The sequence below is a fragment of the Pinus tabuliformis genome, chromosome 6, assembly GCF_031772625.1.
Source record: "Pinus tabuliformis cultivar Carrire ecotype Pingquan chromosome 6, CPIR1, whole genome shotgun sequence".
NCBI classification, from domain to species: Eukaryota; Viridiplantae; Streptophyta; class Pinopsida; order Pinales; family Pinaceae; genus Pinus; species Pinus tabuliformis.
This window is the reverse complement of record NC_142292.1, coordinates 1,682,602,398-1,682,746,576: the sequence shown is the minus strand read 5'-3', so window position 1 is coordinate 1,682,746,576 and position 144,179 is coordinate 1,682,602,398. Positions and strand designations below refer to the sequence as shown.

General features: G+C 35.6%; 2 protein-coding genes and 3 long non-coding RNA genes across 6 annotated transcripts; all 5 read left to right on the top strand.

Annotated features, from left to right (window-relative positions):
- The first annotated feature begins 8,859 nt into the window (after window positions 1-8,859).
- LOC149265426 (uncharacterized) lies at window positions 8,860-9,595 on the top strand. The gene is made up of 3 exons (XR_016251284.1): window positions 8,860-8,979; window positions 9,122-9,190; window positions 9,342-9,595. It is a non-coding gene; the product is annotated as an uncharacterized LOC149265426 (long non-coding RNA).
- An 18,546-nt stretch (window positions 9,596-28,141) lies between these two features.
- Window positions 28,142-29,241, top strand: LOC149265425 (uncharacterized). Its single transcript, XM_089393036.1, has 3 exons — window positions 28,142-28,336; window positions 28,474-28,537; window positions 28,651-29,241. The coding sequence occupies exons 1-3, from the start codon at window positions 28,163-28,165 to the stop codon at window positions 28,731-28,733; spliced, it is 321 nt and encodes a 106-aa protein (XP_089249162.1). The 5' UTR covers window positions 28,142-28,162; the 3' UTR covers window positions 28,734-29,241.
- A 6,437-nt stretch (window positions 29,242-35,678) lies between these two features.
- Window positions 35,679-36,451, top strand: LOC149265424 (uncharacterized). The gene is made up of 2 exons (XM_089393025.1): window positions 35,679-36,074; window positions 36,188-36,451. Exons 1-2 carry the CDS (start codon window positions 35,798-35,800, stop codon window positions 36,268-36,270), a joined length of 360 nt encoding a protein of 119 aa, XP_089249151.1. The 5' UTR covers window positions 35,679-35,797; the 3' UTR covers window positions 36,271-36,451.
- A 16,471-nt stretch (window positions 36,452-52,922) lies between these two features.
- LOC149265423 (uncharacterized) lies at window positions 52,923-53,706 on the top strand. 2 transcript variants are annotated; one of them, XR_016251278.1, is made up of 3 exons: window positions 52,923-53,057; window positions 53,200-53,268; window positions 53,420-53,706. It is a non-coding gene; the product is annotated as an uncharacterized LOC149265423 (long non-coding RNA). The 2 variants fall into 2 exon arrangements; XR_016251280.1 differs by lacking the exon at window positions 52,923-53,057 and having other exon boundaries at window positions 53,101-53,268.
- Window positions 53,707-93,141: 39,435 nt separating this feature from the next.
- Window positions 93,142-93,986, top strand: LOC149265422 (uncharacterized). The gene is made up of 3 exons (XR_016251268.1): window positions 93,142-93,418; window positions 93,515-93,585; window positions 93,676-93,986. It is a non-coding gene; the product is annotated as an uncharacterized LOC149265422 (long non-coding RNA).
- Window positions 93,987-144,179: the final 50,193 nt, after the last annotated feature.

Sequence of the window (144,179 nt, the reverse complement as noted above, 5' to 3'; positions counted from 1 at the left end):
CTAATCCTTTTTGGTTAGACGAAGACCCTACTATGGCTAGTAGGTACAAAAGGAGCTCTGAAGACCTCGTGGAGAATTTGTTTGGGTTGGAGCTAGTCAAGCTCTGTAGTGCTCAGGATCTCATATTTTGCAATGGTATAAAGAAGTGACCCAATTCTAGCTAGAATGCCTGCATACATGGGCTTGGTAGCGGTGTGGTAGACTATGTTATTTCAAATCTCCCTTTATACAATGAAATAATAAATTTTGACATCTTAAACAACCACGAGCCTGACTCTGATCATAGGCCTTTACTTATAACTCTCGATTTTGTCATGCATAGAGATCCCATAGAAAATAATCCTTATAGCCAAAAGAAATTAATATTTGATAGAAATGAAAGCGATCTCTTTCTAAATGACTTAAAAACTAATTTGCTTCCTTTATCTAGTATAGACAACATAGAAGACCTCTATCATAATTTTACTACAACCCTCTGATATTCTATTAACAAGTTCTCAATTGAAGTTTCAAATAATAAAAGAAATAGCAAAACCAACCCATGGTATGAAAAAGATTGTAAAAGTGCAAGGAGAGCAATTAAGGAAGTTGTTGATGAATCTCTTAAAATGGGCAAGATAAAAATAAACAAAGCCCTAACTAAAAGGAAAAAGAGGCAGTACATTCGTAAAAGACAAGAGAATCTCTTACACCTCTCTAAGGTAGCTCCTAAGAAAATTTGGAGGCAGTTTCTGACTAGGAAAACTAAAGATAATAATAAAATTGCTCTACACGATTGGAATTCCTATCTTAAAAAGCTTTATGAATCTCCAAATGTCATGGATAACTTTGGAACCCTGCTCACAATGAAAGAATTTTTCTCTTTAGAATACATTGAGTTTGGGGTTAAACGCCTGGCTAATGGGAAAGCTAAAGACATTGGAGGTTACCAGGTGGAAATCTTAAAAATTGGAGGTCATGTCCTCATCCCCCACATCCACAAGATTTTCAATCAAGAACTCAAGCAAGGGTTCCCTAAACCATGGACTGAGAGTCTCATTATCCCTATTCTTAAAAGTGGGGATACAAATGACCCCTCTAATTATCGAACAATTATGATCAGCCCTCTCTTAGCCAAGTTATATGGTAGTATTTTGGAAAAGAAGTTGAGCATATGGCTTGAAAGTGAAGATAAGCAGGTTAGAGGCCAAGTGGGTTTCAAAAGGCATCACTCAACAACAGACCACCTCGTTATGCTTAGGATCATTGTGGAGGAATGTCGTAATAATAAATCTAATATATTTTGTTGCTTTGTGGACTTTAGAAAGGCTTTCAATACGGTTCCTAGAAACAACCTTTGGAATAGATTAGAAGAGCTAAAAGTTCCTTTCGAGTTGAGAGCTGTCACTATAAGGTTATAAGAGAATGTAATTGCCAAGCTAAAGAGCAATGAGGGGTGGTCGAAAGATATTAAGTGTAATATCAGAGTTAAACAAGGTTGTACCCTCTCCCCTACCCTATTTGGCATTTACATCGACAAGCTCGAAGGTTATTTAGAGGAAGCAGGATGTGTTAGCACGATCTTAGCTGGGATAATCATCATCCTTCTTCTCTATGCTGATGATATTGTTCTTCTCGCAAGGTGCCCATCTGATCTTGATAAGAAACTTAGGCTTGTTAAGGATTTCTGCTCTACCATGGGTATGTTTGTTAACATTGACAAAACAAAAGTTATGATTATCAAATCCAAGAAGGACACTTACGCTAATTTGATGTATGACAAGAATAACTTGGAGGAAGTGTATTCTTACAGGTTCCTAGGAATTGATATTCATCACAAGCTCAACTGGAACTATAGCATTGAGAAAAGGATTAATGGGGGGTGGAAAGCTTATTTTGGTCTTGAAAATAATTGTAAAACGACAAACCTCAGAATGCGGGATAAAAAAAGTTCCTCTTTGAAACTTTAGTCACTCGTGTTATCTTATATGGATGTCAGGTTTGGGGATGAAGTGTCTCTAGAGAATCCTAGAGAAAGATTGAGAAAATCATTAAGCATTTTATAACGTATAACCTGAAAATTAAAAGCAATACACCCTATCCTATTCTCCTTATAAAAGTAGGTCTTTCCCCTATCGAGAGCCTAACTATGATTAGGCTTCTATTGTACAAGCACAAACTCAATAACATAGGATATCATAGACTTCCTAAGCTAGCTTTAAATTCTAGCCAAAACCACCTAAGGCTCAAATGGGGGTGGTATAAGGACATGAGGGCTTGGTTAAACTATTGGGAGATCAACGAGAATGATGCATTGTAAAACATTAATAACATTAAAAATATTGTTACTTCTAAGTTCAAAGAAAAAATGTGGTGTGAGAAAGATTTAGCAGCTAAAAGAAAATTAAGTTATTATAAGAAGGTCATAAACCACTTGCTAGAAGATCAAAAGTATCTCTCTATTTTAACTAGCTCAAAGAAGAAAATTAATATAGCGAAGATTAGAATGAACTCTTATGAGCTCCATAGTGAAACAGGTCGTTGGGTAGTTCCTAAAACACCATGGATGGAAAGGATCTGCCATCTCTGTGAGAATAGGAACATTGATGATGAAAATCACTTCCTCTAAGAGTGCCCCACGTACAACCACATTAGATCTCAGTTTCATAATCTTTGTCACAATACTGACCTTCCTAGCCTTTTACGATGTCAAAATTATAGTGAGCTTGGGAGGCTTCTCTCCAAGCTTTTTGAGCATAGGAATAAAATCTTAAATCAAATTAAATAATTTGTTTCTTTAGGTCTGCTAGACCAAAGTTTGGTCTGATTGGACGTTAACCATCACCATCATCATCATCATCATCTTCATATACATATACATATACATATACATATACATATACATATACATATATATGGGTGTGAGAAACACATAGTTTTTTGAATTATAAAATGGTCCGCTATGAGAAATACATAAATTTTTTAAATATTTTGAAATGGGTATGAGAAATTCATAAGTTACTAAATATATAATTAATTCTAATTTTTAAATCAGACATTAAAATAGAATTTGTATAGATTGAGATTATTAATATCAAAAATAATTTTAATATCATTGATAATTTATATTTAATATAAATTATTTTATTTTATTAAAAGAAAAATAATAAATCCACTTTAAACACAAAAAAAAAATATATATATATATAGTTAAGCTTACAATTCTCCAATAAAAATAGTATTTATATTTTGATAGATTCATAATTAAATAATTTAGTTATTCTAGACATATATTTGATAAATTTAATGTATGTAATTATTTTTAAGCTAGATGATTTCTAATAATTAAATTGTAAAAACCAAAGTTTTAAAAGATAATAATAAGAAGTTTTATTTGGAAAATTAATATTATGATGTAACTATTTAAAAACAAAATTAATTTTTTTTTATATAGTTAGCTCATGTTTTTTTCAATATTGAAGTGTAGAAAAAATAATATTTTTACTTTTACAATATTAATAAAATATTAGTATTTTAATGATGTTAATAGTAGTTATATTTTTTCCTTTCATGCTTATTATGGATTGATGATTATTGATAGTTATATCATTACACCAATTTGTTTATTTATTTTCAATCGTGAATTATGAAATAATGAATTAAAATATGAATCACTGCTAAATTGTGAAGTGTGAGAAACACATAGTCTTTTGAATTATAAAATGGTCACATATGGGAAATACATTTTTTTTTTATATTTTGAAATGGATGTGAGAAACGCATAGTTTTTTGAATGATAAAATGGTTATGATATATGTCACACTGCCATGCTAAAGTAAATTTTTTTTTTTTTATTTACGGTATTAATTACCTTGCGATAACTCAACATGCTCTCCACATTAATATTCCTTGTAAATACATTTCTGCAGCGTAACCTAAGTTTTGCTTCTATACACATATATGGTTACACATATAATCGTAAACACTCATTGATAACACATATTTACATTTGCATAATGGACTTATTGTTAACACATATTTTTCGTTTGCATAATGGTTATAATGAATTAAATTCACTCCTCATTATACATACATCACTTCGAAAGGTTCGCTAATATATAATCGTTGACCAATTATTCATAAACATATTCTATGGTTGTAACACGGGATATATACAATGCACAGTTTGCGTTGTCAACCTTAAATGGCGTATTTATGGCAACAACTATAGTACTCTGGTTTTCATATCCCGAAATTTCTGAGATTATGATACTTTGTCCGGCCTTGGCATCGGAAACCAGCTGGCGATACAAGCGTCGTCCATTTGGATGGATAGACGGTCAGATGGCCAGTGGCCATGTGCGCCCGGTGCTCCAAGCGCCTACGGCCTGACACCTCGGGCTTGCTATTTCGCGCCTGAAGTTTCCCGAGACCAACCGGCTATCGAACGGCGATAAGAGGCTCATCGCGGATCGAGGGCTAAGAATGCGCCACGAAATGGTAAGGTGAATAAGATATTTAATAAGCAGGTCTCTCCTTCCATCTAGTTCTGGTTTTCATTTCAGTGTGAGTTTGTATCGCTACAGCACTGCAACGCTTAGTTTGTTTCGCCATTCCTTCAGCTTCCGTCAATACCACGCTTCGGTTCAGGTATGCGGCTATTGCGTTTCAGTTTGTCTTCTCTTCACGCTTGAAGTTATCGGATACATCACTTAAGCGATACCAGTCTGGGTTATTGCCGGTATTAGTTTTCTTTTTTTTTCGTTACAGTCCTTCAATGATTTACACAGGCTTTCAATTTATTAATCGACTGATGTATTCAGGTAGATGGCTCATCGCTTAACCATCGAGGACGAGGGACTTCTCTACTCTGTCGGCTAGCCCATTACCAGGTAAGTTCAAATGCTGCCGCGACTTCCTATATTCGACTCATCCAAAGCAATGGCTGAACTTTTATTCCCTTGGGCAGGGATGCCGGACATTACCTCTTCGAGTTTGGTCCCTGCACAAGTTCAGGGTTCTCCCTGATGACAGTCGGGTTTCTTGCCCTGCTTAGGCGGAACTCCTCTGTCAGGAGGCACTGCGTGTTGAGCTTTGTCTGCTTAACCGTGACTCATTTAGCATGTATAACTGTCGTTTTAGCTATGTAGCTTGTTTTCTTTTGAACGCAGACAGTGGTTATTTACTGAACTATGGTACTGAGCTGTGCGGGTTTGATTTTTGATTAAACTTGTTGAGATATTATATATAAGACACGGGTAACCCCGTAAGTTCAGCTCTATTCATAATGTTTTCTTTTCGGTTAACCGCCTTCTCTGAACTGGCTTTGTTTACAGTCTTAATGTTTGATTTATAATATCAAATTGGCAGAGTAAAGCTATTGTTATCTTGTTTTCATTTTAATGGTGAATCCATATAGTCATGATTCCGACTTTGGTGCCCTCTGCTGGCTAAGCACATGCTTCGGCTCAGCTAGAGTGGTTCATCCAAAGCGGGGGTTTGCTAGATAGAATGGCTGAGGATGCATGTAACCACGGTTATCATGCCACTTCCTTGGCACCCATACTTATTTTTTTTCGTGTCGTTTAACCGTGAATGTGTGTATATTTTTCTGCTCATGCGACACAACTATATGGTTGTCAAGGAATGTTACGGTGTAGACCTATTTTGTTATCAATCTCTGTGGTTCTCGCGGTCCACTTGACCAGGGTTTAATGTATTACATTACTTTTCTATGGATAATGACACAGCTTGTATACGGATTTGTTTGGCTTGCGAGACATACCAGATTCACCTTATGGGTATATGTCGTGATTTTAAGTGAATACTACAGTCCTTTTCAGCAGAGAACGCTTGTACATTTCCTTTTCGTTTTTCTGTATACAAAGATTTCTAGTTCTTTACTTTCGATACTTGAATATAAAAAGAGGGTTTTACAGTATCATTTCTTGTTGGTAAATTCTTGCTATCACCGATGTTACAATGATCTGTTTATTGTGTTTCTACTTTTATTTCAAATGAAGAATGCAAGTTCAGTTCTGTCTCTGCCTTTCATACAGAATTTTAATGTTCTTTCCTACAAAATGCAAGTTCGGTTCTGTCTCTGTCTGTCATACAGAATTTAATGTTCTTTCCTTATTTCTGTTAAAAGAAGAATAGACAGATGACTTTCCACTATTTCTATTTTCTTAGCACAGAACTATGCAAGAAACATCTCAGCAGATATATACATAGTAAGCCATACCTACTTATCTGCAAACCTACTTGTAATGCTTGTCAATCCACCCGTCCGTAGGAAGATTCTTCTCGATCTTCCACCCCCAAGCACTTGCAGACCCTCTTGACTGCAATTTCACTGGCTTCGCTAGATCTCGCTATCTGGTCCTAACCAGACATAGCGCATATAGGAAAATTTCTTTCCTTTTTCCTACGCCATCTGATCACTACCAAACATAGCATGACTTTCTTTTTCTGCCATCTGATCCTTACCAGACTTGGCAATCTTTCCCCCTTTTCCTCTGGGGACTCAACTACCTCCCGAAGGTAGTTAGGGTTCTATTTTAACTGCCTCCACAGTTATTAACCATGATTAATCATATGCTCAAATCAAATGGTACTAACACAATTTTTTTAATTATCATAATACTAGCAACAGAGTTATATACTTTTCAAATAAAGTCTTTGTTCATAGTTACTTTACTATTTACCAACATTAACTTTTCACGAGGGATGTTACAATATATATATATATATATATATATATATATATATATATATATATATATATATATATATATATATATATATCTATATCTATATCTATATATATCTATATCTATATCTATATCTATATCTATATCTATATCTATATATATATATATATATATATATATATATATATATATATATATATATATATATAATTCTAATTTTTAAATCCAACATTAAAATAGAATTTATATAGATTGAGATTATTAATATCAAAAATAATTTAAATAATTTAAATATTTAATATAAATTATCTTATTTTACTAAAAGAAAAATAAGAAATCCACTTTAAACATACAAAAAAAGAAAATGTAGATTAAGTTTACAATTTTCCAATAAAAATAGTATTTATATTTTGATAGATTCATAATTAAATAATTTAGTTATTCTAGACATATATTTGATAAATTTAATGTATGTAATTATTTTAAAGCTAGATGATTTCTAATAATTAAATTATAAAAGTCAAAGTTTTAAAAAATAATAAGTTACTAAATTTATAATTAATTCTAATTTTTAATTCCAACATTAAAATAGAATTTATATAGATTGAGATTATTAATATCAAAAATATTTTAATAATTTTAATATTTAATATAAATTATTTTATTTTACTAAAAGAAAAATAATAAATCCACTTTAAACATAGAAAAAAGAAAATGTGGTTTAAGTTTACAATTTTCCAATAAAAATAGTATTTATATTTTGATAGATTCATAATCAAATAATTTAGTTATTCTAGACATATATTTGATAAATTTAATGTATGTAATTATTTTTAAGCTAGATGATTTCTAATGATTAAATTATAAAAGTCAAAGTTTTAAAAAATAATAAGTTAGTAAATATATAATTAATTCTAAATTTTAAATCCAACATTAAAATAGAATTTATATAGATTGAGATTATTAATATCAAAAATAATTTTAATAATTTTAATATTTAATATAAATTATTTTATTTTACGAAAAGAAAAATAATAAATCAACTTTAAACATAAAAAAGGAAAATGTGGATTAAGCTTACAATTTTCCAATAAAAATTGTATTTATATTTTGATAGATTCATAATGAAATAATTTAGTTATTCTAGACATATATTTGATAAATTTAATGTATGTAATTATTTTTAAGCTAGATGATATCTAATAATTAAATTATAAAAGTCAAAGCTTTTAAATCAAATATTAAAATAGAATTTATAAAGATTGAGATGATTAATCTCAAAAATAATTTTAATATTTAATATAAATTATTTTATTTTAGTAAAAGAAAAATAGTAAATCCACTTTAAACATAAAAATAAAAATAAAAAATGTAGTTTAAGTTTACAACTTTCCAATAAAAATAGTATTTATATTTTGATAGATTCATAATTAAATAATTTAGTTATTCTAGACATATATTTGATAAATTTAATGTATGTAATTATTTTTAAGCTAGATGATTTCTAATAATTAAATTGTAAGAGTGAAAGTTTTAAAAATAATAAGTTACTAAATATATAATTAATTCTAATTTTTAAATCCAACATTAAAATAGAATTTATATAGATTGAGATTATTAATATAAAAAATAATTTAAATAATTTAAATATTTCAAAATAATTTATTTTATTTTACTAAAAGAAAAATAATAAATCCACTTTAAACATAAAAAAGGAAAATGTAGATTAAGTTTACAATTGTCACATACCCCAGGATTAAATTATTTTTTTTATATTTACATTACCATAGGTTGGCATTAATCCCTGTACGAAGAATACCTTACAATTTAACTTCCTGATACTATGGTCCACGAGATATGATTTTGGTTAACGCATCTTCGCCTTTTCCATTGTCGGAATTAACAAGCTGTCACGGGCACTGAATAGAGGGGCACTGCTGGCGATACCAGCGTTTAACACCTGGCCATGGCATTTAATTACGTCGGCTTGTTCACGTGAAGGGGTGAGGTCCCGGGTGTACTGGGGTTCGCGCCTTTGGTTTTACCGCCTTACTCGACGGTCAGGATGTTTTGATGTTAATCGAAGGGTTGTGCTACCTCCGGCGTTACCATCACAGATTAACCCTATAACACTAGTTTTTATTCAGTCTTCTCGAGATTTCCGCAAGGCTTGGCGACCGTGCTTCAATCCGCTCCGCCTCATTGCTGCCAGAGGACCGACTTGAGTTGCTCGGACCGCCAAGCGACCATACAGAGGCACTATATGCACTTTTTCAATGATTTCTTGGTAAAGTTACATCTTCTATCCTTATATATTTTATGTTCTTTCACTGCCAGCTTCTATTTCTGTTTAGAGATTTTTCCTGAGTTTGTATAGAACTAATGGATATCATGCTTGTTTGTTTTTCATGGGGCGTGGTGCTGCCCAGCCTTCCGAGCTCGCTACTGGAAGAGAAAGGTCTCTTTCCAATTTTACAACTTATTCGACTTCCTTACAGGTGCATTTCTTCTTTTTCAAACACTCTTAGGGTAGTTGTTCAGGGTTAGTGGTTTTCATTTATGTCTGACAGTAGAGGGGTTTCTCTCCCTCGTACCCTGGACGTAGCCCAACGATCCATAACCTTACCCCCTTCCCATTATTGGTCACAGATGGCGACAGGAGGCTCACACCTGATTTGATTTACGCCTCTTCTAATTGCAAATGTATGGGTTCCAGGTGGAGCCCTAACAGTCCAAGTTTCAAGATTGAGAAATGTTAAATCTATGAAGGCCTGTATTCGGCTAATCTGAATAGTTGTAAATTTGACCTTATTATTCAAGAATATATGTATGGGTATAACTTGATGCAGATTCTTGTTGGTTTACATTGTCTGAACACAATCTTTTACTTACTTCTTATGATAACAGGATGTTTGTAGCCTTGCGGGTTTTGCTAATTTTTGCATTAGAGTTCTGTCTTTATTCCTATTAATGAAACGTTAGCAATGATGGTTGCATGCTTTCGGGTAATAACAACCCAGATTTTATATAACTTCTTAACGGTCACTCGCTATCCTTTAATCTGGTTGCACGGTCTTTTATAATGACATAGGACTATGGATATTTGTTTTGGCAAAACCCTCCTCATGGTTTCAGTGAAGAATATTTATTGGAAAATTCACATGATTTTATTGATAGCAGTTTCAGGCATGATTATGATTTTATGCATTACTATGTATATGTGTTGCGGCTTTTGATCTTGCTCATAACGACAACCAAAGATTGGTTCTCTACCAGATAACTCGATTTACAGCTCTATTTTCTTCTTTTTTTTCGAGATTTTGGATTGCAGAAAGATGTTACCTCACTTCTGTTACTCGTTAAATGTTTAATGTATACTTTTGTTACAGCATTATTGGAAGAAAGTTCTGTACCATGGAAATTTATCCGACTTGAAGGGTTTATTTTTAATTACAGTTTTCCAATTTACCTCTGTCCTTTTGGTATGTTGCTATAGTCTGTCTTGTTCTTTCTTTTACCTTACACGTAACTAAGACTCATTTACGTTCTCAGGAACTTAACCATCGTTTTTCCCATACTATGTTTAATACTATTGCTATTCCATTTCGCTGTGTTATATATATATTTTTTTGTTCTGACAAGGGTTTTCTCCTAGGGTAGAATACTCAGGGAGCAGGTTATAAGTAGCCCTTATTATTACTGGTTTTACAGTTTTGTCCCTGTCCGATTACAGTGACACTAAAACTTTTGTGGCTCAGGGATGTCCTCTGCTCAGTGAATTTGTGAGGTTAATCCTCAGTACCTAATCTCTGTGCTTGAATCCCCTCGCTCAAGGTATTCTCACCTCGCACAGGTTTCTTTTTCCTTTCGCATTTTACAGAGGCAGAAGAACACAGTCTCTATAATCAGATATCTATTACTCCTCAGTCATTTTCTATGCAGTAATATATAGAGTATTGAGTATATCTCTTTCCAAAAAAAACAAAACAGATAACTTTACAGAAGTCCAAGGGATTTTCTACTTACCTGGTCGCTGTCACGAACCCCGGTAACCTCGCATGTAAAAGGTAGGGGGTTAGAATTTTTATACAAACAACCCATAAGTAATTATCTGAATCTCAACTCCTCAATTCATCGATAACCATTATATATAACATTCACTAATACATCAAGTAAATTGCAGTAAAAGACAATAAGTTGCATAACCATTTCATAACCATTAACCACCCATAAGGTAGTGTTCTGACATAGACTGTCTCATGAATCCCTCCATCCATTTCTTGATATCCTTAACCATATTAAATAATCATGTAATAGGACGTTATGATTGTCACATCAAATAAAGAACCATCAACAAAGGACTCATCATTATCAAACGGACACAAAAGGCAATCACACCATTTGAACACCAATTTACCCTGGAAACCCCGTAGGGTGAAAACCAGCAAACATTTAATCTTATTATTAAAGGCTCGTGAGGGTTTTCACCCCTCACTCAATGGCTTATAAGGGATTCCATCCCTTAACCATTGTTATTAAAATCATTACAATGAATTATCATTAAACTGTCACATAACTAGCTAAGCTAATACATTTTCCATAAAACCCTTTGCCTACATACCGCCACATGCAACATTCCTTGTGGCATAATTGTTCTAGCAATGGACAATACTGCAACTTGAACTCATCTGCATGGACCAATAATCCTTTTCTTGCCATAATGTTAAACATCACTTTCCTTTGGCACCATCCGCCATCGTTTCCTGTCAATGTAGTTGCCAACAAGCTTTGGCAACAATTATTAGATACATTAGTAATCATTCATTAAGCAACCTCTAAAAGCAATGTTACTATGTATTATGTATAAAAGTGACCACCAATATATATCAACTAGTTCCCACACATGGCATCAACCTAAACCTTGGTCCGCGAAGAGTGCTCATAATAACAGAAATTTGTACTACCCTCACCTCACCACGATCTCAGATGCTGGCAGTGCATAATTCTTACGCAGGTGAGGAGGACATTTGAGTTAATAATATTTATCAAAAACCCTTATGATAGACTAGATTATGAGCCTCAAGCAGTCACATACACAATATGGGCATATATGTACCCATAAAACGAAATCAAAATGCAAAACGTGGCAAACGTAGAACAGAACCAACGCTCATGGTAGCACAAACTTGTCTCACCTCTTCACATTGCCAGATGCATTGGCAGTGCAAGACTCCTTAAAAGGCAAGGAGGACATTTGAACTTAAACGAGATATCAATATACTCTTTTGATTGACCAGAATATGACCGTCAAGCAATTACAGATACCGTATAGATCTATACATACCAATGAAACCGAATTAAATTGAAAAGAAATGTTGCAATAGCAGAGCAATACCATTATTGGATATAGATCATGTTAAAGACAACTTCACAAATGTTACTGCTGTGAAATTTATGTACACAACAGCGTGCTTTAACACATGAAATTTCATAGGATCATAGTTCCCAACTTTAAAGGCATTTCAGGTTTCGAATAATTACTGAAAATGGATAAAATTTGTTACCTTTGGTTTCCTCAGATTACTGAACCAGTAGTACCAATTTATCACTATCTCGAAAAAGGCTACATCAAGTGAAGAATGATGTTGCACAAAAGCATTGGTTCCATACGACAGATTTTAAATCACCTTTTGAGCGATTATACGCCTTAGCATCTCGGTTCAAATCGCACCAATAGGTAATTTCCAAATGACAGACATAGGTGAGACAAATGTTCCTAGACAACTTACATCACACAAACCAGAAAGACAGTTTATGTTCTTGGATTGATAAATAAATACGTTTTTCACAAAACAAATATATTTCCAAATATTCATAATGGTCACTCTCACAACCAAGACAAAATTGCTACTTAAAGCAAGTCAAATAACAACAGCAACAACGAGAATCACTTGCCTACCTCGGTACATAGTTGCATTAAATTGCAACTCTCCTCTGAACAGTGGAAAATATTGAGGACGAGACACCTCTTCCTGCTGACCACCACGTATCTCCAGCAACAACATTAAAGAATTGAGATAATATTTTTATCATCAGCTACATCTAATATAAATTCGTAATGGGAAACTCTCAGTAAATTCGTAATCGGAAACTCTTAGTAAAAGAGAACTCAAATTCCCACTACAGTGATACTGCAAGGCATGAAACCGTAAGTCTCATCGCAACTACCTGACGACAAAAGCCGTTGCCGGCCTGTCTGCCAACTCGGCTTCGCTATCTAGCCCCAAGAAGGCGTCTCCCGAACATTATTGGAAACCAAGACTGGTTTGCGACCGATCCCCGTTGAGGATCCGTAGGAAAGAATTCGCCCTCGTGCCATCCCACGAAAATGCATGCTTGTAAAGGCAAGCATGAGTATCCCCAAAACTGTAACTGGAAAATGACGCCATAAGTGCACTGGCCGCCATAACTCTCAGCATGACCGTAACGACATAGAATCCTCACGACTCAAGGCAAATATAATATTTAAAGCACCACCTCCCAACACAACACAAGGTTTCCGATTTTAGTAATAACCGCACCATGGAATTAGTGCTCCAAACAGAATACCAAGAATCAGTTTTGGAATACCAAGAATCAGTTCTGAAACTACTAGTAACTATGCATAATTGTTATTTTACGCTGAGTTACTACGAACTTTTAGTTACAACCAACCCGTAAATGTCTCATACGGTTTATTATGACGAGTTGTTACGGTAGGGATGTTACATACTCCCCCCCTTAATAGGAACACCGTCCTCGGTGTTCATCTTTCATTGAGAACTTGAGATTTTACTCATGGTACTACCATCGAAACCACACCAAATAGTAATGATATAATCATAAGAAAGATCATTAGTTATAAGCATCAATAGTCATAAGCTTTCATAATTGCAAAAATATGCAAGTCCTAATTGCCACCACTTGGCCCTTATTCAAATTCAAAAACCAAACTCTATATCAACTTACCATTACTTACCATCTATTCTTGAAAATCATGAATACTTTCATGTAAGCATTTTAATAGTGGTTGGACAACTCTTCATCCCTCCATGGTAAGTAATTCCTGTAATATATGACTAACAAATTCAATCGCATTAGTCACTATATTTTGAGTCAAATGAAATACTTTTGACTAGCAATCAATTGTGCAATGTTAGATGATTTCTAAATCACAGTACTTTTACAAGTACTTAAAGAGCACTAATACTAATCATCAAATGATAAATCATTGTTCCACGTGCATACTGGACGAATTCTCACTAAAGACATCCACAAAGTACTTCTAGAAGTACCAAAAGAGCACCTAGCTCTCTAATCATCACAACAATCAATCACTGCATCATTTGAAGATGGTCTTAACCCCTACTAAGACGTTTACAAGATTAATAATATGATAAAGGAATTAAAATTTCCAATAACTCCTTATTGAGTACTAAATTATTTCCTATTAAACGTGCATAACATATTTCACACAACTATATATAGAATTCATCTTCAACATATCATATAGTTGATTCGTTCATTTCTTTAGCTATGAGCACCATAATAGGCTAAAGAATTCCCAACCCATGGAAACTGGTTTCCACAACCAAATCGAGTCATTTTCACATCCAGACAGTTTCTTTGATAGAGACCTTACCAGGTCTAACATGGAATTCCACTGGCCAACCAGCTCAAGAATTCCAGGGAGAGGAAATCTGGGCAGACAAGTACCATCAACCCCTCCGGGCAGGTAGCTACCATCAACCTAACTCCGGCAGACAAGTACCATCAACCCCTCCGGGCAGGTAATTGCCATCAACCCAAGGCATTCCATCCTTTCACAATCCAGGCAGACAAGTACCATCAGCCCCTCCGGGCAGGTAACTGCCATCAACCCAAGGCATTCTAGCCTTTCACATCTATCTGCAACTGTCTGGCATGTTAAATTCCTCTGTTATCAATCTTTCCCAAAGTAATTTACATAATGAGCCATATAATCATTATCATTAACAAAATAAACATGCATGTACACCATGCATTTACACTTATCCCTCATCATGGGTCCACAACATCTAGATTGATGGGAAACATATCTATCATACACGTTGCATGCGTGCAAATTAACATAATTCATGCATATCATATAATATCATTCTTTCTCATTTATGATTGCAATTCACATTGCAGCAATTTATGTGATGAATTTTCTTGTTGCCATTAAGCTACCACTACTTAATCCCATCAGCAACATTAGTTATAAATATGCGTCAGTTAACACGTATTCAATTTCCAAGCATTTTCATGCATACAATATTGTCATGTATAAAAGCATGTGCAAATATTCATTAATGTATGAATGTCAACAACAGTTGAGTTAATAATCTAAACATTTCCAATTTTTCCATAGTCTGTTGTCTTAATTGAAATCATCCTTAATGGAGTATTATCTTATGTTTACTATGGCCAACATTGGCCATGCATCATTAATGTAATATACCACTTGTCACAATGACTAATCTTTGTGCATACCATTGCTTATCATATAAGCCTTTCTTTAATGTATGCAACACATATTCCCTTCACTAGAATACTACCATCATTTCATACAACAAACTACATACCTCTTTCTTAAAGGAAGTCATTTTAACCTCATTCTTCTATCTTCCCTTTCAGGGAATTATTAAAGATATCCATCTTATGCATAAAAATCAAGATACAGAACAAGATTTACTTATCCATCAAAATCAAGAAATCACACAACTCATCTATCAAGACAATCTCTTCAAAAGATTATTGTCTTCAAGAAAGTTAACATGAACACTTCCTCTATGTACACACAGAGTCATAATTCCAAAGTCACAATAGCTACCATGATGCAACATGTCTTTTCCTAACACAATTGTTTTACTTCAATGCACATAGTTCTTTTCATGAAACAAGTAAGGATTTTGTTTCTTGCATGAACACTATTCTAATGTGTCTTTAAGGGAAAGAACCTCTATTTTTATTTTCAAGAACACTCACAAAATCCTTCATCTTCATACATGAAGTATGCACACTCTTAGAATGAAACTATATTTATGTATATATATATATAATATACTCTTTCTTCAAAAAGTTAGAAATGAATATCTATGTGCCTAGAAGCACATCTTTAGCTATCTTTATCATGCATATAATGCATAATCATTTCACTAGAACTTAGAAACTAACTAGTATCATAATTCAATTAGCATATATATATTTTCCAAGAAACTTTTATCAAATAAAAATAAATATTTTAATTCAAGAAAACTTGGCCACCCTTCATGCTGTGTCCTCAGGGCGTTGATATGCCTCATCTTCTTTTCTCAAGAAGATACTTTGGCTATATTTAGTAAGGATTTTATTCCAAGAAAAACAACAAGAGACAAACATTTATGTCACAAGACTCACATGTAGTCTTACTAGGAGGAACTACCTATTTTCTTTACTAAGAAAACATATCAAATAACCAATCTTTTACTGCAAGTATTATCATATTTTCTCTACCAAGAAAACATATAACAATCAATCTTTACTGTAGAAATCAACCCCATGATATTTCCATCTATTAATAAAACACAACTGATTATTCTCTATAAAGAATAGAGTTACTTATCTTTTCCTTGGTTCAACATGCATAACTAACAAATTAAACCACCCTTACCAGAAGCAATTGCTCTACTTATGCAATTAGAAGCATGATCGCCTAAGTGTCGCACATGCACCAGAGTTACCACTTGATGCTAGATGCAACCACTATCATAACACTACTGTGTGTCCATTTCAGAATAATGACTTCAAGGAGACATTACGAAAATCATTAACATCAACAAACTATAGTTATCATTTTCCAACTCCTTAAGCATGGTCAACGGAATACTCACATGCACATCGAGCGCTATCTAGTCATCCCCATACTTAGCGTCTTCTGCAAGATTCTGACACTCAAAGCTTGCTCTATCTGGTCATCACCAGACCTAATTCTTTTTCCCATCTCCGTCTGTCCCTACAGCACGGCCTTCTTCCTTCTCCTTACTTCCATTTCCTTTGGAAGCATCTATAGTTGGGGAAGGTAGTTAGAGTTTACTGACAACTGTATTAACACAGGTAGTGTATTTATGAATAATTATCACATGTTATTATACCATGAATGGGTCCTAGAAATGTTACTCACTGCACATGCCTCTACAATTAACTTCACACTGGAATGCAACATGCATAAGAAATCCATCATTCCCATAGTAGAGATAAATTCAACCATCATTAAATCGAGTCTCCAATGGTTTTTATCTCCCAACAAGTAATGATTAACATGAGCACATACCATGCTAATGGATTTCAATTAATTAGAAGGTAATTATCATTAAAACTATTAGGACATAAGCATATACTATTCATCATGCATTCTCATGGTGAATAAAATTAAGAACTCTTCTCATAAACAACTGGAACTATAGCACAGAGAGAGTAAGAACCTTCATACACACATCCCATGCATGTGACATCAATCAACCTTCACTTGTTTTCGAATTGTAATAATCTTAAGTCCAATTCAATTAATGCATATAAGTTCTATGGGTTAGTCATACAACACCAACCAATCTCAACTACCAATCATCTTAATGAAACCATGGCAAAACTTAATCAGAAATTAGTTATGACAATCAAGTCTCGCTGCTTGACTCATTGCATGTTTTCAATATCTAAAGGGGTTCTTCTAATGTCCTTTTTAAAACAATTTTTCATCCTATTCAAGGATGTTCCCCTAATTTATATTCATGCATTGGCTCATTAAGTTTCGTTCATTGTAATTTCAATCTAGTTCAATAAATGCATTATTGTTATTACCTTCAAAACTTGGTAGTTGATTGTTACTCCCCTCAATAATGAGTGTTCAATTTTGTTCTTAAGTGTGACAAAAGTTTCATTGTCTTTTATCCGCATCAGGAATCCAATGTTGTGAACGTAGTTATGCAACAACTTTATTACTTACTACTCAAAGCAGTTATAAACATGAATCACACCTATCATGCCAAAAGTATTGTACTACATAAATGAATATGTGAACGATTAAACTCATACCTGAGTTAATGCCTACTGATGGCGTACCTCCATATCCTTTCCGCTTACCAATTCCCAAAGGCGCCAGTACTGCAACCTTTAGCTCTGATACCACTTGTCACGAACCCCGGTAACCTCGCATGTAAACGGTAGGGGGTTAGAATTTTTATACAAACAACCCATAAGTAATTATCTGAATCTCAACTCCTCAATTCATCGATAACCATTAGATATAACATTCACTAATACATCAAGTAAATTGCAGTAAAAGACAATAAGTTGCATAACCATTTCATAACCATTAACCACCCATGTGGTAGTGTTCTGACATAAACTGTCTCATGAATCCCTGCATCCATTTCTTGATATCCTTAACCATATTAAATAATCATGTAATAGGACGTTATGATTGTCACATCAAATAAAGAACCATCAACAAAGGACTCATCATTATCAAACGGACACAAAAGGCAATCACACCATTTGAACACCAATTTACCCTGGAAACCCCGTAGGGTGAAAACCAGCAAACGTTTAATCTTATTATTAAACGCTCGTGAGGGTTTTCACCCCTCACTCAATGGCTTATAAGGGATTCCATCCCTTAACCATTTTTATTAAAATCATTACAATGAATTATCATTAAACTGTCACATAACTAGCTAAGCTAATACATTTTCCATAAAACCCTTTGCCTACATACCGCCACATGCAACATTCCTTGTGGCATAATTGTTCTAGCAATGGACAATACTGCAACTTGAACTCATCTGCATGGACCAATAATCCTTTTCTTGCCATAATGTTAAACATCACTTTCCTTTGGCACCATCCGCCATCGTTTCCTGTCAATGTAGTTGTCAACAAGCTTTGGCAACAATTATTAGATACATTAGTAATCATTCATTAAGCAACCTCTAAAAGCAATGTTACTATGTATTATGTATAAAAGTGACCACCAATATATATCAACTAGTTCCCACACATGGCATCAACCTAAACCTTGGTCCACGAAGAGTGCTCATAATAACAGAAATTTGTACTACCCTCACCTCACCACGATCTCAGATGCTGGCAGTGCATAATTCTTACGCAGGTGAGGAGGACATTTGAAGTTAATAAGACTTATCAAAAACCCTTATGATAGACTAGATTATGAGCCTCAAGCAGTCACATACACAATATGGGCATATATGTACCCATAAAACCAAATCAAAATGCAAAACGTGGCAAACTCAGAACAGAACCAACGCTCATGGTAGCACAAACTTGTCTCACCTCTTCACATTGCCAGATGCATTGGCAGGGCAAGACTCCTTAAAAGGCAAGGAGGACATTTGAACTTAAACGAGATATCAATATACTCTTTTGATTGACCAGAATATGACCGTCAAGCAATTACAGATACAGTATGGATCTATACATACCAATGAAACCGAATTAAATTGAAAAGAAATGTTGCAATAGCAGAGCAATACCATTATTGGATACATATCATGTTAAAGACAACTTCACAAACGTTACTGCTGTGAAATTTATGTACACAACAGCGTGCTCTTAACACATGAAATTTCATAGGATCATAGTTCCCATCTTTAAAGGCATTTCCGGTTTCGAATAATTATTGAAAATGGATAAAATTTGTTACCTTTGGTTTCCTCAGATTACTGAAGCAGTAGTACCAATTTATCACTATCTCGAAAAAGACTACATCAAGTGAAGAATGATGTTGCACAAAAGCATTGGTTCCATACGACATATTTTAAATCACCTTTTGAGCGATTATACGCCTTAGCATCTCGGTTCAGATCGCACCAATAGGTAATTTCCAAATGACAGACATAGGTGAGACAAATGTTCCTAGACAGCTTACATCACACAAACCAGAAAGACAGTTTATGTTCTTGGATTGATAAATAAATACGTTTTTCACAAAACAAATATATTTCCAAATATTCATAATGGTCACTCTCACAACCAAGACAAAATTGCTACTTAAAGCAAGTCAAATAACAGCAGCAACAACGAGAATCACTTGCCTACCTCGGTACATAGTTGCATTAAATTTCAACTCTCCTCTGACCAGTGGAAAATATTGAGGACGAGACACCTCTTCCTGCTGACCACCACGTATCTCCAGCAACAACATTAAAGAATTGGGATAATATTTTTATCATCAGCTACAGCTAATATAAATTCGCAATGGGAAACTCTCAGTAAATTCGTAATCGGAAACTCTCAGTAAAAGGGAACTCAAATTCTCACTACAGTGATACTGCAAGGCATGAAACCGTAAGTCTCATCACAACTACCCGATGACAAAAGCCGTTGCCGGCCTGTCTGCCAACTGGGCTTCGCTATCTAGCCCCAAGAAGGTGTCTCCCAAACTTTATTGTAAACCAAGACTGGTTTGCGATCGATCCCCGTTGAGGATCCGTAGGAAAGAATTCGCCCTCGTGCTATCCCACGAAAATGCATGCTTGTAAAGGCAAGCATGAGTATCCCCAAAATTGTAACTGGAAAATGACGCCATAAGTGCACTGGCCGCCATAACTCTCAGCATGACCGTAACGACACAGAATCCTCACGACTCAAGGCAAATATAATATTTAAAGCACCACCTCCCAACACAACACAAGGTTTCTGATTTTAATAATAACCGCACCATGGAATTAGTGCTCCAAACAGAATACCAAGAATCAGTTTTGGAATACCAAGAATCAGCTCCGAAACTACTAGTAACTATGCATAATTGTTATTTTACGCTGAGTTACTACGGACTTTTAGTTACAACCAACCCGTAAATGTCTCATACAGTTTATTATGATGAGTTGTTACGGTAGGGATGTTACAGTCGCTGTCGGGCAAATGAATTCCTCAGTGGATCACCTGCAATACCTGTTGCATTCTCTATTTATCCGCCCAACCATGAGACTCGTCCTTCAAGACCAGAGTCTCCCCCCTAGCTTTCTCTTGCCGGATCACTATCCTCAACAAGATTGCACTCAGTGCTTGACTATCTGGTCCTTACTAGACTTAGCCCTTTCAATCTTTTCTTTCTTTTTTCTGCCTGTCTCTACAGCGCATATTTTTGCCACCCCCCTTCCCTTTTTCCCCGGAAGCCTTTCCAGTTAGGGAAGGTAGTTGAGTGCAGTTTCAACAACTGATTTTCTTTTCCAACTCCCTCTCAAAAGTCGCTAGCATTTCAATAAGTATTTCTTTCTTAATTTATTTTAATACACATAAATAAAGAGGAATACTATTAAAGTTTTAAAACAGTCTTCCAATGTTATACTTAATTCTGTCTTTTACCACAGTAAAATTCAAAGGTCTACATTCTCCCGGGTCATCACAACAATTCTCCAATAAAAATTGTATTTATATTTTGATAGATTCATAACGAAATAATTTAGTTATTCTAGACATATCTTCAATAAATTAAATGTATGTAATTATTTTTAAGCTAGATGATTTCTAATAATTAAATTATAAAAGCCAAAGCTTTAAAAAATAATAAGATACTAAATATATAATTAATTCTAATTTTTAAATCCAACATTAAAATAGAATTTATATAGATTAAGATTATTAGTCTAAAAAATAATTTTAATAACTTAAATATTAAATATAAATTATTTTATTTTACTAAAAGAAAATAATAAATCCACTTTAAACATAAAAAAGGAAAATGTAGATTAAGTTTACAATTCTCCAATAAAAATTGTATTTATATTTGGATAGATTCTTAATGAAATAATTTAGTTATTCTAGACATATATTTGATAAATTTAATGTATGTAATCATTTTTAAGCTAGATGATTTCTAATAATTAAATTATAAAACTCAAAGTTTTAAAAAATAACAAGTTAGTAAATATATAATTGATTCTAAATTTTAAATCCAACATTAAAATAGAATTTATATAGATTGAGATTATTAATATCAAAAATAATTTTAATAATTAAACTATTTAATATAAATTATTTTATTTTACTAAAAGAAAATTAATAAATCCACTTTAAACATAAAAAAGGAAAATTGTAACATCCCTCGTGAAAAGTTAATATTGGTAAATAGTAAAGTAACTATGAACAAAGACTTTATTTGAAAAGTATATAACTCTGTTGCTAATCTTATGTTAATTAAAAATAATTGTGTTAGTACTATTTGAGTTGAGCATATGATTAATCATGGTTAATAACTGTGGAAGCAGTTACAATAGAACCCTAACTACCTTCAGGAGGTAGTTGAGTCCCCAGAGGAAAAAGGGGAAAGATTGCCAAGTCTGGTAAGGATCAGATGGCAGAAAAAAAGGAAATGTCATGCTATGTCTGGTTGGGATCAGATGGCATATGAAGAAGAAAGGAATTTTCCTGTGTCCACTACGTCTGGTTAGGACCAGATAGCGAGATCTGGCAAAGCCAGTGAAATTGCAGTCAAGAGGATCTGCAAGTGCTTGGGGGTGGAAGATCAAAAAGAATCTTCCTACGAACGGGTGGATTGACAAGAAATACAAACAGGTTTGCTGTTAAGCAGGTAAGGCTCACTAAACCTGTCAACTGAGAAATTACTTGCGTGAGTCTGTGTTTAAACGTGAGTCTGTGTTTAAAGAAAAAGAAACGGTGGAAAATAACTCATTTATTCTGCTTTTGAAAGAGTACTAGATTGAATGTGACCAACAGAATTAGAACTTGTATTCTCTATTTAAAATTAAAGGAATAGATACATCGAATGAATCCCTGCCACTAAGGCGGAAGCAAGAATTCCAAGAAAGAAAAAGAATGTAGTAAATCCTTCCTCATAAACAGAAAACGAAATAAGAGTCTATTTATTTCTGCATTCAGAAAACTGAAGAGAAATAGTCTAGTCATTTCTACATTCATAAAAATGAAGAGAAATATGCAAGTAACCCATGTTGAATAGACTGTAAATCACGCATAGCCATAAGAGAATGTAAACAGAGAATAAATTTAGTATGACTTCCAGAGCAATGAGTTCAAGTAAGTAAACTATAACCTCGTACAAGAATGGTGAATGGAAACCTTAACCCTCGGTCGATGGAACCGTGAAACGAACCGAAGGCCGGTATTAAAAGCTTGTTCAACTCATCGGCATTTTCGTTATAGCCGCTCAGTAGTGTCGCATGGCACGAAACACACAGATATATACTCATGGTAAACCAATAAATACAAAGCGCTATGATGCCATGAAAATAGCCAATGTCTGTAATATATATAAATACATAGCCGAGATTAACCAGCCACCTGCTCGGGAAGAGCCGCCTTGTCCGCATTTAATCGGACGCATAACCAGCAGAAGCCATTGGAATCGAATCACAAGAACATATGAACTCATCATTTGAAAGGAAAGACATGCAATAAGCTTAAACTTGAAAAGAAATATTATAAATCGAAAAACATTAAGTCTGTATGCATAGCCATTGCAGAGGAGGCGAATAAGCGAAAGGAACATTATAAATAGAGCTGAAACTTACTGAGTCTCTCGTGTCCTTTATATACTAAAACATCTCAGCGAGTTTAACCAGGAAACTAAATCCTCAAGTTCAGTATCAATGCTTAACATAATACTGTCTGTGTACAAACAAAAACAAACTTTATAACCAAACAGTTATACATGTAAAATGGGTCACGGCCAAGCATATAATGCTCAACCTGTAGCACCTCCTAACCAAGGATTATCGCCTAGCAAGGGTAAGAACCCCGACAAGTAAAGACAGAACCAGGGAGAACCCTGAACTGGTACAGGGACCCAAACCCGCGGTGGTGATACCCGACATTCCTGCCAAGTAAAACAAGAGTTCAGCCATTACCCTGGATAGGTTGAACATAGGAAGCTCTGGCGGCAGTCAAGGCTTACCTGTTATCGGGTTAGCAGACAAAGTGAAGAAGTTCCTTATCCTCGACGGATGAATGACGAGCTATCCACCTGAGCACATTAGCCAAACCAGAAACCGAGAACTTGGTGTTAATCAATGAAATATTGCAACGAGAAAAGAGAACTGGTGTAGACAATAACTAAGACTGGTGTAGTATAATCATATACCTGATAATCACCAGCGCTGAGGTAGAACAAGCCCGAAGCTTAGTGCTGGTTGAAGCCGAATGAGTGTCGGAGCAGGCGAATCGCCACAGCGCTGCGGCACACAGTCGCACTGAAATGAAAACCAAAATGAGCCGAAAGGAGAACACATATATTAAATACCATATCCTTCTTACCATTTCGTGGCACGGTCTCAGCCCTTGATCTGCAGTGATTCATATTCACCGTTCGATAGCCGGTTGGGATCGATAAGTTTCAGGCGCGAAATGGCAAGGCCGAGGTGTCAGGCCGTAGGCGCTTGGAGCACCGGGCGCACATGGCAACTTGCCATCTGACCGTTTAACCTTCTAGATGGACGATGCTACTGTCGCCAACTGGACTCCGAAGTCAAGGCTGGACACAACATTAAAGCTTCAGATATCTCGGGATATAAAACCAGAGCACGAAAGCAACTGTTATAAATACGCCATTAAGGGATGACAGCCCATATTGAGATATTGCATATGAACCATTTACAGTCATGGAACATTACTTTATACCGTCAATTAATTTGAATATGGTTATTCAGCAGCGAACCTTAGGAATGGATGTATAGTTTGAACCTTTATCAACTTTATGCAAATAAATGTATATGTATCCGAATAGGTCTTGACTTTTATAAATGTTATAAGAATGTATTCACAAGGTTATTAAGTGAAATGCATGTATGGGTCAATACATGGTAGTTAATCACCATAAAAAAAAAAATTTACTTCATATGTACAGTAAGGGTACGTGACAAAAATGTAGATTAAGTTTACAATTCTCCAATAAAAATTGTATTTATATTTTGATAGATTCATAATGAAATAATTTAGTTATTCCAGACATATATTTGATAAATTTAATGTATGTAATTATTTTTAATCTAGATGATTTCTAATAATTAAACTATAAAAGTCAAAGCCTTAAAAAATAGTAAGATACTAAATATATAATTAATTCTAATTTTTAAATCCAACATTAAAATAGAATTTATATAGATTGAGATTATTAGTCTCAAAAATAATTTTAATAATTTAAATATTAAAAATAAATTATTTTATTTTACTAAAAGAAAAATAATAAATCCACTTTAAACATTAAAAAAAAATGTAGTTTAAGTTTACAATTTTCCAATAAAAATAGTATTTATATTTTCATAGATTCATAATTAAATTATTTAATTATTCTAGACATGTATTTGATAAATTTAATGTATGCAATTATTTTTAAGCTAGATGATTTCTAATAATTAAATTATAAAAGTCAAAGTTTTAAAAAATAATAAGTTACTAAATATATAATTAATTCTAAATTTTAAATCCAGCATTCAATTAGGATTTATATAGATTGAGATTATTAATATCAAAAATAATTTTAATAATTTTAATATTTAATGTAAATTATTTTATTTTACTAAAATAAAAATAATAAATCAACTTTAAACATAAAAAAATAAAATAAAAAAATAAATAAATGTAGTTTAAGTTTACAATTTTCCAATAAAAATAGTATTTATATTTTGATAGATTCATAATTATATAATTTAGTTATTCTAGACATATATTTGATAAATTTGATGCATGTAATTATTTTTAAGCTACATTATTTCTAATAATTAAATTATAAAAGTCAAATTTTAAAAAAATAATAAGTTACTAAATATATAATTAATTCTAATTTTTAAATACAACATTAAAATGGGATTTATATAGATTGAGATTACTAATATGAAAAATAATTTTAATAATTTTAATATTTGATATAAATTATTTTATTTTACTAAAAGAAAAATAATAAATCCACTTTAAACATAATAAAGGAAAATGTAGATTAAGTTTACAATTCTCCAATAAAAAATGTATTTATATTTGGATAGATTCATAATGAAATAATTTAGTTATTCTAGACATCTATTTGATAAATTTACTGTATGTAATCATTTTTAAGCTAGATGATTTCTAATAATTAAATTATAAAAGTCAAAGTTCTAAAAAATAATAAGTTAGTAAATATATAATTGATTCTAAATTTAAATCCAACATTAAAATAGAATTTATATAGATTGAGATTATTAATATCAAAAATAATTTAAATATTTAATATAAATTATTTTATTTTACTAAAAGAAAAATAATAAATCCATTTAAACATAAAAAAAAATGTAGATTAAGTTTACAATTCTCCGATAAAGATAGTATTTATATTTTGATAGATTCATAATGAAATAATTTAGTTATTCTAGAGATATATTTGATAAATTTAATGTATTTAATTATTTTTAAGCTAGATCATTTCTAATAATTAAACTATAAAAGTCAAAGATTTAAAAAATAATAAGATACTAAATATATAATTAATTCTAATTTTTAAATCCAACATTAAAATAGATTATTAGTCTCAAAATAATTTTAATAATTTTAATATTAGTTATAAATTATTTTATTTTACTAAAAGAAAAATAATAAATCCACTTTAAAGATTAAAAAAAATGTAGTTTAAGTTTACAATTTTCCAATAAAAATAATATTTATATTTTCATAGATTCATAATTAATTAATTTAGTTATTCTAGACATATATTTGATAAATTTAATGTATGCAATTATTTTTTAGCTAGATGATTTCTAATAATTAAATTATAAAAGTCAAAGTTTTAAAAAATTAATAAGTTACTAAATACATAATTAATTCTAAATTTGAAATCCAACATTAAAATAGAATTTAAATAGATTGAGATTATTAATATCAAAAATAATTTTACAAAAAAAAAAAAAAAAAACAAAAAAACGTAGTTTAAGTTTACAATTTTTCAATAAAAATAGTATTTATATTTTGATAGATTCATAATTAAATAATTTAGTTATTCTAGACATATATTTGATAAATTTAATGCATGTAATTATTTTTAAGCTACATGATTTCTAATAATTAAATTATAAAAGTCAAAGTTTTAAAAAATGTAAGTTACTAAATATATAATTCATTCTAATTTTTAAATCCAACATTAAAATAGGATTTATATAGATTGAGATTATTAATATCAAAAATAATTTTAATAGTTTTAATAAATTAAATATCTAATATAAATTATTTTATTTTGCTAAAATAAAAATAATAAATCCACTTTAAACATAAAAAAAGAAAATGTAGATTAAGTTTACACTTTTCCAATAAAAATAGTATTTACACTTTGATAGATTCATAATTAAATAATTTAGTTATTCTAGACATATATTTGATAAATTTAATGTATGTAATAATTTTTAAGCTAGATGATTTCTAATAATTAAATTATAAAAGTCAAAGTTTTAAAAAGTAATAAGTTACCAAATATATAATTAATTCTAAATTTTAAATCCAACATTAAAATAGAATTTACATAGATTGAGATTATTTATATCAAAAATAATTTAAATATTTAAAATAAATTATTTTATTTTACTAATAGAAAAATGACAAATCCACTTTAAACATAAAAAAAAGAAAATGTAGTTTAAGTTTACAATTTTCCAATAAAAATAGTATTTATATTTTCATAGATCCATAATTAAATAATTTAGTTATTCTAGACAAATCTAATAAATTTAAAGAATGTAATTATTTCTAAGCTAGATGATTTCTAATCATTAAATTATAAAAGTCAATGTTTTAACAAAGAGTAAGTTACTAAATATATAAGTAATTCTAATTTTTAAATCCAACATTAAAATAGAATTTATATAGTTTGAGATTATTAATATCAAAAATAATTTTAATACTTAATATAAATTATTTTAGTTTACTGTAAGAAAAATAGTAAATCCACCTTAAACATAAAAAAGAAAATGTAGATTAAGTTTACAATTTTGAAAAAGAAATAAATTTTTGTCAGGATCTCATTAACATAATATGTATAATAAAAAAAAAAATTGTAATGGTGGTTAACTTATTAACCCACCCCCTAACTAATAAAACAAATCATATAACTAAGGCCTTCACTCAGGCTCATACGCATGTAAATATATATATATAACCTTAAACTAAACAACAACTCCCATTGAACATGACTTACCACCGACGCAAATACATTTGGGTATCATGTAAACTTTGATGTTAAGGTTGAACCTTATTCGTCATACCCGGCTCGCATTATTTGCTTAAGTGCCAGATGGTGAAGAGGTAATAACCCATCTCACCCATTCCGTGGCCAAGTGGCTCAGTTTCACGTGATACCATGTGGCTACCGGAGGGTTGACCCACTGTGGGTTTCACGCCAGGTCCTCCCGCCTAATCGGACGATGGAGATCTATCAACCCCATCGGATGGCTCAGATCTGCTTAGGGTTTGGCAGTCAATACTTAAGACACCGGATTCATCGGATTAGTTCATTTGCACTCTGCAGCTGCAGTCGAGCTCCTCCACAACTCGACAGTTCTCTCTGCAACCTCTCCGGTTCCTACCTTGCTGTTCAGGTAATAGTCTGCTCACGTTATCAAGTCTGGTAATTTATTTTTACAGTCAGGTTCCTCGGAGATGTATTTCGTATTCCTTGAAACCCTCTGAATACCCCGACTGTTTCAGAATGTTCACTGTGTGTAGTCATGTGCAGGTGGGTTTTCCGTCCACAGTTTCCTACCGCCTGCAGGAGGATTTGCCGGTTAAAGGTTTCACAGGTATGCTTATCTCGTTTAATGTTTTTCCCTTGATAAGAATGGTTTAAATGTGGAGTTGGATGCATTGTCTTCTGGCCGAGACGTGGCTCATGACCTTCTATTACATGTCTCAGGTCTGGCTACCATTTTTCCAAACCCTGGTTACGCTATGCAGACGGCCTCTTCATGCCGGACCTGTACTGCATTAGCCTTTTAGGGTTTAGCTAGGTACTGATCATGGCTTACATGCCATCTACATATATATATTGTACATTTGATTTGGCTAAGATCTCCTGATAGGGTTTGAATGAGTCAATGTCTGTATATTCGTTTTAAAAGCTTCCCTCGAGCTATTAACAGTTTAATGGAGTTAAATGCTTCGGAGTGGTTGAACTATTTCGCTGGTTCTACAGCTATTTCTTCCTTGCTAGGACTTCTTACATGGCTATGTTAACAGCTCGCAATTTTATTTAATGAATAACTTACTTTCAGCTCACAGATTATGTCAATGTTTTTTTCTTTAATGGCCATCTTGGTCTTTATGCTACCGGTTTTGTATGTAAGATTTACATGCCAATGTATTTACTGTATAATCATTTCCCTTTTGCTTAGCGGTATGATACTACCCTATGGGTTTACTAGACCGGCATGCATTATTTACGGTATAAATCTCAATGTCTAACTTGCATTCGATTCATGCAAAGACTTTATTTGTTTCATATTTGTTTAAAAGCGGCATTTAGAGCAAGTCCTGCACTCGGTATATGAGTGTAGTGACCGCCTTTCCGTGTACAGTCGTTTGTAATGACCGGTAAATGTCAGGGTTGTTACATGTATATTATTTAGTTTCGCATCTTTGTAACGTTAGCCTTATACACGGTAACATGTGAATGGCTTTCTTGTATTGCTATATGTTAGCTAATCTTCCGGTCTGGTTAAGTAGGAATGTAAACCCTCGTCCGGGGTTTGTAACGTAGCTTTGATTATATCACGTTAATAACTTGCAATAACTCTCATTACAACATTGTTTTCCGTAATATCTTCTGGGTTCATACAGTTACTATCTTCCAGAACTTGTACAATTTCTATGTATATAGCACGTTCTCAGTTTCCATGCAGAGGCATGCACTAATTTTCTATTCCATTAATATGCATCGGTTTTCATGCGCCTAACTTGCAATGTTTATATTTATGTCAGATAGTCCGCAAGCACTAATTTCTGTACTGATAATATGTATCAGTTTTCCTACATTTATTTGTAACGCTTACAGCGGATAGTCTCTAATCCCTTGCTTAATAACTAGTACTACAATGCTCTTAGTTCTGGTTACTGATAGTAAATATTCTTTTACCTTTACAAGCAACAGAGACCTGGATTCATTTCCTCCTAATTTTCCAACACACAGATTAAGGAAAATTGAATCTGGTGATTAGTTCGTACCTGGTTTGCCCGCTACAGGAGTTAATGCTCCAGATGTTCACCAGAAAGTCATATAATTTCTCTTATCCACCCAGCCATGAGATCCATCAGTTCGTTGGATTCTCCCCCCGAGCTGTCCTGCAGGCCTGCAGCCCTCAACAAGACTCAAGCACCTCAGTGCCTAGGTTATCTGGTCCTTACCAGACTTAACCCTTTCCTCTGTTTTCCTCTTTCACTCAGATTTTCCTCTCCCTCTCTGTCACCAGAGACCAGGGGTTTTCCCTCCTAGGACTTTTCCTGGCTGAGGGTTAGTTTCCTTTTCAGTTTCTATAACTGTTTCTTTTTCAAATCCTCCCTTAGGAGACTGCCAGCAATTATCCAAAATGTCTTCCATTTATAAAATAAAAATAGTATCTTTTAACAAAAGTAATTAGCAGTTCACACTAATTTCTTACCATGGTAACTTTCATAATTACAAGTTTTACGGGGTCATTACATCTCCCCCCCTTGGGATTGGACATCGTCCCGATGTCTATTCCCTTTAAATAAGTCTGGGTACACTTTCCTCATAAGCTCCTCGTCTTCCCAAGTGGCCTCCTTAGGTCCATAGTGCTGCCACAGCACTTTAATTTGGGTAATAACCCGTTTCCGCAGCCGCACTTCTCTCCGGTCGAGAATGCTCTGTGGTTCGACCAGAACCTCGCCTTCCGGTTCGAGCTGCAGACAATCAATATCCTTAATCAGTATTCCATTAAGTATATTGACACATTCAATCAACGAGGTTAATTCTTACCCGAACATCTTGCCATTGGCTCACATGTTTGGGATCGTATACATATTTCTTTAGAACAGAGACGTGAAACACGTTGTGAATTCTAATATGGCTTGGCAAGGCAAGTTGGTAGGCCACTGGACCCACTCTAGCCAAGATCTGAAAAGGTCCAAAGTATCGAGGAGCCAGCTTGGCGCACCCACTCCACTGCAGTGTGCTTCTTCTGGTTTGAATCCTCACAAACACATGGTCACCAACCTTATACTCTGTGAATCTTCTTTTCCTGTCCGCAAAGCTTTTCTGTCTGTCCTGAGCAGCCTTTAAGTTTGCACACACTCTTTTCACCATAACTTCCATGTCTTTAAGCATTTCTGGACCCAAACTCAGCTTGTCCTCAGGTCCACCCCAACTTGAGGGTGTGCGGCACTTTCGTCCATACAGGACCTCAAAGGGACTTAGCTGGGTTGAGGTGTGATACCCATTGTTATAGGCAAATTCGACCAGATGCAAATATTCTTCCCATTGACATGGTTTCAGCATCACATTCGCCCTCAACATGTCTTCCAACACCTGATTAACTCGCTCAGTTTGACCATCGGTCTGTGGGTGATAGGCTGTGCTAAAGTTCAACTGAGTACCCAACTCAGCAAACAATGTTCTCCAGAAAGTGGAAGTGAATTTCACATCGCGGACTGATATAATTACCTTTGGCAACCCATGCAATCGGAACACATTTTGCATAAAGAGGTGAGCAATTTGCACCGCCTTGTAAGTGGACTGCACAGGTATAAAGTGCGCTGCTTTACTCAACTTATCAACCACTACCATGATAGAGTCATTGCCCTTCTTTGTTCGTGGCAACCCAGTTATGAAATCCATGGAAATGGTTTCCCATTTCCATTCCGGAATAGGCAAAGGCTGTAGCAGTCCTGCTGGATGCTGATGTTCTGCCTTAATTTGCTGGCATTCCAAACACCGCGCCAAGCACTCAACCACCTGTTTCTTCATTCCTGGCCAATAATACTCCTTGAGCGCCGTGACCATCTTTTGGTACCCTGGGTGGCCAGTGTAGTGACTGATATGGAACTCCTCTAAAATCAGCCTCTTAAGGTCATTTGAATCAGGTACATACAATTTCTTATTAAAACACAGCATTCCAGCACTATCTAGTGTGTATCCTTGCTGTAATCTTTCATTAACAGATTGTTGTACCTGTTGTTTTAAGTGCTGGTATTCAGAATCGTGACTTGCTGCTGCTTTTATTTGTTCAACCAGCGAATTCTGCCACTTGCTGACTGAAAGTTCACATAAACAATGAACCTTTCGACTTAATGCATCTGCCACTCGGTTTTCTTTGCCCTTTAAATGCTTTATTTCAAAATCAAACCCACTTAGGAAATCTGCCCAACGGCCTTGTCTCACATTTAGGGTAGGTTGGCTGAAATAATGCGTCAAACTGTGATGATCTGTTAACAACAGAAATTTCCTCCCTAGGAGGTAATGTCGCCACATTTTCAGCACATGAATGACAGCGGTTAACTCTAAATCGTAAGCAGAGTATCTCTGCTCATGCTCTTTTAGTTTCCTTGATTCATACACTATTACTTTTCCTTCCTGCATTAATACTCCTCCCACACCCTCTTTGCTTGCATCGGTGCACACCACGTAATCCTTATTAGGATCAGCTATACTCAGGATGGGTGCAGTGGTGAGTAAGTGCTTCAAGCGGTCAAAGCTCTGCTGACATTCTGGTGTCCACCTAAATACCTTCCCTTTTTTTTCTTCAATGAGGTGATAGGATAGGCTATCCTAGAAAAACCTTCCACAAACCTCCGGTAATAGCCAGCTAATCCCATAAAGGATCTGATATCAGCAACATCTTTGGGTATGGGCCATTCCATAATAGTTTTTATCTTCTCAGGGTCTACTGCAATTCCTTCTTTAGTAATCACATGGCCCAAATACTGAATTTCCTCCTTGAAGAAATCGCATTTGCTGAACTTAGCGTATAGCTGATGTTCTCGAAGAGTTTGTAACACCAACCTAAGGTGCTCTTCGTGTTCCTACTGAGAACGAGAATATATCAGAATATCATCGATAAATATCAGCACAAACTTGTCCAAAAACCTGTGAAACACGCTGTTCATCATACACATAAAGGTAGCAGGTGCATTGGTCAAACCAAAAGGTAGCACTACAAATTCGTAGTGTCCATAGCGTGTCCTGAAGGCGGTTTTGGCAATGTCTTCTTCTTTAATTCGGATTTGATGATAACCAGATCGCAAATCGATCTTAGAAAACACCTTTGCTCCCTTCACTTGATCGAAGAGTTCGTCAATCCGAGGTAGAGGGTACTTATTCTTAATCGTGAGCTTGTTCAGCTGACGATAGTCTATACACATACAGAGAGTCCCATCTTTCTTTTTGACAAATAGTACTGGAGCTCCCCACGGTGACACGTTGGGGCGGATATAATTCTTTTCCAGCAACTCTTGTAGTTGCATTTTCAATTCTGTTAACTCAGGTACACTCATCCGGTACGGTGCTCGTGACACCGGTGCTGCTCCTGGTGTCAACTCTATAGTGAAATCTATATCCCGTTTCAGGGGTAATCCTGGTACTTCTTCAGGAAATACATCCACAAATTCTTGTACTACCGGAATATCATCCAATGCAGCTGTCTTGTTCTTCTGGTCTGCATAACCAACTTGAATAGCGTAAATCTGACACTTTTTCCTAAGACATTTAGCTAACTGGGAGGCAGTGATAGGCTGGATCTGTACAGGGTGTTTAATCCCTTGTAATTCTTGCTGCTGTCCCAAGTCATCCTTGTAATAAATGGTTTTGGTCTTGCAGTTCACCAACGACCAATGCCTTTCCAACCAATCCATACCAATCAGAATGTCATAGGACCCCATTGGAAGCACATTCAAGTCTGCTGTAATTGACTGTCCAGCTATGCTAAAAGGATAGTTGTTTATTTTGGCTAAGACTCTTCTTTTAGCTCCTGTGGCTAGCTGTACCAGCCATGGGTTTTTGAATTTTTCAGAAGATAGCTTACAATGTACTACTACTTTTGGGCTAATATAACTTAAGGTAGCTCCTGGGTCAATAAGAACAGCTATTGAAAGATTGGAAATTTTACCTTCAAACTCAACCATGCTCGGCTGGTATTCCACTTGACGGTCCTCCAGAGCCGCGTTAATTCTTGGCATGCTGCACGCCACTTCTCCAACAGTTGATGCTTCTTGGATCTAAGATATCTGATCCCCTCCTTTACGCTGAGGGCAATTCTTTACATAGTGTGGGCCTCCACAACCCCAGTATTGGACTGGAGGTCTGGCCATTCCTTCAAGGTCTGATCTGGCAGGTGGTTCACTGATTCTGCTCTCACTTGGTTTAGTCCGGAAGGTACTCTTTGCTATATTTCTGCCAATCTATCCTTTACCAGCAACTTTGCTGCCATTACCACGACTTCCCTTGCTATTACCAGCAATTCTGTTGCTTTTTCTTTCATTCCACCTTTTATTTGAAGCGTCTCCTTTCTGCTTGTTTTGCTGATAACAGATTCTTGTCTTACGAATCGCCTCATCCATCGTCCTGGGATTATCGAACTCAATACGTTCTCTTATATAGGCTGGTAAACTGCTCACAAACCTCTGCACCTTGGCCTTCTCCTCCTTGATATATGGTACATAGCGAAGCAGGGAGGTAAAGCGGTTAATGAACTCATCCATGGACTGTTGTCCCAGTCGCAAATCATGGAACTCCTGTGCCTTCTCATCGTAGAAACGCTCAGTTAGATATCTCTCCTTGAAGTACTTCTGGAACTTTTCCCAAGTTATGTTCTGCTCGCTTACTCCTTTTACAATTTTGATTTCTTCCCACCACAGGGTTGCTTTGCCCTGTAGCTGGAAGATGGCCAGCCGCGCCTTCAGATTCTGATCATACTCATATAGCTGGAAGTACTTATTAATGTTAATTAACCAAGCCTCTCCAGCTTCCTCTTGTTCTCCGTCAAAATGTGGAGGCTTAATTTTCCGGAATTCTCCTTGTAATTCCATTCTCTGTCTCTTTGGCGTCTGCTGTTCCACTACATTGTCAGAATGATCTTCCTTCTCCTCTGAAAATTCAGGTGTGTAATTCCGCTCTTCGGTTGCCCTTTGTTGTTCCGCACTAGGATTGGCTAATGGTGGGTTTTGTCTTTCCGACAGACTCTTTAATATTCTTTCCTGTTCCACTGTCAGTCGCGCGTTGTCTTCTCGCAGACGCGCCATTTCATCTTTCAGTTCTTGAACAGTTTGCAATATTACTAGATTGGTACTGCGCGTCTCCGCACCAAGCTATATCCACAGCTCTGGATTTTCCCGAGGAATGCCATCTGCTCCCTGCATTCCCTCCATCTTCACTGTTGGCTGTTATCGTTTTGCTGTCTCTGTATTTGTTTCCTATTTAATAGACAGAAACCAATTAGCCGAATTTAATTCTTTCTCACACATGTATTATAAAATAATTCTCATGCAGCTGGAAGTACTGCTCCAGAGGCCACAGATTTGAAACCTCTGCTCTGATACCACATTGTCACGATCTCATTAACATAATATGTATAATAAAAAAAAAAATTGTAATGGTGGTTAACTTAATAACCCACCCCCTAACTAATAAAACAAATCATATAACTAAGGCCTTCACTCAGGCTCATACGCATGTAAATATATATATATAACCTTAAACTAAACAACAACTCCCATTGAACATGACTTACCACCGACGCAAATACATTTGGGTATCATGTAAACTTTGATGTTAAGGTTGAACCTTATTCGTCATACCCGGCTCGCATTATTTGCTTAAGTGCCAGATGGTGAAGAGGTAATAACCCAGCTCACCCATTCCGTGGCCAAGTGGCTCAGTTTCACGTGATACCATGTGGCTACCGGAGGGTTCACCCACTGTGGGTTTCGCGCCAGGTCCTCCCGCCTAATCGGACGATGGAGATCTATCAACCCCATCGGATGGCTCAGATCTGCTTAGGGTTTGGCAGTCAATACTTAAGACACCGGATTCATCGGATTAGTTCATTTGCACTATGCAGCTGCAGTCGAGCTCCTCCACAACTCGACAGTTCTCTCTGCAACCTCTCCGGTTCCTACCTTACTGTTCAGGTAATAGTCTGCTCAAGTTATCAAGTCTGGTAATTTATTTTTATAGTCAGGTTCCTCGGAGATGTATTTCGTATTCCTTGAAACCCTCTGAATACCCCGACTGTTTCAGAATGTTCACTGTGTGTAGTCATGTGCAGGTGGGTTTGCCGTCCACAGTTTCCTACCGCCTGCAGGAGGATTTGCCGGTTAAAGGTTTCATAGGTATGCTTATCACGTTTAATGTTTTTCCCTTGATAAGAATGGTTTAAATGTGGAGTTGGATGCATTGTCTTCTGGCCAAGACGTGGCTCATGAACTTCTATTACATGTCTCAGGTCTGGCTACCATTTTTCCAAACCCTGGTTACGCTATGCAGACGGCCTCTTCATGCGGGACCTGTACTGCATTAGCCTTTTAGGGTTTAGCTAGGTACTGATCATGGCTTACATGCCATCTACATATATATATTGTACATTTGATTTGGCTAAGATCTCCTGATAGGGTTTGAATGAGTCAATGTCTGTATATTCGTTTTAAAAGCTTCCCTCGAGCTATTAACAGTTTAATGGAGTTAAATGCTTCGGAGTGGTTGAACTATTTCGCTGGTTCTACAGCTATTTCTTCCTGGCTAGGACTTCTTACATGGCTATGTTAACAGCTCGCAATTTTATTTAATGAATAACTTACTTTCAGTTCACAGATTATGTCAATGTTTTTTCTTTAATGGCCATCTTGGTCTTTATGCTACCGGTTTTGTATGTAAGATTTACATTCCAATGTATTTACTGTATAATCATTTCCCTTTTGCTTAGCGGTATGATACTACCCTATGGGTTTACTAGACCGGCATGCATTATTTACGGTATAAATCTCAATGTCTAACTTGCATTCGATTCATGCAAAGACTTTATTTGTTTCATATTTGTTTAAAAGCGGCATTGAGAGCAAGTCCTGCACTCGGTATATGAGTGTAGTGACCGCCTTTCCGCGTACAGTCGTTTGTAATGACCGGTAAATGCCAGGGTTGTTACATGTATATTATTTAGTTTCGCATCTTTGTAACGTTAGCCTTATACACGGTAACATGTGAATGGCTTTCTTGTATTGCTATATGTTAGCTAATCTTCCGGTCTGGTTAAGTAGGAATGTAAACCCTCGTCCGGGGTTTGTAACGTAGCTTTGCTTATATCACGTTAATAACTTGCAATAACTCTCATTACAGCATTGTTTTTCGTAATATTTTCTGGGTTCATACAGTTACTATCTTCCAGAACTTGTACAATTTCTATGTATATAGCACGTTCTCAGTTTCCATGCAGAGGCATGCACTAATTTTCTATTCCATTAATATGCATCGGTTTTCATATGCCTAACTTGCAATGTTTATATTTATGTCAGATAGTCCGCAAGCACTAATTTCTGTACTGATAATATGTATCAGTTTTCCTACATTTATTTGTAACGCTTACAGCGGATAGTCTCTAATCCCTTGCTTAATAACTAGTACTACAATGCTCTTAGTTCTGGTTACTGATAGTAAATATTCTTTTACCTTTACAAGCAACAGAGACCTGGATTCATTTCCTCCTAATTTTCCAACACACAGATTAAGAAAAACTGAATCTGGTGATTAGTTCGTACCTGGTTTGCCCGCTACAGGAGTTAATGCTCCAGATGTTCACCAGAAAGTCATATAATTGCTCTTATCCACCCAGCCATGAGATCCATCAGTTCGTTGGATTCTCCCCCCGAGCTGTCCTGCAGGCCTGCAACCCTCAACAAGACTCAAGTACCTCAGTGCCTAGGTTATCTGGTCCTTACCAGACTTAACCCTTTCCTCTGTTTTCCTCTTTCACTCAGATTTTCCTCTCCCTCTCTGTCACCACAGACCAGGGGTTTTCCCTCCCAGGACTTTTCCTGGCTGAGGGTTAGTTTCCTTTTCAGTTTCTATAACTGTTTCTTTTTCAAATCCTCCCTTAGGAGACTGCCAGCAATTATCCAAAATGTCTTCCATTTATAAAATAAAAATAGTATCTTTTAACAAAAGTAATTAGCAGTTCACACTAATTTATTACCATGGTAACTTTCATAATTACAAGTTTTACAGGGTCATTACATATTTATATTTTGATAGATTCATAGTTAAATAATTTAGTTATTCTAGACATATATTTAATAAATTTAATGTATGTAATTATTTTTAAGCTAGATAATTTCTAATAATTAAATTATAAAAGTCAAAGTTTTAAAAAATAATGAGTTACTAAATATATAATTAATTCTAATTTTTAAATCCGACATTAAAATAGAATTTATATAGATTGAGATTACTAATATAAAAAATCATTTAAATATTTAATATAAATTATTTTATTTTACTAAAAGAGAAATGATAAATCAACTTTAAACATAAAAAAAAAAAAAAAAAAATGTAGTTTAAGTTTACAATTTTACAATAAAAATAGTATTTATATTTTGATAGATTCATAATTAAATAGTTTAGTTATTCTAGATGTATATTTGATAAATTTAATGGCTGTAATTATTTTTAAGCTAGATGATTTCCAATAATTAAATTGTAAAAGTCAAAGTTTTAAAAAATAATATGTTACTAAATATATAATTAATTCTAATTTTTAAATCCAACATTAAAATAGAATTTATATAGATTGAGATTGTTACTATCAAAAATAATTTTAATTATTTCAATAATTTAAATATTTAATATAGATTATTTTATTTTACTAAAACAACAATAATAAATCCACTTTAAGCATAAACAAAGAAAATGTAGATTAAGTTTACAATTTTCCAATAAAAAGAGTATTTATATTTTGATAGATTCATAGTTAAATAATTTAGTTATTCTAGACATATATTTGATAAATTTAATGTATGTAATTATTTTTAAGGTACATGATTTCTAATAATTAAATTATAAAAGTCAAAGTTTTAAAAAATAATAAGCTACTAAATATATAATTAATTCTAATTTTTAAATCCAACATTAAAATAGAATTTATATAGATTGACATTATTAATATCAGAAATAATTTTAATAATTTTAATAATTTAAATATTTAATATAAATTATTTTATTTTACTAAAAGAAAAATAATAAATCCACTTTAAACATAAAAAAGAAAAAAAAAATGTAGTTTAAGTTTACAATTTTCCAATAAAAATACTATTTATATTTTGATAGATTCATGATTAAATAATTTAGTTATTCTAGAAATATATTTGATAAATTTAATGTATGTAATTATTTTTAAGCTACATTATTTCTAATAATTAAATTATAAAAGTCAAAGTTTTAAAAAATAATAAGTTACTAAACATATAATTAATTATTATTTTTAAATCCAACATTAAAATAGAATTTATATAGATTGCGGTTATTAATAACAAAAATAATTTTAATAATTTTAATAATTTAAATATATAATATAAATTATTTTATTTTACTAAAAGAAAAATAATAGATCGAGTTTAAACATAAAAAAAATAAAAATAAAAATAAAAAAAATTGTAGTTTAAGTTTAAAATTTTCCAATGAAAATAGTATTTATATTTTGATAGATTCATAATTAAATAATTTAGTTATTCTAGATAAATATTTGATAAATTTAATGTATGTAATTATTTTTAAGCTAGATGATTTCTAATAATTAAATTATAAAAGTCAAAGTTTTAAAGAATAATAATAAGAAGTTATATTTGGAAAATTAATATTATGATGTAATTGTTTTAAAAAAAAATAAAAAAATTCCTATATATTTAGCTCATGTTTTTTCAATATTAAAGTGTAAAAAAATAATATTTTTACTTATTCTAGATATATATTTGATAAATTTAATGTATGTAATTATTTTTAGGCTAGATGATTTCTAATAATTAAATTATAAAAGTCAAAGCTTTTAAATCAAACATTAAAATAGAATTTATAAAGATTGAGATTATTAATCTCAAAAATAATTTTAATAATTTTAATATTTAATCTAAATTATTTTATTTTACTAAAAGAAAAATAATAATTCCACTTTAAACATAAAAATAAAAATAAAAAATGTAGTTTAAGTTTACAATTTTCCAATAAAAATAGTATTTATATTTTGATAGATTCATAATTAAATAATTTATTTATTCTAGACATATATTTGATAAATTTAATGTATGTAATTATTTTTAAGTTAGATGATTTCTGATAATTAAATTGTAAGAGTGAAAGTTTTAAAAATAATAAGTTACTAAATATATAATTAATTCTAATTTTTGAATCCAACATTAAAATAGAATTTATATAGATTGAGATTATTAATATCAAAAATAATTTTAATATTTTTAATTATTTAAATATTTAATATAAATTATTTTATTTGACTAAAGAAAAATAATAGATCCAGTTTAAACAAAAAAATAAAATAAAAAAAATGTAGTTTAAGTTTAAAATTTTCCAATAAAAGTAGTATTTATATATTGATAGATTCATAATTAAATAATTTATTTATTCTAGATAAATATTTGATAAATTTAATGTATGTAATTATTTTTAATATTATGATTTAATTGTTTAAAAATAAAAATAAAAAAATTCGTATATATTTAGCTCATGTTTTTTTCAATATTAAAGTGTAAAAAAAATAATATTTTTACTTATTCTAGACATATATTTGATAAATTTAATGTATGTAATTATTTTTAAGCTAGATGATTTCTAATAATTAAATTATAAAAGTCAAAGCGTTTATATCAAACATTAAAATAGAATTTATAAAGATTGAGATTATTAACCTCAAAAATAATTTTAATAATTTAAATATTTAATATAAATTATTTTATTTTACTAAAAGAAAAATAATAAATCCACTTTAAACATAATAAAAAAAAAAGAAAAAAAAAATGTAGTTAAGTTTACAATTTTCCAATGAAAATAGTATTTATATTTTGATAGATTCATAATTAAATAATTTAGTTATTCTAGACATATATTTGATAAATTTAATGCATGTAATTATTTTTAAGCTACATGATTTCTAATAATTAAATTATAAAAGTCAAAGTTTTAAAAAATAATAAGTTACTAAACATATAATTAATTCTAATTTTTAAATCCAACATTAAAATAGAATTTATATAGATTGAGAATATTAATATCAAAATATTAATATTAATATTAATATTAATAATTTAAATATTTAATATAAATTATTTTATTTTACTAAAAGAAAAATAATAGATCCAGTTTAAACATAAAAAAAAATATATATATATAAAAAAAATAAAAAAAATTGTAGTTTAAGTTTAAAATTTTCCAATAAAAATAGTATTTATATTTTGATAGATTCATAATTAAATAATTTAGTTATTCTAGATAAATGTTTGATAAATTTAATGTATGTAATTATTTTTAAGCTAGATGATTTCTAATAATTAAATTATAAAAGTCAAAGTTTTAAAGAATAATAATAAGTTATATTTGGAAAATTAATATTATGATGTAATTGTTTAAAAATAAAAATAAAAAAATTCGTATATATTTAGCTCATGTTTTTTTCGAAAGTAAAGTGTAAAAAAAATAATATTTTTACTTATTCTAGACATATATTTGATAAATTTAATGTATGTAATTATTTTTAAGCTAGATGATTTCCAATAATTAAATTATAAAAGTCAAAGCTTTTAAATCAAACATTAAAATAAAATTTATAAAGATTGAGATTATTAATCTCAAAAATAATTTTAATAATTTTAATAATTTTAATAATTTAAATATTTAATATAAATTATTTTATTTTACTGAAAGAAAAATAATAAATCCACTTTAAACATAAAAATAAAAATAAAAAAATGTAGTTTAAGTTTACAATTTTCCAATAAAAATAGTATTTATATTTTGATAGATTCATAATTAAATAATTTAGTCATTCTAGACATATATTTGATAAATTTAATGTATGTAATTATTTTTAAGCAGATGATTTCTAATAATTAAATTGCAAGAGTGAAAGTTTTAAAAGTAGCAAGTTACTAAATATATAATTAATTCTAATTTTTAAATCCAACATTAAAATAGAATTTATATAGATTGAGATTATTAATATAAAAAATAATTTAAATAATTTAAATATTTCAAAATAAATTATTTTATTTAGCTAAAAGAAAAATAATAACTCCACTTTAAACATAAAAAAGGAAAATGTAGATTAAGTTTACAATTGTCACATACCCCGGGATTAATTTTTTTTTTTTTATATTTACATTACCATAGGTTGGCATTAATCCATGTATGAAGAATACCTTACAATTTAACTTCCCGATACTATGGTCCACCATATATGATTTTGGTTAACGTATCTTCGTCTTTTCTGTTGTCGGAATTAACAAGCTGTCACGGGCACTGAACAAAGGGGCACTGCTGGCGATACCAGCGTTTAACACCCGGCCATAGCATTTAATTACGTCGGCTTGTTCACGTGAAGGGGTGAGGTCCCTGGTGTACTGGGTGTCACACCCTCTATTACATATACATAAAAAAAAAAATTAATGAGCACCCTACAAGTTACTTTTACTACACTATATACTTCATACTTTTATGTATTGTCGCATATTAAACTCAATAATACATTACCCAACACTTTATACTATATAACATTGTAAAACCTATGCGGCTTAGTCCCAACACCTTACCACAGGTCGGTTATATGCTGCCATGATATATATTTTACATGGTGATTTGGTTTATGGCGGTATTTGATTTCACATCTAAAACCTAACTCTTCAACCCACCTCAGTACGCGGTGTATTAATTTGGCGCGGGGTTTGGTGGTCCGGCCGCAGCCGTTGCAGGCGCCAAGTCATCCGCTGCCTTTATGAATTCAGTCCACACCATGGCAGGTGGCATGGCTTGCCCACCCGGCCATGTGACACCTCGGGTTCGGGTTTCTCGGCTTCTTCGCTCCAGTTTCCCGCTCTACTTCAACGATCAGGATCTAATCCTTAGATCGAAGGGCTGGAAAGAGCCCGAGGGTTTTAGGGCTATTCAAAACCCCATCGGAGCAAGCCCAGAACTCATTTGTTCGCAAGTCTTTCCGGTTCCACTTTGGTGCTCAGACACCGGTTCGAAACCTCCAGCGTCGTCTTCACACCCTGCCATCCCTCAGGAGGCCGTGGAGTGCTCAGCGTTAAGCCTGCACAGGTAATGATCATCTGCTTCTTAATTTATGGTTTGCATTCAGAGTTAAGTTGTTAATCGCTAGAGGTTCATACTGATTTGTTCTCTTTGCTGGCAAAGCGTGCAGATGGGTCTGTTCAAACCCCTCCGACAATGTCAAGGTGTTTAACCTCAACGCCTCAGCTCTCTCGGCGGCTACAGGTAAGTTTACACCTCTTATTTTACTTTTCTCCTGCAAGTGAGAGCTCAGAAGCTCCTTGACCTTGATATACTCGCATTTATGATTTGTTGCAGTCCGTCGTCCGAATGCTGGTTTTCCTCGCTTCGATTGCTGAGGTATCTCCCAAAGAGGACCCTCACAGTTTATATGTGTTTTGTTATCTAGCTTTAGTCCATGTCCAGCCCTGGTGAAATATAGTCCATGGCGAACCCATGTACTCGATTTCAGTTATCTGTGGATTAAATTTGTTATTGTATAACCGCCCTTTCGGCATATCTGGACATTGGGTCTCTGTACTTAATTTATGACATTGCACAGGGTCTGGCCGTAATGCACAGCCTTGGGTTAGCGAAACCAGGCTATATTTTTTGAAGTTTTTTCATTTATACATATGTACAATGTTACCCTTCTAAGGTTACACTATCGGGGTGTTATTTTTTTTTAATTTGTATATGAAAACGTTGCTCTGTCTGAACCCCCTCTGGGTTGCTTGTGCTCTGAGGAATTTTATTAATATGTTTTGTATACTTAGCAATATTAATATGATGTGCACGGTTTGTTTTTCCTTGTTTACCGTTGATTTCCGCCTCCAGCTATGGATAAGCTGCCCGTCTCAGCGACGGCAGGGCTCTTTGATTTACTTAAGTTTTGTTACAGTTTCGGATAAATCGTTCTGGTATTTCCATGTGACTCTTGTCAATAATAGTTTTGCTATGGATGTTCTCGTTTCGGTTTAATCAGTACACCATACTTCTTTCCTCTAAAAATGTCGGAATATACACAGGTATGGAATTCTTCTGTGGTAGCATGCACAGGTTTCTTGATCTGATATCTCGTTTTCCTTTGTCATTCTATATTGAACTGATTCCTCTGCAACTGTAATTGCGAACACTGTTATTTGTTAATATTGGTTGTAACAGAATACGGTATGGCTCTCCATCTCGTACGATTACAGAGTATGTTTATTTTCTTTCTTTGTCTGGAACAGTATGATAGTTCTTCGCATTTCAACAGTTTCCTATAAATAGAAATGGGTTCACCTCCTCCCTGTCGATGTGTTTAGAATCCGAACTACAGCCGGTATTCACTACTCAGGCTCAGAGGTCTCTAATCTTGTTCTTGTTTTGGCACATTACATTAACAGTTTGTTATATTCTAGGCATTCTGGACTGCTTGTTTTCGTTAACCGCTTTTCTTTACTTGAGACTGCCTCTGCCTCTCTGATTACTTCGTATCATGTCTATTGAATAATAACCTGTCTTTTAATTAAAACTACACCTGTGTAGCTATATTAACAGTATGACAGTATCGAAGGGAATGAAATGCAGTTATTATTTGACTATTAGAAGCTCACTGCATATTCCTCATTTTAATTCAACAAAGACTCTGCAGTTTGAAACCGTACCTGGTTCGCCAGAGTCACGAATAGGTACTTAATCCAGTCACCTGTACTTCAATTTTGCTCTTCCACCCAGCCATGAGATCCATCTATCAAACTGGATACTCCCCCCGAGCCATCTTGCAAGCCTTCAGCCCTCAACAAGATATGTGCACCTTGTGCCTGGTTATCTGGTCCTTACCAGACTTAACCAGTTTTTCTTGTATTTTCTTCTCTTTCCTTCCTTTTTGGAAAAGATTTCTCTGTCTGTCCCCACAGCACAGAGCTTCCTCCCACTACCAGGACTTTTCCTGCTTGGGAAGGTAGTTTCAATCAGTTATTACAACTGACTACTTTCTTTGAAATCCTCCTTTAAGAGGCTGCCAGCATTTCAAGAAAATATTTAAATTTCTCAATAAAATAGTTTATCAGAGTTTTTTTTTTTTTAAATAAAACAACAACTACCATACTATCTTTTACCATAGTAAAATTTCATATTTACATCCTCTGGGGTCATTACATCTCCCCCTCCTGAGTTTGGACATCGTCCCGATGTCTGTTTCCTCTAAACAAGTTCGGGTAAGCTTCTTTAAGGAGTTCCTCATCCTCCCAAGTGGCCTCATCAGGCCCATAGTGCTGCCACTGCACTTTAGCTTGGGAAATAACCCGCTTCCGCAGCCGCACTTCTCTCCGGTCGAGAATGTTCAGTGGTTCGACCAGAACCTCGCCTTCCGGCTCGACCTGCAATCAACAACAGATCTAGTTATTTCCTTGTATATGGTCAAACTTAGTTAGAATAACCAGATTAATTCTTACCCGAACATCTTGCCATTGGATCACATGTTTAGGATCGTAGACATATTTTTTTAGTACGGAAACGTGGAAAACATTGTGGATCTTAATATGACTTGGTAGGGCGAGTTGATAAGCTACTGGCCCCACTCTTGCCAGGATTTGAAAAGGTCCAAAATAGCGAGGGGCAAGTTTGGCACACCCACTCCACTGCAAGGTACTCCTTCTGGCTTGGATCCTTACAAAAACATGGTCTCTGACCTGGAATTCTTTGAACCTTCTCTTCCGGTCTCCAAAACTTTTTTGTCTATCCTGAGCAGCCTTTAAGTTGTTACGCACCTTTTTTTCCATGTCTTCCATTTCCTTGAGCATATCCGGGCCAAATCTTAACCTATCCTCAGGTCCACCCCAACTTGAGGGTGTGCGGCACTTTCGCCCATGCAGAACCTCAAAGGGACTCAGCTGTGTTGACGTATGATACCCATTATTATACGCGAATTCAACCAGGTGGAGATATTCCTCCCATTGGGTTGGTTTTAGCATTACACATGCCCTCAACATGTCCTCCACTACTTGGTTCACTCGTTCCGTTTGGCCATCAGTCTGGGGATGATAGGCTGTGCTAAAGTTCAGTTGTGTTCCCAGTTCAGCAAACAATGCTCTCCAAAAAGTCGATGTGAACTTGACATCATGATCAGATATTATTACCTTCGTAAGTCCATGCAATTTGAACACATTTTGCATGAAAATATGAGCAATTTGCACAGCTTTATATGTGGACTGTACAGGTATGAAGTGTGTTGCCTTACTTAGCTTATCTACCACCACCATAATAGAATCATTAGTTTTTCTTTGTTCGGGGAAACCCAGTTATAAAATCCATGGAAATAGTTTCCCATTTCCATTCCGGAATGGGTAAGGGTTGTAGCAGCCCTGCCATATGCAAATTCTCTGCCTTAATTTGTTGAAATTCTAGGCATCGCGCCAGGTATTCAGCTATATTCTTCTTCATTCTTGGCCAATAGTATTCCTTCCGAAGTGCGGTGACCATTTTCTGGTATCCTGGATGCCCGGTGTAATGGCTGATATGAAATTCGTCCAGAATCAGTTTTCTAAGACTATCTTCATTAGGTACATACAACCTTTTATTAAAGTACAACATTCTGGCATCGTCTAATTCATATCCCTGTTGTATCTCCTTATCAGAAAGTTGCTATACCTGCTGTTTAATTTGTTGATAAACAACATCTTGATCAGCCGCTAATTTTATCTTTTCAAGTAAGGTACTCTGCCATTTACTGACCGAAATTCTGCACACACATTGTACCTTTCGACTCAATGCGTCAGCTACCCGGTTCTCCTTTCCCTTCAAATGCTTAATTTCAAAATCAAACCCACTTAAGAAGTCTGCCCAACGAGCTTGTCTCGTATTTAAGGTGGGTTGGCTGAAATAGTTTGTTAAACTGTGATGGTCTATCAACAACAGAAATTTTCTTCCCAAAAGGTAATGTCACCACATTTTCAGTGCATGGATAACGGCTGCCAACTCCAAGTCGTAAGCAGAGTATTTCTGCTCATGTTCCTTTAGTTTCCTTGATTCATATGCAATTACTCTTCCCTCTTGCATCAACACTCCTCCCACACCCTCTTTGCTTGCGTCAGTACAGACCACGTAATCCTTATTAGGATCAGCTATACTCAAAATGGGTGTGGTGGTGAGTAAGTGTTTAAGCTGCTCAAAGCTCCACTGACACTCTGAGGTCCACTTAAATACCTTCCCCTTCTTTTGTAAGGAGGTGATAGGGTATGCTACCCTTGAAAAACCTTCCATAAACCTTCTATAATAGCCAGCTATCCCCATAAAGGACCTAATATCTGCCACGTCCTTTGGTATGGGCCATTCCATTATAGTCCTTATTTTTTCAGGGTCTACTGCAATCCCCTCCTTGGTGATTATATGACCTAAGTATTGTATCTCTTCCCGGAAGAAATCACACTTACTAAACTTTGCATACAACTGATGTTCTCGCAAAGTTTGCAACACCACTCTAAGATGTTCCTCATGCTCCTTCCTCGATCGGGAGTAAATCAGAATATCGTCTATGAATATCAACACAAATTTATCTAAGAACCTGTGAAACACACTGTTCATCAAACACATGAAGGTAGCAGGTGCATTGGTCAGACCGAAAGGTAGCACCACGAACTCGTAATGCCCATACCGCGTTCTGAAAGTTGTCTTAGCGATATCTTCCTCTTTAATTCTAATCTGATGATAACCAGATCGCAGATCGATCTTAGAGAACACCGTTGCCCCCTTCACTTGATCAAAAAGTTCGTCAATCCGGGGCAAAGGATATTTATTTTTGATTGTGAGCTTATTCAGCTGACGATAATCAATACACATCCGAAAAGTTCCATCTTTCTTTTTGACAAATAACATTGGGTCTCCCCAGGGTGATACACTGGGACGGATGTAATTTTTGTCTAGCAGCTCCTACAGTTGCATTTTTTAATTCTGTTAATTCTGGTACGCTCATTCGGTATGGTGCCCGGGACACGGGTGCTACCCCCGAAATCAATTCGATTGTAAAGTCCACATCTCTTTTAGGTGGTAATCCCGGTACTTCCTCTGGAAAAACATCTGCAAATTCTTGCACCACCGGAATGTTGCCCAACATAGCAGTTTTATCCTTCTGATTTGCGTAGCCCACCTGAATAGCATAAATCTGACATTTCTTTTTGATGCATTTAGCTAACTGAGATGCTGTAATGGGTCGAATCCGTACGGGATGCTTGATCCCTTGTAGTTCTTGCTGCTCTCCTAGATCATTTTTATAGTAAATGGTTTTAGTCTTGCAGTTCACTAAGGACCAGTGTTTCTCCAGCCAATCCATCCCAATCAGGATGTCATATGAACCCAAGGGTAGTACGTTCAGATCCACAACTATTGGTTGTCCTGCTACGGTTAAAGAGCAATTATTTATTTTTTCCAAGACCCGTCTCTTGGCTCCTGTAGCTAATTGGACCAACCACGGATTTCTGAATTTTTCAGATTGTAACTTACACTGTTCTACTATCTTTGGGCTAATATAACTTAAAGTAGCTCCTGGATCAATAAGAACAGTTATAGAAAGGTTTGAAATTTTACCTTCAAATTCCACCATAGTCGGCTGGTTTTCCACTTGGCGGTCATCCAAGGCTACGTTAATCCTCGGTACACTACGTGCCACGTCCCCAACGGTCGATGCTTCATGAATTTGGAATATTTGGTCCGTCCCCTTTCGTTGTGGGTAGTTTTTAACATAGTGAGGTCCTCCACAGCCCCAGCATTGAACTGGAGGTCTGGTCATTCCTTCACCTTCTAGCCTAACAGGTTGTTCACTTACTCTAGATTCACTTATTGGCCTAGCTCGGGGTGCACTTTTTGCTACAGTTCTGCTGTTTAATCCTTTACCAGCTCCCTTTCCTCCATTACTGCGACCTCCTTTGTTGTTTCCAACCACCCGACTACTCCTTCTTTCATTCCATTTTTTATTTGAAGCATCCCCCTTCTGTTTATTCTGCTGGTAGCAGATCCTTGCTTTACGAATAGCCTCATCCATGGTCCTAGGATTGTCAAACTCAATCCTCTCTCTTATATATGAAGGTAAGCTACTCACAAACCTTTGTACCTTGGCTTTTTCCTCCTTAATATAAGGTACATAACGTAGCAGAGAAGTAAAGCGATTAATGAACTCGTCCATAGTCTGCTGCCCCAGTCTTAAATCATGGAATTCTCTTGCCTTTTCATCGTAGAAGCGCTCGGTCAGGTATCTTTCTTTGAATTATTTCTGAAACTTCCCCCATGTGATGGTCCGTTCACTTACCCCCTTGACAATCTTGATTTCCTCCCACCACAAGGTTGCCTTACCTTGTAACTAGAAGATAGCCAGTCGCACCTTCAAGTTATGATCATACTCGTACAATTGAAAATATTTGTTCATATTTATTAGCCATGCTTCAGTTGCTTCTTCTTGTTCTCCATCAAAATGTGGGGGTTTAATTTTTCAAAATTCTCCCTGTAGCTCCATTCTTTGACGTTTTGAGGTTTGCTACTCTGGTACATTATCAGAATGATCCTCCTTACCTTCTGAATTTTCAGGTCCAATCTGATAGTCTTGTTCTTCTGTCATCCTCTGCTGTTCCGCGCTAGGATTAGATAAGAGTGGGTTCTGCCTGTCCGACAAACTCTTCAGAATTCTCTCTTGTCCTACTGTCAAACGCGCGTTGTCTTCTCGTAATTGTGCCATCTCATTTTTCAACTCCTGAACAGTTTCCAGTATTGCGAGATTGGTACTTCGTGTTTCCTCACCCAACTGTACCCACAGCTCTGGGTTTTCCCGAGGGTTGCTGCCGACTCCTTGCATTTCACTACTTTTTCCTGGCTTAACTATTAGCTGTTATATTCCTGTATCTCACCCCTAAATAGACAGAAACAACAGTTAATTAATTTATTAACTTTTTATACGCATACATGGTGTAAGCTTCTGCATAGTGAACATGTCATTCTTGAGGCCACAGTGTTGAAACTGGGCTCTGATACCAATTTGTCACACCCTCTATTACATATACATAAAAAAAAAAATTAATGAGCACCCTACAAGTTACTTTTACTACACTATATACTTCATACTTTTATGTATTGTCGCATATTAAACTCAATAATACATTACCCAACACTTTATACTATATAACATTGTAAAACCTATGTGGCTTAGTCCCAACACCTTACCACAGGTCGGTTATATGCTGCCATGATATATATTTTACATGGTGATTTGGTTTATGGCGGTATTTGATTTCACATCTAAAACATAACTCTTCAACCCACCTCAGTACGCGGTGTATTAATTTGGCGCGGGGTTTGGTGGTCCGGTCGCAGCTGTTGCAGGCGCCAAGTCATCCGCTGCCTTTATGAATTCAGTCCACACCATGGCAGGTGGCATGGCTTGCCCACCCGGCCATGTGACACCTCGGGTTCGGGTTTCTCAGCTTCTTCGCCCAGTTTCCCGCTCTACTTCAACGATCAGGATCTAATCCTTAGATCGAAGGGCTGGAAAGAGCCCGAGGGTTTTAGGTTATTCAAAACCCCATCGGAGCAAGCCCAGAACTCATTTGTTCGCAAGTCTTTCCGGTTCCACTTTGGTGCTCAGACACCGGTTCGAAACCTCTAGCGTCATCTTCACACCCTGCCATCCCTCAGGAGGCCGTGGAGTGCTCAGCGTTAAGCCTACACAGGTAATGATCATCTGCTTCTTAATTTATGGTTTGCATTCAGAGTTAAGTTGTTAATCGCTAGAGGTTCATACTGATTTGTTCTCTTTGTTGGCAAAGCGTGCAGATGGGTCTATTCAAACCCCTCCGACAATGTCAAGGTGTTTAACCTCAATGCCTCAGCTCTCTCGGCAGCTACAGGTAAGTTTACACCTCTTATTTTACTTTTCTCCTGCAATTGAGAGCTCAGAAGCTCCTTGACCTTGATATACTCGCATTTATGATTTGTTGCAGTCCGTCGTCCGAATGCTGGTTTTCCTCGCTTCGATTGCTGAGGTATCTCCCAAAGAGGACCCTCACGGTTTATATGTGTTTTGTTATCTGGCTTGAGTCCATGTCCAGCCCTGGTGAAATATAGTCCATGGCGAACCCATGTACTCGATTTCAGTTATCTGTGGATTAAATTTGTTATTGTATAACCGCCCTTTCGGCATATCTGGACATTGGGTCTCTGTACTTAATTTATGACATTGCACAGGGTCTAGCCGTAATGCACAGCCTTGGGTTAGCGAAACCAGACTATATTTTTTGAAATTTTTTCATTTATACATATGTACAATGTTACCCTTCTAAGGTTACACTATCGGGGTGTTATTTTTTTTAATTTGTATATGAAAACGTTGCTCTGTCTGAACCCCCTCTGGGTTGCTTGCGCTTTGAGCAATTTTATTAATATGTTTTGTATACTTAGCAATATTAATATGATGTGCACGGTTTGTTTTTCCTTGTTTACCGTTGATTTCCGCCTCCAGCTATGGATAAGCTGCCCGTCTCAGCGACGGCAGGGCTCTTTGATTTACTTAAGTTTTGTTACAGTTTCGGATAAATCGTTCTGGTATTTCCATGTGACTCTTGTCAATAATAGTTTTGCTATGGATGTTCTCATTTCGGTTTTATCAGTACACCATACTTCTTTCCTCTAAAAATGTTGGAATATACACAGGTATGGAATTCTTCTGTGGTAGCATGCACAGGTTTTCTTGATCTGATATCTCATTTTCCTTTGTCATTCTATATTGAACTGATTCCTCTGCAACTGCAATTGCGAACACTGTTATTTGTTAATATTGGTTGTAACAGAATACGGTATGGCTCCCTATCTCGTACGATTACAGAGTATGTTTATTTTCTTTCTTTGTCTGGAACAGTATGATAGTTCTTCGCATTTCAACAGTTTCCTATAAATAGAAATGGGTTCACCTCCTCCCTGTCGATGTGTTTAGAATCCGAACTATAGCCGGTATTCACTACTTAGGCTCAGAGGTCTCTAATCTTGTTCTTGTTTTGGCACATTACATTAGTAGTTTGTTATATTCTAGGCATTCTGGACTGCTTGTTTTCGTTAACCGCTTTTCTTTACTTGAGACTGCCTCTGCCTCTCTGATTACTTCGTATCATGTCTATTGAATAATAACCTGTCTTTTAATTAAAACTACACCTGTGTAGCTATATTAACAGTATGACAGTATCGAAGGGAATGAAATGCAATTATTATTTGACTATTAGAAGCTCACTGCATATTCCTCATTTTAATTCAACAAAGACTCTGCAGTTTGAAACCGTACCTGGTTCGCCAGAGTCACGAATAGGTACTTAATCCAGTCACCTGTACTTCGATTTTGCTCTTCCACCCAGCCATGAGATCCATCTATCAAACTGGATTCTCCCCCCGAGCCATCTTGCAGGCCTTCAGCCCTCAACAAGATATGTGCACCTTGTGCCTGGTTATCTGGTCCTTACCAGACTTAACCAGTTTTTCTTGTATTTTCTTCTCTTTCCTTCTTTTTGGAAAAGATTTCTCTGTCTGTCCCCACAGCACAGAGCTTCCTCCCACTACCAGGACTTTTCCTGCTTGGGAAGGTAGTTTCAATCAGTTATTACAACTGACTACTTTCTTTGAAATCCTCCTTTAAGAGGCTGCCAGCATTTCAAGGAAATATTTAAATTTCTCAATAAAATAGTTTATCAGAGTTTTGTTTTTTTTAAATAAAACAACAACTACCATACTATCTTTTACCATAGTAAAATTTCATATTTACATCCTCTGGGGTCATTACACTGGGGTTCGCGCCTTTGGTTTTACCGCCTTACTCGACGGTCAGGATGTTTTGATGTTAATCCAAGGGTTGCGCTGCCTCTGCCGTTACCATCATAGATTAACCCTATAACACTAGTTTCTATTCAGTCTTCTCGAGATTTCCGCAAGGCTTGGTGACCATGCTTCAATCCGCTCCACCTCATTGCTGCTAGAGGACCAACTTGAGTTCCTCAGACCGCCAAGCGACCATCCAGAGGCACTATATGCACTTTTTCGATGATTTCCTTGTAAAGTTACATCTGCTATCCTTATATATTTTAAGTTCTTTCACTCCCGGCTTCTATTTCTGTTTAGAAATTTTTCCTGGGTTTGTATAGAACTAATGGATATCATGCTTGTTTGTTTTTGATGGGGCACGGTGCTGCCCAGCCTTCCGAGCTCGCTACTGGAAGAGAAAGGTCTCCTTCCAATTTTACGACTTATTCGACTTCCTTACAGGTGTGTTTCTTCTTTTTCAAACACTCTTAGGGTAGTTGTTCAGGGTTAGTGGTTTTCATTTATGTCTGACAGCAGAGGGGTTTCTCTCCCTCATACCCTAGACGTAGCCCAACGATCCATAACCTTACCCCCTTCCCATTGTTGGTCGCAGATGGCGACAGGAGGCTCACACCTGATCTGCTTTACGCCTCTTCTAATTGCAAATGTATGGGTTCCAGGTGGAGCCCTAACAGTCCAAGTTTCAGGATTGAGAAATGTTAAATCTATGAAGGCCTGTATTCGGCTAATCTGAATAGTTGTAAATTTGACCTTATTATTCAAGAATATATGTATGGGTATAACTTGATGCACATTCTTGTTGGTTTACATTGTCTGAACACAATCTTTTACTTACTTCTTATGATAACAGGATGTTTGTAGCCTTGCGGCTTTTGCTAATTTTTGCATTAGAGTTCCGTCTCTATTCCTATGAATGAAACGTTAGCAATTATGGTTGTGTTCTTTCGGGTAATAACGACCCAGATTTTATATAACTTCTTAACAGTCACTTGCTATCCGTTAATCTGGTTGCACAGTCTTTTATAATGACATAGGACTATGGATATTTGTTTTGGCAAAACCCTCCTCATGGTTTAGGTAAAGAAGATTTATTGGAAAATTCACATGATTTTATTGATAGCAGTTTCAGGCATGATTATGACTTTATGCATTACTATGTATATGTGTTGCGGCTTTTGATCTCGCTCATAACGGCTGTCGAAGATTGGTTCTCTACCAGATAACTCGATTTACAGCTTTGTTTTCTTTTTTTTTTTCGAGATTGTGGATTGCAGAAAGATGTTACCTCACTTTTGTTACTCGTTAAATGTTTAATGTATACTTTTGTTACAGTATTATTGGAAGAAAGTTCTGTACCATGGAAATTTATCGGACTTGAAGGGTTTATTTTTAATTACAGTTTTCCAATTTATCTCTGTCCTTTTGGTATGATGTTATAGTCTGTCTTGTTCTTTCTTTTACCTTACTCGTAACCAAGACTCATTTACATTCTCAGGAACTTAACCATCGTTTTTCCCATACTATGCTTAATACTATTGCTATTCCATTCCGCTACATTATATATATATATATATATATATATATATATATATATATATATATATATATATATATATATATATATATATATATATATGTTCTGACAAGTGTTTTCTCCTAGGGTAGAATACTCAGGGAGCAGGTTACAAGTAGCCCTTATTATTACTGGTTTTACAGTTTTGTCCCCATCCGGTTACAGTGAGACTGAAACTTTTGCGGCTCAGGGATGTTCCCTGCTCAGTGAATTTGTGAGGTTAACCTCAGTACCTAATCTTTGTGCCTGAATCCCCTTGCTCAAGGTATTCTCACCCCACACAGGTTTCTTTTTCCTTTTGCATTTTACAGAGGCAGAAGAACACAGTCTCTATGTTCAGATATCCATTACTCCTCAGTCATTTTCAATGCAGCAATATATAAAGTATTGAGTATATCTCTTTCCAAAAAAAAACAAAACAGATAACTTTGCAGATGTCCAAGGGATTTTCTACTTACCTGGTCCCTGCCGGCAAATGAATTCCTCAGTGGATCACCTGCAATACCTGTTGCATTCTCTGTTTATCCGCCCAACCGTGAGACTCGTCCTTCAAGACCAGAGTCTCCCCCCTAGCTTTCTCTTGCCGGATCACTATCCTCAGCAAGATTGCACTCAGTGCTTGACTATCTGGTCCTTACCAGACTTAGTCTTTTCAATCTTTTCTTTCTTTTTTCTGCCTGTCTCTACAGTGCAGATTTTTGCCACCCCCCTTCCCTTTTCCCTGGAAGCCTTTCCAGTTAGGGAAGGTAGTTGAGTGCAGTTTCAACAACTGATTTTCTTTTCCAACTCCCTCTGAGAAGTCACCAGCATTTCAATAAGTATTTCTTTCTTAATATATTTTAATACACATATAAATAAAAAGGAATACTATTAAAGTTTTAAAAAGTCTTCCAATGTTATACTTAATTCTGTCTTTTCCCACAGTAAAATTCAAAGGTCTACATTCTCTGGGGTCATCACAACAATTCTCCAATAAAAATTGTATTTATATTTTGATAGATTCATAACGAAATAATTTAGTTATTCTAGACATATCTTCGATAAATTTAATGTATGTAATTATTTTTTAAGCTAGATGATTTCTAATAATTAAATTATAAAAGCCAATCTTTAAAAAATAATAAGATACTAAATATATAATTAATTCTAGTTTTTAAATCCAACATTAGAATACAATTTATATAGATTGAGATTACTAGTCTCAAAAATAGTTTTAATAATTTTAATAACTTAAATATTAAATATAAATTATTTTATTTTACTAAAAGAAAAATAATAAATCCACTTTAAACATAAAAAAGGAAAATGTAGACTAAGTTTACAATTCTCCAATAAAAATTGTATTTATATTTGGATAGATTCTTAATGAAATAATTTAGTTATTCTAGACATATATTTGATAAACTTAATGTATGTAATCATTTTTAAGCTAGATGATTTCTAATAATTAAATTATAAAAGTCAAAGTTTTAAAAAATAATAAGTTAGTAAATATATAATTGATTCTAAATTTTAAATCCAACAATAAAATATAATTTATATAGATTGAGATTATTAATATAAAAAATAATTTTAATAATTTAACTATTTAATATAAATTATTTTATTTTACTAAAATAAAAATAATAAATCCACTTTAAACATAAAAAAGGAAAATGTAGATTAAGTTTACAATTCTCCAATAAAAATTGTATTTATATTTTGATAGATTCATAATGAAATAATTTAGTTATTCCAGACATATATTTGATAAATTTAATGTATGTAATTATTTTTAAGCTAGATGATTTCTAATAATTAAACTATAAAAGTCAAAGCCTTAAAAAATAGTAAGATAATAACTATATAATTAATTCTAATTTTTAAATCCAACATTAAAATAGAATTTATATAGATTGAGATTTTTAGTCTCAAAAATAATTTTAATAATTTAAATATTAAATATAAATTATTTTATTTTACTAAAAGAAAAATAATAAATCCACTTTAAACAAAAAAAAAAAAAAATTGTAATTTAAGTTTACAATTTTCCAATAAAAATAGTATTTATATTTTCATAGATTGATAATTAAATAATTTAATTATTCTAGACATATATTTGATAAATTTAATGTATGCCATTATTTTTAAGCTAGATGATTTCTAATAATTAAATTATAAAAGTCAAAGTTTTAAAAAATAATAAGTTACTAAATATATAATTAATTCTAAATTTTAAATCCAGCATTCAATTAGAATTTATATAGATTGAGATTATTAATATCAAAAATAATTTTAATAATTTTAATATTTAATGTAAATTATTTTATTTTACAAAAAGAAAAATAATAAATCAACTTTAAACACAAAAAAAAATGTAGTTTAAGTTTACAATTTTCCAATAAAAATAGTATTTATATTTTGATAGATTCATAATTAAATAATTTAGTTATTCTAGACATATATTTGATAAATTTAATGCATGTAATTTTTTTTAAGCTACATTATTTCTAATAATTAAATTATAAAAGTCAAATTTTTAAAAAATAATAAGTTACTAAATATATAATTAATTCTAATTTTTAAATCCAACATTAAAATAGGATTTAAATAGATTGAGGTTACTAATATGAAAAATAATTTTAATAATTTTAATATTTGATATAAATTATTTTATTTTACTAAAAGAAAAATAATAAATCCACTTTAAACATAAAAAAGGAAAATGTAGATTAAGTTTACAACTCTCCAATAAAAAATGTATTTATATTTAGATAGATTCATAATGAAATAATTTACTTATTCTAAACATGTATTTGATAAATTTAATGTATGTAATCATTTTTAAGCTAGATGATTTCTTATAATAAAATTATAAAAGTCAAAGTTTTAAAAAATAATAAGCTAGTAAATATATAATTGATTCTAAATTTTAAATCCAACATTAAAATACAATTTATATAGATTGAGATTATTAATATCAAAAATAATTTTAATAATTTTAATATTTAATATAAATTATTTTATTTTATTAAAAGAAAAATAATAAATCCATTTAAACATAAAAAAGGAAAATGTAGATTAAGTTTACAATTCTCCAATAAAAATTGTATTTATATTTTGATAGATTCATAATGAAATAATTTAGTTATTCTAAACATATATTCGATAAATTTAATGTATTTAATTATTTGTAAGCTAGATGATTTCTAATAATTAAACTATAAAAGTAAAAGCTTGAAAAAATAATAAGATACTACATATATAATTAATTCTAATTTTTAAATCCAACTTTAAAATAGAATTTATATAGATTGAGATTATTAGTCTCAAAAATAATTTTAATAATTTTAATAATTTAAATAATTTAAATATTAGATATAAATTATTTTATTTTACTAAAAGAAAAATAATAAATCCACTTTAAAGGTTAAAAAAAAAATGTAGTTTAAGTTTACAATTTTCCAATAAAAATAATATTTATATTTTCATAGATTCATAATTAAATAATATTCTAGACATATATTTGATAAATTTAATGTATGCAATTATTTTTGAGCTAGATGATTTCTAGTAATTAAATTATAAAAGTCAAAGTTTTAAAAAATAATAAGTTACTAAATACATAATTAATTCTAAATTTTAAATCCAACATTAAAATATAATATATATAGATTGAGATTATTAATATCAAAAATAATTTTAATAATTTAAAAAATTAATATAAATTATTTTATTTTACTAAAAGAAAAATAATGAATCCACTTTAAACATAAAAAAAGAAAATGTAGTTTAAGTTTACAATTTTAAAATAAAAATAGTATTCATATTTTGATAGATTCATAATTAAATAATTTAGTTATTCTAGACATATATTTGATAAATTTAATGAATTTAATTATTTTTAAGCTACATGATTTCTAATAATTAAATTATAAAAGTCAAAGTTTTAAAAAATAGTAAGTTACTAAATATATAATTAGTTCTAATTTTTAAATCCAACATTAAAATAGGATTTATATAGATTGAGATTATTAATATCAAAAATAATTTTAATAGTTTTAATAATTTAAATATTTAATATAAATTATTTTATTTTACTAAAATAAAAATAATAAATCCACTTTAAACATAAAAAAAGAAAATGTAGATTAAGTTTACACTTTTCTAATAAAAATAGTTTTTACATTTTGATAAATTCATAATTAAATAATTTATTTATTCTAGACATATATTTGTTAAATTTAATGTATGTAATTATTTTTAAGCTAGATGATTTGTAATAATTAAATTATAAAAGTCAAAGTTTTAAAAAGTAATAAGTTACTAGATATATAATTAAATCTAAATTTTAAATCCAACATTAAAATAGAATTTACATAGATTGAAATTATTGATATCAAAAATAATTTTAATAATTTAAATATTTAATATAAATTATTTTATTTTACTAATAGAAAAACGATAAATCAACTTTAAACATAATAAATAAATTAAAAAAAAAAATGTAGTTTAAGTTTACAATTTTCCAATAAAAATAGTATTTATGTTTTCATAGTTCCATAATTAAATAATTTAGTTATTCTAAAGAAATCTGGTAAATTTAATGTATGTAATTATTTTTAAGCTAGATGATTTCTAATTATTAAATTATAAAAGTCAAAGTTTTAAAAAAGACTAAGCTACTAAATATATAATTAATTCTAATTTTTATATCCAACATTAAAATAGAATTTATATAGATTGAGATTATTAATATCAAAAATAATTTTAATAATTTAAATACTTAATATAAATTATTTTAGTTTACTGTAAGAAAAATAGTAAATCCACTCTAAACATAAAAATAGAAAATATAGATTAAGTTTACAATTTTGCAAAAGAAATAATATTTATATTTTGATAGATTCATAATTAAATAATTTAGTTATTCTAGACATATATTTAATAAATTTAATGTATTTAGTTATTTTTAAGCTAGATGATTTCTAATAATTAAGTTATAAAAGTCAAAGTTTTAAAAATAACGAGTTAGTAAATATATAATTAATTCTAATTTTTAAATCCGACATTAAAATAGAATTTATATAGATTGAGATTAGTAATATAAAAATAATTTAAATATTTAATATAAATTATTATATTTTACTAGAAGAGAAATGATAAATCAACTTTAAACATAAAAAAAAAAAAAAAAAAATGTAGTTTAAGTTTACAATTTTCCAATAAAAATAGTATTTATATTTTGATAGATTCATAATTAAATAGTTTAGTTATTCGAGACATATATTTGATAAATTTAATGGCTGTAATTATTTTTAAGCTAGATGATTTCCAATAATTAAATGGTAAAAGTCAAAGTTTTAAAAAATAATAAGTTACTAAATATATAATTAATTCTAATTTTTAAATCCAAGATTAAAATAGAATTTATATAGATTGAGATTATTAATATCAAAAATAAGTTTAATTATTTCAATAATTTAAATATTTAATATAAATTATTTTATTTTACTAAAGCAAAAATAATAAATCCACTTTAAGCATAAAAAAAGAAAATGTAGATTAAGTTTACAATTTTCCAATAAAAATAGTATTTATATTTTGATAGATTCAGAATTAAATAATTTAGTTATTCTAGACATATATTTGATAAATTTAATGTATGTAATTATTTTTAAGCTACATGATTTCTAATAATTAAATTATAAAATTCAAAGTTTTAAAAAATAATAAGTTACTAAATATATAATTAATTCTAATTTTTAAATCCAACATTAAAATAGAATTTATATAGATTGAGATTATTAATATCAAAAATAATTTTAATAGTTTTAATAATTTAAATATTTAATATAAATTATTTTATTTTACTAAAAGAAAAATAATAAATCCACTTTAAACACAAAAAAAAAAAAAATGTAGTTTAAGTTTACAATTTTCCAATAAAAATAGTATTTATATTTTGATAGATTCATAATTAAATTATTTAGTTATTCTAGACATATATTTGATAAATTTAATGTATGTAATTATTTTTAAGCTACTTGATTTCTAATAATTAAATTATAAACGTCAAAGTTTTAAAAAATAATAAGTTACTAAACATATAATTAATTATAATTTTTAAATCCAACATTAAAATAGAATTTATATAGATTGAGATTATTAATATCAAAAATAATTTTAATAATTTTGATAATTTAAATATTTAATATAAATTATTTTATTTTACTAAAAGAAACTTAATAGATCTAGTTTAAACATAAAAAAAAATAAAAATAAAAATTTGTATATATTTAGCTCATGTTTTTTTCAATATTAAAGTGTAAAAAAAAAAAAAATTACTTTTAGAATATTAATAAAATATTAGTATTTTAATGATATTAATAGTAGTTATATTTTTGTTTTTCTTGCTTATTATGGATTGATGATTATTGATAGTTATATCATTCCACCAATTTGTTTATTTCTTGTCAATCATAAATTAAGAAATAATGAATTAAAATATGAATCACTGCTAAATTGTGAAGTGTGAGAAACACATAGTCTTTTGAATTATAAAATGGTCGCATATGGGAAATACATCATTTTTTTCAATATTTTGAAATGGGTGTGAGAAACACATAGTTTTTTGAATTATAAAATGGTTATGAGAAATATATATATATATATATATATATATATATATATATATAGTTTTTTGAAATGGGCGTGATAAATATATGGATGAGATTAAATGAGAACAAAGTAATTTTGAGTAATTTTGAAAACTTGGTGCCTGTGAAGGAAGAGAATGAATCCAAATTAAATAAGGAAATCACCATCATTCATCTTGGACATTAAGGATGTTGTCTTACCAACACAACACAACATAAGGCTATAAAAGGGGGACGTTGTAATACCCCCAAAATATTGTAAATATTTTATTTACCATAGTTAAAAAGAAAAACAAACTAAAGGATGATGGTTATTATCTGTTGTATAAATTAACATTTTTTTATTAGTGAATAAAGATGAGAAATGATATCATGTAACTTCTGAGGACGGAAGTTAATGTTAAAAAAAACAGTTGCAAATCCTAACTACCCCCCTAATCGTGGATGGCTTCCAGGAAAAGGAAGGGAAGGGGGGAAACTGTGCTGTAGAGGATAGACAGTAAGGAAGGGGAAAGATCTTACCATGTCTGGTGATGATCAGATGGTAAGGACGCAGAGCACAAGCAACTTGTCAAAGAGTGATTGTCTTTGAGTGACCCAGGGGGGAGATTTGGTCTCGAAGGACAATCTCATGGTCGGGTGGATGGCTAGCTGCAAAAAGCAGAGGTGACTTATTTATTGGATTTACTTATTGTAAGAAAACCCAGGTATGAATCATTAACTGAGACTGCATCAATACCTAAATTGAAACAGAACAATTTATTTCTATGAGCCTTAGTTTCTTAGGATTATATTCAAATTGGAGATGCAGTGAACCCAATGACTCTATATATTTAGGATCTTTACACTCTGGAAGGGTAATAGTAGGGGAAAGTCGCTAAGATGAGGGTTTATCTCAATGTAGAGTTTAAAAATAACTTTCTCTATTTCCTATACTTATTTTAGATTGGAAAAAGAGACTTGCATTAGCCAACATTTGTGTTATCAAAAATTGTTAGGTAGCAGGCAGAATGATTCTGTGACAGAAGGAGAGTATACAGCTATTTAAAAACAGTACCATGCAATGGGGAACAACCGAAATAAGGTTGTCTGAATTAATAAACTATAATAAAACAATGTGGTAGGAAAACTGTGCACATTACAGACAAACCTGTGAAAAGAGAATCTACTCTTGCTTTAAAATTCATTCACATGCTAATACTGGATGGCACTTGATGCATTCCAAGACTAAACAATTATTAGAAATAAAGCAAACAGAGTATACTACCAAGCATGCATTTCTTAATGTTAACAAAAATAGGGATAGAGCCACTACCGTGCATTGTAGCCATTGACAGAACTGAAGCGCAGTGGGTAGGCTATATCATGAGCAGGGTTTGAGCCTAGAATAGGAAAGACTATAACCTCGACTGGGTCGAAACTGAAAACCCTCTCGTATTGCAACCCTCTAATGTTTAAAAAAATAATAATAATAAAGAAATAAATAGAACATCAGGGCTATCAGGAGAAGATTCAAGGTTGCATTCTGAGAGCAAGGTCACAGAACTTCCCCATTAGCATGTGCATGACAGTGGAAATAGGTCCAAACCCAACTGCTGAACACATAGTGTACCCAAACAAAATATTATGAATTCATATAAATGGTAAATAAATTACATTACAGAGTCAAGCACTAGCCGTGACCGAGGCTCCATGGAAGAGAAACTACATATTAATATCCATCACAGGAAAGTCCGCGGAGCGAACAGTCTAAAGACATAAATTAAATAGAATGATTGTTTCTAATTTTACCACCAAACCCTCACAGTATCACATTTCAACAGTAAGAGAGAATGATGTCGTAGCATAAATAAGCACAGCAATGTTATAAGAAAAACCCAGCACAATGGCTGAGCCATGTAACAAGATCTCAGGCTGGACGCCCAAACTCAATTGCCATAAATTAACAAAGTTATACATGTAAATTAAGGAAACTTGGAGCTCATGCCCTCCACCCAAATCTCAATAGAGTACAAGCCTGGAAGGAATACCCTTCGATGGGTACTGCAGGACCTTTGAATCTATAACTAAAAACTCTTCAGTCGAGGGCCTCGACCGGAAGATATTCATACCTGGAACCCTTGACCACGCATAAGGAGGGTTTCTTAGGCAAGGGATAGGTGCCCAACCTGTATGAAAATCAAGCCAAGAAATGCATAGTTAGGAATCGGTGGTATGAATGCAAGCCGCGGCATAATAGTAGGAGAAAACAACTGCAATTGGACATAGGTCTTACCTGAAGTGAGTTGAGCCACCAAATGTAAGAATAGTTCATTCTGGTGCTACAAGAAGCTCTCAGATACCAAACCAAACCTGCGGGCAACGTGAAGCCATGAATGAGTCAAGATTTCATGCAGTAGAAAGGAGTCGTGCTCAGTTAAGGAAATCAGAACAGAATCTCGACAACGATTGCTTACCTGTAGAAATTGTAGACCCAAATACGCTAGTAATTGAGCCAAGAACTGATAGGTCGGCTCTTAGAGCTGGAATGCATGGACCAAGCTAGAGCAGGCTCCGCAAGGAGCTACCCATCCAAGTGAGCACCATCATCCTAGAACCCGGTAGTATAGGTTGGAAACCGCAAAAATGTTTCCACCGTTGGATGGCGAGGGACGATCCTCACCGTAGATTGAAGCGAGATTACCAAGCGGGCATTGGGACCTAGTCAGTCTGTCAGCCTCGTACAGGATGGGCGGACGATGTTAATGACACCTGTAACCAAGCCATGTGGTGACAGAAAACAAAGGAAAGTTACCATATGTTTCTAATGTTGCGTGGACAAAACATGCATGTCACCCAAGCTGCGAATTAAATGAACTTTATAGCTAGTACATTGAAAACATAAAAATCCAATGTCGCATGCAAATGTGTGCAATTGGTGAATTATTAAGGTTTCCAACCATTGTATGTATTGATGTAAATGTATCGCGTAAATTCCAGTAATGTTAATACCATAAAAAAAAATTATTCGGGTCTTCAGTCATTACAATTGGTATCAGAGCCAAGTTTCAAAAACTGTAGCCTCTGGAGAAAAAGAAAAGAAAAGACAGATAAAAGTGAAATCATTTTATTCCCAGTTCAATTTTATGAGGTTTTTTTTTTTTTTTTTTTTTTTTTCAACAATTAAAACATTAATCCTCCTTCTGTCACTTTTCCTTAAAGTAAAGGAAAAATAGAATGTTACCAAATGAGAAGAGCAGACAGTGTCTCACGTAGATTTACAGCGGGTCAAGGACCTGTAACAGGTCCTGAAAATAACCCAAAATTATGGGTACAACTTGGAGAAGAGGCTCGCAATACAAATCTCGCAATACTAGAGACTGTGTAGGAGTTGAAAAATGAAATGGCCCGACTGCGGGAAGATAATGCAAGGTTAAATCTGGAGCAGGAAAGGATTATGAAGAGCCTATCTGACAAGCAAAACCAGCAACCACTGAATCCCAGCGCTAAGCAGCAAAGGGAGTTTAAGGAGTGAAATCACCATACAGGACCCGATGAGACAGAAGGAAGGGAGGAGGAACGAGAGGAATGATCTGATAATGCTTCCGAGCAACACACCTCAAAAAGGAAATGGATAGAGTTGCAAGGGGAATTCCGTAAGATCAAACTGCCACACTTTGATGGGGAATTGGAGGAAGCAGCTGAGGCATAGTTGATTAATATGAATAAATATTTTCAGCTATATGACTATGATCATAACCTCAAGGCACGGTTGGCCATTTTCCAATTGCATGGAAAAGCCACCTTGTGGTGGAAAGAAGTTAAAAATTGTAAGAGGAGTAAGCGAACAGAATATACTTGGGAAAATTTTCAAAGGTACTTTAAGGAAAGATACTTGACTGAGCGTTTCTATGATGAGAAGGCTAGGGAATTCCATGACTTGTGGTTGGGACAACAAACCATAGATGAATTTATTACTCACTTTACTTCATTACTGCGTTATGTGCCTTATATTCGAGAGGAAAAGGCTAAAGTAAAAGGTTCATCAGTAGTTTACCTTTGAGCATGAGGGAAAGAATCGAGTTTGAAAATCCAAAGACCATGGATGAAGTAATATGTAAAGCCAAGATTTGTTACCAGCAAAGCAAACAAAAGGGAGAAATCCCGGGTAAAAAATGGAATGACAAGAGAAGTAGCAAAATGATTGTAAACAATAAAGGGAATCATGGTAGTGCTAACAAGAGTTTCCTTAAGGGACAGAAAAACGGAAATTTATAGAAGAATTCACTCAGATCAAAGCCTACTGATGAGTCCAGAATTAGCGAAAAACCGGGAAAGATGGATAGTGAAGGGACAACAAGACCTCCGGTGCAATATTGGGGCTGCGGTGGGCCTCATTACATTAAAAACTGCCCTCAATGAAAGGGAACCGAACAGGTTTCCCAGATTCATGAAGCATCTACAGTCGGTGAGGTAGGACGTAGTCTACCAAGGATTAATGCGGCCCTGGAAGATTGTCAGGCGGAGTACCAGTCGACCATAGTGGAATTCGAAGGTAAAATTTCGGACCTTACTGTAACTGTTTTAATTGATCCTGGAGCCACATTAATTTATATTAGTCCTAATATTGTGGAGAATTGTAAATTGGAAGCTGTTAAATTTAAGAACCCATGGTTAGTACGGTTGGCTACAGGGGTAAGGAGACGAGTACTTTCTAAGGTCAATAAATGCCCCTTAAAGATAGCAGGTCAACCAGTGAGGGCAGATTTAAATGTGTTTCCTCTTGGCTCATATGATGTCCTAATTGGTATGGACTGGTTAGAAAAACACTGGTCCATAGTCAACTGTAAAACAAAGACTATCTATTACAAGGATGAGCTTGGAGCAAAGCAATAGATGTAGGGAATTAAGCGACCAGTACAGATTTAGCCAATAACCGCCTCTCAGTTAGCGAAATGCATTAGAAAGGGATGTCAGGTTTATGCCATCCAAGTGGGTTATGCCAACACAAAAAATAGAAAAGCCCTATTGGAAAACATTCCGATGATTCAAGACTTTGCTGTTGTGTTTCCGGAAGAGATTCCCGGGCTGCCACCTAAAAGGGACATAGACTTTACTATTGAATTAATGCGAGGGGCAGCCCCGGTATCCCGAGCACCTTAAAAATGCTGTTATAGGAACTGTTATACAAAAACTACATTCACTCCAGTGTGTCTCCCTAGGGAGCTCTGGTATTGTTTGTTAAGGAAAATGACGGGACCCTTCGCATGTGTATAGATTATCATCAGTTGAATAAATTAACAATCAAAAATAAGTATCCTCTACCCCGGATTGATGAACTTTTCGATCAAGTGAAAGGAGCAACTGTATTTTCCAAGATCGATTTGTGGTCATGGTATCACCAAATTAGGATTAAGGAAGAAGACATAGCTAAAACTACTTTTAGAACAAGGTATGGACATTACGAGTTTGTGGTGCTACCCTTTGGGTTAACTAACACCCCCACGACTTTTATGTGTTTAATGAACATCATATTTCATCAATATTTGGATAGATTTGCGCTAATTTTTAATGATGACATACTGATATATTCCTGAACTATGGAAGAGCACAAGGAGCACCTCAAATTGGTGTTGCAAACCCTCCGAGAACACCAGTTATATGCCAAGTTCAGCAACTGCAACTTTTTTAAGGAAGAAATACAATATTTGGGGCATATAATCACAAAAGAAGGGATCGCGGTGGATCTTGAGAAGATAAGGACAATAATGGAGTGGCCAGTACCTAAGGATGTGGCAGACATCAGATCATTCATGGGATTAGCTGGTTATTATAGATGATTTGTAGAAGGATTCTCAAGAGTAGTGTATCCTATCACTTCCTTACAGAAAAAAGGAAGAGCTTTTAGATGGACCCCAGAATGCCAAAAAAGTTTTGAGCAACTTAAGCATTTGCTCACCGCCGCACCCATTTTAAACATAGTTGATCCCAGCAAAGATTATGTGGTGTGCACTGACGCAAGCAAAGAAGGTGTACGAGGTGTGTTGATACAAGAAGGGAAGGTAATTTCTTACGAGTCCAAGAAACTGAAAGAACATGAGCAGAAATATTATGCTTATGATCTAGAATTGGTAGCCGTCATTCACGCCTTGAAAATGTGGCGACATTACCTTATGGGAAGGAAATTTTTACTATTTACAAACCACCATAGTCTAACCAATTATTTTATCCCACCCACCTTAAATTCTAGGTAAGCACGGTGGGTGGATTTTCTAGGTGGTTTTGATTTCGAGATCAAGCATTTGAAGGGGAAAGAGAACCGGGTGGAAGATGCTTTAAATCGGAAATTACAATGCTTATATGAGATTTCTTCCAGTGAATGGAAAAGCCCCTTTGCAGAGATGACTAAAAGGGCAACAGAGAAAGATACGATATATCAACAAATAAAACAACAAGTACAACACACCACCAGCAAGGAAAAGCAACAAGGTTATACTGTGGATGTTGTTGGAATGTTGTATTACAAGAAAAGGTTGTATGTGCCTAACCAAAACAGCATTAAGAATCTGATTTTGGATGAATTTCATAGAAGTCATTATGTTGGGAACCCGGGGTATCAGAAAATGATCACTTCACTTCGAAAAGAATATTACTGGCCGGGTATGAAGAAGGATGTGGCTAATTATTTGGCACAATGTTTGGAGTGCCAACAAATTAAGGCAGAACATCAACACCCGATGGGGTTATTGCAACCATTAACCATTCCAGAATGGAAGTGGGAAACCATTTCTATGGACTTCATAATAGGGTTGCCTAAGACAAGGAAAAATAATGACTCTGTCATGGTGGTGGTAGACAAATTGAGTAAAGCAACACATTTTATACCTGTGCAATCCACTTACAGAGCTATACAGATTGCCCATATTTTTATGCAGAATGTATTTATATTGCATGGGCTACCAAGGACAATAATTTCAGGCCGTGATGTGAAATTCACATCAATCTTTTGGAAAACATTATTTGCAGAATTAGAGACACAACTAAATTTCAGTATAGCGTATCACCCCCAAACTGACAGACAAACAGAATGGGTAAACCAGGTGGTGGAAGACATGCTAAGGGCATATGTAATGCAAAAACCAACTATGTGGGAGGAGTATCTACACTTGGTTGAGTTTTCATACAATAACAACTATCATACTTCATTGCAAATGAGCCCTTTTGAAGTTTTGTATGGGCGGAAGTGTCACACACCCTCAAGCTGAGGTGGACCAGAAGAAAAATTAATTTTAGGGCCAAAAATGCTTAAGGAAATGGAGGAAATGGTTAAGAAAGTACGGTCTAATTTAAAAGCCGCTCAGGAAGAACTTTGCTGACCGGAATAGGAGGTTTAAAGAATACCAAGTCAGTGATCATGTGTATGTGAGAATTCAAGCAAAAAGGAGCACATTGCAATGGAGCGGGTGCACCAAGTTGGCACCTCGATATTGTGGACCATTCTAGGTCTTAGCAAGAATTGGACCGATGGCTTACCAGCTCGCCCTGCCAAGTCACATATGAGTCCTCAATGTCTTTCACGTCTTCGTATTAAAAAAATATGTTTATGATCTTAAACATGTAATCAGATGGCAGGATATACAGGTGAGAATTATCTCCGATAGATCAGTCTAAAAGTTTTCTTTTTAAAGAAACTGATTTAGAATGTTGCATGTTGCAGGTCGAACTAGAAGGAGAAATCTTGGTCGAACCGCTCAACATTCTCGACCGGAGAGAAGTACTGCTACGAAAGCAAGCTATTACCCAAGTTAAAATGCAGTGGCAACACTTTGGGCCTGATGAGGCCGCTTGGGAGGATAAAGAATTCATGAAACAGGCTTAACCAGGGCTGTTCATAACTGAAGGACATCGGGACGATGTCTAATTTCAAGAGGGGGAGATGTTATACCCCCAGAATATTGTAAATATTTTATTTACCATAGTTAAAAAGAAAAAAAAAAACTGAAGGATGATGGTTATTATCTGTTGTATAAATTAACATTTTGTTATTAGTGAATAAAAATGAGAAATGATTTCCTAGTAACAGGGATATCATGTAACTTCTGAGGGAAGTTAATGTTAAAAAAAATAGTTGCAAACCCTAACTGTCCCCCCAATCGTCGATGGCTTCCAGGAAAAGGAAGGGAAGGGGGGGAACTGTGCTATAGGGGACAGACAGTAAGGAAGGGGAAAGAGCTTACCATGTCTGGTGATGATCAGAAGGTAAGGGCGCAGAGCGCAAGCAACTTGTAAAAGACTAATTGTCTTTGAGTGACCCAAGGGGGAGATTTGGTCTCGAAGGACAATCTCATGGTTGTGTGGATGGCTAGCTACAGAAAGTAGCTCGGTGACCTATTTCTTAGAGTTACTTATTGGAAGAAAACCTAGGTATGAAGCATTAATCGAGAGTGCATCAATACCTGAATTGAAATAGAAGAATTTATTTCTGTGAGCCTCAATTTCTTAGGATTATATTCAAATTAGAGACGCAGTGATCCCAATGACTCTATATATTTAGGATATTTAGACTCTGGAAGGGTAATAGTAGGGGCAAGTCGCTAAGATGAGGGTTTATCTCAGTGTAGAGTTTAAAAATAACTTTCTCTATTTCCTATACTTATTTTAGATTGGAAAACGAGACTTGCACTAGCCAACATTTGTGTTATCAACAATTTTTAGGTAGCAGGCAGAATGATTCTGTGACAAAAGGAGAGTATACATCTATTTAAAAACAGTACCATGCAATGGGGAAAAACCGAAATAAGGTTGTTTGAATTAATAAACTATAATAAAACAATGCGGTAGGAAAATTGTGCACATTACATATTGACCTGTGAAAATAAAAAGTACTCTTGCTTTAAAATTCATTCACATGCTAATATTGGATGTCACTTGCCGCATTCCAGGACTAAACAATTATTAGAAATAAAGCAAATAGAGTATACTGCCAAGCGTGCCTTTCTTAATGTTAACAAAAATAGGGATAGAGCCACTACCGTCCATTGTAGCCATCGACAGAACTAAAGTTCAGTGGGTAGGATATCTCATGAGCAGGGTTTGAGCCTAGAATTGGCAAGACTGTAACCTCAGCTGGATCCAAACCGAAAACCCTCTCGTATTCCAACCCTCTAATGTTAAAGAAAAATAAAAATAAAGAAATAAATAGAACATCAGGGTTGTCAGGAGAAGATTCAAGGTTGCATTCTGAGGGCAATGTCACGAACCTTCCCCATCAGAATGTGCACGACAGTGGAAACAAGTCCAAACCCAAGTGACGAACACATAGTGTACCCAAACAAAAGACTGTGCATTTATATAAATGGTAAATAAATTACATTGCAGAGTCAAGCGCTGGCCGTGACTGAGGCTCCATGGAAGAGAAACTACATATAATATCCATCACAGGCAAGTCTGCGGAGTGAACAGTATAAAGACATAAGTTACATAAAACGATTGTTTCTAATTTTACCACCAAACCCTCACTATATCACATTTCAATAGTAAAGTGAGAATCATTCCGCAACATAAATAAGCACAACAGTGCTATAAGAAAAACCCACCAGAATGGCCGAGCCATGTAACAAGATCTTGGGGTGGACGCCCAAATTCCATTACCATAAATTAACAAAGTTATACATGTAAACCAAGGAAACTCAGAGCTCATGCCATCCACCCAAATATCAAAAGAGTACAAGCCTGGAAGGAATACCCTTTGATGGGTACTAGAGGACCTTCCAATCTATAATTAAAAACTCTTCAGTCGAGGGCCTCGGCCGGAAGATATTCATACCTAGAACCCTTGACCATGCACAAGGAGGGTTTCCTTAGGCAAGGGATAAGTGCCCAACCTGTATGAAAATCAAGCCAAGAAGTGCATAGCTAGGAATCGATGGTATGAATGCAGACCACGATAGAATAGTAGGAGAAAACAACTACAATTGGACGTAGGTCTTACCTGAAGTGAGTTGAGCCACCAAATGTAAGAACAGTTCATTCTGGCGCTACAAGAAGCTCTCAAATACCAAACCAAACCTGCGGGAAGCGTGAAGCCATGAACGAGTCAAGAATTCACGTAGTAGAAAGGAGTCGTGCTCGGTTAAGGAAATCGCAACGGAATCTCGACAACGATTGCTTACCTGTAGAAATTGTAGACCCAAATACGCCAGCAATTGAGCCAAGAACTGATAGGTCGGCTCTTAGAGCTGCAACGCATGGACCAAGCCAGAGCAGGCTCTGTAAGGAGCTGCCCATCCAAATGAGCACCATCATCCTAGAACCCGGTAGTATAGGTTAGAAACGACGAAACTGTTGCCACCATTGGATGGCAAGGGACGATCCTCACCGTAGATTGAAGCGAGATTACTAAGCGGGCGTTGGGACCTGGTCAGTCTGCCAGCCTCATACAGGATGGGCGGACGCTGTTAATGACACCCGTAACCAAGCCATGTGATGACTGAAAATAAAGGAAAGTTACCATATGTTTCTAATGTCGGGTGGACAAAACATGCATGTCACCCAAGCTACGAATTAAATGAACCTTATAGCTAGTACGTTGAAAACATAAAAATCCAATGCTACATGCAAATGTGTGCAAATGGTGGATTATTAAGGTTTCCAACCATTGTATGTATTGATTTAAATGTATCGTGTAAATTCTGGTAATGTTAATACCATAAAAAAAATTATTTGGGTCTGGAGTCATTACAGAGGTCCTCCACAGATTGATAAGTATTGTAATAATAACATTTGGCATGTGAAGGAATTGTTATTATTTCAATTGAGGTAGCCATGAGGATCAGGTCATTTAGCTTTGGTTTACCTTTCATTTAACTTTGATAAGTTTAATGTATGTAATTATTTTTAAGCTAGATGATTTCTAATAATTAAATTATAAAAATCGAAGTTTAAAAAAAATAATAAGAAGTTACCTTTGGAAAATTAATATTATGATGTAATTATTTAAAAATAAAAAATAAAAAATTCCCTATATACTTAGCTCATGTTTTTTCAATATTAAAGTGTAGAAAAAATAATATTTTTAGTTTTACAATATTAATAAAATATTAGTATTTTAATGATATTAATAGTAGTTATATTTTTGCTTTTCATGCTTATTACGGATTGATGATTATTGATAGTTATATCATTCCACCAATTTGTTTATTTATTTTCAATCATAAATTACGAATTAAAATATGAATCACTGCTAAATTGTTAAGTGTGAGAAACACATAGTCTTTTGAATTATAAAATGGTCACATATCGGAAATACATAATTTTTTTCACTATTTTGAAATGGGTGTGAGAAACGCATAGTTTTTTGAAATATAAAATAGTCTGGTATGAGAAATACATAAATTTTTTAAATATTTTGAAATGGGTATGAGAAACTCATAAGTTACTAAATATATAATTAATTCTAGTTTTTAAATCCAACATTAAAATAGAATTTATATAGATTGAGAATTTATTTTTATTTTTTTTTAGAAAAAATCGAACTTTTTATTAAACAGAAATAAAAATTTACATAGTATATGCAATTAAGCATTCATTTTGTTGTACGATTATAGATCATAGAGCCCACAGGATGTTAAAAATACAATCCTGTCAAAAGAAAAACGCGAAATGTGTTGTTCCTGAAATCAGGAAGGAAAGAAGAAAAAAAACCAAATAATCCAGCTAGCCTAAACTTTCCTGCCCTTCTTCTTCTCCACTCTTCGCCAACCACCAGTGTTGGGAGTGGAATCAATAGTGGCAAGCTCAATTTCCATTGTGTACGTTGGTTGTTCCTTGTCCAATTTTGATCCTTCAGAGTCGTGAGTTCGTTTGATGCCACTTACTTCCAGTTGAAGTTCTTGTTTCTGTTCCAAAATGTTCTCTTTTTGTGTTTTGTCCTGAACTTCTTTTTCATCATCTTCTTCATTGTGTTCTACCTTCTCTACTGTTTCTAACTTCGTCACCAAAGATTCTGTATTTTTCCATCCTTTCGGCTTCCTCTGTTGCTGCTTACTCCTATTGGAGCTGGCATGTGGGCATGCACTAAGTAGGTGACCTGTTTGCTAACATCCACGACATCAGAATGTTGTGTTTTCATAGTCCAAAGGTTGAGTCCATTGTGTATTATTGAAATTCAGAATTATACTTTCTGGTAGGCCTTGGTTGAGGTCTACTTCGACACATATTCTAGCAAAAGTAAATATGCCCTTTATGTGTCTCTCTGAATCGGTCTTTATGTATTTGCCCAAGGTATTCCCAATAGCGACTAAAGCCTTTTGATGCTAGAAATGTAAAGGGAGGTTATGCAACCTAACCTAGACTGACATCTTTGATACCACCATTGTGTTGGCATCGAAATCTGGAAACCATGGGGTGATGAACAATCCAGCACTGCCCCAGAACCATGGCCCATGGTTGAGGACAATGTCCATTTCCTCTTCTATGTGAAATCTTACTATGAAAAACCCCTTGGGGTATAAGTAGATTTCGCATTTTTTTTTCCAGACCGTATGGATCCATTGATGCAATACATCAGATCTGGGCCAAAAACCATTAAATCTGCAAATAACTACAGATGTGTGTAGATCTGAGTATATAGCTTTTACCTCTGGTATATCGATGGTGAGAGATGGGCTCTCAGGTTTTTGTTCTACAATGTAGGGCCGCGGGGGCTCAATGGCAGCTGTGGGATTGGTTTTCCCTTTGCCCTTGACTGCATCCCTGAAGGACCCTATGTTCTTTGAGCTAGTTCCAGAACATCTGCCCTACAGACGGAGGTTGATGGTGATGGTTGAATCCGATATTATGTTGTAGTCCTGAAGAGTATGATTGTCCTGTAAACTGTTTCCCATATAAATCAGATTTTCTGCATGAACTGATATGCCAAGGACGCTCTGTATTTTAAATCGCAGATCCTGGATCCTGCAACCTTGCCAAAGCCTTAGGCAATGGTGCCTATCATCCGCTGTTTTGATAAAGATCTGTGTAAGGTCTGCGATTATAGGATTTGTCTCTCTCTGTGGCTGACCTCTTTCTATTGCTTGGGACAAACTGCTGTAGAACCCTAGTTCATCCCTCTTTCATCGGTGTTTTTCAGTCCTGGGTTTCAGATCTGCTGGATCTTGGCAGATCTGTCTATTGTGAGCCAGATCAGTTAGATCAATGGCAGATCTAGGGTATTTATGCCTTCCCACAGTGGAAATGAGCAACCCAGCTCCTTGCAGCAATCTCCCAGGGGTTGTAGTAGCAGATCCAGAGTATAGGCCTACGTATCCAACGTTGTCGGTGTCGATAGCCCCATTTTCCCATCTCTTGTAGCTCTGAGAAACTAGTGTCTCTGCGCATCACTGTAGGAGGCTTTCGTTAGCCCCTTCTATAATGGCCATGGGTGCTACGACATATTTTAACCCTCGTTTCAAACCCTCTCGCCCTCTGTAGCTGAGTGTAACATCCCCCGTGAAAAGTTAATGTTGGTAAATAGTAAAAGTAATTATGAACAAAGACTTTATTTGAAAAGTATATAACTCTGTTGCTAGTATTTGATAATAAAAGAATTGTGTTAGTACTATTTGATTTGAAGATATGATTAATCATGATTAATAACTGTGGAGGCAGTTAAAAATAAAACCCTAACTACCTTCAGGAGGTAGTTGAGTCCCCAGAGGAAAAAGGGGAAGGATTTGCCAAGTCTGGTAAGGATCAGATGGCAGAAGAAAAAAATTATGCTATGTCTGGTTATGATCAGATGGCATAGGAAGAGGAAGGAATTTCCTGTATGCGCTATGTCTGGTTAGGACCAGATAGCGAGCTCTGGTAAAAGCCAGAGAAACTGCAGCCAAGAGGGTCTGCAAGTGCTTGGGGGTGGAAGATAGTGAGGAATCTTCCTACGGACGGGTGGATTGACAAGCATTACAAGTAGGTTGCAGAGAAGCAGGTATGGCCTACTAAATATATATTTATCTACTGAGATGTCTCTTGTATGATTCTGTGCTAAGAAGATAGATACAGTGGAAAACATTTGACTATTCTCTTTAACAGAAAACAAGAAAAGAACATTAGCTGCTGTATTATAGACAGAGACCGAACAAACTTGCATTCTGTAGAAACGAGCATTAAAACCATTGCATTCCTCATTTGGAAATAACAGTAGAAAACAGAATAATCAGGTCATTGCCACCTCGGTGATAGCAAGAATTACGAACAGAGGTAATACTGTAAAACCCTTTACTTACATTTACATGTCGAAGAAAAGAATTGGAACTCTCTGTGTATAGAAAGAATCGAAAGGAAATGAACAGACATTCTTTGCAAAGAGATTGTATTATGCACATAAAAGCACGACATTTATCCATAAGGCGAGGCTGGTATGTCTCTCAGACCAAAAGAATATCGTAGATAAGCTGTTTCATTATTCAAATAAAGTAAAGGTATATATATATATATATTAAACCCCGGTCAGGAGGACCGCGAGAATCTCAGAAACTGAGAACAAAACAGGACCACACTGTAACATTCGCATGCGCAGATTAAATACACAGATATACACATTCACGATTAAATGACACAAACAAAAGAGTATGAATGCCGAGGAAGGCATGATAACCGTGGTTACATGCATCCTCAGCCAAGCTTTCTAGTAAACCCCCGCTCAAAATAAGATACTCTAGCTGGGCGGAAGCTTGTGCTAGCCAGCAGGGGCACCATAGTTGAAAACATAACAATAAGAATTCATCATTAAAACGGGAAAACAATAACAGTGGTTTTACTCAGCTGAATAGATATTGCAACTCAAACCTTGAAACTGTAAATAAAACCCGTCCCGAGAAGACGGTTAATCAAAGAGAAATATTATGAACAAAATCGAGCTTACGGGGTTACTCGCATCTTATACATGTGATATCTCAACAAGTTTAATCCAGAATCAAAACCATAGTTCAGTCAACGACCACTGTCTGCAAAGAGAACAAGCCAAATGGCTAAAACGCTAGATTTACATGCTAAATAGCTCAAGATTAAATAATCAAAGTTCAGCACGCAGTGCTTCCCGACAGAGGTGTTCCGCCTAAGCAGGGCAAGAAACCTGACTGTCGTCCGGAAGAGCCCTGAACTTGTGTAGGGACCGAACCTGAAGAGATAATGACCGATATCCCTGCTCAAGGGAGGAAAGGATTCAGTCATTGTTTCGGATGAGATGAATATAGGAAGTCACGGCAGTATTTAAATATACCTGGTAATGGACTGCCGTCAAGGTAAATAAATCCCTTGTCTCCAATGGTTCAGCGATGAGCCATTTACCTGAAACACCAATCATTAGTAGGTAGAGAACCTGTGAAAGTTATGGAAGGTCTGTAACAAAACGAAAAGGGAAAATAATACCGGCAATTACCAGATTGGAATCGCTGAAGCGATGAAACCCGTAACTGTAAGCGGGAGGAAAAGACCAATCGAACACCATAGCCGCATACCTGAATCAAAGCACGGTATTGACGGCAGCTGAAAGATTTGTGAAATAAACAAAATGTTACAGAGCTGCAATGATACAACTCACACCAAAATGAAAACTAGAACCCGACAGAAAGAGAGACCTGTCATTAAATATCTTTTTCCCTTTTACCGTTTCGTGGCATATTCCCATCCATCGATCTGCAAGGAGCCTTGATCGTCGTTCGATAGCCGGTGGGCATCGGAAACCCTCAGGCGCGAAAACAACAATACCCGAGGTGTCAGGCCGTAAACGCTTGGAGCATCGGGCACACATGGCCGCATGCCATCGAACCGTCTATCCATCTAGATGGACGACGCTGGTATGGATAGCTGGTCCCCGATGCCGAGGCCGGACAAGTATCATAAACTCAGAGATTTCGGGATATGGAAATCAGAGTAGTGCAGCTGTTGCCATTAATACGTTACCGCAAACTGTGCATTGTATATGATCCGGAAACATACATAGTAGCGAAACCTTTAAAGTGATTATGTATAATGAACGTGAATATAATGTATTATAACCATTATGCAATTGAAATATATGTGTACAGGTTACCAATAAGTGTGTATGAGTATATGTGTATCCATATTTGTGTAGAGTTAAAACTTAAAATCATGCTACAGTAATTGCATTTACATGAATATTTAGTGGAGAGTATGTATAGTCATCACAAGGTAATTAATACCGTGAATCATTAAAAAAAAAAAAATTTACTCAGTAAGGGAGTGTGACAAATTGGTATCAGAGCCCAAGTTTACAACTCTGTGACCTTTGGGAAAATTTCGAGTTATGCACCAATGTAGTTGAGTGTGCTAAAAACAAATTATATCTGTTTAATGAGTTATTCTTAAGCAGGTAGTAGCAGAATGAGGAGAGCAAGTAGCGCTCCCCATGGACATTTGGATCAACCTGATAACATGAGGCAACCTCAGGGAAATCCTAAGCTTTGGGTGCAACTGAGAGCAAAAGGCCACAATACTGATTCAACGCTCCTGAGAACAGTTCAGGAACTAAAGGACGAAATGGCCCGGTTGCGTGCAGATAATGCAAGACTGACTGTGGAACAAGAGAGGATTCTGAAAAGCTTATCTGATAAGCAACATCAACAGTAGTCACATTCGAGGCCTGAACAAGCACAAATAATAGATGAACAGAGTTATCACACTAAACAGGAGGAAGCAGAGGACAGAGGGGAGACGCGAGGAGAGAAGTCTGTCAACGCTTCTGAATATAAAACTCCGAAAAGACCACGGATGGAACTTCAAGGATAATTTCGAAAGATTAAACCACCTCATTTCGATGGGGAGTCAGATGAAGTTCCAGAGGCATGGCTAATTAATATGAATAAGTATTTTCAATTGTACGAGTACGATCATCATCTTAAAGCCAGGCTGGCTATATTTCAGCTACAGGCCAAAGCCACACTATGGTGGGAGGAGGTCAAGATGGTGAAGGGAGTGAGTGAGCAAGAGGTGACCTGGGAAGTTTTTCAGAGGTACTTCAAGGAGAAGTACCTGACAGAACGCTTTTACGATGAAAAAGCGCGGGAATTTCATGATCTGCGACTTGGACAACAGACCATTGACGAGTTCGTAAATAAATTCACATCCCTGCTTCGTTATGTACTGTACATTCGCGAAGAAAAGGCTAAGGTACAAAGATTTGTTAGCAGCCTACCTCTGGAAATGCGAGAAAGGATAGAGTTTGATAATCCGAAGACGATGGATGAAGCAATTCGGAAGGCAAGATTATGTTATCAGCAAAACAAACAAAAAGGAGAAAGTTCTGGGAAGCGCTGGACAGATAAAAGGGGCAGCAGAATGCCTGTGGGAACTAAGGGAACTCGTAGCAGCTTTCAAAAAGGATTCTCGAAAGGGGCCAATACTAGAAATCCAACGAAAAATCAGAACAGATTCAAGCCTCCTACTGAATCTAAATATGGTGAACAACAAGTTAGATTGGACAATGAAGGCTCGGCTAGGCCACCCGTTCAGTGCTGGGGTTGTGGTGGACCCCATTATATTAAAAATTTCCCTCATCGGAAGGACAGCGATCAGTTGTCCCAGATTTATGAAGCTTCTACTGTAGGAGATGTGGCCCGATCTATGCCCAGAATAAATGCAGCACTGGAGGATCGACAAGCTGATTACCAGCCAACAATGATAGAGTTTGAAGGTAAGATCTTTGATCGAACTGTTTCTATTTTAGTAGATCCAGGAGCTACTTTAAGCTATGTAAGTCCCAAAGTTGTGGAAAGCTGTGGTTTGCAAACTGTTAAATTTAAGAGCCCTTGGCTAGTACAGCTGGCCACTGGGGCCAAAAGACGAGTACTGACTAAAGTCAGCAACTGTCCATTAAGGATAGCTGGCCAAACAATAACAACTGAATTAAATGTACTCCCTCTTGGGTCCTATGATGTGCTGATAGGAATGGACTGGTTGGAACAACGATGGTCTGTAATCAATTGTAAAACGAAAACAGTCTCTTACCGAGATGAGCTGGGAGTGGGAAAAGAGATTCAAGGCATTCAGAAACCAGTGCAGATCCGGCCAATCACGGACTCACAGCTGGTTAAATGTGTCCGGAAGAAATGCCAGATTTATGCAGTACAAGTAGGGTACTCAGGTTCTGTGGATAAGGTTGCAACTGTTGAAAATATACCGGTGGTGCAAGATTTTGCAGACGTATTTCCTGAAGAAATTCCAGGGCTGCCGCCCAAAAGAGATTTAGACTTCACCATTGAGTTGGTACCCGGAGCTACCCCAGTGTCCCGAGCACCCTATCGGATGAGTGTGCCAGAGTTAACTGAGTTAAAAATGCAACTGCAAGAGCTGTTGGACAAGAAGTATATCCGTCCCAGTGTATCTCCTTGGGGAGCTCCTGTGCTATTTGTGAGGAAAAACGATGGAACTCTGCGGATGTGCATAGACTATAGACAGCTGAACAAACTGACAGTTAAAAACAAATATCCACTACCCCGCATTGATGAGCTGTTTGATCAGGTAAAGGGGGCGACAATCTTCTCAAAGATCGATTTAAGATTGGGTTACCATCAAATCAGAATTAAAGATGAGGACATAGCCAAGACAGCTTTTCGTACTCGTTACGGACACTACGAGTTTGTGGTACTGCCTTTTGGACTAACTAATGCACCTGCGACATTCATGTGTTTGATGAACAGTGTATTTCATCAATACCTAGACAAATTTGTATTGATCTTCATTGATGACATACTTATATACTCCCGGAATATCAAGGAGCATGAGGAACATCTGAGGATAGTGTTACAGACATTACGGGAACATCAGTTATATGGTAAATTCAGCAAATGTGATTTTTATAAAGAACAGATCCAGTATTTGGGCCACATTATTACGAAGGAGGGTATAGCTGTTGACCCCGAAAAGATCAAAACTATAATGGAATGGCCAACACCCAAAGATGTAGCAGATATTCGATCCTTCATGGGGCTGGATGGATATTATCGGCGGTTTGTGGAAGGTTTTTCCAGTGTTGCCTACCCTATCACCTCCTTGCAAAAGAAGGGAAAAATATTTAAATGGACAGCAGACTGTCAACGAAGTTTAGAACAGCTCAAGCATCTACTTACCATCGCACCGATATTGTGTGTGGCAGATCCCGAAAAGGAATATGTAGTTTGCACGGATGCTAGTAAGGAGGGCATGGGTGGAGTGCTAATGCAGGAAGGTAAAGTAATTGCATATGAATCCAGAAAGTTAAAAGAACATGAGCAGAAATATTCTGCCTATGATCTGGAATTAACCGCGGTAATTCATGCATTAAAGATGTGGCGCCATTATTTAGTGGGGAGAAAATTTTTGCTGATGACGGATCACCACAGCTTGACTAGTTACTTTAGTCAACCGACTTTAAATGCAAGACAAGCAAGATGGGTGGACTTTTTGGGAAATTTCGATTTCGAAATTAAACACTTAAAGGGAAAAGAAAACAGAGTAGCTGATGCACTGAGCCGAAAAGTGCACTGCATTTATGAAATTGGTATTAGTCAAGGATGGTCCACCCTTGACAAAGAAATTGACGAGGCTGCTGCACAAGATTAGATTTACTTGCAAAAGAAGCAATTGGTACAGAATTCAGATACCCGCTTAATTCAACAAGGGTACACCTTGAATGCAGCCGGAATTTTGTGTTACCAGAAGAAGATTTATGTACCCAATCAGAGCGGTATTAAAGAAAAGATTCTGGATGAATATCATAAAAGTCCTTATGCAGGACATCCTGGTTACCAGAAATTAATCACCTCACTAAGGAAGGAGTATTACTGGCCAGGCATGAAACAGGATGTGATAAAATACCTAGCGCGCTGCTTAGAGTGTCAGCAGGTGAAGGCTGAACATCAGCACCCTGCGGGGTTACTACAGCCATTACCCATACCAGAATGGAAATGGGAGACCATAACCATGGACTTTATTACAGGTTTGCCAAAATCCAAAAAGAATAATGATTCTATAATGGTGGTAGTAGATAAACTCAGCAAGTCAGCTCACTTCATACCGGTTCAATCCACTTATCGTGCAGCCCAAATCGCAAACATTTTCATGCAAAATATATTTAAACTTCATGGACTGCCAAAAATAATAATATCTGACCGTGATGTTAAATTTACCTCAGTTTTTTGGAGGACCTTATTTGAAGGTCTAGGAACTCAGTTGAACTTCAGCACCGCCTATCATCCGCAAACTGACGGGCAGACTGAGCGAGTGAATCAAGTAGTGGAAGACATGCTGAGGTCTTACGTGATGCAGCAACCTACGCGATGGGAGGAGTATTTACACTTAGTGGAATTCACCTATAACAATGGTTATCATGCATCCTTGAGGATGAGCCCATTCGAAGTGCTTTACGGCCGGAAATGCCGCACACCCTCTAGTTGGGGTGGACCGGAGGACAAATTCTTGCTGGGCCCTGAGATGTTGGAGGAGATGGAAGTCATGGTGAAAAGGGTTCGAGCTAATTTAAAGATGGCTCAGGACCGAAAGAAGAACTTTGCAGATCAGAAGAGAACATTTAAAGAGTACCAAGTGGGTGAGCATGTGTACATCAGAATACGAGCTAGGAGAAGTACCCTCCAATGGAATGCTTGTGCCAAATTGGCACCGCGTTTTTGTGGACCATTCCAAATTTTGGCACGAGTAGGGCCGGTAGCTTACCAGCTCGCCCTGCCCAGCCATATCCGGGTCCATAATGTCTTCCATGTATCAGTTTTAAAGAGATATGTTTATGACCCTAGGCATATTATAAGTTGGCAGGACATTCAGGTGGAACCGGAAGGAGAATTCCTGGTCGAACCAGTGAACATATTAGATCGGAGAAGAGTCGAGCTGCGGAAAAAGTTCATCAGCCAGGTTAAAGTGCAGTGGCAGCACTTTGGACCTGATGAGGCCACCTGGGAGAATGAACAGATTATGAGTGATACTTATCCCAGATTGTTTTTGAATGAGCAGCAACATCGGGACGATGTAGACTTTCAGGGGGGGAAGATGTAACATCCCCCGTGAAAAGTTAATGTTGGTAAATAGTAAAAGTAATTATGAACAAAGACTTTATTTGAAAAGTATATAACTCTGTTGCTAGTATTTGATAATAAAAGAATTTTGTTAGTACTATTTGATTTGAGGATATGATTAATCATGATTAATAACTGTGGAGGCAGTTAAAAATAAAACCCTAACTACCTTCAGGAGGTAGTTGAGTCCCCAGAGGAAAAAGGGTAAAGATTTGCCAAGTCTGGTAAGGATCAGATGGCAGAAGAAAAAAATTATGCTATGTCTGGTTATGATCAGATGGCATAGGAAGAGGAAGGAATTTCCTGTATGCGCTATGTCTGGTTAGGACCAGATAGCAAGCTCTGGTAAAATCCAGAGAAACTGCAGCCAAGAGGGTCTTCAAGTGCTTAGGGGTGGAAGATAGTGAGGAATTTTCCTACGGACGGGTGGATTGACAAGCATTACAAGTAGGTTGCAGAGAAGCAGGTATGGCCTACTAAATATATATTTATCTACTGAGATGTCTCTTGTATGATTCTGTGCTAAGAAGATAGATACAGTGGAAAACATTTGACTATTCTCTTTAACAGAAAACAAGAAAAGAACATTAGCTGCTGTATTATAGATAGAGACCGAACAAACTTGCATTCTGTAGAAACGAGCATTAAAACCCTTGCATTCCTCATTTGGAAATAACAGTAGAAAACAGAATAATCAGGTCATTGCCACCTCGGTGATAGCAAGAATTACGAACAGAGGTAATACTGTAAAACCCTCTACCTACATTTACATGTCGAAGAAAAGAATTGGAACTCTCTGTGTACAGAAGAATCGAAAGGAAATGAACAGACATTCTTTGCAAAGAGATTGTATTATGCACATAAAAGCACAACATTTATCCATAAGGCGAGGCTGGTATGTCTCTCAGACCAAACGAATATCGTAGATAAGCTGTTTCATTATTCAAATAAAGTAAAGGTATATATATATATATATATATATATATATATATATATATATATATAAACCCCGGTCAGGAGGACCGCGAGAATCTCAGAAACTGAGAACAAAACAGGACCACACTGTAACATTCGCATGCGCAGATTAAATACACAGATATACACATTCACGATTAAATGACACAAACAAAAGAGTATGAACGCCGAAGAAGGCATGATAACCGTGGTTACATGCATCCTCAACCAAGCTTTCTAGCAAAACCCCCGCTCAGAATAAGATACTCTAGCTGGGCGGAAGCTTGTGCTAGCTAGCAGGGGCACCATAGTCGAAAACATAACAATAAGAATTCATCATTAAAATGGGAAAACAATAACAGTAGTTTTACTCAGCTGAATAGATATTGCAACTCAAACCTTGAAACTGTAAATAAAACCCGTCCTGGGAAGACGGTTAATCAAAGAGAAATATTATGAACAAAATCGAGCTTACGGGGTTACTCGCATCTTATACATGTGATATCTCAACAAGTTTAATCCAGAATCAAAACCATAGTTCAGTCAACGACCACTGTCTACAAAGAGAACAAGCCTCATGGCTAAAACGCTAGATTTACATGCTAAATAGCTCAAGATTAAATAATCAAAGTTCAGCATGCAGTGCTTCCCGACAGAGGTGTTCCGCCTAAGCAGGGCAAGAAACCTGACTGTCGTCCGGAAGAGCCCTGAACTTGTGCAGGGACCGAACCTGAAGAGATAATGACCGATATCCCTGCTCAAGGGAGGAAAGGATTCAGTCATTGTTTCGGATGAGACGAATATAGGAAGTCACGGCAGTATTTAAACATACCTGGTAATGGACTGTCGTCAAGGTAAAGAAATCCCTTGTCTCCAATGGTTCAGCGATGAGCCATTTACCTGAAACACCAATCATTAGTAGGTAGAGAACCTGTGAAAGTTATGGAAGGTCTGTAACAAAACGAAAAGGGAAAATAATACCGGCAATTACCAGATTGGAATCGCTGAAGCGATGAAACCCGTAACTGTAAGCGGGAGGAAAAGACCAATCGAACACCATAGCTACATACCTGTATCAAAGCACGGTATTGACGGCAGCTAAAAGATTTGTGAAATAAACAAAATGTTACAGAGCTGCAGTGATACAACTCACACAAAAATGAAAACTAGAACCCGACAGAAGGAGAGACCTGTCATTAAATATCTTTTTCCCTTTTACCGTTTCGTGGCATATTCCCATCCATCGATCTGCAAGGAGCCCTGATCGCCGTTCGATAGCCGGTGGGCATCGGAAACCCTCAGGCGCGAAAACAACAATACCCGAGGTGTCAGGCCGTAAACGCTTGGAGCACCGGGCGCACATGGCCGCATGCCATCGAACCGTCTATCCATCCAGATGGACGACGCTGGTATGGACAGCTGGTCCCCGATGCCGAGGTCGGACAACTATCATAAACTCAGAGATTTCGGGATATGGAAATCAGAGTAGTGTAGCTGTTGCCATTAATACGTTACCGCAAACTGTGCATTGTATATGATCCGGAAACATACATAGTAGCGAAACCTTTAAAGTGATTATGTATAATGAACGTGAATATAATGTATTATAACCATTATGCAATTGAAATATATGTGTACAGGTTACCAAAAAGTGTGTATGACTATATGTGTATCCATATTTGTGTAGAGTTAAAACTTAAAATCACGCTACAGTAATTGCATTTACATGAATATTTAGTGGAGAGTATGTATAGTCATCACAAGGTAATTAATACCGTGAATCATTAAAAAAAAAAAATTTACTCAGTAAGGGAGTGTGACACTGAGGGTCTTTGCAGATATGGGCACGTAGGGGTTCCTGGCATAGTCATGAGCAGCGAGAGATGCTCCTACCCGGCTTGGGCTCTCGTAGAGCTTGGGCACACCGAGATCTGCTGGTCTGACCCCGATCCACGAGGGAGGATTGCTGGGAGTGCTCACGCCTGAAATCGCCATTCGACTACAGCCTACCAACATGCATATATTATAGATTGAGATTATTAATATAAAAAAAAAAAATCAAAATTAATTTTAATATAATTGATAATTTAAATATTTAATATAATTTATTTTATTTTACTAAACCAAAAATAATAAATCCACTTTGTCACATTCCCTTTACACAGAAATATACATAGTAAAAAAAAAAAAATTCTATGGTCTAATCATTAAGACTCAACCATACATATGAGCTATTACTCCACATGTTACCACCATGTATATACTTACGCGCTGCATCTAATTGTTATTTTGTCAATCATTAGGCTATGCATGGTTCATCATAGTAACGATTATTAACTCGTTGATTGACATTGGTTTTGATGTTTGAGCTATGGAGGTCCGGCTGTAGATTTGGGCAGACTCAACCCACCTACCACATTGGTTGTATCGGCTCATAGCTGGCCAGGTGGCATGGTCTGTACACACAGCCATGTGACACCTCGGCCTTGGGATCCTCGACCTTCCCGCCTCTTCTTCTCGCTTCATCTGAACGGTCAGGATCTAATTTGGCGATCGAAGGGTGGAAATACTTTCCAGGGTTTCGAGTCACTACTTAACCTCCGTGAGCCAAGGTTTGGGTTCATTTGTTCGCATTGCTTTGTCGGCTCAGTGCTCTACCGAGACTCCGGTTCGATTTTTACAGACTTACAGTTACCATCCACAACTGCACCAAAGGCTGAGAAGGGCCCAGCTTCACGTCTTGTCAGGTAACTTACGCTCTGATTAATAAATAACCTTCTTGTTATTCCACTGTAATGATATGGTTGATTAATGTGTGCCCTTCTGCTGTTGGGCGAGCACAGGTGGAGTTGCATACCAGTTCATGGAATCAAGGTGATGGTCTCGACAGTCCACTCTTCACGACGGATCCAGGTTGGTTTTAATAACGCTTACTTGTTTTTCTTTATACTAGCTCAGAACCTACCATTTCTGAGTGATGCTTCCATGTTTTGCTTTCAGACCCCGAGGGTTTGCCGGTCCCATGTTTGAGTTCAAGAGGTATTCTCCAAGAGAACCCTCATGATTGCCTTTCGAACTATGGCTAGTCATTTTAGAGATTTGACTGGAAGTTCTATTCCAGACAGAACCCATATATCGCCTCCTTGTTCTTCATGAACTAAGGGGTTTTCTTTACGCTGCCGGACTTGGGTCTCTTAAATTTTGTGTAATCTTCCAGCTTCGGCCTGGCCGTATGCTTATTTTGAAGCTGGCGGAACCAGGTCCTTTGTTATTACTACCTCTATTTTTCTGTATATGCATACCGTTTTCCCTAGCAGAGGTACACTGCTTTATTGTTTTTTTTTTTTTATTGACGGCATAAACAGAACTTGGCATTTATGTTCAAGCCCACGACGGCGTAAGATTTTCGTTTGAAATATATCTCATGGTATTCGTTTAATGTATATTCATTTTGCCTTTGAATTTAAATGTCGTTGCCATTATATTGTTCTGTGCACATAAATGTTGTATATCTCAGCGCTGCTAGATTTCATATTTCAGTTTATGTGTATATATTTTCGACCTTTATAACAGGTTCAGATACATGCATGCGACTCTAGATCTGTTAATTTTTGCTATGGATGCTCTCAGTATATATAAACGATGATACCTCCGTTGTGTTTTCTTTTGATTATGTAAATCGAAATACACAGAATTATGAGGGTTTCAACGAGGTACGAGGGTTTATACGACCATTCTTCGTTCCTCATTTAAACTAGTTTCGCTGTTCTTTTATGGAAAAGTTGCGGCTAAAGTCGCACTGTTTACATTCAGGGACAGAGTCCCATGTGGCTATAAGATGCTTCTCTGCTTAACTGAGTAACTGTTTCGTATTTCACCTACCATGTTTATGTATATATAACGGCATGCTCATTTATGTTCTGTTTCAGTAATGTATTCTGGCGACAGCCGTGACCTTTTGCCGGGATCTGGGTTTTTCCAGACTCGTAATTCATAGTTCATAATATGTAACAATAGTTGCGTTTCAGATATTTCGGTATATGTTTATTTTGATATAGCTTTCCCGAGCATATACTGCCTCGGTTACCTCTGCCTATTTCGTGCCAAACTCTGCACCCTTAACAGACATTAATAATTTATCTAGACAGTGAGTAAACTAACTTTGACATTGCAGAAGCCAACTCAGGCATGCCATAATCTAACCCTCCATATGTTTATTAACTGTCGGTTAGTTCCTAACCCAGGTCTATCAGCGGATAACCTATTCCTTTACCACACTTATGGGGTTCCAAATACACTGTAACAATACCAAGGAACTATAACATATCTGGTTTAATTACTGTGGTCATTTATAAGTTTTTTTTTTTATGCAAAAGGATTTTGAGATTAGAAACCGTACCTGGTTTGTCAGAATCACAATTAGATACTCAAGCAAGTCACCTGTGCTTCGAGTCTGCTCATCCACCCAGCCATGAGATCCATCTTCTGACGGAATTCTCTCCTCCGAGCTATCTTGCAGGCCTCAAGCCCTCAACAAGATCTGGGCAACTAGTGCCTGGTTATCTGGTCCCTACCAGACTTAACCAATTTCCTCAGTATATCCTCTTTTCCTCTTTTTGGTTCTCTGGAAAAGAATCACCTTCTGTCTGTCCCAACAGCACAGAACTTCCTCCCTACACCCAGGACTTTTCCTGTTTGGGAGGGCAGCTCAAATCAGTTATTACAACTGATTTCCTTTCTTTGAAATACACCTCACAGAGGCTGCTAGCATTTCAAGAAAATATTCCATTTATTTAATAATGTAGTTTATCACAGTTTTGTTTCTTTAAACATAAACAACAACCACTACTATATTGTCTTTTTACCATAGTAAAATTCACATTTACATTCTACTGGGGGTATTACATCTCCCCCTCCTGAGATTGGACATCGTCCCGATGTCCATTTCTCTTAAACAAATTTGGGTAAGCCTTTTTAAGGAGTTCCTCATCCTCCCAAGTGGCCTCTTCAGGCCCATAATGCTGCCATTGCACCTTAGCTTGGATAATAGCCCGTTTCCGCGGCTGCACTTCTCTCCGGTCGAGAATGGTCAGTGGTTCGACCAGAAACTCGCCTTCCGGCTCGACCTGCGAAAGCAACAGATTTAGTTATTCATTGTTTAAGAATAAAGTTTATTCATAATGACCAAATTTAATTCTTACCCGAATATTCTGCCATTGAATCACATGTTTAGGATCGTAGACATATTGTTTTAATACGGAAACATGAAAAACATTGTGAATCTTAATATGGCTTGGTAGGGAAAGCTGATAAGCTACTGGCCCCACTCTTGCCAGGATTTGGAAAGGTCCAAAGTAGCGTGGTGCCAGCTTGGCACACCCACTCCACTGCAAGGCACTTCTTCTGGTTTGAATTCTTATGAAAACATGGTCTCCGACCTGGAATTCCTTGAACCTTCTTTTTCGGTTGGCAAAACTTTTTTTTTCTGTCCTGAGCAGCCTTTAAATTGTTACGCACCTTCTTCACCATGTCTTCCATCTCTTTGAGCATATCCGGGCCCAATCTTAATCTATCTTCAGGTCCACCCCAACTTGAGGGTGTGCGGCACTTTCGCCCATACAGAACCTCAAAGGGACTCAACTGTGTTGATGAATGATACCCGTTATTATACGCGAATTCAACCAGATGGAGGTATTCCTCCCACTGGGTTGGCCGCATCATAACACATGCTCTCAGCATGTCCTCCACCACCTGCTTTACCCGCTCCGTTTGCCCATCGGTCTGGAGATGATAGGCTATAATAAAGTTCAATTGTGTCCCCAGTTTTGCAAACAATGTCCTCCAAAAGGCTGATGTGAACTTAACATCACGATCCGAGATTATTACCTTCGGAATTCCATGCAACTTGAACACATTTTTCATGAAGATATGAGCAATTCGCACAGCTTTATACGTGGATTGAACCGGTATGAAGTGTGCTGCCTTACTTAGTTTATCCACTACTACCATAATGGAATCATTATTTTTCTTTGTTCGAGGCAACCTGGTTATAAAGTCCATGGAAATGATCTCCCATTTCCATTCCGGAATGGGTAAGGGTTGTAGCAACCCTGCTGGATGCATATGCTCTGCTTTAATCTGCTGACATTCTAGACACCGCGCTAGATATTCAGCTACCTCTTTCTTCATTTTTGGCCAATAGTATTCCTTCTGAAGTGCAACAACCATTTTCTGGTACCCTGGATGCCCGGTGTAATGGCTGGTATGGAACTCATCTAGAATCAATTTTCGAAGATCATTTTCATTGGGCACATACAGCCTTTTATGAAAATACAGCATTCCGGCATCATCTAACTCATATCCTTGTTGTACTTCCTTATCAGAAAGCTGTTGTATTTGCTGTTTAATTTGCTGATATACAGCATCTTGATTAGCTGCTAATTTTATCTTTTCAAGCAAGGTACTCTGTCATTTACTAACTGAAAGTCTGCACACACATTTCACCTTTCGGCTCAATGCATCAGCCACCCGATTCTCCTTTCCCTTCAAATGCTTAATTTCGAAATCAAACCCACTTAAGAAATCTGCCCAACGAGCTTGTCTCGTATTTAAGGTAGGTTGACTGAAATAGTTCGTCAAGCTGTGATGGTCTGTCAACAACAGAAATTTTCTTCCTAACAGATAATGTCTCCACATTTTCAGCGCATGAATAACAGCTGCCAATTCCAAGTCGTAAGCGGAGTATTTCTGTTCATGTTCCTTCAATTTCCTTGATTCATATGCAATCACTCTTCCTTCTTGCATTAACACTCCCCCCACACCTTCTTTACTTGCATCAGTACAGACCACGTAATCCTTATTAGGATCAGCTATACTCAAGATAGGTGCAGTGGTGAGTAAGTGTTTGAGCTGCTCAAAACTTCGCTGACATTCTCAAGTCCACTTAAATACCTTCCCCTTCTTTTGTAAGGAGGTGATAGGGTATGCTACCCTTGAAAAGCCTTCCACAAATCTTCTATAATAACCTGCTAGCCCCATAAAGGATCTGATATTTGCCACGTCCTTTGGTATAGGCCACTCCATTATAGTTCTGATTTTTTCAGGGTCCACTGCAATTCCATCCTTTGTGATCACATGACCCAAGTATTGTATTTCCTCCTTGAAGAAATCACACTTGCTAAACTTTGCATATAACTGATGTTCCCGCAAAGTTTGCAACACCACTCTAAGATGTTCTTCATGCTCCTTTCTTGATCGGGAGTAAATCAGAATGTCGTCTATGAAGATTAGCACAAACTTATCTAAGAACTTGTGAAACACACTGTTCATCAAACACATGAATGTAGCAGGTGCATTGGTCAGACCAAAAGGTAGCACCACGAACTCGTAATGTCCATACCGCGTTCTAAAAGTTGTTTTTGCGATATCCTCCTCCTTAATTCTGATATGATGATAACCAGATCGCAAATCGATCTTAGAGAATACCGTTGCTCCCTTCACCTGATCAAAAATTTCGTCGATCCGAGGTAAGGGATATTTATTTTTGATCGTGAGCTTATTCAGCTGACGATAATCAATGCACATCCGGAAAGTTCCATCTTTCTTTTTGACAAATAACACTGGGGCTCCCCAGGGTGATACGCTGGGACGGATGTAATTCTTGTCTAACAGCTCCTGCAGTTGCATTTTTAATTCTGTTAGCTCTGGTACGCTCATTCGGTAAGGCGCCCGTGACACGGGTGCCGCTCCCGGAATCAGTTCAATGGTGAAGTCCACATCTCTTTTAGGTGGCAGTCCTGGTACTTCTTCAGGAAATACATCTACAAACTCTTGTACTACCGGAATGTTGCCCAGCATAGCAGTTTTATCCTTCTGATTTGCGTAACCCACCTGAATAGCATAAATTTGACACTTCTTCTTGATGCATTTAGCTAACTGAGATGCTGTAATGGGTCGAATCTGTACGGGATGTTTGATTCCTTGTAGCTCCTGCTGCTCTCCATGGTCGTCCTTATAATAGATAGTTTTCGTCTTGCAATTTACTAATGACCAGTGTTTTTCTAGTCAATCCATCCCAATCGGGACGTCATATGAACCCAACGGTAGTATGTTTAAGTCTGCCACTATTGGCTGCCCTGCTATGGTTAAAGGGCATTTATTTATTTTGGCCAAGACTCGCCTCTTGGCTCCCGTAGCTAATTGAACCAGCCACGGATTTCTGAATTTCTCAGATTGTAATTTACACTGTTCTACTATCTTTGGGCTAACATAACTTAAAGTAGCTCCTGGATCAATAAGAACAGCTAAAGAAAGGTTTGAAATTTTACCTTCAAATTCAACCATAGATGGCTGGTACTCCGCTTGGCGGTCCTCCAAGGCTGCATTAATTCTGGGTACACTACGTGCCACGTCCCCAACGGTCGATGCTTCATGAATTTGGGATATCTGGTCTGTCCCCTTTCGCTGCGGGTAGTTTTTGACATAGTGAGGTCCTCCACAGCCCCAACATTGCACTGGAGGTCTGGTCACCCCTTCACTTTCTGGCCTAACAGGCTATTCACTTACTCTAGATTCACTTGCTGGCCTTGCTCGGGATGCACCTCTCTCTACAGATCTACTGTTTAATCCTTTACCAGCTCCCTTACTTCCATTGTTGCGACCTCCCTTGTTGTTTCCAGCCATCCGACTGCTCTTTTTCTCATTCCATCTTTTGTTTGAAGTATCCCCCTTCTGTTTATTCTGTTGGTAGCAGATCCTTGCTTTTCGAATGGCTTCATCCATGGTTCTAGGATTGTCAAACTCAATCCGTTCTCTTATATATGAAGGTAAGCTGCTCACAAACCTTTGAACCTTGGCTTTCTCCTCCTTGATATAAGGTACATAACGTAGCAGAGAGGTAAAGCGGTTAATGAACTCGTCCATAGTCTGCTGCCCCAGTCTTAAATCATGGAACTCTCTTGCTTTCTCATCGTAGAAACGCTCAGTTAGGTACCTTTCTTTGAAGTATTTCTGAAACTTCTCCCAAGTAATGGTTCGTTCGCTGACCCCTTTAACGATCTTGATTTCCTCCCACCACAAGGTTGCCTTACCTTGTAGCTGGAAAATGGCCAGCCTTGCTTTCAAGTTGTGATCATACTCATAAAACTGGAAATATTTATTCATGTTTATTAACCATGCTTCTGCTGCCTCTTCCTGTTCGCCATCGAAATGCGGGGGTTAATCTTCCGGAATTCTCCCTGCAGCTCCATTTTCTGACGTTTTGAGGTTTGCTGTTGTGGCACATTATCAGAATGATCCTCCTTGCCTTCTGAATTTTCAGGTACATTCTGAAAGTCTTGCTCCTCTGTCACCCTCTGCTGTTCCGCGCTGGGGTTAGATGAAGGTGGATTCTGTCTATCTGACAAACTCTTCAGAATTCTTTCTTGTTCTACTGTTAAACGTGCATTGTCTTCTCGTAAGCGTGCCATCTCATTTTTCAACTCCTGAACAGTTTCAAGTATTGCCAGGTTGGTACTTCGTGTTGCCTCACCCAACTGTACCCACAGTTCTGGATTTTCCTGAGGGTTACTGCCGTCTCCCTGCATTTTGTTACTTTTCCTTTTTTTTTTCTTTGGCTTGTCTGCTAGCTTGTTATAGTTCTGTGTGTCACCCCTTCATAACAGAACAACAGTTAAGTACTTTTATCAGTTTTTCATGTAAATATACATGGTGTATGCTGCTGCACAGTGAAACATGTCATATTGAGGCCACAGTGTTGTAACTGGGCTCTGATACCAATTTGTCACATTCCCTTTACACATAAATATACATAGTAAAAAAAAAAAAATTCTATGGTCTAATCATTAAGACTCAACCATACATATGAGTTGTTACTCCACATGTTACCACCATGTATATACTTACGCGCTGCATCTAATTGTTATTTAGTCAATCATTAGGCTATGCATGGTTCATCATAGTAACGATTATTAACTCGTTGATTGACATTGGTTTTGATGTTTGAGCTATGGAGGTCCGGCTGTAGATTTGGGCAGACTCAACCCACCTACCACATTGGTTGTATCGGCTCACAGCTAGCCAGGTGGCATGGTCTATACACACAGCCATGTGACACCTCGGCCTTGGGATCCTCGACCTTCCCGCCTCTTCTTCCCGCTTCATCTGAACGGTCAGGATCTAATTTGGCGATCGAAGGGTGGAAATACTTTCCAGGGTTTCGAGTCACTACTTAACCTCCGTGAGCCAAGGTTGGGGTTCATTTGTTCGCATTGCTTTGTCGGTTCAGTGCTCTGCCGAGACTCCGGTTCGATTTTTACAGACTTACAGTTACCATCCGCAACTGCTCCAAAGGCCGAGAAGGGCCCAGCTTCACGTCTTCTCAGGTAACTTACACTCTGATTAATAAATAACCTTCTTGTTATTCCACTGTAATGATATGGTTGATTAATGTGTGCCCTTCTGCTGTTGAGCGAGCACAGGTGGAGCTACTTATCCAGTTCATGGGATCGAGGTGATGGTCTCGACAGTCCACTCTTCACGACGGATCCAGGTTGGTTCTGTTAATAACTCTTACTTGTTTTTCTTTATACTAGCTCAGAACCTACCGTTTCTGAGTGATGCTTCCATGTTTTGCTTTCAGACCCCGAGGGTTTGCCGGTCCCGTTTGAGTTCAAGAGGTATTCTCCAAGAGAACCCTCATGATTGCCTTTCGAACTATGGCTAGTCATTTTAGAGATTTGCCTGGAAGTTATGTTCCAGACGGAACCCATATATCGCTTCCTTGTTCTTCATGAACTAAGGGGTTTTCTTTACGCTGCCGAACTTGGGTCTCTTAAATTTTGTGTAATCTTCCAGCTTCGGCCTGGCCGTATGCTTATTTTGAAGCTGGCGGAACCAGGTCCTTTGTTATTACTACCTCTATTTTTCTGTATATGCATACCGTTTTCCCTAGCAGAGGTACACTGCTTTATTGTTTTTTTTATTTATTGATGGCATAACCAGAACTTGGCATTTATGTTCAAGCCCACGACGGCGTAATTTTTTCGTTTGAAATATATCTCATGGTATTCGTCTAATGTATATTCATTTTGCCTTTGAATTTAAATGTCGTTGCCATTATATTGTTCTGTGCACATAAACGTTGTATATCTCAGCGCTGCTAGATTTCATATTTCAGTTTATGTGTATATATTGTCGACCTTTATAACAGGTTCAGATACATGCATGCGACTCTAGATCTGTTAATTTTTGCTATGGATGCTCTCAGTATATATAAACGATGATACCTCCGTTCTGTTTTCTTTTGATTATGTAAATCGAAATACACAGAATTATGAGGGTTTCAACGAGGTACGAGGGTTTATACGACCATTCTTCGTTCCTCATTTAAACTAGTTTCGCTGTTCTTTTATGGAAAAGCTGCGGCTAAAGTCGCACTGTTTACATTCAGGGACAGAGTCCCATGTGGCTGTAAGATGCTTCTCTGCTTAACTGAGTAATTGTTTCGTATTTCATCTACCATGTTTATGTATATATAACGGCATGCTCATTTCTGTTCTGTTTCAGTAATGTATTCTGGCTACAGCCGTGACCTTTTGCCGGGATCTGGGTTTTCCAGACTCGTAATTCATAGTTCATAATATGTAACAATAGTTACGTTTCATATATTTCGGTATATGTTTTATTTTGATATAGCTTTCCCGAGCATATACTGCCTCGGTTACCTCTGCCTGTTTCGTGCCAAACTCTGCACCCTTAACAGACATTAATAATTTATCTAGATAGTGAGTAAACTAACTTTGACATTGCAGAAGCCAACTCAGGCATTCCATAATCTAACCCTCCATATGTTTATTAACTGTCGGTTAGTTCCTAACCCAGGTCTATCAGCGGATAACCTATTCCTTTACCACACTTATGGGGTTCCAAATACACTGTAACAATACCAAGGAACTATAACATATCTGGTTTAATTACTGTGGTCATTTATAAGTTTTTTTTTTATGCAAAAGGATTCTGAGATTAGAAACCGTACCTGGTTTGTCAGAATCACAATTAGATACTCAAGCAAGTCACCTGTGCTTCGAGTCTGCTCGTCCACCCAGCCATGAGATCCATCTTCTGACGGAATTCTCTCCCCCGAGCTATCTTGCAGGCCTCAAGCCCTCAACAAGATCTGGGCACCTAGTGCCTGGTTATCTGGTCCCTACCAGACTTAACCAATTTCCTCAGTATATCCTCTTTTCCTCTTTTTGGTTCTCTGGAAAAGAATCACCTTCTGTCTGTCCCAACAGCACAGAACTTCCTCCCTACACCCAGGACTTTTCCTGTTTGGGAGGGCAGCTCAAATCAGTTATTACAACTGATTTCCTTTCTTTGAAATACACCTCACAGAGGCTGCCAGCATTTCAAGAAAATATTCCATTTATTTAATAATGTAGTTTATCACAGTTTTGTTTCTTTAAACATAAACAACAACCACTACTATATTGTCTTTTTACCATAGTAAAATTCACATTCACATTCTACTGGGGGTATTACACACTTTAAACATAAAGAAAATAAAAATATGTAGTTTAAGTTTACAACTCTCTAATAAAAATAGTATTTATATTTTGATAGATTCATAATTAGATAATTTAGTTATTCTAGACATATATTTGATAAATTTAATGTATGTAATTATTTTTAAGCTAGATGATTTCTAATAATTAAATTATAAAAATCAAAGTTTTAAAAAATAATAATAAGAAGTTATATTTGGAAAATTGATATTATGATGTAATTATTTAAAAAGAATTAAAAAATTCAGTATATACTTAGCTCATGTTTTTTTCAATATTAAAGTGTAGAAAAAATAATATTTTTACTTTTACAATATTAATAAAATATTAGTATTTTAATGATATTAATAGTAGTTATATTTTTGCTTTTCATGCTTATTATGGATTGATGATTATTCATAGTTATATCATCCCAACAATTTTTTATTTATTTTCAATCATAAATTAAGAAATAATGAATTAAAATATGAATCACTGCTAAATTGTGAAGTGTGAGAAACACAGTCTTTTGAATTATAAAATGGTCCCCTATGAGAAATACATAAAAAAATTTAAATATTTTGAAATGGTTATGAGAAACTCATAAGTTACTAAATACATAATTAATTCTAATTTTTAAATCCAACATTAAATAGAATTTATATAGATTGAGATTATTAATATCAAAAATAACTTTAATATAATTGATAATTTAAATATTTAATATAAATTATTTTATTTTACTAAAAGGAAAATAATAAATCCACTTTAAACATAAAAAAAAGAAAATGTAGTTTAAGTTTACAATTCTCCAATAAAAATAGTATTTATATTTTGATAGATTCATAATTAAATAATTTAGTTATTTTAGACATATATTTGATAAATTTAATGTATGTAATTATTTTTAAGTTAGATGATTTCTAATAAATAAATTATAAAAATCAAAGTTTTAAAAATAATAATAAGAAGTTATATTTGGAAAATTAATATTATGATGTAATTATTTTAAAAAAATTAAAAAATTCAGTATATGCTTAGCTCATGTTTTTTTCAATATTAAAATGTAGAAAAAATAATATTTTTACTTTTACTATATTAATAAAATATTAGTATTTTAATGATATTAAAAGTAATTATATTTTTGCTTTTCATGCTTATTATGGATTGATATTTATTGATAGTTATATCATTCCACCAATTTCATAAGTTATTTTCAATCATAAATTATGAAATAATGAATTAAAATATGAATCATTGCTAAATTGTGAAGTGTGAGAAACAGATAGTCTTTTGAATTATAAAATGGTCACATATGAGAAATACATAATTTTTTTCAATATTTTGAAATGGGTGTGAGAAACTCATAATTTTTTGAATTATAAAATGGTTATGAAATATATATATAAATATAAATATAAAATGGTCCAAAATGAGAAATACATAAATTTTTTAAATATTTTAAAATGGGTTATATGGATGAAATTAAATGAAAAAAAGTAAAAGTAATTTTGAGAACCAAGTGCATGGTGAAAGAATGGAATGAATCATTAACATTACATATGTTATCTTACCTACACAACACAACACAAGTTTAAGGCTATAAAAGGGGGACGTCCTCCAGGGATTGATAAGTATCGCATCGCAATAATAACATTTGGCATCTGAAGGAATTGTTATTATTTCACTCATTTGAGCCTGAGGTGAGGTAGCCATGAGGATGAGCTCAGTTAGCTTTGGTTTACCTCTCATATTACTACTCGCAGTGGTGGGAGCGCAGAATGAAGACTGCACGACGGGTGTCTCTCATAGCTGTAACACCGCGTCAACCCAAACCAACAGTACTCTAGAGGCTTCTCTGATAGCCATAATCACGGATGTGGAAGAAAACACGTATTCGGAGGGTATTCACGAGGGAACGAATACTGTCTACAAGAACTACATTACAAATACTCATGGATATAAATGTAGTTTTAATTTCATTATTTATCAGCGTTGGATTATTTATGAGTGTTGGATATTAAATTGTAATTTTGAAAAATTTATTTCAAAATTTCTTATAAAATTGACTAGGAAAAATTACACCTAAAAGAAATAAAAGACATCAAAATTCAAGGTACATCAAAACCTATATAACTCAAGTATACATATGAGAAAATGTCAAAATTTATTATAAAAATGGCTATGAAAAGTTACACCTAAAAGAAATAAAGAATGAAAAAATTCAAAGTAAATTAAGTTTTTGCAATATTTTCAAGCCCCTCCAGAAGCAAGCAAGCATTACTAACATAATCTTGTTGGCAATTTCTTTCCCTAGCTTCATGAATGATGAAAATAATCACTCTCTCATTGGTTCAATGTCCAAGGGATACTTACCTAAAGTTCTTCAAAACTTTTAAAGGGATTAACTTGACTTTTGGCTGAAGCCAAAAGGAGGGGTGAATTAAAGAGTGCCACAATTTCCAGTGAATTAGCCATCACACTTATTTTCTTTGTGGATGACATTGTTTTATCCTAATGATGGTCTAGGTTTGATTTTTCACTCGCCAATTAGGCTACATGTAGGCTGATTAATATTCATAAGTTAACTTTATTAGCAGTGGGATTGTCTAGGGAGAAGCTCACAAAGTCTCATAATCCATTTCCTTTTCGCTCAAATATTTTTTATGATGAGATTAAATATATAGGATTTCAACTATGTTAGTTTTTTAAGCATCATGGGTGTTCTAGTCTCGAAAATTTGTAGAGAGGCTAAAACACAGGAGTTTTTCATATCTCATAAGTTATTTATGGAAATTCCACCTTGAAATGTCTCAATTATGTTATTAACCTATTTTTAAACATTTCCAAAGTTTAACCTTAAGAAAAATTGTTAATTAATCAGTTTTAATTGTGAAAGGTGTCAATCCTCTAGAAAATTATTTGTTGCAAATTATTTGTTGTTTTTGTGGGAAAATAAACTACTAATTAATTTATAGTTAGAATAATAATTTCCATTTTTTGTTGAGAATATATTAAAGGTTTGGAGCTTTAGATGGTTGTTTAGCGTGGGTGGACTAATGCTTATCCAATTCGCTCTAGAAGTTATGTCAATCTTCTAGATGTCTTTGTGCTTGATTCCAAAATGGATTTTAAAATCTATTTGTAAGATTAGCTGCAGATTTCTATGAATGGGTTAGAAATATGGTAGGGTTTTTAATTTTTTCAAATGGGATAAAGTAAATTTTCCAAAGGTGTTGAAAGGTTTAGGTCTAAAAAGGTCTACTCTTTTTCTAAGTTGTTGGCAGCTAAGGTTTGATGGAGACTGTTATACACAAATAACCTATGGATAGAAGTGGTATTCATAAAGTATATTCACCCTATATCTATTGAACATTGGATTAGGAACCCGAAAAAGAAAATGATATCCTCGAAGTTGGAAAATTGTGATGAAGTAAGAATGGGTATGGACAAATGTGTAGGGTGTGGGGAAAATTAAAATTTTCCTAAGAATTTTGTTGAATTCCTAAATGCAAATAGGAGGTGGTAGATCATGCTAGAATATCTATTTGGGCTGGTGGATGGCATCATGCTAATCAACTAAATATGCCTTTTGATTTTTCAATTCAGTGGCTAAATTACACTACTGCACTCAATATATTGGATGTTCACCTCAGGGAGAGGGAACAGACATTATGTTGGGTGCACTCCTCTCTTGGGGAATATTCTCCATAAATGTGTTGTTTGAATTTCATTTTGACAAGGGTATTTAGCTTGGTGATTTTAAATATTATGGAACCTAAGTTGTTTGGAAAAAGAAAGGATCCTCCAATGGTGCATATAGGAAAATAAGATCCCATAGATGACAACTTATAGAAGGGAAGCATGATCATGCCTAGTTGGTGTGCCCTATGTAAAAATGTCAGGATTATGTGGACCATCTCTTCCTTATGTGTCCTTTTTCCCTGGATGTGTGGAACATTGTTTGAATTTTTTTTGCCTTAGACTCCATGTGGCAGGGTATCTCATGCAAACAGGTTGGAACAAGAAGACCCAAAAAATGCATAAATCTTCTGCATATCTTCAATTGGTGCATACAGATTGCAAGGAACAATGCCATCATCCAAGCAAATACTAAATACTCCTAAAAGGCTAACATCACAAGTTCTAACCACATATGACTTAGTTTCTAAAGTTGTTCATGTGCAGTAGCCATGGAACATTATTGTTAAAGAAGATTCCCATTCCTATCCATAAGCATACTTTGATAAGGCATCCCTTGCTAGGGTGAGTGTGTGGGAGAGGATATGATGTGTTAACAAAAGGAGATTAAGAACCACTTAGCAAAACTCTAGTGTAAAAAGAAAAGATGATTTACTCTAATTTCCAAGCTAAGACAGTCTTACTATCTACAATTGAACAACCAATATGATGCAATTACAAATCTAACTATTTAATTGGTTGCGGACACAAAACATTATTTAAATAAAAAAGTTACATGAAATAACTCTTTTGAATTACTATTCAAAACTGTATGAAATAGCTAGAACCTTAAAAAAAATGGAATAAGATTTAACTTTTCAACTCTCATTCTAGCCATACGATATATGCAATCGATAATTGATATGAGATTAAAAAGCAATTAAATTTTCAATTTTCCCATGTAAATCGCAACAATTTCTTACATCCAAGCAATGATCCAAATGACATCAGGAATGCTCCTTTACACTTATTTCCAAACGAAGGTACTTTAAGTAAAAATTAACATTAAAATTTAAATGGACATCTTGCATCTTAACACAGAAAATTCAGCAACATGAGTGGTTTCAATGTAATTGAATCTAATCACAAGAAATCATGACCTGGAAACAATGCACTACTTCATTGTCCCTTTTCCTATGTGTTTTCATAAGTGTGCAAGAGAATGTCTATAAATTGCATTTGGAATGAAATTTGTGACTCACTAGAGAATGTTTATAAATCACATTTGGAATGCAACTAGTGATTCACTCCAGCAATCTAGAAATTAAGTCAAATAAATTTCCCTTCATGACCGCTAACTATTTATCACTTCAATAACTTCAATTTCACACATAAGTGTTATTACACAGTAAAGTTAGTTGCATGGATATAAGATATATCAGTTTCAAGACACTGAAAGAGAATAAAATGTTTGTTCTTAATTCCATCTAACTCATTCCTCTAATACAATTCTACACACTCTTCCTTAATTCACTCTCCACATGTTTCTTCTTTCTTAATATGTAGCCCCAAAATGGTTACAATAAGATTTTGTTTATATCCAAAATAGTAGGATCTACTTGAAAAAATAGGGAACAAAATCATAATGAAGTAATACAATTCCAACACACAATAAGTATATTTCTACTTCTGGATAATTGCAAGCTACATTTGGCCAATAAGCCATTAATTGGAACAAACCTCACCATCCAATCAAGAAACATAGATTTCTAGAAATTACATGGAAAATAAAGATTGTGCATGCTGCTCCCTCATCATACACCAAAACATTAAATTGGTCATGGACTCTTGTCCATGAGGTCCCATTCTACTGCCTTTTTGTAACAATGTAGCAGATACCCAAGGTTTCTTCCTTGGGTGGTTCCCCCATTTAAGTAATCCTTTCATCCTTTCCTTCCATCATAGTTTCATTAGATGTAGTTGAGCTTTCCACCTTTTATCTTGAGATGGCACAAGATTTTCCTAAATTTGTTTCTCCTAGGTTACGAAAAATGTTATTTTTACTATCTAAGTAATTGAAAACCACAAAAATTGCATAGATTAATTGGAACCATCAATGATCCATTGTCTTTTGTTGGATTTTTCCTCAAGATAACCTACTACTTTACCATTTGCAGCATTGTTCCAAAACATCTTACCCCACTATCCTTCAGAATTATTAACTACTACTCATTCATTTGAATCTCCTGTTTCATAACCATTTTTTCTATTCAAAAGCACTATTTGTTTTGCAATTTTTGTTTAAAACCATTAATTAAGCATTTTATCTTCAAAATTAAATAAATTCTTGTTTGTTCAAGGAAAATTAGTCTCCTTCAAATCTTTTGTTGCAATCTTTGTCTTATATTTTTTGTCATATTCCCTAATTTTTGGATCCCTAGTGGGCATTTTTTTCTCACTCATCAAAATTATGCTTGGATCCAATATCTCTCTGATCCCTTCATTTTTTATTGGTAGTAACACATGCTTTTGTCCATCTTTTTCAAAAGTGTAGGTGTTCACTTTGCCATCTTATCTCACTCTCCTATCATACTACCAGGGTCTTTCTAGAAAGACATGACAAGTATCCATCTACAAAATATCACAAAGAACTTGTTCTTAATATTTTCCAATTTGGAACTCCACTTGTTATTTCTCACTTACCAATATTTGTTGTCTCTTCTGCAACCATGAAACCTTATACAATGTAGGATGTGGCATCCTATCCAATTGTAATTTCTCTTCCATTTTTGTGGAAAACAAGAATTTCAGAACTACCATTATCAACAATCAACTTGCAACGTTTACCTTTTTCTTTAGAATTTGTCCTCAATAAGCTTCTTATTTTCACTAGTTCACCTACATACTTGTCTCTTCCTGGTATCACTAGCTTCATCCTTAAAGCTTATCATTCTTCTAGAACATTGACACATTATTCTCTCCCCTTTGGAATTTCAACTTCAGGTTGTATTACTTTTGCTTGTCTTCTCCTTACAACATTATCCGGACAGTTCCATGAATAATCACCCAATTGAACACACGTATAACATCTCTCTTTTTTATCTCTCCCTCTTGGAATCATTGATTATTTCTGGTTTTAGTTGTTGGTCGTAGCTTCTAGCTTCTCTCTTCTTTTGTTATTATATTCCTCCAGAACACCTTACTCTCCTTCTTTGAATATGCTTCCTCATTTTTCTTCATCTTTCAATGCAACCTCATAAGCTTATTCAACAGATCTCTATTACATTAGAGCATATTTAACCTAAATGTCAAATCTCAAATCATTGATATAGTTGGAAACTCTCTCATGTGTGCCCTCTATGTATAGTGGTCTAATGCTCACTTTATAAAATTCATATTTATAAGATTATGCATATTCATAAACAAAATTAATTGATAATATTCAGGAAGGAATGTATGTTCCAATTGAGGAGTGATCCTACTCCCTCTCTTGAGCTCTGCTTTGTTCTTCAAGGCCCTTTCTTCCTGCACCATGTCCCACCATAAAGCTGCATGTCCTCTCATCTTTGCGATAATAAACTTAACTTGGTTCTCTTCTGGTATATCTGCATACTCAAAATTCTTGTTCAAAGCATTTATCATATCCACCAATTCTTATGGATCCAAACTTCCACTATATGTAGGTACTTCTTCCTTTGACCCAAAGCCTCGATCAAAATATACTTTAAAATTTGACCTTCGGGGTTCTACAACTATCTCATCTTCCTCCTATGCAAGTTCTTCATCACTTGTATCACATGTATGATCATAATGCCAGATGGCCTCTATGGCTTTTGCCTTCAATGAAGAGTTCTCACATCTTCCCCCAACTGTGTATTTACCACTATTCAACCTCTTCCTTGACCTCTACCTCTTCCAACTCTAAATTCCATCCTTTGACAGATAGATCGGTCACACGGACAACCTACATTACTTAGATTCCTCTTTCAATTACCTTACTACTCTAATACAGAATGATGCAATAGCCAAAAGAGATTAAGATCCACCAAGAAAAACTATAGTTAAAAAAGAAAGATAATTAACTCGTGTTTTCAAGCCAAAAAGAATCTTACCATCTACAATTGAACCACTAATATGATGAAATTACAAATTTAACAATTTTATTTTTTGTGTATAAAAAACATTATTTAAATTAAAATGTTGCATCACACAACTCTTTCCAGCTAGATCTCCAAACCTATAAGAAACTAACTTCAACCTTCAAAAAAAGACAAATAGGAGTTGGTTATTCACCTCTTACTCCGGCCATATGATGTATCCAATCGATGATTGATATTAGACTAAAAACCAAGAAAGTTAGTTTTCCTAGGTAAATTATAGCCATTGATTACATCCATCCAACAATCGAAATCAAATCTATAATGCTCCTCTATAATTGTATTTCGAAAGATAGAGATTTAAAAAAAAAAAACTTTGCATCAAATTTTAAATGAGCAACTTGCAACTTAACACAAATAATTCAACAGCATGGTTGGTTTCAATGTAATTTAATCAAACCATAATAAATTATGATGTGGAAACAATGTTTTACGTCACTTTCCTTTTTCTTATGCATTCTCATAAGATCATTGGATAATTCCGGTAAATCAACTTCATAATGCAGCTTGTGGCTCACTCCAACAATCTAGGAATTAGCTCAAATAAATTTCCATTCATGAATGCTCAATAATTATACTACCACATCTTCAATATGTGGCCAAAAAAAATTTTACAACTAGATTTTATTTACATCCACAAAAGTAGGATCTAGTCAACATAATAGGGAGAAAAATCCTAATTAACTAATACAATTCCAACACACATCACGTAGTTCCCAACTTTCGGATAATTGCAAGCTACATTTTTCCAATAAGCTATCTATTAAAACATACCTCACTTTCTATTCAAAAAATTAGATTTTCTATAAGTTACATGGAAAATAAAAATTTTGGATGATGCTGAGGATCGGAAAAAGCTACTGCAAACATCAAAGTGGTCTACGAAGGGGTAATAATAACTATGTAGATTTACTTAGCCTTAATCTTTCGACCTTGTTTGCTAATGAAGAGGGATGAAGGTAGTTATAATTTTTCGAGGACTATTTTATTAGTATAAATTGGTTAAATGAGATCATCAAATGTCACAGTGTAACTCCCCTCCATTGTATGTAACACTCTCTTGACCAAAGCTAGGAAACGCTAGGTCTGAAGTATAAAAATGAAATAAAATACTTTATTATTAATTAAATAATAAATATAATTTAATCACTTGGAAAACGAGACACCAAGAGATGAGGTTCTTGCCAAATGAAATCCCATTGGCGAATGGGAATGGTTAACTCTTTCATGATAAGACTTCTAGATCCAATTCTAGATAAGCTTAATGTATTGGGAGATAAACATACATTAATTTACTTAGATGGAGAAAGATTCTATGTTTAAGAAAAACATAAAAGCCTTGCGGGCGAGAAAGACAAGTTGTTATGAGCAAAAGCTTCACGGGAGGGAAAGGCAAAATTTTCTAAGAAAAGGCTAGGAAAATGGATAAAAAGATCCATAAAAGCATGACATCATTAAAGGATACCATATCATGAAAGAGGGAATTAAATATCCGTTAATGAGATCAATAAGAGGCAATTGATCCATGGCAAGAACTCTCGACTCGGCAGTGAACTAGATGAAGACAATTCTAGGTTTGGTGGCAGTGCTTGATTTTCGAAGTGACATTCTTTCCTCTACTCTCCTCTGATTTAATTTCATGAGATGTTTTGTATCTTGGCTCCTTACTCTTTATGTTGTCTAATCTTTAAGATTATGGGTATAATTGTATGTGTTATCTTTTTTTATGCTATAATTGAATAATTCTGCATGTGACAACTTCTAGAACAAAATTTAATCGAAGTTCAATTTAGTAATGGGGGCATAGTAGGTGATTTTTAGGTTGGGTCAAGGAGGTATGTGGTAAATGGTATTGGATCTCCAAGTTCAAACATTGTGGCCTATGGGCCAATCCACCTCTATAAGATATGCATGAGTTTTAGGTCCTAAACTAGGTCCTAAAAAAATAAGAGGTTACTGAAGGCGATGGTTATAAAATCTCTATAAGAAAAATATACCAATGAACTATAAAGTAGTGCATAAGGCCGTAGAAGCCATAAAGGTTGCAAAATAATCTTAAAACGATTTATTTGTGAAGGAATTTGAAATCGAAGGTAATTTTGAAGTGAGGTTGCTTTAAAATCTATGACTTTCCTTATATCTTTAAGGTTTGAAATATTATAGAATGTGTGCTTAGGTTATCTCTACCTCAGGTTATCTTTGCTATGCATTATGCATCATGATTTGAATTGAAACCACTTAGGATCATTTTAATTATGATACATATTATTCACTATGTTTCATATTGCATAAAAAACATGTCATTAATGCCTTTGACTATGGCAGTAGGACCATGATCATGTTGTATGACAATACTAGCTATTTTTGACAACGTAGACATGGGGGTGACAACTTACCTACTAAATATGAAGTTATGATTTGTATGGAATGCATTAGTGCTTGTTTTGGTCATCAAAGGAATGAAATCAAAATGCCTAATTTTATCATGTTGAATGCCCATGTTGATTCTTTCCTCTCAGATATAATGTATGCACAGTAAATGTGAAGTGTTGATTTGGAATATAGTAAATAAGTCTATTAATTTGGACCTAAATTCCCACATCGGTTGATGTAGTGTATCCACTATATATATGGAGTAAAATACATATCTTAGTGACCATTGTAGCATTTAATGGAGTGAGTTTTAGAACAAGTAAAGGATTACTGTGTGTATGCGTCACTAAAGAATACTGAGGATCAAAGTGTTATGAGAATTATGTGCAGGGTTAAGATTGAAGGTCGATTGATATCTTGTTTTTCAAAGATAAACATAAATGATGTATGTATATGTAATGGCCCATACTTGAATGAGGTTGCATAAAATAAAAGATGAGGAGGAAAAATTTAACTCTCCTTTTAGTCAATGAAATTTAATTCGAAGCTTATATTTATCTGCTCATATCAATAAATGTAATGAACATTCAACATTCCCCGAGTAGGTACCTTCCCCAGCAAGGTTGAACTTATTTTCCATGACTGCTTGACCTTCTCTGTGGCTTGAATATTATATTATGTTTTGATTCATTGACTATTTTCGTATATATGGCTGAGGGCTCGCAACATGTCTCCACGTCTCACATTTTCAATGTTACAGTGTCATGTTGTCCACTCCTTTTAGCTCCCGCTCTCCATGAAAAATAGTTCGTTCAATTCATTCCCATGGCTCACAATACAATTTGTGGTTTTCATTCTCCATGTGGCAACATTGTGCTGAAACAAATTTCGATGTGAGTTTTCACACGCACCACCACACTCAAACAAACAAATTCTAGAATAACTCTTGCATGATGCATCAGTTGAAATCAATTCCTTCAAATTGTTCATTGACCATATACACAACATACATTAAAAATGTGTATAAGTCAAGAATCAAAATAAATATGGCCAAACAACAGATTTACAATAACAATTTTATGTAAATTACGTAGGCTAAAAATTTAAGGAATATATTAAATATAGATCTATATGAAATGTTAAGAGAGGAATCCCTAAAGTATTAACTTGGTTGAAAATTATGTCTCTTTACTGTAGGCACGATTTCTCTAATACCGAAGTGTATATGGGTTGTGTATGAAAACAAAGAAGTAACCCTAAAGGCTTTGATTTATCCAGACCTTACTATTGAAGTGACTTCTCCCTACCTTTTTATGGGGATTACATCCGAGAACAACCTCGTTGATACCGCAAGAGAATGGATGCATTATAGCCCTGTATTACACCCTTATTTTTCTAATGAAATATTTGAGTACTAATATTTCGAATTGCAACAAGAGTGTGTATGAATTGACTTGTCCCTCTGCGGTGCTTAAAATGGGGCAGTGTCAATCAACCCCGACCCAAATCATGGAGGTCATGAAAAACCAGAGAGAGACCTCCACGACACTCATTAATTAATAGATAGTTCTGCCTTTTTCAGTAATTGCAACCGTTTTTTTAATTCAAAACCCCATGTCATTAAACTCGGTGCAAACATTTGATTTAAAGAAAATGACACCTTTTCAATTTGAACATTATAGAAAATCTCCTCGTCAACCGTTGTTTCCCTACCAATACTGCTTTTCCACTTGCTTTATCCATAGATCTGGAGATGTACAAATTGCGCAACTAAAAAAATATGAGCTTACTCTTTGCTCTGGAATCTCCTACTCTTCAAAATCATTCAGTGGATAATGGATATCCTCATGGTCGTGGTTATCCTTAATTTGGAGAGTGTTTATCCTTCATTACAAGTAGAAAAACACACTAACTTTATCTTTTACTTGTGATGGATACAAATGTTTAAGGTTAAGAGCAGATTAGAGCTAACATTAATACCACATCTTAGGCTGATGCAGGAGCATTAACCAAAGGAAAATCATTGTAATTAAGTAGATATAGGGGGTCATGTATTTTTAGGAAGTTAGATTCCTAAGTGATGAATTGGTGTAATATTAGGCCTTTAAGTGATTTAACCAGATAATGTGAAATATCTTGTAAATACTCTCGAATAAGGAGGACATGAGTGGTTAGTAATGACAAAGAGTTAGAAGTCAAATCCAACTCTTAAAGTAATTCATGATTTGAGGAATGAGAGAGATTTTAGGAATTAATTGAAGTAGAAGTGGACATAGAGGATAGAGTACATCTAAGAGTTAGTTCAGAGGATTTAGGAGTCAAACTAGGATTAGCTCAACAGAACTTCCTGGAATATATGTAAGCCTATGAGCAGAATCACAGAGAGAGGCCACGATATTGAAGAATAGGCCTGTGCGAGACAAAGAAGTCTCGAATGTAATATTTTGGTTATACATATACATACATATTTTTATTCCTGACTGTGCCAGAGCATGTGAGACGAGTATTTCCTTAATGTATTATTTGTGAACTCATAGATTCTGTAACATATGTTGCAGGCAGAGTCGAAGCAGAGTACAGAGGAGAAGAATGAGCCAAGAGGTTCGTGATGGATCTTTGAATCCATTGAGAGATTAAATAGAGCCCAAAGTCAGTGATAAAAACCACAAAAATCAAGCTCAGGAGGGAGTCACAATGGAAATAGTGAAGGAATCAAAAACTTTGAAGAGGAGCTAAATCATGGAAGAACTGAAGACTTAGCGTAAAAACTAAGTAAAAGGGAGAAGCGTGAAGTGAGGTATCGACGCTCAGCAGCCGCTGGATCTGGAAGATCAACGGTCTAGATGATTTCGCTAAGGAGAAAGGTGAAATATCACATCGGCGGAGTTTATTACACAGTCTAAGTCCCGCAAGCCTGAATCTGATTTACATTGGAAATCAGCGCAAAACATAGTCCAAGTCTGAAAACTAGACTTGAATATTAGAAAGAGTGGCTTATACCCTTATCAGGTCTGTAGGACTGATCGGATTGGCGTTTTGATGTGGAAGAGGTTCGACCATAGAGGAGAGCGATTGCGATAACACAATGGATCCTGGACCGTCGGATCGAGAGTCCATATTGACGGCCCAGATCTAATCACTAATCGCGTATCAAAGCAGTCAAGGGACAGTGCGATGGAACGTCGATAGGCCAATCAGCGATGCGTCGATAGCCGTTCGGGCGAATTAAATGGATGGTGGAGATTGAGTCAGAGATCAGAGTTCGAGAGGAATAAGTGTTGAATGGAAAGTGGAAGATATGGACCCGACGGAGTTTATAGTGGCGGATCTATAATTTTTGAGATCCACTTATGGGTTTCAGAGCGGAGTTTTAATGTAATCCATTTGTATTCTAGAAAGTGCATGGCCGAGTCTTTTAAGGCATATCGGAGTCGTAAAGGTGGTGAGGCATATATGCATGTAAGACCCATGGAGGAGCCAATAGCCGATTGCGATAAATTCTATCCTCGGGAAGTGTGCTGAGGCCATACCTAGACGGAAAAAAGGTGTGATTGAGTATGTTTTCCTTTGTAAATGATTTATAAGGAAAAAGCTCTAAAGTGAGGTTTTGTTGTGTTAAAACCATACGTAACCAATGTATAAAGGGATATGGTTACATATATGTGAGTTATGAGTTCATAAGGGTTGAGTGAGGAAACTTAAGTCCTGATAAGAAGGAGGTAATAGAAGACTTTAATAAATGGGTAAATGAAGGCTTGAGGATTGATTTAACTCCCGATAGGAGCTTTAAGTGGGGTGATTGGTTCTGATACAAAGGAACCAATGATAAAGGGGCCTTAACCATGTATGGTTAGAGATTTGACTCCTTCGTGAGTCAAATACCTAGGATATATGTATTTATGCATGTTTATGCATATTGCGGGTATGTGTGGGAGTATCCCTACATCAATAGTGGTATCAAAGCAGACTTGTTTGAAATATTTGGTGTTAAAACCATTGGGGATAAACAGAACATTGTAATTCTATGTGAAAGAATTAAAAACAAAGTTATGTGTTAAGGTGTTTATGCAGGCAAGAGGAAGGATTAGATTCTAATCTAACAAGAAGAAGGCACATAGATGTGATGTGTAGTAGAATTTGCAAATGCAAGAGACAAAGGAAATCCATTCAAAGTACAGGAGGAATGGTGAAACAAGATCATGCTGAGATCTTGAAGGTGAGGTAATATGTTTTGTTTTAAATTGAGAATGTGTGTTTTTATACTAATGCACAGGTGACAGCAAGAGAAGCTGTGAGAGGAGAAACATATGTGTTCTTGAAAATAGAGTAAGGAAAACACTCTGAAGGAAAAGTGGCAGTGAACATAAAGAATCCAACATCAGATTGGACAGAGAGGAAAACTGAAGTGCTCTCAAGAGAGAGTGAGAGATTGTAGAAGCCTAGAAGGAGCAAAGGTGTTTCTCAAGAGGAGGTTCCAGATAGAGGACCGTGCTTACCAAAAGACTGAGTGAGGAGAGCTTAGTGAGGTAAGATTGCAGCACGGAGAACTAGCTATTGCAGAGGCTTGTTGCAAATAAGTGAGGAGCCCATGAAGAAAGAAGAGAAAGAAGATGGCTACTGATAGTCATAGCAGAGGTTCAGAGAGACACCACAACATAAGAAAGATGAGGAAAGAGGATACCAAGGTAAATCGAAAGAGTATGAGTCAAGAGGATATTAACAAAGAGATGGCTGAACTAAAAGAACAACTCGATGCATTAAGGAGGATAATTGAAGAACACCAGAGACAAGGTTGGGTATTAAGGAAGAAGCCAGTGGAATGGCATGAGATGAAGAGAAGGCTACAACAAAAGCAAGTAAGGTGACTGATGGAAAAACTCAAGGAAGCTGAGTTAGAAATGGAAGAATTCATTTGTGAACCAGAACAGGGAGAAATTCTGGGAGAAAGTGAAAACGAAGACTTGAAGGTTAAAACATCAAGTGAGGCCAAAGGGTCACATGGTTTTAAATATGAAAATTTGTGTATTTTTGCAGGTGAAACATGTAAAGAAGGAAAATTTGTTGGTATTGTCATAAAGGAGGAAAAAGACAAGCAGAATCTAAATTATGTTTTAGAAGAAGATGAGATAAATAGATCTCATATACAGTTGAGGAAATATATCAAGCAACCAAGTGAAGAGCTTGAGGATATTGAAGAAGAGACCATCAAAGAATTTCTGAATCATATGAAGGATTTAGAACAACAAGGAGATATGATGGCTGAAGCATCAAGTGAGACCACAGGGTCTTATGTTTTTAAAACTAATAGTTTGTGTATGCTGACAGGTATTGCAGGCGAAAAGTAGCCTTTTGAAGATATCTTCAGAGGAGATGAATATCTAAAAGCAAAAGGTGGCAAAGAAAACTTCTCAGAGGAAGAAGAATTTGACTACATACAGAAGGAAAAGCCTATGGATGAGTCTATAGAAGCTGTCATGGAGATGAGGAATCAGGATCTTATTTTGATGAAGAATGATGAAATATTGTCCCAGAAAGGTAATCAAATGAGTTTGATTAATGTTATTGATGAAAAAAAATGCAGGAGAATGTTAATGAAGATGATGAGACAAGGATAACTCTAGGAGAAGAGTTACATAGGGACATCAAGGCAAAATGTACTGAAGAAGAAGGACATCTACTGAAAGACGTTAAGGAAGAAGAAGTCTATGCAAAAGACTTAGTAAAGGGAAAAAGGACATCTGATGATTTAGCAATAACAAAGGAAGGTATGGAAAGTTGTGTGCAATTTCCAAAATCTACTCCAATTGAAATTATTGAGTTATATGGAAAATTAGATTTTCAAAGAAGGGAGTTGGAAAGACAGAGGATAGATGTTCATATAGATTGCTGAAAGGAGAAGACAAAAGTATTGTCATGAAGGACAGTCATAAGGAAAAGGAGATGATCATGAAAGTTTAGCAGATTGACACTGCAAAAGAAGGAGTTCACCACAGTGGACAAGAGCAGGAAGGCATCATTAGGACCGATGGAGTGGAATAGAGACTAATGGACAGTCTCATGAATTCTTTTGAGAATTCAGAACATCATATTTATGTGCTGACAGAGGAGGAATAAACAGAGCAACAAACTCAATTGTTGCCAAAGGAAGATAAGGCACAACAGCCTTATGTTTTTAATTTTAACAAGTGTTTTGTGAGTGCAGGTTTTGTTGCAATTGCTGGAGGAGATTTGACACAAGTGAACATCCTAATAAAGATGAAAGAAGAGAATTCTATGGAAGAACTTAATCCATGGGATAGAGAAGTTAAATTGTTGGAGAGAATGCTGGACAGTCATGATTTAATACAGAAATAGGTAATCATGAAAGAGGGTAAGGATGATAGGGAGGCAGTCAGCATAAGAGTCAACGTAAAAGTCAGCGTGGAAAGCAAAGCAAAAGTTGGAGTAAGCAAAGCAAAAGTTGGAGCAAGAGCAAAGGAAGAAGAAAAAGTAAATCAACAGCTACAAAGATGATGTAATAAGTAGTAGATTAAAGAATTAGTTGACAGCAACAACAACCTTAAACAAAGAGAAGAAGGCAGAAGTAAGAAACAGATCATGGACCAGTCCAAGAATATGCTAGACATAGAGATTGAAGAAATGTGGCAGCTGATGATGAAGCAGTACAAATGGAGGAAAATGGTAGCATCAGGAAGTATGATCAACCAGAGTTTGAATCTGATTGACAAGAAGAAGAAGATGGAGAAAAATATAGAAGGAGTGCAACAGCAACAAAGGAACATGAAAGTTGGGCAATTACAGAACAAAGTGTTGGATCCGGGAAGACAAAGATCAGAAGACACATGATCAAGAGATCATGAATATTTTCCACTTTGGAAGTCTGATGCAGGAGCATTAACCCAAGGAAAATCATTGTAATTAAGTAGATATAGGGGGTCTTGTATTTTTAGGAAGTTAGATTCCTAAGTGATGAATTGGTGTAATATTAGGCCTTTAAGTGATTTAACCAGATAATGTGAAATATCTTGTAAATGCTCTCGAATAAGGAGGACATGAGTAGTTAGTAATAACAAAGAGTTAGAAGTCAAATCAAACTCTTAAAGTAGTTCATGATTCGAGGAACACGAGAGATTTTAGGGATTAATTAAAGTAGAAGTGGCCATAGAGGATAGAGTACATCTAGGAGTTAGTTCGGAGGATTTAGGAGTCAAACCAGGATTAGTGCAAGAGAACTTCCTCACATATATGTAAGCCTACGGGCATAATCACAAAGAGAGGCCACAATATCGAAGAACAGGCTTGTGCGAGACAGAGAAGTCTTGAATGTAATCTTTTGGTTATACATATACATACATAGTTTTATTCCTGACTATGTTAGAGCGTGTGAGACGAGTATTTCCTTAATGTATTGTTTTTGAACTCATATATTTTGTAACATAGGTTGCAGACAGAGTCGAAGCGGAGTACAGAGGAGAAGAACGAGCCAAGCGGTTTGCGATGGATCTTTGAATCCATTGAGAGATTAAATAGAGCCTGGAGTTACTGATAAAAACCACAGAAATCAATCTCATGAGGGAATTGCAACAGAAACAGTGAAGGAACCGAAACCTTTGAAGAGGAGCTAAATCATGGAAGAACTGAAGACTTAGCATAAAAACTAAGTAAAAGGGAGAAGCGTGAAGTGAAGTATCGATGCTCAACAGCCGTTGGATCTGGAAGATCAACGGTCCAGATGATTTTGCTAAGGAGAAAGGTGAAATATCACATCGACGAAGTTTATTACAGAGTCTAAGTCCCATAAGCCTAAATCCAATTTACATTGGAATCGGCAGAAAACATAGTCTGAGTCTAAAAACCAGACTTGAATATTATAAAGAGTAGCTTATACCCTTATCGAGTCCACAGGACTGATCGGATCAGCGTTTTGAAGTGGAAGAGGTCTAACCATAGAGGAGAGCGATTACGATAACGTGATGTATACTGGACCATCGGATCAAGAGTCCAGATCGACGGCCTAGATCTAATCGCTAATTGCGTATCAGAGCAGTCAAGGGACATTGCGATGGAATGTCGATAGGCCGATCAACGATGCGCCGATAGCCATTGTGTCGGCGAATGCAATGGATGGTGGAGATTGAGTCGAAGATCGGAGTTCAGGAGGAATAAGTGTCGAATGGAAAGTGGAAGATACGGACCCGATAGATTTTATAGTGCCGAGTCTATAAATTTTGAGATCCGCTTATGGGTTTCAGAGCGGAGTTTTATTGTAATCCCTTCATATTCTATAAAGTGCATGGGAGAGTCTTTTAAGGCATATCAGAGTCGGAAAGGTGGTGAGGCATATATGCATGTAAGACCCACAGAGGAGTCGATGGTCGATTGCGATAAAGGCTATCCTTGGGAAGTGTGTTGAGGCCATACCAAGATGGAAAAAAGGTGTGATTGCGTATGTTTTGCTTTGTAAATGATTTATAAGGAAAAAGTGCCGAACTGAGGTTTTGATGTGTTAAAACCATACGTGACCAATGTATAAAGGGAGATGGTTACATATATGTGAATTGTAGGTTCATAAGGGTTGAGTGAAGAAACTTAATTCCCGATAAGAAGGATATAAGGAAGGACTTTAATAAATGGGTAAATGAAGGCTTGAGGATTGATTTAACTCCTGATAGGAGGTTTAAGCAGGGTGATTGGTTCTGATACAAAGGAACCAATGATAAAGGGGCCTTAACCATGTATGGTTAGAGATTTGACTCCTTTGTGAGTCAAATACCTGGGACAGATGTATTTATGCATGTTTATGCATACTGTGGGTATGTACGGGGGTATCCATGTATCATAGGCTCCTCTAGCTCTCACCATAGAGGCATGTTGATGTATAATCATATGGAAACGTCTATCGGGATTGTAGAGAGGAGTAGAAAAAATTGAAGTATGGAGCAAAACTCCACCGATTTCCTTCTCTTGACGCCTAGTGGTGGTAGCAGGCAATGGTCATATGCATGGATTACGACATCCCTTGCTTCACTGTAATACTCTATGATCGAGCATGGTTACGATAGTGTGTTGAAAAAAGAGCCAATATCCTCTACAACAAAATTTAGAGCTTCAACCCTGAGGAATATTTTTTTCCTATTCTTCAAAGGATTAAGGACATTCTGGTCAATTAATTGCTAAGAGGAAGTAGCTAGCAGGAAGCGTTAGTGTGGAATTATTTAAAGAATGTGCTTCCTCGCAGAGCGATAGAGTTGAGTGGTTAAAGGTCACGATATTTTTCTCAATTGGCTACAACAGTGGTTTGACCATTGTCTAATTGGTGGCAATGTTGTGGTTAACTGCATTCTGTTGGTTAATGTTGTTATTAGTAATTGAGTTCCTTATGATGGGTCTTTTACCCTGAATCTATAGTTGGCGTAGCATTAGAGAATGGAGGACAAAAATTTGAGTCTAAACATGACTTATTTGAGATATTTGAGTCTTAATTATATATACCCTATTTGGTTTAAATTTTTTGTAGAATTTTACTACTAGAAGATTACAAATGTTACGTGTTGATTGCAGGAGCATGTTGATTTAGCTCAAAGCAATGGAGTATGCTCGCCAAGCGTTGACATTTTTTTAGTTGTTCAAAGATGTTTTCTTTGTCTTCGAATTGGAAATTTGATGGTAGTTAGGATTGGAGGCTAACTTCATGCTGAAGCACCTCCATGAAAGCATTAACTTAATGATTGGAGGGAATTGTTCTATATGGCATCACTACCCAAAAAATGACTTGGTTCTTTTAGCATCATGGTAATAATTTTCTTCCATGATGTTGCAGGTAAAATTTTGAGAGATATGATTGTGCGTTGCGTGTTTTTTTATAAACCACCTATGCTCACAATTTAAGAAGTTTATTCTTTAGACGCACTTCATAGTAATATTTGTACTTTGTATTGAATTTCTCAAGTCTATGTATTGTATTCATACACCATGGTGGATAACTATAATATAATTTTGGGAGAAGAAACCCTGTAAGGTTAGATTTGAACAAATAATATTGCAATATTGGTATATAACATAGAACCTTGCACTGTTGTGATGGAGTAGAGAGTAATCCAAAGAAGTGAAAATAATTAACTTGTTGAATATTTTCAAGAGGTAGAAGTGGTCAACCATAAAGTGGTTATTGTTTTATTGTGCCTAGCTATCAAAGGTTTAGAATTATGTGAATATTATTTTTTTATTTCATTATATGTTGTGCAAGTTTTTTCCAAACTTAACTTGTTGTCCTAGCTTTATATTCTTAGAGTCAAGCTTGATGAATAAATGAATTTGAAATAATTGTAAGGTATGATTATGGAGAGTCTTGATGATGATATTCAATGGTGTGGTCTCATGGCTTATGAATATGAAAGCAAGTGTTAAAAGGAGTAATGCTGGATAAGGGAAGTTTGAATCTTATGGGTAACTGCATGTTGATATGTCTCCTCTTACATATTGTCATCATATTACTTTTCTCATATTAAAATTGAATTATGGCTTGCATGATTGCGAAGTGTAGTATAATCAAAAGCATAGCTTAATAGAATGAAGTTATACTTATAAGATATCTTAAGGGAAGAAGCATTGAACTATTATGAGGTATTGGGAAAATGAAAATAGATAACATAATAAATGCTCTTTCCGTAGATCATGGTGAACACGAAGAAAGATAGATGGAATCTATTTACATCTTAGGAAAGAAGTTCATGACATTTTATCAATGTAGCCGAAATTGATGGGTAATTAATTGATTTCCATCCTAGAACATATTTTGAAGGTTTTCTTTAATTGTATCTATTCATGAAGTTCCCATGAAATATCGTTAAGTTCATGAAAGGCAAGTCCCTATGTGTGCTATGAGACTATGGATTTTTTTTCAAATTGTCTTCCAATTTAATATTTTTTTGTTAATTGGTGTATGTACATGTAATAATGCAGTTCATTTTTTGATGTGGTTTTGGCCACAGGATGAACTGTTAACTCACCCTTATGGGGAAAACGCTTAAGATATACGCTACTGATAGGAACTAAACCTTACCAGGTCATTACTCATATATTTAGTAGAAACATGCATATTTAATTGGACATGCATTGTTTGAACCTATAGGTTTCTTTAAGTAAAGAAATATCTAAATAATTATAACTAAGAGATGTAAGAGGCATTTAAATTGAAATAATGTCAGATTTGTGAAGTGTATGAACACATGTAATACAACTCACTATATACATGTTGAAGAGGACATTATACATTAATAATTTTATGACCTTCATAACTAGGTCAATGGGACTCACACCTAGAAGTACATAAATACATAATAGGAATGTAAAAGAGGCTCCTAGTGCTTCTTCATTAATATAAGTAAGACAACATTAAATGCAATCTCAAGAGCACATTCCCAAGTTCACTCAAATTTCAATGTGTAAATTTTTGCAACTCAAGTATGCAACCTCAAACTTCACAACCTTGATTTGCATATCCATCCATATAAATATGGGGTTCTGTCAATATCTCACAAATAGGAACCTTTCAAATCTACAACAAAAAAATGATGCATCTAGTAGAATGAGTGTAGATCTTACAAATGTAATTCTTGTGGGAAGTGATAAGATAAAAATGAACCGTGTGCTTCTACTATATATAAAGAAAGTATCCATGCTTCATGAAATGACAAACATATTAGATATGGTGGTGTTGGATGGAATTGAAGTAGAAATAGAGCAATTTTGTAACACCCCTACATTGTATGTAAAACTTTTCTAACCTAAGCTACGAAAAGTTAGGTCTGATGTGTAACAAGAAAAAGCAAATAATTTATCCTGAAATAAATAAAATAATCTCTTAGAAATCGAGACACCAAGAGATGAGATTCTTTCCAAATCCCATTGATGAATGGGAAGAGATAATTCTTTCATGATGAGACTTCTAGGTCCAAATCCAGATAAGCTTAGCGGATTTGGAGATAAATATCCATTAAGCTACTTGGCTAGAGAAAGATGCTAAGTTAAGAAAAAACATAAAATATTTGCGGGAGATAAATGAAAGATTTTATGAGGAAACACCTATAGGGAGATAAAGGTGAGCCTTTCTGGGAAAATCAAAGGAAAATGGATAAGCAATATCCATAAAAGAAGGATGCCGCTAATGGAAACCATATCATGAAAGAGGGTATTAAATACCTGTTGAAGAGATCAAAAGAGGAAGTTGAGACGTGGCAAGAACCTCTACTCAGGGGTGAACTGAAAGAAGACAATTCTAGGTTGGGTGGCGGTGCTCAATTTTCCAAGTGACTATCTACAAATAAGCAAGTTTACTTCAATTTCTTGGGATGTATTGTATGTGGCCCCTTTACTCTCTTTGTTCACACATATTTAAACTTATGAGTACAATTACATGATGTCATACTATGACTCATTACTCTTAGTGTTGTGGAATTTGTGAGTGTATGATGCATGAATAATCCTTTCCCTTAGATGATGGAATAGTGGTGATTAATTATACATGAGACAAATATGTTTAAAGAGTAATTATCTTTTAAGATGTGAAATGGTATAGTCTACGGTTCAGGTTGTTTATGTTATGCATTATGCATCATGAGGCGAATTTCATCTGCATATCCATCGTGTAACCATTTATTCCTATTACATAAAATGTTTATCAATAATACTTCTACTATACTAGGTAGGACTATGATTATGATTCATGGCAATGCTAGCTACAACAAAATTCTGCATAGTATTCCATTAATGTTTGCGTTGCGTCATTAAAGAAGATTATTGGTTTCATGCCATGATTGATTCTTTTCTCCAAGTTGAAATTTATGTTTAAGGGTTGATTTGAAATGCAGGTCTTGTAATTGAATGAAAAGGCCCACATGATGGATCCGGTAGAGCATAGAAGGAAATTGTGGTATTGTACCGAGGGGGTATGTGAAAAATGATACCGATGCTTAAGTACAAACCTTTATGCCCATGGGCCAATCTACTTATGTAGGATATGAATAAGTTTCAGGTCCTAAATTTGGCCTTACACTACTAATATGTTTAATTGAGGGTTCAGGTTATAAGTGCCAAATATGCAAGAATCCATAACGGTGGAAATAAAATCCTAAAATGATTATGGAAGGGGCATATTTTCATAATAACAATATAATATAATGTGATATATATATATATATTATATTGATTAATTAAGGTCTTGACCAATACTAGGCATTTATAATTCTCCATGGAAATGAAGTAAAATATATTAAAACATTGCAAAGAGCATATTGAACAACGTACGGGTTATATGGCCATGACCACATTTATAAATAAATCCGAGAGTGTTCGGTATTTAAAAAATTCTTGGCATTAATTGAGCGACATGATTTGTTCTCATAAATGCATGAGCGCTATAGTACGTTGATATGGAACACTAAATACCATGGATCAAATTATGTAAAGTTAGTCAAAAGGATCAAGAGTATAAGCTCTTTAATATATAATGGTTTGTTGTACCTCTGAGATGATAATGGTCAACTATCATGCCAGAGCATCTAAGATAATAGTTTTGGCATTTTTGTTTTAATTTGGAGGACCAATGAATGAAACAGATGTAACACTGTAATGCCTAACCTTTTGAATAATATTAATATCAAAACAGACAACTGCTATATCATTTCACATAGTGATAAAGCTTGAATAGTGCTGAGCAGAAACAAAGAAATAATATGATTATCACAGTTTTCAGACTGAAAACTGAATAATAAAAAATATGAAAAAGTCTAAGCTATGTTCAGAAGGTTCAAGAAAATATGCTTAAGCTTACAACAAGATGTTGATGATTTATTGATTCAGAGGGAATTAATTAAACAAACAATCCATTAATCCATTCTCTTTATAGATTATCACTTCAGAAGCTTATAGGAATAGATTGAAACTCAATTATTCCTGCCTAGATATCTTTGTAAGTCATAAGAATATGAAGAAAAACATTATGTGTAATACTGGAAAAACTTACAGGAAGCACAAACTATGTAAAACAGGATTCAGAATCTTTTGCTTTGTATTAAGGCTCCAGAAAAGTCATGTACATCAAATGCCTAGAAATGGTTCATCAAGGGTGCAACACATAACAACTTGTGAGGAGAGTTATTTATACAATAGTAGAACTAAGAAAATATCCTAAACTGTTTTTAGGATTTATTCAATGAAAAGGAAATATCTTCATGTAAGAAGATAGAGACAACTATTGAACTTCTGCTTATTGTCCCTGTTATTTAGGTTGTGCTGTCTTTTAGAATTTGATCTTTTGCCCTTTAAGCTGCTTGGATGTTTGACCTTCACGCTTGATGACATATTCACTTATGACCTTTCATCTAACACACTTTCATCTTATACTTTTTCATCCTATTTTCCTGTCAATATCTTTTACTGTTCTTTTTACTTTTACTGTGCATTTCAAGTCTTTACTATGTATTTCAAGTTTTTATTGTGTATTTCATTAGTAAATCATTTAGTTTTTCACATGTCTCAGCATCATTAGTTGGCTATTGATCATCTTTATGTATATTTCATCTATTTGTCTTTTAACTACATACTCTATCTCCCTCCTCTGTTTTAACATTTACTCTTTGTGTAAAGGATTGCTTCTTTGTTTTAAACATTACTGTGTAGATTATTTCTTTCTGCATAAAGGCTTTTGAATGGATTTCCTTGTGAATCTTGGAGTAAACAGGTTTTGTGACTATTATAAATTTTTTTTATCTAGTCTCCTGGTCTTCTGCTAATCACATGAAAAATACAACAATTATTAAGAAAAACACAAGCTCACAGGGAGGTGATAAATGGTTTCAAGGAACAAGAAAGTGTATGGACGGAGTCTTGGTAGTGTTTGTATGGTAATCAGAGGTCAAAATGGGTTGTAGAGGCTCAGGGTGGAACATGAAGGTTTATGCGTGTTTCACTGTGTCAACGAGCGAAAAGAGCAAAAATAATGGATTTGGTGTTTAAACGAGAAATGATTAACATTTTAAAATTTGGCGCAGAAATCGATAAGTGAACAGTGATGGTTTTGGCCTACGCAGGGAGTGGTTTCAGAGGCTCATCGCATCACTTTTGGCTGGGGGGTGGTTTTTCTCCAAGGGCACAGGAGTTAACGTGGGACTGTCACGTAACCACAAGGCGCTCGAGCAAAACCATGAATCTTGTGTGCTCTCGGGTGGGTAAAGCTCAGAGATCAGGAGCGTGCGATATTGTTGTGGGTCGTTAGATCTGGGAGCGAGTGATCAAAGGGTTGTCACACAGTTGATATGAATGAAGGGAAAAGGCATCGAGATTAGTGGGGATTAAACATAAGCGAGTTAAAAACATAATGCACGGGTTTATGGAGTGGGACCAGGGTTAACTTTGGTGGGCTTTATTTAACCACACGAAGGGGGTGAGTTAAATGGGTTTAGTCGGTAAAAATTGAATTTGCGGGGTTTTGTTAAGTAATGTGGGGTTTAATAAAACTTGAGCTAAAAATGGTTTTATGGGTTTTTTATGATTTTTGTTGGGAAAAACTTAAATGGCAGAGAATGATTTTTTTTTAAAGGGGAATCGGTTTCTCACTAGGGAAAAGGGGTTTTGGGTAGGGAAATGATCTTTAGAGGGTAATTTGATAGGAAAATGTGTGAAACCAAGTGGAAAAGCTAAAAATGAAGGGAAAATGGTATTTTCTTAGGAAATGATGGGAAAATGAGAAAATTAGTAAGTATCTAGTGGGGGGTGAAATGAAATGAGGGGAAGTTAACCAAATCAACTTGTGAACATCCTTTCACTTTCATAACTGCTCCTGCACATTGAAACACGTGACCAAGCATGATAAATGTGCTTATGCCTCAATCAACTTTGTACTTTTGCAACCTTTCTTCTACCTACCTTTACTTACTCTAACCTTTTTTCTTCACTTAATTGGGTGCATTTAAGCTAGCAGGCCCTTTATTTACTTTTTCTTTTGAAAAGAAAACTATATAATTCTAACCTTATAACATCCAAGGGCTCAAATTAAACTGATGAGCTCCTTATTATTCTCTACCTAACTACTAATCTTCCAAGATTAAATAGTTTGGCTACATCTTTATTCTCTAACTATAAACATGATATTTAAAGCATGAACTAGTCAAGATTAAACTATTTGACTATCATGGGTTGTGGCATTTATGACAAGCTGCACACAACCATTATTTTTCATAATAAGGAAAAAGTATTGGCATTTGGACTTGCACACTTTCATGATCTATTTTTGTTTTTCTCTATAACCTAACATTTTATTTTTGCCTTCATTTTTTAGGGCAGCTATCCTAACATTTTCTTTGATATGGACATATTTATTAAAATATTTCCTAGCTTTTTTATTCAGTATTCTTTTTGTCCATATCTTAGCTGAACATTTTTTTAAAAATATTTTTATTTTTTGACTAATTGATTCTAACTTACCAAAAGCAAAAAATTCTACAACATTGGCTCCAACTGGGGACTGCTTTCTCCTTTAGAATGTAGTGAACCTGCAGGTCCATGTGCCTTCTCCTCGGGCTATGGAGTCTTTTGCTATGAAAAATCACACTGACAGCTTGAAAAGTAAAAAAAACTGAAGTTTTTACAATGGTAGTAATGAAATCTAGTTCAACTTCTCATTACTTAATGTAATGTTTGAGAAACCTTCCATTTACAGGATCAGAGGAATATAGGCCCTAGAGATTTTGTATCACAAAAGTGTTGTTTCCCTTTACTTCAACAATTTCTAAAGGTCGAAACCATAGGTTGTCAAACTTGCCATGTTTTACCTTTTCTTCTCTCTTGGAATCCCATCTTAGAACTAGATCACCTTCCCTTGGCTCTTCTGTCAAATAGGCTCTTCATCTTATTTTGATACATTTTCAATTTGTATTAAGCTTCATCTATGTTTTCATTTAGTTCAATAATCTGGTTTATTCTCCTGCGGGAATTTTAAAACAGGGAAGGCCAAATTGGTAGGGAAGATTGCATCTTTTCGATAAAATAACTAGAAAATAGATTTTCTAGTAGATCTCTTTGGATTAATTCTGTTTGCCCATACTACATAAATTAAATGAGAGTCCCAGCTCTTTTTATGATCTACTAGAGTCTTTTTTATTACCTTTACCAAACTTTTATTTGAGGATTCTGCAAGGCCATTACCTTGTGCATAATATGGAGTTGAATGATGTAACATACTCTAATATTTCTGGCAAAACTCAATCATTTTAACACTAGAAAATGTTGCGTTATCAGTGGCAATTTGATTTGGGCAACCAAATCTAGATAAGATGTTCTCTTCAATAAATTTGATTATTACTGAATCAATAGCATTCCTCACTGGAATTGCTTCCATCTATTTGGTGAATTAATCTGTTGCAGTGAGGATCCATCTATGTTGATTACTTGAAGTGGGATGAATCTCTCCAATAAAATCTAATCCCCATTGGCTAAAACGTTCTAAGACTATTGATGGAACCAGTTGAAGAGCTGCTAATTTTTGCTTACTAGCAAACATTTGACAAGGAACACAACCTCTAACCTTTACTCCTACTTGTAAGAACAATGTTGGCCAATAAAATCCTTCCCTTAATATCTTATATGATGTTTCTCTCCAAGCATAATTTCCTCCACAAAATCATGTATGAAACTAGTCAATGATTCCTTCAGTTTCTGATTCTATTAAACATAATAACAAAATATTTAATGGATCTTTCCAGTGAAAATTTTCATTTATTATACAGTACTTGACTTCTTTTAGTTTGAAAGTTTTACAATAGCTTTTGGAGAATGATGTTGGACATTGAAAATAGATCAAGAAATTTACAATGTCTTGGTACCAATCTGACAACTGAAATTTGTCATCAATGTATAAAGGGTTGATCTGATCCGAAGGTAAAGGTTCCTGTGGACTCTTTTCTTCAGGATGAAGGGAAGGTTCATGTGGATTCTCCTCTTCAGGATGAAGGGAAGGCTCTTATGGATTATCCCCTTCTGCAAGAACAAAAGGTTCTTGTGTATTCTTCTTATCTACAGTTTGGGAAGTTTCTTCTGGATTATTCCCTTGTATCTCTAAAATAGAATTGATTCCAAGCACATTACAGTTGGATCCAGCTAGAAGCTTAGCTAATCCATGGCCTTTTACTAGATTTGTAGTTTTGATAGTTAGATCAAACTCCAGTATTTGAGTGATCCATATTCCTCTCTTCCTATACTGTTTGGTTGGGTTAAAACAATTTTTACAGCACTGTTAGGAACATAAGTAGTAATAGGAGAATGTAGGACATACATCTTGAATGATTTCAGGGCTTGAATATGGGCATATGCTTGCTTCTCAATTATGTCATACTTAAGCTCGACAACTCTCATAACCTTACTGAAAAAGGCTATGGTTGGTCATCGGAATCTTCATTCTTTTGTAGTAGAACAACAACAAGGGTTGTTTCTGAGGCAAAGGAAAATATACTGAATGGTTTAATATAATCAGGCTTTGCCAAGGTGGGAGCTTTAGAGATAGCTTTCTTGATCTGATCAAATGCATGCCTGGAAGAGATAGTCCATTTAACTTCATGATATTTTCAGAGCATGTCAATTATATATTTTACAATCTCAGCATAATTTGGGATGAATCTCCTTAAAAAATTAATGTTGGCTAGAAAAGCTTGAATCTCCTTCTTGTTTCTAGGTAAGGTCAATGTTTTAATGGTAGACACATGCTTGGGATCAATCACCACTCCTTATTTTGAAATTATATGGCCCAACAATTTTCCTTATTTGATAGCAAACAAAGACTTTTTAGGATTCAATTATATTCCGAATTTTATACACCTATCAAAAACCTTCATAAAGTGCTTTAGATGTTTTTGATCAGACTTAGAAAAAACAGTTATTTCCTCAAGATAAATGACCAAAAATTTATTTACCTTACCCGCAAAAGCTACATCCATAGCTCTCTGAAATGTTGCTCCAACATTGGTTAAGCCAACTGGCATTCTAGCACACATGAAATTACCCGAGGGTGTGCAAAAGGTTGTCTCCTCTCTGTCTGTTGAATCAACATTTACTTGATTATAGCCTAAAAAACCATCAAACATAGAAATTCTTTGTGCTCCTAAAACCATTTGAAGTAACTGATCCATTTTGGGTAAAGGATAGTTATCCTTTAATGATGCTTTGTTCAAATTTCTAAAGTCCACACAAAGTCTGATGTCTCTATTCTTCTTTCTAACAGGAACTAAATTTGCAACCCAATTAGAATATCTAAGAAGGAGAATGATCTGTGCATCTAGCATTTTCTTAATTTCATTTTCTAGAGTTGGTGGAAGAGCTAGATTGATCCTCCTAAGTTTTTGTTGATAAGGAACTCCTTCTGACTTTAAAGGAACCTTATGTTGTATTAATGAAGTATCATAGGTTTTTAGATTAGTATAGGTCAATGCAAAAACATCCTTATAACTTTGAGGTAGCTTAAGATATTGAGCATTGATCTCAGGATGTAGAGATGCACATATTTTGATGTTTTTAATATCATCATTTGTTCCAATATTAATTTCTTCTATGCCATCTTGTGAAGAAATGGACTGACGGTTTCTGAGGACATCATTTTGATCAAACAATTTTTCTAAAGGAATGAGGCCTTTAGGAATAAAATTGTTAGACAATTTAATTATGTCATGATCAAAAAATTTTGAATTGAAATTTGAAGTATCATCTCCATCTGTATTTTCATCTATTTCTGTTTTATCTTCATCAATTTGTAAAACTGAAAATTCATCTATAACCTGCAGAAAAGATTTCAAATGTTCATCATCTTCAAATATCTACCAGTGTTTTAGATTGTTTGGGATGGATGCTATATACTTGACTTGTATTTGATAGAGTACATTGGTCTCGTCAGGAATTTTAAATGAACTAGAAGAAACTGCTAAGGCATCCCCATGAATATTCTGATTTCTTGGAATATAAGTCAAATTAAAACCATCAAAGAAGTTTTCAACTGAATCCCAAACTTCATTTCGATAAGACCTAAGTCTACGATGCTTAGTATGGAAAATATTCTCACTTGTTTGAAAATAAGTTCTGAATCAGTAAAAACACTTAAGTTTTGAACTTTTAAGCTTTTGGCTAATTGCAGTCCCAAAAGGAAATCTTCATATTCAGGCACATTATTTGCAACTTCGAAGTCGAGTTTGCATGATTGGGTGATATTTTCTTTTTCCAGTGAAATTAAAACTACCCCAGCTCCTGGTCCATATTTTTTACTAGAAACATCAGAAAATATTTTCCATACATCAGTTTCATTTGGTACAAGACTTACAATTACATCTTCTATTTTAACTTGATTTTCATGTCTTTGGTTTGAAGAGAGTTGAGAGCAACCAAAATCCTGATCAATTGCATAAATGGGATGGTTCCTTGGCTGGCTTGTTTTGCAAACAGTGTGCACAAATATTACCTCTCTATATAACCTTAGTTGTTCTCCCACATTAACTAGAATAGTGGCACAAGACATATTCATCTGAAGAGTTCCCCCTAATTTGGCACAACAAGACCTAGAAAGGAGCATTACAAATTTGGGAGGAATATCTGTGACAACTATATCAAGCACTACACTTTTCACTGGAATTTGGGTAAGGGTGACTAATAATCCTTAATCAATCCTAAGTAGGGCACCCTTTTAGAATCAAAGGTGTACAAGTCATGATAGGATTTAGTTATGTCAAGTTTCAAATGGTCCATGATAGGTTTTGGCATGAGGTTATGTGATGCTCCAGAATCAAGCATACAATTATATAAAATGGAATCATTTATCTTAGGAGTTACATAGAAAGGAGGCACTATTTCATCTATCATATATAAGCTAAGACCAAAGACAACTGTTGGTTTTTCATCTTGCAGACTAATGATATCACTTTTAGCATCAATCGAGGTGTTTTGTATCCATTTGGACACTTGATTTTTATACCCACGGTTTTTGGAAAGTTTTGAATGTGGAATTTGGATTTTAACTCTTTTTCAACATTAAATGTAGTCAAAGCATTTTTATCATTTTGACTAGTATCAGTTGAATGATTTAATGGTCAAATAACAGTTGTTTGAGTTTCAATAGCTTTGGTACAAGGTTCAATTATTGGAGTATCCTTAGGAGGTCTCGCATGGCCGGGTCTAGGCCTAAGATCATATCTCTTGTTCAACTCTGCAATTAAAAATTCAGAGAGGGCGTGGTATTTAGAAACTTGTGAGGATTCTTGATTTTCTTGAACCTGATTTTATTGTGAGAGAGGAATAATATATGTTCGATTACAAGAAGTATCCATGTTATTGATATCTTCAGTAATAGACATAGTATTTTCATCAAGTTGTTGGTCATCTATCAGTAAAGGAGTGGGAACACGTTGATCATTACTAGGTCTCTAAAGACTTTTTAATTATGGATTCCTTTTATACTGACCTTGATTTTCATTTTTGGGTCTAGTAACTGTTTGTTGAACTGTCCTAGGTTGAGTCTCAATCTTCGAAATTCTATTAGATAGATTTCTAAGAAGAGATGTTATTTCATCTATCTTAGAATCTTCTGTTTTAGCCTTAGAAGAACTAGAGTAACTAGAGGCCTCTTGAATAGATTTGATTTTTCTTTAGGCCTTTTCCTCTTTAACTTTCAAGGAAGTCGAAGCAGCCCTATTTTCTTCCACCTCTATAGAATTTGTTTCCATATCTTCAAGAGTTCTTGAAGTTATCTCTCTGAGCATTACATCAAAATCATTGTCAAAGGCTTTAGAAAACCTAGACATAGCTGCTGCTACAGGGGGTTTACAATCAGGGGGCATCTTATGATAAAGTTTATTGGACCTTTTGATAAAATTTGATACAGGTTCACCAAGGTTTCTTTTAAGTTCTTCAAACTTAGTCAGAAAGTAAAGAGGACCTTTCTTTACACCCCATTGGTTTTTAAATATGTTTGTAAGCTCTTCCCAATTTCCAATGGAATTTACAGGTATTTGCCTAAGCCAGATTCTTACATTTCCTTCAAGTGACTATAAAAACAATCTCATGTAAACATTTTCTTATTTGATATTCATGTTATCTACAATGTCTAGAAAAGCTTGAAGATGGTCCTCAGCTGTTGGACCAATTTCTCCATTATACCTGGGAAGGTACTTCAAGTATCCAACTGGGAATGCATTGAGGTTAGCAAGTAAGACTAAAGTTGAATATCTAGCCTATGCAATAGGTTGGAATGCCATAGTAGAAGATGGTGTATGAGGTGATTGTGTGGATGAAGAAGAATAAGATGAAGAAGAAGTAGAAGAAGGTGATTGAGGGGGTGTGTGACTATGTGGAGGTGAAGAAGGACGAGGTCTTCTGAATAACATAAAAAGGAGTGTTAAGAACAAAATTTGGGACCTATGAATGAATACCCTCTTTTGTTTCAAAGAGTGGATTTGAATATATAGAGAAGGTCTCTTCAGGTTGTTCAGAAGTGGAAGCTTCAGGTCGTTCAGAAGTGGAAGGAAATGAATAAGTGGTAGGGCATATGAAATTTTTGGGTTTGTATTCAGCTAAATGAACACCCAAGTCAGACTCAGTTTTAGGTGATCCTGGTGGTAGAGGGGGTTCTTAATGTGTTTCAAAAGAAGGAATGAGGAAAGTTGACTCAAAATAAACTCCCCTATCTAATAGTTCAGGAACCCTAGGAGGTATTTGTGTCCAATCATGCTCAATTGGAATTTTACTAAAAGGATCAAATGAAACTAAATCTTCAGACTGCAAGGATGAAGAAGAAGAAGAAGATGATTGATGTCTCCTTTTAGAACTGTCTTTTCTCAGAAGTTTTTCAGGATCTGACACGGGATTAACTAAGTCAGATTCCGAATGAGACCTGGTATGCTTAAAAGGTGCTAGTTTGGGCTACCGAAGTCACCAAGTGAATGATTTTAACCTTTCTAGACCTTTAATCACCTTAAAGAAATAGAATGAACATCATTGCCCTAGGAAAACTTAATGGAATTCAAATCCCCGGTAATGACGCCAGATTGATGTTGTACCTTTGAGATGATAATGGTGAGCTATCATGCCAGAGCATCTAAGATAATTTTTTGGGGGCTTTTGTTTTAATTTGGAGGACCAATGAATGAAACAGATGTAACACTGTAATGCCTAACCTTTTGAATAATATTAATAACAAAATAGATGGCTGCTATAACATTTCACACTGTGATAAAGCTTGAATATTGGTGAGCCGAAACAAAGAAATAATATGATTATCATAGTTTTCAGACTGAAAATAGAATAATCATAAGTATGAAAACCTGTAAACTATGTTTAGAAGGTTCAAGAGAACATGCTTAAGCTTACAACAAGATGCTGATGATTTATTGATTCAGAGGGAATTAATTAAACAAACCATAGATTAATCAATTCTCTTTATAGATTATCACTTCAGAAGCTTATATGAATAGATTGAAACTCAATTATTCCTACCTAGATATCTATGTAAGTAATAAGAATATGATGAAAGACATTATGTGTAATACTGGAAAACAAGGAAAATTTTAAGGATGGAAAAATTTCTTGAAGTTTAAAAACATTGGCGAATCTCACTAATCCCTAATATGCAAACTATAAAATGTTTATTGATATATTTGTAAAATTATTCAAATTTATAATGATTTTATATATAGCCTCTATACAATGTTGGCGATTTTTAAGGTAAAATAATTTTATATTCTAAAATTTGGGCGAATCGTCTTTTATAAAATTGGAAATTGGCGAATCTTTTTGTGGAAAAATCATGGAAAATTAGCTCACTGGGCGAACATTAGCCCCTAAAATTTTCCATGCTGGAAAAACTTACACGAAACACAAACTGTGTAAAATGGGATTCAGAATCCTTTGCTTTGTATTAAGGCTCCTGAAAAGTCAAGTACATCAAATGCCTAGAAATGATTCATGAAGGGTGAAACGCATAATAACTCATGAAGAGAGTTATTTATACAGTAGTAGAACTAATAAAATATCATAAACTATTTTTAGGATTAAAGGAAAAGGAAATATCTTCATGTAAGCAAATAGAGATAGCTATTGAACTGCTACTTATTGTCCCTGTTATTTAGGTTGTGTTGTCTTTTAGACTTTGCTATTTTTCCCTTTAAGATGCTTGGCTATTTGGTTTTCACACTGGATGTCATATTCACTGATGACATTTCATTTGATACACTTTCATCTGATACTTTTTCTTCCTATTGAACTGTCAATATCTTTTACTTTGCTTTTTATTTTTACTGTGCATTTCAAGTTTTTACTGTGTATTCCAAGTTTTTACTCTGTATTTCAATAGTAAATCATTTAGTTTTTCACATGTCTCGGCATCATTAGTAGGATATTGATCATCTTTATGTATATTTCATCTATTTGCCTTTTAATTGTATACTTTATCTACATCCTCTACTTTAACATTTACTGTCTTTGTGTAAAGGAATTCTTCTTTGTTTTAACCATTACAATGTAGATTGTTTCCTTCTGTATAAAGGCTTTTCAATGGATTTCCTTGTGAATCTTGGAGTAAATAGGTTTTGTGACTAATATCGAAATTGTTTATCCAGTCTCATGGTCTTCTGCTAATCACTTGCAACATACAACAATTGTTAAGAAAAACACAAGTTGACAGGGAGGTGATAAATGGTTTCAGGGAACAAGAAAGTATATGGATGGAGTCTTGGCAGTGTTCATACAGTAATCAGAGGTCAAAATGGGTTGCAGAGGCTCTAGGTCACGCCGGAAGTGTTATGCAGGTTTTATTGTGTATGTTAGCTACCTATACCAATAGGTTTCATTTTTCATGATTGGCAGGGGAAGTGCCAATATGATCTACTTTGATGATGCAAAGATCTCATATTATTGTGGAAGACACATATCTACAGTTGGTTGATGTTGTCCTACTTCTGAATGGGTGATCCAACAGTCTAAGCTGGGTCATGCCATGTTTCAATTTTTGTTGTAGATTAGAGAAAGAAATCTGTCCAAACAGTTCAATCTTGGCAGATAAAGTAGTTAGGTAGAGAAAGAAGGTTACCAACTATTTAATCTGGGGCCTTGGAAGCAATAAGGGTAGTCTTAGATAGAAAATCAAAAGAAAAAGCCAAAGGAAAAGAAAAGGCACATAAGGGTTTGCAATTCCAAGTGCACCCCCTTTGAAGTAACAAAGAATGCTAGGCAATAGAGGGGGTAGGTAGATGGGGTTGCAGAAGCATGATTTATGACTGTTCACTGGCCTAAGCAAAGGAAAAACATGGTGTCAGTGCAACTCTTCCTTTTTCAGCAATATTGTAGCAGCAAGATGAAGCATGTCTAACTTCCCAATCATCCCCCATTACATTTCTTGCTAACATCCCAACACCACCTGTGTTCATGAAAGAAGTCAAAACTCTTTTGTTAATTCTGGTTGCATTAAGAGCCACATTTCTTGTGTAAAATTCTTTTCATTTTGATCTACTTCCTAACTAAGTTTGTTTCCTTGAAAACTTAGTATCTATCACTTCCCATTCCTATTTTCCTCCAATACTAACTACTAACTCTATCTACACTTAATTCCCTATGTTCCCCTTTTCCCTATTACTATAACACCATGGTGTATAAAATCCCAACAATATGTATATTCCCTCCCCCTTGGCATTATAGCCATATGTCCAAATATTGGACAGTCATGCAAAATTCAAGTCTGGTTCAAGATGCTTTGAACAAAATCAGGGATTAAACTAACCCCACGTTGGTTTAATAACCTAAGCGCTACCCCTTCTTCCCTTTACAACCCTTTGAAATCATTTACCCACTTTACTTACAAAAAGGCCTTGTAAAGACCCACTATTACCCCTGACCCGCGCTATTTACAATAAACACTAAAAACCCATTTTTCCGCCTAATCGAAAGTTTTGGGTTATAAAGCACATTTTGCATAAAGCATTAAAGCAATGCCAAATCCGCCAAATTTTAAAGTTCCGCATGGGCGCGCATTTCAAGGAATACAATAAAATATTCCCCGCCCGCTGCCGTATCGTACTTCCATCTTATCGACCCGTCAACCGTCGGATCTGGGCTTTCCCATCCGACGGCCCATATCAATATCGGGCGGCCCCCGATGACCGGACGTTACCTCCCGAAAAGTGTCAGAGGGTGACGTCAGGCCTTTGCCACGCGTCGCTCCCAAATCTTATCGGGAGGCCGCCGGCCAATACCACCACCGTACCATAAGCGGTCCGATGGAACCGCTTACCGCCCTCCGTATACCGCCTACCAAAGTCACTTCCACGTCATGTCCACGTCATGCCAACTTATCATCGCATCGCCGCCCCGCCCGCCATGGATCCGAGCTGTCTGCCACCTCAGCAGTCCCCGTGGACCACTCACAGACCGCCACGTCACCCTTCTGTACCCGACCCCACCTGATGACATCATGCTGACGTCATCCAAAAAAGGCGCCAATAACCCAAAAAGTCCATATTTTCGCCAAAATTCGCGTTTTTTTGTCACTTTTGCCAAAAGAACTGTTTCTGCTCTCTGCATGCATATTACGACCATTTCGCGGCCAACCTACAGAAATCGACCTGAAGACCGTGGGCGTGTCCAACTCACCTGCTTTTGTCACCATTGCCAACATCCACCAGGTATTTCTCCGAAATTTCCCCTCCGCACCTGGTTTCGTGCATAATTCACCAAAGCTAGCTTAAAAAGAGTGAAAAACAATGTAATTACCAACAAATCCCCAGTGGCCAGCGTTCTTCAGTTGTTGGGTCGAAATTTCACCTACAAAAATCTAAATTGAGCCAAGTCTCCGCAAATTTACAGTCAGTTCGTGCATTCGTGAACTTAAAACCTTTGCTGCACTAAATTCACCGGGAAAGCCACCTGTGATATCTCAAATGTCCACTCAGTGAACCTCTTTCAGGGGCATTGTGACCTGTTTTCACTATAATTCCCCTGTTTTCCTCTGCAAATCGCCCTGTTCTTGCAAATTCACTGCCTTGTGTTGCTGTGCCTACATAATCAAGCTCAAACCCATTTCCAAGTGCTAGTGGAACATGGAGACCCCAGTTGCATTGAATGTTGCACCTCTTAATGCCCCACATAAAGAGCTCGAATGGCAGGCCCTGGGTGATGTAGATTACCAGATGATGGAGACAGTTTTTATGCAAGCCAAATATAATATTCATATGCTCAATGAGCTGAAGGCCCAGCACCTCAATGGGACTGATATTCTAAGGATTTGGGACTCCAATTTGCCCATTTACAACCCCCCTCAAGTCAATGTCCTCCCAGATTTAGTTCACAGATGCAATGCCAACTATGACCCATGTCAAAGAGTTGTCCTCAATACTTCAGGTGCAGTCTTGTTCCATGTCACCCCTGAGGCTATAAATCAGATGCTGAACTTTCATTCTACAAAGCCATTGACTCCCTTTTCCATGAAAGACTTGCTAAAGAAAGGAGGCAAGCTGTCTAGTGCCCAAATTTTAAAGATTAATCAGCTATTCATTGAATCAGGCTCTGAAACTCTGAGGACCCCTCCTATAGGAAATGTATATTTCAATGAGTTGGGAAAATTGCTTGTAGATTTGATCAGTTATGTCCTAGGTTATAGATCAGCTGAGGATGCTGATGAAACCATTCTGGCAATGATGTCTATCTTCTCCCCTGGAATGCCTCCTGCTGTGCACTATGACTATGCTGCATACATTGCCGATAAGATTCATGAACAATTAATGAATCTAGAGAGGGAACGGGTGTTTAGACACACTTCATACATCTATCACTTGTTCCTATTTTATCAACCTGATGGCTTCCCCATTCCTCTCAAGAAGTTTGATGCTCAAGGGAACGAAGGTCTGTGGTATTTTGGACTTCAGTTTTTCACCAGACATCTTATTCACCATACAGCTACTGTGAGTTCATAGACCTCTTTATCCATCCGGCTATGTCCTTGCTGTTGGGTAACCCTCCTCCAAGATTGACAGATGAGATGCAAAGGATTCTCCAGCTCTCAAAGGCCTACAGGATTGGGGATTGGTACTTCTACCAAAACCATACAGTAATCAGAATATATGGCTGTGAATTGGCCCCATATAGGCTGCCAATATATGTCCCTATGAGACTCTTTGCCTTAGAGTATTTCAAGCAGTTTGGAAATGCAGACATGGTCCATTTCCACAGCAAAAACAAGAAAGTACAGCTCAAAATCAGAAACCAGCTAGGCCCATTCCTTTATAATAAAAGAGAAGAAGGATGGAAGGAAGCAGATAGGATCCTAGAGGGCCTCCAATTAAAAACCAGTTTCCACTGGTCACCCTATGACCCCAATCATTTCATTACTCTTAGAAGGGTCAAGCATAAATTGGCTAGTTATAATCATATAAGGCTGCCTCACATTGAAAAATATGCTAATCAGTTAGGATGGAAAGAGGGCACTTTAGAGGAAGAAAGTTCTGGAAAAGAAATACTACAAAAAGAAGCTAAGAATCTTGAGAAAGAAGCTGACTTGGAAACTTGTGGGCAGGTTTCCTCTTCTTGTCAAAGGCAACTTGGAGCAACTGCTTCATCCTCTACAGCCCACCATCAAGCAGCTAAAACTACTCATCAGGCAGCTAGCAAGGGTAAAGAAAAGGAGATGGAACGGGAACAACCACCCCCTACAGCAGAACAGCAAGAAGAGCAACCAAAACAGCAAGAACAAGTGGCTGAAGCTCCCATTTCTACAGAGCAACAGGCTCAACAAAGTGTGCCTCCCAGGTAGGAAACAATAGTGGAGACCTCAACGCTCCAAACACTAGCAAATGAAGAAAGAGGAAGGAAGAGAAACAGAGAGCAAGAGACTCCCCTCACCGCATCCACAACTCAAGGGGAGAAGAGGCAGAGATTAAATCCCCTCTCTAAAGAAGAAATGCCTATTGGGCAATCCTTGGGCATGGGCCCTCCTAGCATGGAGGCATCTGCCAGTTCCTTTCAGCAGGAACAAGAAAGAAACCTTGGAGGAGAGGTCAGCTCCTCGAGTCAGCAAAGGAGAGCTGAATCAGGCATAAAGCAACAATTCATTGACATCAAGAAGAGAAATGAGCCAGTCAGGCTCCAACTCTATAATCACTTGCTTAAGATGGCCCCTACAAACCAGCAGAGGCTTATGTCAGCATATGACATAACGGAAGGGAAAATGACCATGAGTCATTTCATGCCTACCATGCTGCAGCCACAGTCAGCTGCAGACTATATAAGAACCAACCTTGAGATTCTTGCAAAAGACATCCACCCTATGGACCAGATAGAACTTCACAAGAAAATGGGTGAGATGGTCTACTCAACACTTGCAGACAAGACCTTCTTGGCACATAAGTTGAAAAACAGTCTACACAATACAGCTGCTCAACTTGAGTTGGAGAAAGCATCCTCTCAGGCCAAAGACAACAGGATCAGGTCTTTGGAGGATATAATCATAGAGCTTGGGCATGACCCAAAGGATCCCAAAGCCATAAAAGAGCTGCTAAAGATAAGAGATTCAGACATTGCAGCTTTAAGAAAGATGATAAAGATCCCAGCAACCCTTCACCCTCAAACAGAAGAGGTTTCTCAACAGAGAAAAGACTGTGATGTAGCAGCCATGCTGCTAACACCACATAAGCAACTGGTGCAAACAGAAGGAAAGCTGGTAGAGACAGAGGCTGCCTTACAGGAAGCACTAAAGAAGAAAGAGGGTGGCCAGACATCTCAGCCCCCTCAGCAAGTCATAAACCTATAGGAGTCCCCTCAAACTATCATTCCTCCCACAGGGCAGACAGCTGAAACAGCTCCATCAACAACAGCACCAACAACGACATTAGAACAGGCTCAAAGCCTTGACATGCAGAAGATGATGAAAGAAATTCAGGTTCTAGAAGCACAAATGGCAGAGCTGAATGAAGCCAAGGAGAAATTGGCCACACTCAATGAGAAATATGACAAATCGAAGCAAAGTGTAGCTGAAAAGGCAAGAGAGGTGAAAGCTCTTAAGGAGAAAATAAAAGAGCTAGAGAAAGAACTCACCCTTGAGAAAGTAGTGGCCGAGATCAAGAAAGTCCTATGGGCCAATATTGGCCAATCAATAACAGATCAATGGCAGTACATAGAGACCATTCATGAGCATATGGAGCTCATAAACAGAGCACACAAGGAAAGCCAAAGAGCAAGGGCATCTCTAGGCAATATGCCTGAGATAGCCAACAGAATGATAAATATCCTTAATAACCGCACAGGCCCTCAGCTGGCAGCAATAGGGATCATCAATAGAACTGACACCATCCTGATGATAAAGAGAGTCCTCACTTTGAGAAATCTGGTGCAGACATTGGATAGAAGGTGCCAGGAGATGCAAACAGAAGTAAATAAGTTCACAGTTAAATTCACAGCATTGCATAGTAGAGGCCTTCCCAGCTTATTGAACAGCGTAGGAAGGCTCCTATCACATGAAAATTATGCTAAAAGGGTAAACACATTTGCCGCCAATCAAATAACTGTAGGATCGAGCATCCCAGAGGAAGCAGGGCCTGCGTTTGGGCAGAGCCTCTATGAGAAAGTGGAAAACTTGTTTTTTATTATGAATGAAATCAGACATTTGTTTGAAGTACCTCCAAATTACTTCAAATATACAGAGGCGGATGAAACATTAGGCTCAATTTTGAGGCATCAATTGCCTACACAGGAATGGTGGACCAGCACGATACAGCTATTGTTGTGAACCAACAGGTATCCATCAAGTTTTTACATAAAAATATATAATCAGTAGGTTCAGAAAGTTAATGCATTCAGTATGACTGAAAAGAATGGACTGAGCCAACTCAGCAAACCAATTCGGCCACTAAAGCTACACTGACAGCTACATACAACAGGGCCGAGAAAGATACAGCACGACAAAGTCATAAAGACATATCATTCAGCATTAATGCAGAAACGCTCAACCGACTCAGTGGCCTCCAAAGGTCAAAAAGACTTCTGACAGAACTAAAGAGTATTTATTTTGTATTTAGAGTAGCAATAACTTCTTTATCTGCTATTTTGAAAGTTGGTGAACGCATTTATTTATCCAATGACTCAGCGGTTCAGATATTTTTGTAAAACTGATTGTATATATTCCCCCTCGCATAAGCTAGCAGGGGTTGTTGATTTTCTCTTCAAAAAAGCCTATGTTGTAAATCTCAGAGTCTGATACAAGGAGCTAATGGAATTTCCAAAGTTCTGTGTTGTTTGATGCGTTGTGATGTGTTTGCTAACTGCTCCAGGATTCCTGCATATTTCATGGCACAATAATTTTTCCTTAACCTTCTTGTTATGTATGTCATTCTTTCATAATCCGTTCGTGCTCTATGTTTCACAGTTTAATAGCACAGAAAAAGAATAGTTTCAGGATTTATTCACTGAGTACCCTAAACTCAATCTATGCTGTTATGAGTGTTTTTCTCCAGGTTATAGTTGTAAAAGTGCAATTCTTAATTGTTGCACCTTCAGACTAAGACTTTTCACAGAGACTATTATTCAGGAATTCAAATCCGCTCCTGGGTGATGTGTTTCTTTCTCATGTCATCAGTTTCGTGAAAAAATCTTAATTGCCTTTCACTGGCTGTTCATACTTCACCACCACAACCTTAAGTTTGTTTCATGTCATATCCAAAGGCCCTGCAGTTTCTGAGCAATCTTACTCAACACCTCAAGCAACCCACAATTATCGACTCCATTTCCCAATGGACTGAAACTATTTGAAGATCTCATCTTAGGCACTGAAAGACATCATTCAACCAAAACTCAAATTAAAACCCATACCTCATAACTAGCCTAAGATCCTCAAGAAATAAAACTAAAAGAGAGAGCCCTCTCTGGTTGCAGGTCGGCTAGAACCTGTAATCCAAAGCCTGGTTAGTGGTTACCCCGGCCGTATTCCCTCAGGAGTCAAAGGGAACAACCTGGGTGTTAACATAAATGGCGACTCCGCTGGGGACCTGAATAAACTTTGTAACCCCCTGTCTGATTCTTAATACTGTAGATAAAGCCTGAGTGATAGCCAGATAGCCTTAGAAACTGCCTCTGCTTTGCATTTGCAGGAGTACATAAAAGCTGCCTCAGTCAATCTTTATTGAGTCTTAAGTTCCATACAGATGTGCTATGCCTGATCAGTCCTTGTCAAATATCACTATCTCTGTGAAAACTCTCCTAAAGAAAATCACAGAAACTGGCTCCTAAGAAGAAAACCCGATACACTAGGTCGAACCCAGACCCTGATCCATCACCTGAATTTTAGAATCCAAACTTGATTTCAAGAATCCTCAAGAGACACAAATCAGAAGGGACTCTTTCAGATTCAAGTTCTGAAGCAGGTCTTCAAACTAACATTCCAACCCCTGTTAAGGCTTCTCTACATCTTCATACCACTGGTCCACAATCCACTAGTTCTTCATCCACTTCACAAGGTGCTTTTTCCACTCCTCCATTAACTACACATACCCCTCTTATCCCCTTCCCTCCATTTGTCCCAGTTGTCCCTGTCGGTTTCGCTGTCCCACCAAACATGGCTAATAGATATGCTCCACTGCAGTTACCTGCAAATCAAGGTCCTATGCCCCAAGACTACCAAAGCAAGATTTCATATTTTGATGGTACTGGCTCTTATCCAGCCCTTCAACATACTAAGAAGATGCAGGACTACTTTGAAAATTATGAAATAGATGATGATGGGGTTAGGATGAAAATTTTTGTGCAAAGCCTAACAGGAGATGTAAGAACATGGTTTAGAGGGCTCCCAGTAAATTCCATAGGTGACCCTGAAGCCCTGTATCAAACCTTTATTAACAGATGGGAGAAGAAAAAGGATCCACTTCATATTTTATCTGAATACAATACCATCAAAAGAGGTCCCCAAGAAACTGTCTTGGATTATTGTGCTCGGTTCAACAATGTTTACAATGCCATTCCCCAAAATCTCAGACCCCCACCTGACCTAGCTTTATACACCTTTCCTGATGGGTTTGATTCAGATATGGCATACCAATTAAGAGAAAGAGCTCCTCGAACTCTAGCTGAAATGCAAGACATAGCAGTAACTGTAGAAGCCAACTTGATAGCTAGGAGAAATAGGACCAGAAGTGAAAGAAAGACTACCTTCAAAGAAGAAACCTCAGGCTTGGATCATAAATTGGATGCAATAATCACGGGCATGCATAGGTTAGGTGACAGAGTAGAATCAGTTGAGAGGAAGTCATCATGGGAAGTACCACAGAATAATCCTATCAGGAATCCCAATTTTAGAAGAAATCAAAATCCTAATGTTGGCAAAGCAAGCCCTGAACCAGAAATTAGACCTCCATTCCAGGAAAACTATGCTGAAACATCTACTTCTAATGAGCAGATAGATGATACCCACATCAATTTGATGGGCCTTGACAATAATCAGCAAATCTTTCTGAGTCAAGAAGATCATGAAGATGAAGACATCAAGCAGTCCCAAACCAAGTCAGGTGAGTCATTTGACTTTAAACAAGGCTATGACACAGCTGTTTATGAAGTTCACAAGCAATACAAGCTAAGGAGCAGAACTATAAATGTGGCACAGCCTGAGAAAACAAAGGACACTCCACTGCCTAAGAAAACCATTGTCACAGAGCCAATTGACAAAATGGGTTCAATTACAAATGAAGCAATAGTTGAAGAAATAACTTAAGCATCTCCCTCAAATCAACAACCAATGGCTACATCACCCTTACAGCATAATCTAAGCAACACTTTTCAAAAGGTAAACAAAAAGGACAAGCCTCAAAATCAGAATGAAAGCCAAGAAGAAAACTTAATTAATAAAGAAAAGGTTGTTAAGCAAGACACCAAGACCCAATCTGAAAGACCTTTTGATATAGAAGCTGAGATTGGAAAATTGAAGATAGCCATTCCTCTTTCAGAGCTGGCTAAGCATGACATTTACAAACAACAAATCAAGAAATCCCTTCAACTTACTCATAACAAAGATGATGTCAATGTGTTGGATGACACCCCATAACTACTTTTCGGTCTAGAGGTTGATGGGAAGACAACAGTGGCTGGGATTTTACCTTTTTATGTTAGCCTGCATGTTCATGACAAGATATTACACAATGCAATGTTTGACTCAGGCGCCTCTCACAACCTGATGCCCAAATCAGTCATGGAAAGGCTAAATCTGGATATTACAAGACCATATAAGGACCTATTTTCATTTGACTCCAACCAAGTTAAGTGTTTAGGCCTCATAAAGGATCTATGTGTGTCACTTGTCCAATACCAAAATAAGACAATCTTGATGGATGTTGTAGTTGCTAATATCCCACCCAAGTATGGAATGTTGTTATCAAGATCATGGGGGGCTAAACTCCAAGGTTCCCTGCAATTAGACATGTCATATGCCACAATTTCTGTCTTTGGGCAACCCAAGAGGCTATACAGAGAGTCACTCATGAAATACATGGTGAGTAGTGAAGAAAAACCTCAAAATTTCCCTATTTATGCAGTCCATTCAGATATGGACTCCTTTATTCTGTTCAATAATGATGTCAGTCCAATGGGTGATAACAAATCTATCATGCTTGAACAAGATCTACACATCAACGAGCAATCAAGTTCCCAAGAAATCAAGATTGAGAAGCCAACTGATGAGGCAATTCCGAAGGACAAACCAGATAATAAACAAGAACTCCAACTTATAATTCCAAGTCATGATCAAGATGTGGAAAACCCCCTAAATCAAGAGATCCTATGGTTCCTTGAGTTTGATGGATCGGTCAACAAATTAGGGGCAGGAGCTGGGGTGTGGATTCACAACAAACAAAGCAGTCATGCAGAAGGTCGAGCCTATAGGCTTAATTTCAGATGTACTAATAATATGGCAGAATATGAGGCTCTTTTGCTAGGCCTCAAAATGGTAAAATCATTGCAGGCCACGAAAGTTTCAATCATGGGAGATTCAGACCTTATTATCCAACAAGTGAAAGGCAATTTTGTCACCAATGACAAAAGACTAAGATCATACAGGGCAACTGCTATTGAAATTCTCAAAGTTTTCACAGAATTTCAAATAACCAAAATACCTAGGACTCATAACATTCATGCCCACAGTTTAGCTACATTTGCCAGTACATGCAAATTGCCTTTTGAACCCAATCACTCCTTTACAGCCGAGATAAAACACAGATCTTCTGTCCCAGACAATGTCAAAGATTGGCAAGTGTTTGAAGATGACGCACAAATAAACAACTTCCTAACCTTGCAGCATGAATTTTCAAGCTTGAACATTGATGTTGACACTATGAAAGACACACACCCATTGAGTGAAAAGGATCAAACAGCAAATCAAATACTCTGCCCAACGAACTTTGACAAGGAAGAAATACAAGAACTTGAAAAACTGCATTTGGTTGAAGTAGCTAGTACAGAGGCTGAAATCATAGAGCTAAAAGATAACTTTCTACCAACAGGCCTAACTCCATTAGAGGACATTTTTTATTTGAATGACGTTCCTAGAAAACAAAAAATGCAGCCCCTTAATGCTGCCATTGAAGAATGCAACATTGGAACTATTGAAAAACCCAAGATAATAAAATTATCTGCCTCTTTACCCCCTAACCAAAAGCCCAATTACATTGATCTCTTTAAGGAGTTCCAAGATGTATTTGCATGGAGTTATGAGGATTTAAAATCCTATGACACCTCTGTTATTCAACACACTATCCCTCTCAAGCCTAATCAAAAGCCATTTAAGCAGAAATTGAGAAGGATCAATCCTATGCTTCTCCCTTCAATTGAGAAAGAGGTACAAAAAATGTTCAAAGCTGGTATCATAGCACCAATCAGGTTTTCAGACTGGATTTCAAACTTAGTCCCCACGAGAAAGAAAACTGGCAAGATTAGGCTTTGTGTGGATCTAAGGAATTTGAACCAAGTATCCCTCAAGGACAATTATCCCTTACCAAAAATGGATCACATTCTCCAAAGAGTGGTGGGGGCTTCAAGAATCTCATTACTTGATGGATTCTCAGGCTTTAATCAGATCCTAGTCCACCCTGATGATCAAGACAAAATAGCTTTCACAACTCCATGGGGAACTTTCAAATATGTTAAAATGCCTTTTGGACTGAAAAATGCAGGAGCTACATTTCAGAGAGCAATGGATATTGCTTTTGCCAAAGAGATCCATGAGTTCCTTGTTATTTACTTAGATGATCTCACACCTTTCTCAAAATCTGACCAAGAACACTTAAAACATTTGAGACAAATATTCATAACATGTAGGAAGTATGGAATTTCCTTAAATCCCAAAAAGTCTCTATTTGGTTTGGAAGAAGGTAAGCTGTTGGGTCATATCATCTCAAAGGACGGCATTAGAATTGACCCAGATAGAATACAAGCCATCTTGCAAATGCCCCATCCAAGAAACATCAAAGAATTACAAGCTTTCTTGGGAAAGATTAACTTTTTAAGGAGATTTATCCCAAACTTAGCAGAACTGATCAGATTATTAAACAACATGCTAAAGAAGGATTCAAAAGTGAAATGGACAGTAGAATCAAATCAAGCTTTTGAAGGGATTAAATTGGCCCTTACCCAAACCCCAGTCTTAACAAATCCTCAATTTGACAAAGAATTTATCATTTTCTCTTTTGCCTCCCAGCATACCATTGCTGCTGTCTTATTACAGAAAGATGATCAAGGGAATGAAAAACCCATTGCTTTCTTTAGTAAAGCCCTTAGAGATGCACCTCTGAAATATCAGATCATGGAAAAACAAGCTTATGCTTGGGTCAAATCCATCAAATACTTTAGGATCTACATCTTATACTCCCATGTTATAGCTTACGTACCAAGCCCCATTGTGAAAGACATACTCACTCAAGAAAACTTAGAGGGCAGAAGAGGAAAATGGATTGCCAACATTTTAGAATTTGACATTGAAATAAAACCTACAAAACTGATAAAAGGGCAAGGTTTGGCCAAATTAATGTCCGAAACAAACTTTCAAGCCTTGGACATTAACCAACTGGACAATGAATCGGAGCTGGCGACTCCAAAGATCAATGTAGCCTTTGAACAATCCCTGTGGTATTCTGACATCTGTTATATATTGCAAAACCTGTGTGCTCCCCCAGGATTGTCCAGAACCAAATCTAGATTTCTAAAAATGAAAGCTGCAAGATTTTGTGTTATAAATGGTAATTTACTATGGAAAAATCATGAAGGTATACTGCTGAACTGTTTGAATATGGATGAAACTGACAAGGTTATGAAAGAATTTCATGCAGGTGATTGTGGTGGACATTTGTACTGGAAGTCCACTGTGGATAAAATATTAAGAGCAGGTTACTATTGGCCCACTCTGTTTTCTGATGTCAAAAAATTTACCACTTCATGTCACAAATGTCAGGTGTTTGAGGGAAAAAGAAAGTTGCTACCACTTCCCCTAAAGCCTGTCGCAACAGAAAGGCCCTTTCAGCAATGGGGCTTGGACTTCATTGGGGAAATACATCCTTCATCATCAGGCCAACATAGATGGATTCTAACAGCCACAGATTACTTTACTAAATGGATTGAGGTTGTTCCATGTAGACAAGCAAATGATTCCACTATCATTCAGTTCCTTGAGACTAATATCCTCTCTAGATTTGGTTGTCCTGACAAGATCATAACAGACAATGCTGCTGCGTTCAGATCATAACTTTTTCCACAAATTCCACATTACTTTGGGCCATTTTACTGCATACTATCCTCAAGGCAATGGGTTAGTTGAATCATCTAACAAAAGTCTTATCAACATCATTAAGAAAGTACTAGAAGAGAATAAGAAAAATTGGCACAAGAAACTTGTAAATGCCTTATGGGCAGACAGGCTAACAACCAAGAGATCTATAGGGGTCAGCCCATATGAATTGGTTTATGGAATGGAAGCCAAATTCCCTTCATCGTTGGGGGTCCCTGTCATGAAGCTACTTCAAGAAAGTCAAGCTGAACCAAATAACATGCAAAGAAGAGTAAACCAGGTCATATGTTTGCAGCAAACCAGAGATCAAGTGTATGACAGAGTTCAAGTCCTACAAGAGAAGCTGAAGAAAGCCTTTGATAGAAGAACCAAAGCTGAAGATTTCTTTGTGGGTGATAAAGTACTTAAATGGGACTCAAGAAGAGAAGACAAGGGTAAGCACGACAAATTTGATTCCCTTTGGAGAGGGCCTTTTGTTATTCAAGCGGTACAAGGAAATAACACTTATTTCTTGGAAAATCTGGATGACACTGAAGCTAAAGAGGTCCCTGTAAATGGCCGGATGTTAAAG

Bases quoted from the DNA above. Each gene is read 5' to 3' on its own strand.
- LOC149265425 (XM_089393036.1), top strand. From the start codon at position 28,163: ATGGAGATCTATCAACCCCATCGGATGGCTCAGATCTGCTTAGGGTTT. The intron at 28,337-28,473 runs GTAATAGTCTGC...AGTCATGTGCAG, and splicing joins GTTCCTACCTTGCTGTTCAG to GTGGGTTTTCCGTCCACAGT. The intron at 28,538-28,650 runs GTATGCTTATCT...TACATGTCTCAG, and splicing joins GCCGGTTAAAGGTTTCACAG to GTCTGGCTACCATTTTTCCA.
- LOC149265424 (XM_089393025.1), top strand. From the start codon at position 35,798: ATGCAGCTGCAGTCGAGCTCCTCCACAACTCGACAGTTCTCTCTGCAA. The intron at 36,075-36,187 runs GTATGCTTATCA...TACATGTCTCAG, and splicing joins GCCGGTTAAAGGTTTCATAG to GTCTGGCTACCATTTTTCCA.